We start from the raw sequence: 144,179 nt of genomic DNA on the forward strand, positions 1-144,179 counted from the left end.
TAAAATCTCCTACCAAAATTAACATGGAAAAAGTAAGAGGTTGAAGACACATTTATATTAAATATTGCAGATTCAAACTCCAGATCCCCTGCTGCTTTATGCACAGCTTTCAGTATATTGCTGTTTCAGTGGAAAATTCCCAAACTGTGGAAGAAAATGAAAATAATCCTGTGACTGTTTTGTGTGTTTGAGAATTGCACATTGTAGGGATGGTGAGGCAGAGCTCAGGGATGGAGTATAGCATCCCTTGGGGTGTAAAGGCTTCAGAGCCACTGCAGTCCCCAGGAGTTTGTAGGTGTGTGCCCAGTGGACCCCTGGGGAGGAGCAGACTGGGAGGTGGGGACAGCGCTTCTTGTCTGGCTGCCTGAGAAGCACTGAGGGAATGCCCAGCTCATGCCACTGCCCTCTAGCACCTCTATCCATGAGAATCAACTGCCTAAGAACACTCTGAAGCCTCTAGGTTCTGTTGGTGAGGTCACCTGGGAGCAAGCAGAGCACTGATGCCACCCTGCCACCCCTGTGGCTTCCCTCCCCACACCTCCTCCACGCTGTCACATGTCCCCCTCTTCCACGCTGTGACCTCCAGCTCTCACCCCACCCCTGGGAAGCCTCTGCTGCTGCTCTGGTGGCGGTGGCTCCTCGGTGTCACCCTGCATGGCCCCTGCAGACACCTCCTGCAAGTCCCCCCATGCTGGTGAGCTATGGGGAACAGCCTCCTGCTGACCAGCAGCAGGAGCTGGGGTCAGATTTGGCCAGCCTGCCACTGCCCCTGGAGAGTTTTGGTCTGTTAAGAGTCACAGTGCCTTGGAGGGGGAAAAAGATTTTATTTTTCCCAATTTCTACTTTATACAGAAAAAAGGCTTTTGACATGTATGCATACACATTTATTAGTTTTACACTAACCAGATAACAAGCTGCTATGTGACCAGTAATTCTGAATCAAATAGAAACTTTGGTAACTACAGCCTGGAATAAAAGGCATTATTTATTCTATGGACTGTAGTAGTTCATAAAGGCCTCAGCAGCTATCAGGACACACTGTGCTAGACAGAGCAGCAGAAACCCCACCTTGAAACACCTTCCAATGCAAATACATCAGACAGACAGAATTTATTTGCTTCTCACAATAACTCACCCCTTGACTCACTATGGACCAGGCCCAGCTCAACACAGCTGTGTCTTAACTTTCATGAAAAGTCTGACTCCACTGAGAGAGGCTGTTCCTTCTTCAGTGGCTTTCCAAGGACCCTTCCTCCCTATCAGGAGGAGAACCAGCAAGCAGCAATTCTAAAAGCGTTTTTTTTTAAAAAAAACTTTTTTATTTATACACCTATTGAGATATGTAGTGATTTAAAATCAGCCACTGGACCCCATCAGACACCTCTGCTGCATTTATTTCAGCTGTTAAGTTTGCATATTTTCAGTCCTCTTCTGAACACACTTAGCACCTCAGTACTCCTGGAGGCATGTTGATTAAGTCAGTGAATAACATAACCCAGTGCATAATTAAATTGCCAGACTTGATTCTCTTTCATTGATGTTCTTAACAGTTTCACATGACAAACAGTTCACATCCAAACTACACTGATAGAACAAGTGCTATATGTTCTAATTAGACCACTTTATTAAATCAAATTGTGTTCCTCAGTACATCCGTGCGGGTTGCACAGGCTTCCATGTAAACTACACAAATCATGATAAAATCACAATAAAGCACTTCCCATCATTAGATTCCAAGAAGTGTTATCTGAGGGGTAAGTCCCATTCGTCCCATTTGGCTGACAAGGAAATTGAGACCACAGAAAACCTCAGAGAAATCACTTGTGTTAGTTACCTCATAGTCAAATTAAAATAATTTGGCCTCTCTGGTCCTGCTCTAGAGGACAAAGTTTGATCTAATTTATCAAGTATTGCCCATAAAGCAAACAAAGAAGCATGTGTTCCAGCAGAAGCCCCCATCCTTCACCCCTCCATCACCATCACTGCTGCCCAGCATTGTGATGGGAACAAACAGGAGCACATAATCTTACAGCTGCTCCATTGTCACAGTGACACGTTAGCAGGAGGATTTACAGACCTGTTTGCTTATGAAATAAAGGTTTGCAGGTTCAGAAATGCAAACGTCTCCTCTGCACAGGAGCCACACACTGCAGAGAAAGCTGCTCCCTGAATGCTGTGCTGAACTCAGGAACATTGTTAAGGTACCTGTGACTATCAAGGTTTGCTGCTTTCTTCATCAAAAATATCAAAACCAACAATGAATACAATTAACCATGCACAGACATGGTGAGAGGCTCCTGAGGCAGCTGCACTGAGAGCTTGGACAGCTCTTCAAAACAGTGCTGTGAAAAAGGAGAACTGGACACATAACCTTTGCACAAAAATCCACATTTGTCTCTCCAAGTCAAATCCTGGCCCCAGTGATGCCAGTAAGTATTTTACTAATAATGGAAATTTTGTTTAGATTTTAATTTGGATTTTACTTCCAAATTTATTTAAAGAAAGATTTGTCTTGTGAGAAGTTTAGTTGATTGAGGCAGGCAGATTTTCAGCTTTCTGCATGCACAGCACCAGCAGAAAAGCTTTCCTTAAAATCATGGTGCTTTACTTTTTGGGTAGTTTAGGTGCTATGTTGTTGTGGAACCACATGAAGCTGAAGATGACACCCATTGTCTTCGGGAAAGTCTCATCATAAGCAAACTTCATGGATTCTCCTAAAGGTATTTCCACAACTTCAATCAGCTCTCCTTCTTCAGGCTGGCCACCTCCTCCACTGCTTCTCATCTGGTCGTTTACTTCTGCATAAAACAATGTCTGCCTAGAACCCGTCACACCAACTCCAGACCTGGAAAAAAGCAGAGAGGAAACTCTGTTTTACATAGAAGAAAAGCAGCAAGGAGCTAGGAATGGAAACTTGGGTCCTTAGAGTGTGAGACAGAAATTGACTGAGACAGAATTACTGAGAAATCAATTCCAACTTTCACAGAGAAACACCAACAGTTTTGAATGCAGTGCCATATGAAATAGATCCATCTTCAAATATATTCTGGGGGAAAATGTGAATTTGGGAGAAAATGAAAAAAGAAAAAAGATTTTATATTGGTGAACTGTTGTTCTACACACACTGAAGTCAACAGAAGTCCTTTCAGCTGACCTTAGGGAGAGCTGAACTGCAGGATGACTCACAGAGATGCACAAACAACAGGAAGAAGCTCCCCAATGTATCTGTGTGCTGTCGTGCTACATTTGTTTGCTTGTTTTTACACAAATATTTAGATTTTTTACTCTTAAGAGGATTATGTCCATTCACAGCTGGAGTCCTCCACTCATGGACTGGATAGGTAAAGAAGGGAAAGGCAGTCTGAGACTCGCTCTCTATCCTTCCTGAACTTTAGCCTTGACCCAAATGGACCACTGTAAGCACGCACATGTCCAAAGTAATTCAGTCTCCCTGCTAAATTTGCTTCAGTGGATTTAGTTGAGGATATTTTAGATTATGTAGTCTTTCTTCAGCTAGACCGCTTGCTGTGTATTATACTTCTTATTTGTTAATCCTCTATTTCCTTAGGACTATTTAATTTAGGTATTATTAAATGAGGGATAAGTACATAATCCACTCATTTAGTCCTTCCAAGAAAATATTCACATTGTAATCGCTATTTCTTCATTTCACATGATTACAAGCGACTTTTCACATTAAATCTGGATTCAAAGTTCACTGAAACTATGAATGAGGCATTAGGGCAAGATGAAAAATTAGCTTCCATATTATTACCCATACAGAGGATTCTCAGATTTGTAGCAGTGTTATGATCTTAGAGTGTATATCCAGATTTACCCAACCATTAGTCAACTAAATCTTTCAGTTAATCCAGCACACATCACACCCCATAGCAGGAATTAATCATTTGTCTCTCAGTTTTCTGAGAACACTGGCAATTATTTTGTTTGGGGAATTAATAGTGACTATTGAAGTTGGTTTCTAATTGTGGCTATTGAATTTGGTTTCTTACATCAATATAATATACACTTTTTAAAAATACTGAATAGGGAGTGGACCAGTGAATTCTTTTCTTAAAATTGCTTCTGATGCATTCTGTGACTTTGGACAAGATGTGTCACCCCTTCAGTATCATTCCTGTACATCTATGAAAAGAAACTTAACCATCTTTGGCATTTTTGGAAACTCTGAAAGTTGATATTGGACCTCTTTCATTCTGTGCTCATCACTTTATTCCAGTGTTAGGACTGGGGTTTTTGATCCACATTTTAACCAACTGTAAAATCTGCAAGACAAAGAATGCAGTTTGCTGGTCACCACAGGTTCCACAAAAAACACAGGACTGTGTACAATATATTTAATGTCCTGTCAAGCCTGACACCTTCCTCTAGGGTGCCCCACCTGGAGAATGAAAATGATCCTGACCTGAGCATTTCCATGTCCACTTCATATTATATAAAGGTTATATACAAAACCAGCAAATTTATTTAAGAAGTACTTCTATAAGAACATTCTGGCTTGATTATTTACAGCATAATCTCCTTCTGTAGCACCTGTGACCATTTCCTTATGAAATAGTTACAGCTGTGGAAATAATTCCCTTTCCACACATCTTCTCTATAAAGTAAAGAAAACCAATTTCCAAGGTGCTACACTGTAAGACTCGGGTTCTGCCACCACAGCTCAATAGCAGGGGGTGATTTCCATATGGTGTAATTTCTTTGTACTTATTCATATGATACTGTCTTGTTATGAACTAAATATATCAAAAGTAGCTACTACACTTAATATACTTAGAAAGATGAAAGTCCTGGACATCAAGGTCTTTCCTTTGTTATGATGCCCAAAGTTATGGTATTTCTTCACATCTACTGGCATATAATTTAACCACAGAAACAAACAAAAATTTGTAACAATACATATTCAAAGGAGGACATACTCACATGATCATTCTCTCTTACTTGATTATCTAACTGACTCTGGTGCAACTTTCCCATAAGATATTAGATACAAAGTAATAAAAAACCTCCAAATGAGCTAGAAATAAAATTATAGAATGCTGCTATAAATAATTAATACTCATTACATTCTATTCTACTCTTTCCTCACCAAACCAGCAAAACTGACATTTCTAAGCCTACCTAGAATCCCTTCACTATTTAGATGGTGACTTTGCAGACTGTTGTAGGATGTTATTTATAAACACATTCACTGCTTTAATTTGTTGTCTGATCTCCCTCAAGGGAGTTGTCAGTCCCTCCCAATTTGATGATACTAATTTGGGAGGAGTTGTTGACTCCTTCAAGGGTGGAGAGGCCCTGCAGAGAGACCTCAACGAATTAAGAGATGGGCAATCACCAACCATATGGAGTTTAACAAGGGCAAATGCTGGATTCTGTCTTCAACATCCATCCTCACAAGGTGCAGCAGAGGGACAGTCATCTCTTCACTCCTGTGGCCAGCAACAGGACCCAGGGAAACAGCATGAAGCTGTCAGGAGAAGTTTAGATGGACATTAGAAAAAAAGTTCTTTGCCCAGAGGGTGTTTGAGCACTGGAACAGCTCCCCAGGACAGTGGTCACAGGCCCAAACCTGACAGAACTCAAGAAGCCTTTGGACAATGCTCTCAGGCACAGGGTGTGACCCTTGGGGTGTCCTGTGCAGGGTCAGGAGTTGTACTCGATCCTTCTGGGTCCCTTCCAACTCAGTATATTCCATTAATCTCTGATTCTAAAAGACCAGTTCAATGGTTTCAGAAAGAAGTTGAAAGATATAGAAATATACTTTAGTTCTTAAAGGAGGCAAATATTGTACCTTTTTCCAATTGGTATTTCATTCTCTAAATGCTGTGGCTTGCACAGCTACCAGTTGATCATTTTTGCATAGATCCATATGGACTGCCCTTTACTAAATTAAATATTCTCCAGTATTGCTTACTGCTGTCTTTCACGACATTTCCAGACTGCTAATGTATCCTGCTTGTCCTTAGAAAATTGCACCAAAATCAATTCTATTCACATTTTGCCTCTCTCAGTACCTTTGGCTTTTATAGAAATCAGAAGTTAGGTTTGTTGCTTTGAAGCTTTTCTGATTGAAGTAATAAAGTGCTTTTCCATATAACCTTGCAAAACATTTACATTTCATATTTCATACATACATTACAGTGACTTTGGGCACTGGAGAAGAGGAGGAAGAGAGCAGAGAAGGAGAAGGTAGGTCTGACTGGTGAATAGGCTACAGAAAATTCTATGTTTGCAGTGTGCTATCAGGTTTACCTGTCACTAGGGATTTCCTCTACTTTTGCACAATTACTTGCACTTTCTGAGTATGCTGTTTAAGGAATTTTGATGTGCCTTTAATCATCTTTATACTCCTCTTTCCGCTACTGTCTTCTTCTAACCCGCATCTGTGACATATGCTTTTCCTTATCCCAGTATTTCCCATTACAAACAAAACACTTTTGCCATGTTCTGAAATGAGTCACCTATTAACAGATTACAGCTATGTTCATTAGCTTTGCATCTGTGGAAATCACAGGGGTCAGCACACCCGAACTGCAAGTGATGAGTTTCAGCCTGGGAAAGCCACCTTCCTGCTAAAGGTGCCTTCCTGGGACAAGAGAGGCTTGGCTGGGGGGAGGGTGAGCAGGTCTGAACTCAGCACCAGTCCATGCTGAGACTTCAGGTTTTGGTGTCACTCCAGGGTTTAGCACTGTGCTGCCCAAACCTGGCATATCAAGGCTCACACTGACCCAGACCTACTAAGCCTGGCTTGACCTAGCTGACTGTTCTGGCTGTATTCTGATGTGTCTGCACAGGGCTTGACTTATTTGCAACTGTGGGACAAAGGCAAATGGTCTACACAAAACACAGCTCGGTTTTCCTTGCCTTTTTATCGTGAGGATCGGTTTCCTTCAAGGAGTTTATGGTTGTCCCAATTAACAGCAGCTACATGGCTGACAAATACTCCTTGTCAAGTCATTAGGACTTAGGCTCACAAGCCCTGTAATTTCAACAGAGAGATTTTAAACCCCAAAACTCTATTAGCACTAATCTTTCTGCATTGCTTCAGACAGTTAGAAACCTCCATTACCTTTGACAACAGCAAGTCTAGGAATGTAAGCATGTCAAAGTAAGGATACCAAACTTGTATGGTTTTCATCAAAATAGGAACTTCTATATGTTTAACACATCAAAACAAGATTGTGTGCTGCCTTCCCGTATTTCATTTTGAATAAAACACTCAAGGAGTGAGATTAAATCATGCTATGGCTTTTAAAGCCCTGGGCAACACACTTTTAGGCAACGCCACAGCAGAGAAGGAGCTTCTGCAGAATGACTGTGAAGCTCTTCTCAGCTCCTGCCCAGGGGTGGGACTGGCTGGCAGAGGCTGTAATTACAGTATTTCCATCTACTTCCTCCTCAAACACAGGAGGCAGATTGTCACTCCAACCTGGCTTTGAAACACTGCAATAGCAGCTACCAAAAGCCTTTGTTTTAACTCTTCCCTTTTATCAAATGCATGAGGAAATACAGAAGAGCAAGAAATCCAGCTCACAAAATGGGACCTTTCACTTCTTCTAAACTCATGAGCATAAAGATACAGTACATACATTTTTTATCAGAAATGGAAACAGTATCTTATGGCATAAAAAAAAAGGTTTAGTAGTGTCTGAAGCCACAAGTGAGATTGAGTTTGCCAACAGTCAGTGAGTTTTTTCTTCACAATGAGCAGGTACACACGTGTGCATGTCCACACATTACATTGGTAATCAGGGCAAAATTCAAAGCTTCTGTTTCAGATTAGCTTTGCCTTTTTCTCATGTCTGGGTGCTTGCCTATGCCAACTAATTATCTCATTCATAATTATCAAGTTTGTAAATATTATATTTTTAATTTGAAGAAAAAAGAATGTATAAGAATATAAACAGTATTTTATACTCTACTCCTCTGCTGCAACAGGAGGAGCAAATGAATTGACTTATCCTTGTGGAGACTTATTACTTTAGATCAGATTTCTGATAGACAGCAATTAAAAGCTAAATTTCTTGTAATGTGTTAATATTAAAAAAATATAAAATCTATAAAAAAATCAACATTCTTATGAATACAGAAATATATCTTTTTTTTTAATTTTATTTTAATCTTACATAGTTAATGTGCAAATTCCTGAAAGCAATATATTCTTTTATAAGCCATAAGCCATCTGGATGCAGAATTTGGTTATAGAGTGAATACATAACTCATGTTTACAAACAAATGTGACACAAATCTCTGTTACTTATGCTTAAATCAAAATCCATTTAGGCATGCAACATGTAAACTGATGATCAGTGACATGCAGCTCCTATTGTCACTTCTTAGGACCTTTGTACAATTCTGACATTATAAGCGGCAGGTGCAGGGAAAAAAGCATAGAAGTAATTAACATAAAATTATATTACATTATGCCATCACCCAACAGGTGTACTAGCAGGTGATCTTTCTAATTATAATGTACTCCAACATTTTCAGGGCTATTATTCCTTCTACATAAAAACCTGTGAATACAAACCATTTTTGCCTCATTGCACAGAGGCTAAAAGCCATGGCACAGTAATTGGAACATCCAATATTAATTCTCTGAATGCTCTTCTTGTACACTTTGGGAAAAAAATCAAATGTAGGAAGATTAAAGTAAGCACCTATTTTAATATAGTCAGTCCTTTAAACTAATTCATCTGATTTCTTTGCAGTGGGGCTGAGAACCTACAGCTCCTATTGTATTCAGGTCAGAGCCAAGAGTTTTTCACAGCCTCTGGGACAAAATAAACATGTAATGAAGGGAAAAGGAAGTTGAACCAGAAGCTCTGATTCAACTCTACCCAGATGTTCTGAGGTGTTATTGAAGTCCAATTAATTTTATAAATATTCTTCGAGACAACCAACATTTTCAAGAACCAGAATACTTTGCAATAGCAACAATAACATCAGTGACAACAAAAACTACAACAACTTATTTCCCCTGTCTTGTAAGGAAACAAGTCTCAAGGCAGATAGCTGGAAGTACTTCAACCTAGGAAACTGACTCACAGCTGAATTTCAGCACATGGGGTTCAATCAGAAAACTGCTGGGATACCATGACAGATAGAAAAATTGTTATATGTGGTTTATGAGTAAGTCCATGGTATGACGTTCACTTACAAACTTCTGCATTTGTGAAAAAAAACCCTAAACATTATGGGAAGCTCACAGATTTCTTTTAGAGCTTTTAAAAATTAAATTTAACTGCAACCTTCAACCTTCATTAATCCTCAGTTTATAATTATATGACCACAAGATTAGCTTAATTTTGTTATTTTATTATTGAACCAGGTAATTCCTTTACACCCTTGACATCAACCACCTATGTGATTTTTGACTGGTGTCAAACATACAACTGACAAGAACTCAAGACACCAGCAGCCACCAAAACTCCCTGAAAGTCTCCAAAAGTGAATTAGCTGCTGCCATAATTTAAACCAACCTTTCTGCAATACCAAAATGAAGTTACTGAATACCATGCACAAAAGCAGAAATTTGTGCAGCGATGATACTAAACTCACCACACAGGCTGCAAACAATACAGATTCTTTTCAGAATGATTCCTCCTCTGTCTACACAGCAACATGAACCATCTGCATTTCAGTTCACCTCCTGTCTGGCATTTTTCTATAATAGGAACAGATATTTCTGATTTTTGAAGTGTGATTCCTCTGTCCTCCTCCAGTCAAGTTCCTCTAAATATGTTTGTGTTTCTCATTATCTGCCCCCAACCCAGCCTCCTTCACTCACCCACACCATACTGTCCTCCTGCTGCTGGAACAATTTGTTCAAGACTCTTACTCAAATGGTGCAAATTCCCCAACTCCTGGCTTCTTTCCTGATTCCTCATTGACTCCACAGCTCTTCTGTGGATCATTCAAGGTAATTAATGCCTGAGATCTGCTTAATTCTGACTTCTGTGTGCTGAGTATTAAGTCACTGGAGCTTTGACAGAGCTTAATAAGGGGACCTAGTGGGTTACCTGTATGTGTATGAAGAACCTGTGGCAGTACTGGGATCACACTTTCCAGGTTAGCTGAGAAGCACTAAAAAAAAAAAATAAAAAATCCCCCCAAACCACTGCTACAGGCCCTGATAATAATTCAGGAAAATCCCTGCTATCTTCAGATTACCTCCAACCTATACAGTTCCCAATGCTTGATAACAGAGCAAAGTTGAATACAGTCTAAGTACTTTCCTCATTTCCTTATAGAGAATTCTTCACCACAGTGAATGTACTTTCCCCAGGTCCATTTAGTTCTCAGCATATGATTTTTCTCTGCATTGTTTCTTCATCTCTTCTTCCTCTTTTTCCACTCAAGGTTTTCATTTTCAATTTTTCTCCATAGTCTAATTTCTCCCTATGGATTGTCCATGCTCCATCTTTCTTAATCCATTAGGCATACAACTGTGCTGACCTCCCTAGCCAAAACCATTTCTCCCTTTACATTTGATGTGTCTTTGGCTTTTCACGCCCTTCTGTCAGGTCTAACTCAACTCCTGCTTTTATTCCAGGCATGCAATTTCCTTCTCATGACCATGATTCCAGAAAGGGGTGTCATTAGGAATACAACTCCCTGCTTTCAAAGATCAAAGGCTGTGATGGCACAGAATACAGACAGGAGGTGAATGACAATGCAGAATCATGGAATATTCTGATTTGGAAGGGACCCACAAGTATCATCAGGTTCAGCTCCTAGTTTTGAGATAGGAGAGGCATTGTGGAAGATAAATTATATCAATAATGTAATGCCTCTGCCAAAAAGGCAAACAACGAGCTTCAGTGTATAAAGAATGATCTGTGAGATTAGGGGAGATAATGCTTCCACTCTGTCCAGGAAAGCCCCCACTAAAGTACTGTGCTTCACTTTGGACACTAAATGCTTAAGAAATATGCAGACCAGATGGAGAGAAGGCAGAGGACAGCAGAAGGAATGATCAGATATCTAGAAAACATGATCTGAAGAGAAAGACTAAATCAACTAAAATAGTTTTGCACAGGCAAAAATAAAATAAAGGGAACATGTTTTAACAAATAGATGGAAGGTGCAGAAATACTTCATGTCCACTGGGGACAGAGTAGTAAATGTCAGTCTTGAAGTAAACAAAGGGAAATTTAGGCAAGACATGTGGGAAAAGTTGCTTGTGGTAGAGACAGATAAGATACTTGAGACAGAATACCAAAACCCTCCAGGAGAGGCCATGGAATGATCAGGTTTGAGAGAAAGCACAGACGAGCATTTATCACAACTGCTGCCAGTCCAGCTGAGGCTGATCTTTGAGGAGGAGCCATCTAGAGAGAGCCCTCCAAAACTCTGATCTGAGGCACTGGATCAATAAATGATGCATAACAACTATTACACAGATTGCTGGGATGGGAGCTAAGAGTACAAGTGTAGGATGCATTACAATTGTAATGGCATGCATATGCATTAATGCAATGCTTTATGCCTGTGCTTTGTATTGACAGTCTCAGCATGAACCAGCAGCATAAACCACTTGGAAAAACCTGCTACACTTGGAAAAAGCCCAGGAATTCTTATATGTAGTATAGGCATTACAGAAAAATGCTCTGTCTTACAAGAGACCATAAATGAACTGATTACTTCCTGTCTTTGCATCAAATCGTCAAGGATCAGAAAGATATGCCAACCCTTGGCTGGAGGAAAACAGGGCACTCCTAATAGGAATAGCAAAACATTTAAAATAAAATCCTAACAATAGATCATGGGACATCAAACAAAAAAACCTGTAAAATATCATCTTTCAGGCTTCAACCTTTCATATTAATTTAAAAATATAAAAATTTTACAGGCCCTTCTGACTTCAGCATGGATCTCCATGGGCAGAAAGCTGTGTCCACATGGACAATGGAGGATTATGAGCTCTTTGCAAGGGTCTCAACAAAGAAAACCCCAATTGTATAAACTCTTCACAAGTCAGTGTAATCAAAAAAATTAAAAAGCAACTGAATGAACAACCACCTGTAACATACAAAGACATTTATCAACACCAAAACACAGAGAGTTTTAGGCAGATATAAACCATTAATATTGAGTCAAACTTCTACACTAAATCCACAGCCTTCTACCAGTATTGTATTCTACTTTTCCTCTTTTGCATTTGTATGGACATACATACATACATATACATATGTATATATCTGCATGCAGCAGCCTGTCAGTGTCACCCAACCTATGAAATTCTATAGACAGCTCTTGCTCATAAATCTGGAAGACACTTTTTCTTTCAGTAGAACAAACCCTTAATCTGGTTTCAATGAGTTGTAAAAGACAGCTCCTGTGATTCACCCCCTCCCCTCAACAGAAGCACTGCCTGTTAATCCAGCAGGAAATAACATTTGCCAGGATTGACAGCTGTGGATTTGTATTCAATTCCCAAATTAAAAACCAATGACAGTGCCTAGTTCAATGGAGATGTCAAGTAAAATAAAGAAAGTAAAAAACCTGCTGCTTTCTCTGTAAAATACAAACATACATACATTTTGGATAACAATACTAAAAGCTGGGAATGAGATATAATAGGATTAAAGCTGTATGCAAAGTTTCTCTTGATGGTTTCTTTTCACCAACAACTCACATTTTGTATTTTTCCACTTACATATTAATTTTTCCCTTTACTCCTAATAAATGTTTTCAAACATGTTAAAAACTATCTCAAAAACTATTTGAAACCCTGCAAAAATACAATGTAATAATTTTCACAGTCAAATCAGAAAAATCTTTGTACATAACATTCATTATTGTCCAATTTAAAGAAGCTTTAATTACAGACCAAATATTATGAAGAGATCTAATGCCACAAGTTCTCATGCTTCTGCAAAATCATGTTAAAGGTTAATCACAGAGCATCCTGGGCAGTTTCTATTGTTAATCTGAATAATAAGAATCAGAGATGCAAAACATTCAGTATAGTAAAGATGGGCTGTTTTCTAGTGCTGTTACAAACTGCTCTGAAGAGCCCAATGCAACTTTTCTCTGTTCTAATAGTCTTTGGAATAAGTCACAATACTATGACTCTTCCTGGGAATTCAATCCCATAATTATCATATTGATTACATATTTCTAATTCCTTACATTTCTGTAAATACTCCTCTCACTTGCTAAAAATCACACCTTTCTTGTACCTTCAGATGCCCACGTTCCTCCAACACACTGCTGAAACAAGGCAAGAGGGAACAACCAGGCCACTTCAGCAATCTGTGAAACAACGAAATGCAAAGTGTTGTAACTCACTGCTATTTACCTGTAAGAAGTGATCCTCCTGAGGTCTGCAGTGGAAACACGATAGCCACACTCTTCCAAGACTTCCTCACAAGCAATTTCTTCTAAAGAAAGGCCTGGCTTGTCCACAATGCCAGCACAGAGCTCATAGGTCACTCCAACCACAGCAGGTAAGGGATTCTCCAGGGAAGGGAAGCTCTCCTTGTTCTGATTCTGGAAGACTTCGGGATGATGCCTTTCTACTTCACACATGTAAACAGCTTAAAAAAACCCCAAACGACAAAAGCAAAAGAAACAAGGGGCAGTATGTTAGTCTCTTCATATTAAATATAAAAGAGGGTGAAAGACAAATTTTGCCTGGAAATTAACCATGAGAGTACTTGAGAGTAACAAGGAATTCAGCTGTGTTATCTGTTAAAATAATGACACACAAAACTGGAATTTTAAAGAGCAAAGGTTCTCTTGCCATGTCCGTGAAATTATTCTTTAAACCCTTATTTGTACTTACATCATCTGAAATGAATTCATGTGCACCTTGAAATAAATAAAAATTGGAAAAGAAAGCTAGTTCATCAAGAAATCTAAGTGCCAGAAGTACCATACAGCTTCCATTTGTTGGGCAATGCGGATATTGGGATTTAATTTAAACTATGCAGTTATCTTGCAGGAAAGTTGGGTTGCACATAAAGTACCATGTGCACAATGATGAGTCTTTCAGCCTGTCAACTCAGCTGTTATTTAGAAAGGGTATGAAAAGCATGTATGTTTGTTTGAAAAAAAAAATCCTCTTTTGAACATACAGTTCCTTGCACAGATTCCTGTGTGGAGTCTGAAAAAGACTTCTTGAACTAATCTACAAACAGCTGCCACTGTAATGTGCTCCTAAAGAAAGTGCAAATGTCAGATTTTAGTCCTTATTTAAGCAAAATCTCTCACTGATGTCAACAGAAATTTTGCCTGAGTGAGAAGGACTCAGGCAAATTTTGCAGGACTGGATGTCAACACACAAAGAATCCCTACTGACAGACAACTCCAGATCACTGTAACTTTAATATACAGGCACAATTCCACCTGGTTTTTCCTAGAAATTTCCTTATGTCTATTCCTTTGTCCAAAAGAGTGTTATAAACCACCATGAATAAAAGTATTTTAAACTTTGAATCAATTTTTTATTCCATTAAAATATTTTACATGCATATTTCACATACACATAACACAGTTTTCAAATCAGTTTCTCTTTTATTTCCCATTCTAAATCTTGCAGAATTGATATATAAGAACTCAGGTTTAACAGACAACTTTTTGTCCTTCCAGGTACTGTAGCTTGGTGTTTCTTAAAAAAATGTCTCTAGAGAAATGTTGCTTTACAGTGAAGTACCACAGTGGCTTCTTCAGCACTTGGTCTCTGAGGCAGAGTCTACACCCCAGAAATTTGTGCCTGAGCTCTTTCTGCAGTGCTCATTTTCACACCTCAGAAGTGTAGAATAGCAAGATCTGCACTTGAAAGGGAGATGTCCAGATCAGTCCAATATCCAAAATCTAATCTTTCCCCGGAAGTTAAAACTTTCAAAGCTGCTGGTTTTAGGTATATCCAGGTCTTTGAGATTCAAACAGATATGGATCGGAGTTTCCATTTCTTACTTGAGAGACATGACTTAGAGCTCAGTTTTCTTTTTAAAGCACAGCATGAAGCCAGAAAAAAAAAAAATATTCCCTGCCAGCTCTAAGGGACAGCTCCTTGAAGGGTGTCTATTGTCATTATTCCAAAAACTTCTAAAAGCTAGGGAAATTATCATAAATGACAACCACATCCAAGATTTCTCTGAGACAAGCCAAATCCTCTGAAAGTTTTATTTCGTTTTTAGTACTGACATACCCATATCAGATAATTTAAAAAGGAACAACACATGCATCCCATTAAAGGCTTTGGGCACTAAAACAGGATGCAGGTAAGAGTGTGGGGTACAGAAATATGAAACTGTGACTTAGGAGTGTTAAAAGTCTTCTGTCCCTGAAACCTATCCTGTCATTCCATCAGGCACCTGCCATTCTCCTTCTTCCTCAGCACAACTGGGCTCCATGTAGATCAAAACCTACATTCCCAGAAGGACCTAATCCAGCAGTCCTCTTCAGAGCAGAGTCCTGTGATATGCCCACACTTCAAGCCCAGGAAAAAGTTTTTCTCTGTAGATAAGGAAGGAGTACCAGCCACTTCTGTAAGAACCCAAATATTAAAGCATTCACCAAGGAGTCTGATTATGAATTTAATATCACCTGGCTTGCAAAAGTTCAAACTAAATTTATCTCTCACAGATATGCAAAGCCTAGAAAGCCAAGCTGCCTGCTAATATCAAGGAAAAGAGAATCTTTCATAACTCTCTTGAAGGTGCAAAACTGACTGCACAAATGATGCACTGGGTGATAAAGGACTGGATGGAAAAGCAGTATGTGACCTACTGGCTAAGGCACACTCTTCAGAGGGAAATGTGACCCTCCTCTTCCTCACCACAGGTGGTCATCTTATTGCAAATCCACAAAGAGTTTGGAAAGCAGAAACCAGAAGCCTCAGCACAGTCACCCACAGTCACCCACCCACTTGTCCCATGTCCACTGTTCCCTTGTCTTCTGATGCTTCCTTGGCCAGGAACTGCCACTGCATCATTGCTGGGCAGTCTCCTCCATCACCAGATGGACACGGCCATGAGCGGCAGCACGGCGAGAATCAACCTGTGCCAGGGGAACTTCTGGTTGCACATCAGGAAGAATGACAACAAAAGGGCTGTCAGGCTTTGAAAAACGCTTCCCAAGGAAGTGATGGAATCCACATCTAGACTAATTACCCTGGAGCCACTCAGCTGTAAGAAAGTTTCCACTCAGAGTGGAAACCCCAGTAGAATTGATGTTCTCACCTTCCTTTCTGTAACATGGGACAAAGGATAGATGGTTCAACCAAATGGAGCAAATAAGATCACTGCTGTTATTAAAAGCAGCCTTTGTAGGTGACACACATAGGGACTTGTTTGCTATCACAAAACAAAAGAAAACAACAGTAGGGACTAAGGAGCCAGTGGGGTTTGGCTGTCTGGGAAGGTGCTGGCTCCTCTCTAAACTTCTGACTGCACTTGTGTTTTGTACTTCCTGAAACGGAACATGGCTTATGATTCAAATAGTTGATAATGTTTATTTTAAGTCAGTAGAAAAACAAACATCACAATCCATTGAAAGGTCATTATACTCAGAGTGAATAAACCAGAGTACATGTTCATAGGTCCCAACCCTAGCAACCTATAATTTTATTATATTTGAAAATGTGTGGTCAATTGCCTACCAAAATAAGCGTTGACCAATACCTTTGCAAATTAGTCATGGGTGAGGAACATACGCAGAGATACGTGTTTATCTTTCTGCTCTCTGCTCCTCCCAAATGTGTGATTTCATGACCATTCAAGATGACCTAAGTCCAGAGCACTGTCTTTGCATCACTGGTTGTGTGCTTCTGCCACTCTCAAGTCACCATGAACCCCTTCAGCTCCCTGATCTTCAAAACCTCCTGGCTGCAGCCATTCTGCTGTGGCTGCATAAGGGCTGCTGCTGTCAAACAGAATGGGGTGGGAATGTAGGGCAGGGAGGGATGAGTGCCTTTACAAGCAGCACAGACATCACTGGGAAAGGCTGCTCCTGCCAGCACAGCCCAAGGAAAGGCGAGCACACATGGCACCAGCACAGGGGACGTGCCTGGAGAGCGAGCGGCAGCTGTTCACTCACAGCAACAAGTGATCGCCTTCCTGGTGGGACCCTGGTAGGGTCTGGCAATGAGAAAAGCCTCAGCCTTTGTCTTTGCTTTGAACAGGCACCAGGGCAGACAATAACCATGGAATGGAGATATAATTACAAATATAGGGATGTGAATAATGGCAGGGCATGGTTGTGAGCACTGAACTGCTCTGGGGTGTCTGACTGACTGACTACTGTGCCTAAGGCCAGGTGTCTGAGCAGCTCCAGCCTCTGGAATGGTTTAACTCCAGTCATTTGAGGCTGATTTGACACTTTCATGGAGATAATGCAATGAATGTGTTGCTTCTCAGCATATATATATATATTTGCATGTACACATATGAAAGCTTCTCCCTAAGATTGCCTCAAAGAGAGCAAAAGCTATAGGAGCCATTCATTCACCGGCAAATAAAACACAGTGGATTAGTGATGAACAAATAACCAAACACTTTATACAAGTCAATTAGCACTTGTTGAGAGGGATGCACTGTCAGTGTAACACTGCTGCACAGCACTGGAGAGGCTGTGATCACTCTCAGGAAGAAAGGGCAGTGTGACACTACCCCAGAAAGTTTTCTATAAAGTCTACCATGAGCAGTCTTGAAGCGGTCTCTTAGCAACAGTCAGTGAAATACCTTATCATTTCTTTCAATTAACATGCAGCGAATACACAGTTTGTTTTTAACTTCCAGAAAGTAAATAGTGCTTTGAGTTAAAATAACTGATATAAAAACTCAGAAAAAAAAATGTATATTAACCTAAATTCATAATAACTGGTAAAATTAAGCTGTCCACATACTGATGAAAAAGCATACAGTTCTGAATCTTCCTCATTTTAAATTCCAACTATACAATGCACAATAAGACAGTACAAATAGAAAGAATATTTAAGACAAAATAAAAAGGAAAATACTGTGCTTCTGTACAAGTAGGTCAAGAAGGAACTTCCAATTAAAGCAATTTCTTGCACTATCATTGTATTGCTGTTTGTAATTTCATCCAAAAGAGGACAATAACCAGCCCAAAAGCAGAATCTAAGACTACCGCGATAATTCATTTCATCTGTAATGGAAATTTCCCTGGTTAGAAATTCTGACTGACTGAAAAGGATGGGCTATCATACAAAGAAACAGAATATAGAACAAAGATTTTATCACCACAGATGCACCAACTTTTAACTGCTAAACCCTTAAAAGCTTGCTTCACTAGAGAGCAAAAGTAAATCTAAAAAAGAGGATTACCTGGGCGGAACTGCTTCACCACAACAAAGCACTGCCGAGAAGTATTAAAGATCAGGATTGACACACTGAGGAGGGAGATAAAAAAACCAAAAGATCAATGCTTTATGAAGAATTAATGCAGAACTATTAAACTTACATCTTGTGAATTTAATTTAAACTACATAAATACAAGTAAGATTATTACTAAAGCTGCAACACAACAAGGTCTTTGTCCAAAATCCATCCAGAGGGATAGATAATAGGTCATGTTCACAAAGCCCTTTTTGCTCAAAATTAGGTCCCTTTTGTCTCCTGGCATGCAAAATAAGCACCAACCCATTCCTTCTTCCCAACAGGAACACCACCACCACTCTCTCTTCCAGTCTAAGAACACTGGTACTAGAAAGCAAAAAATCCTTACAAATAAAAACATTTTTTCCCCTTATATCAGTCTCAAATTAGGATAGTCTAAACTGCAGGCACAGTCTAGTCTCATTCAGAGCCACTGACTTCTGTATAAGCACAGAGCATCTCCTATCTGTAGCTACTTGCTGAGCTCAGGTTTCAAAACAGACACCATCCAAGTGCAATTTTGTACTAATTTAAACCAGTAGTTTCAACTGCTACATTCAGTGGTTCTCTGGCTGCTTGCAGTACGTGTCATGGGCACACCTGATGGGCTGAGTATTTGGACATGCTCTGGATGTGCAGAGTACTGATGCTCTCTGCTTGCCTAGTGCACTCTCAGGTTTTACTAGTTTAAGAAAATGCAGACAAAAGTTTTTCTCCTTAGTTGGTAGCTGATTGCCACCTGAAAAAACAAGTGTGTATTTTGCTCATTACCACAGCAGCATTCTCTCATTTGTTCTGCCTCACTGTATGCAATCGAGACGTTAATTCATTATTCTATGAATTCTACAATAGATTAGACTCACAATGGCATATTTGCAGGGTTGAGTCAAACTTTCAACTTTCCCTTTAAAAGAGCTGTATATTTATATTCACTATTTGATTTAATAATGAAGTCTTAAGCTGCCAAAGAAAATGCTATCTGATGATTATTAAAAATAATGTTAATGTTTATTATAATAATATATAAAAACCAAAACAGAAGGGAGAAGTCCAGATGTTAGTATTTATATTCATGCTTGCTATTCTCAAAGACTTGCATATTGATGGCTTCCTGCCCCGGGAGATGCCATTTCCAGGCAATTTTAAAGCACAGGTTTTAGCCTTCAGAGAGGCCAGAGGAGAACATTCACTCTGTTTACTGGCACTAGGGTTCTTTCTGGAATATCTGGGAGTTTGTGTAGATTGCTGGAAGAAATGAAGTTAAACCACAGACCATAATACTTTTAAGGTTACTTAAATATTATTCTTTTATCCTTTGATTTTTCTTTCTTTTCATGACTGTTCCTCTCCCCAAAGCAGTACTGTCTGAGGGCAGACACTGCTCTAAATAAAAGGGGAAAAGGAATTACTGCTACTGAACCTTTGTTGTTTTGTCCACGGGCACTGCCTGAAACTGGAGAGAGCAGCAGCCTAAAGCTGCTGATGAAGAGTGGAAGTTTCCTGAAGCAGATGGCTGCCCTTTACCTTTCTTTACATCCACCACCCCAGGCCCAATCTTCCCTTTGGCTTGCCTTCTTCAGCACGTCTCATTAAATAACTCATACCAACTCATTAAAAATGGCTCAGCTATTAGACATTATTTTTTCCTAGGAGTCAATCACTTGAGATTTTTATGGAACAGATGGGAAAATTAAAAACAATCTGTCAGAATTAAGGAACAAGATCAAATTAGCTGGAAAGGAGTAGCAGCAAGTTATTACAATTGTCTGCTTCTCACACCATCTTGAGATGAGAGGGTACAGAAATGGCACAAATCTGTAGAACTTTCTATTTAATTACTTCTAATTTTCTGAGAGACTGACAAACAATTTTGAACAGAAATTTACATTTTTTAACAAACCACAACACACGAGTTCTAATATTTCCTGTCAGAGTTGGAGAGTCATGGAAGAAAAGTTCTGAATGATACCTTCTTAGGAGGGGGGTAACACTGGGAATGCCATTTGCTGTTTCTTTGCTCACAAGAAAGAACATAACATGAAATATTTCCAAAGGTCACCAGGTCTGTAACTTCTGAAAACCCACTGAAGGCTGCATGCAGGACAGTTATTTGAGTATTATACAAAGTTAGAGCAAGACAGTTCAACTGAGCTAAGTGGAGGAGCATCATTCCCATTTTCAATGGGTTTCCATATAAAGATCCAAAATATGGGTTCAGATGATTGGTCTGGCCTATAAGGAAAATATTTATCTTCTGCAGTTTTAAACTGTCATACAAAGAATTCACTAAAAAATTAATTTGAGATTGCTATTTTTACAGATGATACAGGCTACCAAAAAGAACTACTACAAATCCATTAGTAGGTCCCAAAATCTTTCATACCATGGGGTATTACAGAGGTATTTGATCTATAAAGGCAATTAAATTACCTTCAAAATATTACAGCCAGACCTATTTTAGGGTATTATATACAGTTTTTAAATGAGGAGTAAAAAAAATTTAAATAAATAAATAAAAGAATCAATTCCAAGCCACATTCCCTACAAGAAGGCAGTAATACTATACAATAATTTAATCTACAATGGATATCAAAGGTTCTAATGTAGCAACAGGCTTGATGTCTAAGAGGAGCACAAGACCACTTTTCAATTTTATTTTACAAAAACAAACAATACCCAGATATAAAAGCATCACAACAAATCCCAAGCTTCCACCCATGCCTTAAAACAAGCTGTGACACCTTTGCACTAAGGAAACAATGTCTCAGCTTAGACCTGCTAATCTTTACACTTTGTGTGGCAGATTACTTTTATCATATTCCAGAGGTGTGGATCTCTGCTGGCTATTCCTCCAGCAGCTGACCCTGAGGGAAATCAGCGGTGTAAAAGAAGAGGTCAGGAATGCAAACACCACTGACCAGTGAAGGAGACTTGGCTCCTCCACACCACATCTGTTGGTGGCTGCATTAGGGACAGAAAAAGAACTTACTAAGAGATGGCAGGGTGTATATAGTGTCTTCCAGGGCTGGTGAAGACCACAGACCTATTTAGCCTTCAGCTCAACCTCGTCCTCAACTTCCCACTGCAGTAGCTCCCACTCACTTTAGACATAAAATAAATCACTAATTACAGTAGTTTTCCCCAAAGAAAGCATGCATGTAAACAGATTACTGTGAATGACATTGTTCCTTCTATAAATATGGGAGCAATTATAGTAGCTTTAAAGTATTTTAAGAAGGATATGTACCTAAAATATCACATACAAAGAGCATTTAACCTGTACTTGAGCTGTTACTATACTCAAGTTTGCAGCTGAAGTATGTCTGGTCATGACACCTAACATGATGTTTTCTGAAATGGATTCCAACTATTCAGCCAAGGCTCTCATGTAGCATTTAACCATTAAAACTTAAAAAAAACCCTGAGTAAAACAGGTATTAGGATTCTCTGAAGGATATTTGACTTCCCTAAACTAAGTCAATGTGCAGAAATCAGACAGCTGACCCAAGGACACTGCAACATAAGAGTGCAGAACCTTAATTCCTCCTCCACCTTTAACACTCTTATGAAAAGAGAAAATACCCACCTGAATACAACCTTCACAGCTGAAAACACCTCTGAGAATAGTTTAGAAAATTACTCCATTGTGTGCCATAGAAAACTACTTCCACATCTTTCCTTCCCCCAACATAGTACAGCTCTGTACTTACTGAAATCACAGTAACTGATGCTTTGTGATATTCCAGCTCAGCAGACATTTAGCTAGAAATACTACAGCTTTACACTCTCAAACCTGAGAAAGGAAGGTGGTGTTTCATGGAGCAATGCAAGACACAGCATTTGACCACAGCAGCTCTGAGGTAGGGGACAGATGAAAACTGACATCCTGTTAAAATGTGCACACACACATATGGACCATGCAAAGATAATTCTTTTGAAATACATCCCAGCATCTGAGATCAGCAAATGAACTTTACCACTTAAACGTGTACTTCTAGGGCTATAGTTAATCCTCATGCAACTGCTGACACTTACTAATTGCTTTTCATGAGACAACCTTTCAAAATCCTTTAATAAATAAAGATTGATGCAGTCATTCTTTATTCTTAGATGTGGCCTTAATGCTGACTTTACAAATGTGGATTTGTAAAGTTGTAAAAATTAAAAATAATTTTAGAAAATCTCCACAGTATAGCAATAGCAAAGACAAGGACAAGACTCCTGTACTTCTGTCAGTGAGCTAAGACCTTCAAGTCTGGAGATGAGAACTTTTAATGACAATCTTCTACTAAAAACTAAAATACTAATATATTAGGTAAATGTTGAGGTAACACAGGCAAAGAAATTGACCTTTCTTAAATCCTTTGTAAGAGCAACTCAGGAGCTGCGTGTGTCAAGCATGGGTATGTGTATGAGACACACAAATTGTGATCAGAAATGAATAGTGGAAGGTAAAGCACCTAAAAAACCCCTGACATTAACATTGGAAACCAGGACTTCTCAGCTATTAACCTCAGCCACTTTCACCTACTTTTAAAGGTTAAAAAGTATCTCAAAATTAGTTTAAAGCCTGTAAGTGCTGCCTACAAACAACAATCTCAGCTCCATGGGGGAGACTTTAGGAACTAATGATGTATGATTTCTCAAAAGCCACAACAAACCAACCAAACCAAACTACCAAAACCCTTCCAATACTATTAATACAGCGCCTGCAGTATTTCAGTTACCATTCTCAAAGAAGACAAAGAAAAAGGAATGGCAGATTCCAAAAGGAGACACAAAAACAACATGCAGGAATAAAAGCAAGTAAGTGATTTAATCAGCCCCCTTGACTCTCAACAGATATTTGGTTTTAAAAATCTCTTTGATACAATCAGAAGAAAATAATCAAATGTAGTGTGCAACCACAGAAGTATTTAGAGATGCATTCATCTCTGTTGGAGAGCATGTGAATATAAAACATACATTTCATATTTTTGCCCACATAGCTCATAAAGGAGAAAATGTCAAGATTTACAAATCATACTAGATGAAAAGTTAGTAAGAAATAAATAAATAATTTAGAAGTCCCATAATTGTTTTAGCTTTAAAGTATAAATTTGTTTTTCTTCTTGAACTTCTATGAATTTGGCTTTCTTTGGTCATAGAGGGATGACAAATTGATTATTCATAGTTTTCCATGTTAAGCCTATCATTCCATCTAGTCTTTTTAATATACTGTGTTTGAGAAACATCCCAGATCACAAATAAAGTAGGTTCATAAAATGCTGAGGGGGTTGAATGGACCTTAAAGATCCTCTACTCCCAACCCCCTTTGCCATGGGCATGGACCCCTCCCACCAGACCAGATTGTTCAAGGCGTCCAACCTGGCTTTAAACACTTCCAGGGCTGGGGAAACCTGTTCCAGTGGCTCATTACCCTCACAGTAAAAAATTTCTTCCTAATATGTAACCTAAATTTCCCCTCTTTGAATCTGTACCTACTACTCCTTGTCCTGTCACTACAGCTCCTGATGGAGAATCTCCCTCTGGCTTCTTTGTGGGCCCCCTTCAAATCCTGCAAGCGGCTGTGAGGTCTCCACACAACCACATTCACATTTCTGGGCGTGTCCTCTCCTTGTTTGAATCTAAAATGATTGTGCCTTCAATTTGAAAGTGATAATCAAAAACCACCTAAACTCGTTGGAGACCCAACACTCAAAAGCAATTCTTTGGGAGAAGTCAACTTTCAGCACAGCCTACTTCATCTTATTTCAACATCATTTTTGATGTCCATAAGAAAAAATTGTATGTAGCCCCTGTGCCACTTCTGTATTCAAATGAACCATCCATTTCACAACTGGACACATCCTGAAAACCTCTAATACGGTGTCTAAAGCACTGTCTTCTTCCTTTTATCAGCACAGCACCCAGTACCCTCAGTCAGAGGAAACAGCCCCTTCATTTTCAGAACAGAGATGTAATAAAGCTGTACCCTTTGATTACTCTCCAGTGCAATTCCTTTAGTTTCCCAGAGCTTTCACTATAATGCAGATAGTCCTGAGATTAAATGTGTGTGCTTGCACAATCTTCACTGGTTCATTTAAGTCTTCTTTCAAAGCATTTTGCATCTTTCAAAGGCCAACACGAATCCAATTGGCTGCTTAAAATGTGGCCTATTTTGTCAAGCTATAAGCTCTTGACAAAAACATTCACCCTTTCATACTAATCACAGATAAAGTGGATTTGGCAATAGATAATTAGAGACATCTAAAAGACTTCTGTATTCTGATGAAATTTGAATGCTTTCCCTGACACAATGTAAATATTTAATACTAAATAAGCTCAGAATAAAGTGGTGAGCCACGTATGCTTAAGAAAATAAATGTTACTTTAGAGAAAATCAAAAGCAAGATTGGTTTCAGTAAACTGAACTGCAGCAGGAAGTTGTTCATGACACCATAAAGCAGGAAGCATATGTTTGGTTAATCATCAGACCAGCACAAAAATGAACTAAGAAGCGGTAACAAACCCATATAAATGCACTTTTAAAACACAATTTTTATCTACTTGTAAAGTGGCAATTTGTATTGCCAGCCAGAGAATATGATTAGGACAACTTCATTGGAATAAACAATTCTCTCAGCAACTTATTTTCATACAACAAACAAACAAATGAAAAAAATTAAAAAGAAAATTCAACTGCAAAATAAATGAGACATCAAAGCATGCTGCTCTCAATAACATTCTTTAAGTGTCATATCTTGGCCAGTATCCCAGGATACCCTTAGAAATGACACATTACATCTCAATGGGATTCTTTCAACAAAATATTTTCATAAATAAATTCAGGTTTTATGCTAACTTATTTGATTAAATACAGCTTTATGGGAATTATGTGCAACAGATGTCAGAGCCTGATGGGCTTTTCTTCCAATTCCTAATTATTTGTGAAACTTCCATTTATAAATGCTATCACATGTAAGACCAATAAATAATCCACCTAAAAAGCCTAAATATGGCTCAAACCCATTCAGAAATGGCAAAAGTGAAAGATTTAAAACACCATCAGGTTTCAAATACAGCTCACAAAATAAAAAAGTTCAAGTGTTCTGCACTGAGGTAAGGGAAACCAGAGACTTTGTTTATTACCTACCAAAATCCAAGTATGGTGTGCATAACACAACCTTTTAGTTATACCTTTTGCCAGGTATAACTGCACAGTCTCAGTACCATCAGTGAGAAACTGGTAGTTGTTCACATTTTCCTCAATTTTCCCATTTCTAGAATAAGATTTAAATAATTTCCTCTTTTCCAAGAGATATTTTCAGCTATAATTCTAAAATACAGGCACTCCAATTACAGAACATTTCCTAGCTTTCTTAAGATTATTTTTACCAATCCCAAATGCAGGCCATGATCATGCTACTGTCTCTAGACCATGTACAAACTCTTGGCACCCTTCACACAGAACAGGTTTATTTCAAAATCACCTGAAAGCAGAGGGAAGACTCTTTCTGATTTCAGTAAGAGAATAAACATATTGATTTATTTTGCATATATTGGAAAGACTAAAGAATTCCCTAGACACTAGTAAACACTAGAAAAAAATCCCTAAATTTGTAAAAAAACCAAGATGCTTCTAATCTGGATACCAGAAGCCTGTATTCAGAAATTTATGACCAACCAGCCAAAAAAATTCTTGTGTACCTGCTTAGTTATAAGAATTTTCATGGATTTGATTCTTAAAATTAAGCAAATATTAAACTTCCCATTGAAGCAATGCCTTCAATAAAAATTTTCTTGCCATTTTACTCTGTTTCAGTTATAGAGCTCTAGGGTGCTTTCACATCACATGCCTAAAAAGATGAAATGAGAATCTGAAAATTTATGATTTCATGTTTCTCTCTGGTAACTTCACAGCATCTCATTTCATGTTTCTCTCATTCCTATGCTTTTATTTAGATTGGATCCCAAGGTAACAACATAGTAACTCATTTTAAAGGACAGTAAATATGCCTGCAGAATTCCTGGCACAAAAGCAGAGAATCTATCAAGTCTTCACTGTAGAAAACCCCAAAAATGAACAACAAAAAACACAGCATTAAGTGCATTTTATTTGCAAATATCACATGCAAACAAATCATGTAATTACTTGGGTTGAAGGAAACTAATAGGCTACTGCATTTTTTCCTTCTAATACCAGGAAAATTATCATTATCCTAATAACATCCTTGATAGACAGATATCAAGCCTAGACCTGAGTGTTTTCAATGTCAGTGATTACAAAACATGCCTTCCCAGATTATCTTATTGCTTATTGGTAAAAACAGTTTCTTAGTGTTTAATTTTAAAAATATTTTCCCCACCATACTTCATTTCTCATTCTGTCATTGATCACTATTTTTTTAATAATTAAATGATTCTGGCCTGTTCTGTAATGTTCCTTTACATTTTGTGATAAGTGGTGATTTTTCTCCTCAGTTCTGCTATCCTTTGCATGAACATGCCCAGCCCTCATTCCCTTCTCTCAGCTATTATTTCCCTAAACTTTTCATCACTTTTGTTTGTTGAACTACCTCCAGTTGATTTTAAAGAGTGCATTATCTTCCACACTATCTTTGAAGATAATCAAGAAAATTCCACATCTTTGACACCCTGGAGGAGACATTACAAAGACAAACAAGGTTTACAGAACAACAGCACATAATTTAAAGTAAAAAGCATATACCACCCAAGACAAACTTTTTTTTTTTTACCTGTAAGGATGTTAAAAAGCTGTATTTTAAATCTACTGTGATAATTCTTACACGAAGAAAGCATCTGAATTAAATTTCATGGTGTCTTATAATACACTAAGACATAAACCAGAAAAATACATACAGGATTAAGTTTCCATAAAGCCCAAACGATCTGGCATATGAAATAGGAGAAGGAATTTAATCCACTCCTATAATGTGGTCAGGGCACATGACTTCCACCCTGTCTCCATAGCTGCCTGCTCCAGCCATGGAGCCAGAATAGCAACCGTGGCTCCTGCAGGCCACTGGCCGGCTCTGGTGACCCATCCCTGGCCAGCTCCCGTGGCCAGAGCTGGGATGCAGCCGCCTCATTCCTCACTGCCCTGGGCAGCCAGCCCCTGGCCTCTGCCCTCGGCCAGTGAACTGCACAGCACAGCCTGGGCATCTTCCTCCTTCTGAGTTTGCTCATTTTTAACCTGCCTCGAGAACCCTGCTTGCCCCCAGGACTGCGACCTGCAGCAAAGAACAAGCTGAAGTGGGGATTGCTTTGGTTTCCTTCACCCTGGAAACTCACTCCTGATGGAAAACTACACTTTTCAGGTGTCTCTGTAAGAGATAAAAGTGTAAAGTTGTTTCTTCTGAGGAAACAAATTAGATTGGGAATTAATTTGTTTTAAATGTGAGACAAATTAATCTCTTTACCCGAAAAAAACCAAAATGCAAATCTTATAAAGCAGGAATATAAGAATACACTTGCAGTTTCATTCATTAAGAATTTTTTAAGTCAGAAACTGCTGCTGAGTCACTGTGACATGTTTTTGAAGGAGTACAGTGCACATGTAGAATTTCAAGTCTTTTAGTCCAAATGCCTTTTATTCTTCACAAGGTATTTTCGGAGTTGAGAGGAACTCAAATAACTATTTTGCACACAATTCAGTCTCCTCAAATTTGTTCTCTTTTAAATGCAATGAACTTTACAGTGAATTTTCCATACTTTCAAATAGAGAGGTAGACATAATTTTGTTTTGTCAACTAGGAAAAGGTACAGTTGTGTCCCTGTTCTCAAGCGTTATTACTCAAAGCAAAGAAGGGAGCACATGACTGTACACTGACCTTCATCTGTTCCCAAATTATGCCTTTTAAAAGCCTTGAATCTGTTTAAGGGGAGCTGCTGAAACCTGAAACGAACGTGGTCTATTGCTTTATAAAGTAGATGAATGTAGAACTTAAGTATTACATTTCAGGCTCTGTACTAAATATAGCAAAATTAGGATGAGGGAGAATATAACTGTAACCTGAGTCTGGTTTTAGAGAATAATTTTTTGTTACAGGTATTGATGATTACTCTGTTACATTTAGAATGTTTCCATTTCTAACAGAAAATCACCACAAATTTGCAGAAGGAAAATGTTCTCCTGATAAAGATTTTTATTTTTAAAAGCCAAGTCCTTAAAAAAATTAACAGCTCTTCAGCCCTCAAATCACACCCCCACAAATTGCTAACCAGTTCAGACAGACCCAAGTCTAAAAAAAATCTTGAAATACACCTTGCATCTCAATTTTCATTGCTTGTACTCTGCTTGATTTTCATCAGGATATGTTTAATAATGACCAAACACATCATCTTGAGTATTAAAGGGAAAATTACACTTAATTAGAAAAGTAAGCAGTGCATAACTGCAGAAAGCATCTTTTGCTGTGTGCCTAACACAACAGGCCAAAATTATGCAACTTTTACAAGCAACACTTCAATAAACTTGTTCAATAATTACAGTGGAGAAGAGGTAATCAAGGATTTTTACTTCATTCATTTTTAGTAAACTTCACTGCTGTTTCTAATGACATAATTAAACCTTCCAAGGAGCTCTGATAATGTTCATCTGCATGTTTCAAAGCAAGATTAACTTAAATCTAACTCCACAGGACAAGAACAATAGTCAGCTCATTATTTTCCAATAGAAAAATGGCTTAGAAATTGACAGATTTCTTCACAAGTTTGCAAATTTTTGACAGTTTTCAGATGGGAACTGTAATGCTCATTACACATTTAACATGCTTGCAAAGTCATAGAAACCTTCAGGATGTAAGTGGCTTTTAGAAATCATCTGATCCAATCTCCTGTTAAAAGTCACTCTAAGTTAGGCCTGATTTTGCAGAGCCTTGTCCAGTCAAGGTTTGGATTTCTCTGAGGATGGAGATTCCTCAGTTTCTCTGGGCAAAGCATTCCAGGACCAAACTATTGTCCATGGGTATGTCTGTGTGTCATGGATCTTCCTTCTGATAGAATTTAAACCTAAATATGATAAGAAATGCTACTTCTTTTGTCTGTGCTGACACACAGGTGATTTTTGACAGCAGAGGTTCTGAAGGTTTGCCTTAACATAGTTAATTGTGTAATGGGCAATAAATTGTACAGAACTATTTCTGTCTTTAAGTGGCAGGGAGGGATTGGGAATAAACAATTATTTGTTCAACATAAATTACAGCAGTGCCTTCAGGACTGATGTTTAGTTCTGAATGATCTTGATCTTAGGAAAGCTCATGAACCACATACTGTAGACTCATTCCCAGATCTGCAATAACTAAAGAAAGAAAAGAAATAAAAGGGAAAAAAGGAAAACTCATACCAATTCTGCTATTTTAACTTGTGCTAGAGTCACACCACCAGACTGCACATGGTTAAATGATCTGGCCCTACTGCAACATATAGTGAGATTTTAAAAGATGACTCACATCTAAGGCAAATGAAGTGACTACTGCAGTCCTTGAGTTTTTGTCTTTCTATAATTTAATCAGCTGTTCATCTGAACAGTTGGAAAGGATACATTTATACCACAATAACTTAACCTCTCCTGGTAAATATTTTCCTGTATCTTTTGATACAAATCTATTAAATATTGGCTTATATTGACCTAATTTGAAATGAGACAGAACAATCTCTTGGTTCACTACCATGCAGCAAGGAAGTCAGTCTTAAGCATGTTTACTTGTGCTGCTGAAAGAGGATGACTAATAAAGACATGGGTTAGGCATAAGGTCTGGTTTTATATGATTACACAGTTGTTTTTTTAATTCATCATCACTAAATTCATAATATGTATCAATTCTTTGTAAATATATAATATATACATGTGTTCTTTACACATCTGGCATTCCAACATGCTCAGTTCAGGTAAACAGCCCTATTACAGGCACTTGGAGTATTTAACAATACTACAGCTCTTCTGTAAGTAGTAAGCTATGAATACTTACGAAAAAGTATTAGGAAAAGGGATCTTAATTCTGGAAAACATCTACAATCTTTTTCAAGCAGACATACTAGGAAATCCTGACCAACAGAACATGTGTCCCAGAAACCTCCCTTCTTCAATATTTATCCTTCATTAACAGTAATGAACCTGTAAGAGCTCTCTCAGTATGAAGTTCTCTATAATCTTCAGGAACTAGTTAACATAACTTTTCCATATAAAAAGCATTACAGCTATTAAAATACAGCAAAATGTGGGGCTTTAAAGTATTATAAGGGATTTTGAATCTGACTAATGTATTGGATAATAACTGCCTTCCTATTCACAAAAAAAAAATAATTATGTAAACCCATGGATTTCCTATGCAGAAAGTTCACATTACTACCTTTGGTGTCAGAAGCTGCAATGAATTTCCTTGTAAAAGAGTGTTAGACACTCTGCAGTTCAACAGTAGTCACTAATAAGTTCGGGTGGCAGCTGTTGTACATCTGAAGCTAACAAATGTTATGTGACCAGAGATGACTGGCATGACATGTGGCTGTAGCCTTTTTATAAAGTTATGTTCTCAACTATTTTAAAAATGTCCACAAAAGTCCTTCAGAAATACTGTTCCCAAGAAGTTCATGGAAAACTGATCCTTTAATACTTACCCCACTCAGTTAGTTGCATATATTCACACATTATCACACAGTGATAAACTAAAGTTTAAACAAAAATAGTCATACAAATTCATCTGGAAGTCATGTTCTCAGCACTGTGACTTGAGGCTGGATTCACTTGCTTGAATGGGCATATATTAAATTTCCGCAATCAATTATCATTTCAGCCTTTGTATCTGCCATCATAAATTCAGGCACATGCCCATATGGACAGACAAAGTGCAAAGACAGAACTGTCTTCCAGGCAAATTCCAAAAGCAAGTGTGAAGTTCAGTATTGAAATATCACTCCCTTTTCTGTCTTCATTCTCAAGCAGTACAGGCATTTTTAATCTAGTAATACTTTCCCAGTCTTCCTGAAAATTTTACCTTCATAATCTTTATATAGATAAAAAGTGTTGCTAGAATTTTATATCCCTCCCAGGCACCCACACACATGTAAAAGCTCATGTCATAAAAAGACTCATGTAAGGACTGACTTAGATGCTTCCAACAGAGAAGAATTTCCAAAATTCAACTGATTTTAGTTATTTAATGCACATGAAAAACACATCTCTTGATGTGGTTCTGGTTATGTCACAATTATGACACTAAAATTAGTGTCTTGCAACATTTTTTACATTTAACAGATTTAGAAAAGCTTTTTCTTGGAAAAAGTTGTTACCTTGCTTTTTATTTTTGTCTTCTAGTAACTGAATTTTCAGTGAGCAGATTAAATATTAATACCTTTTTTAAGACATATAAGTTTATTAGTTTTTAATAACACTGAGAATTTAATAACACTGACAAAGTCAGGAGTTTATTGCTTTTCTTCCTCGATCAGAGAAATAAGTTTGGAAAGACAGAAGAAACTCCTTCCTTCAGGTAATAAATTCCCACTCAAAAAAGAGGATTTCATACAATCCAAACTTTAAGTTCCATCTTCTATGTAGTCATTAAAATGTACAATAAATTATGTAGTAAAACTCTAATATTGGAATAGTCAAGCACAGACAAAACTTACTGAAAACATAATAAACCACAAGGAGATTTTTAACTTTCTATTAATTCTACCTTAAACAGTAGAGAACCACCTGCAAGTATTACACAAGAAGTGAGAATTGAATAGGAAATTGGAGGAAAGAGAACATCAGCAACACTTGACCAATAAAAGAGAATACATATGAAATATAACATGAAGACAATGGGAAATAACATGATGTTATTGTTACCTGTCATGTGTCCTCATAAAATCCCAGAACTTCTTAGTGCCATTCTGGGGGGAAAAAAAAAATTAAAATCAGTCAAATTAACTCCAACTGAAAAATTACTGCAATGAAATTTAACAAAACTTAAGAGGCATTTCTTTGAAAACTTAGTTGGTTTTATTTATGAGGCCAGTATTCTGAATTTTGACAGTTGGTATTACAGACACTGAAAACTGTCTTAGGACAGCTCAAAATCTTAGCTAAATCAAAAGCTATAAACAACTATGTTTTAACCAGTAAAATAACCCACAGGTATGTTCTTCCATGTCCAGAAATGTTCTTACCTTGAGTACAGCTCAGCACTTACCTCCTAACTAAACCCATGTGGGATCCAGGAACAAGACATCTTCTACCTAACCCCTTATGAGTACCAAAACAGGAGTTTTATCCACACCTAACATGCAGGGGTCACACTCCACTCTACACAGCAGCTCTTCCTCTGTGCTACTGGTGGTGCTGAGGGCACTGTCTCACAGCAGGCTTGAAAACACAGCAATCACTCAAAAACTGGGAGATGGAAAATGGCTGATTTTCTCAAGATGGGCCAATTCCTGTCCTCTGCCAGCTTAAAAAGAACAATATCCACTACAGCACAGCTGACAGTAACCTATGAAAACAAGTGTTCTTTCACAGTTATAATGAGTGCATACACCTTGCCTATATTTATATTATACCATCTATAGTTACCTATAGCAATTCATACACATCAGTTAATGGAGATGCATGTAACTCTTTAGTCTGTTTACTGGAAGTGTGATGGTGTTTTTCAGCTCAAACACAACTCCAGAGATTCTGCTCCCAGGTCAGTTTTTTAAGTCTGTGTTAGGAATCAGTATGATACCAGAGGAAATTCCCATGGTTGATACCTTTTTCTTATTACCAGTGCAAAAAACGAGACCTGCTGAAGACCCACCTACCTAAAATATACTTAATGTGAAAAGCAGCACTTGACTTCTATTATAAAGTATGGTTAAATGGATGATCAAACCCTGAGTGACTGGTTAATGATTTAAAGCAGGTAAATGTGAGCAACAAGAGAAGAATCAAATTCAGTTGGTGGGTAAAGGTGCCAACCAATATAGACAGGCCCTTCAGCTCTATTACAGATGTCATGGCTACCAAGTACACAACAGCTGGTGGGGATTAGATAACAAGCACTCTGGTTCAGAGATTAAGCCCCTGAGCTTTATGAGTTTACCAAGCTTTTTGGAAGAGGGACTGTTTGCTTGCTAGCTGGGTTTTTCTTCATTCCCACAACTCTAATTATAAACAGTTGTTCACCTCAAGAGAAACTCTAATCCGCGCTTCCATTGGTGTCTGCACATACCTTCTGTTAGCACTGACAGGAATCGGACGTGTGCATTACAGGAGGAGCCCTGTCATTGTTCAAATGCAATATAATGTTGAAAGGGAAATAAAGACAGCAAATTCTCAGTGGGAACTGAAATATTAAAGCCATTGCTTCCAAATCTCAACGTATATCCAATTCATTCCACCTGCTGAGAGATAGAGGAACAACTTTGATAGGACTGTGATATAACACACAGCTGCAACATGGGCTGTGTTGTATGGTAAGATAATTTAAGGTAATAAATGTGCAAGATCAGCTCAATCTTTCTGTAGGTTTATTTCTACCTGCAAACAAGGTATTTGTGGGATTTGTTAGCAGACTGCTGAGCAATTTTCCATGTAACACGAAAGAACTGGAAAACTTTGTACCAAGGGTAATGTCTTCTGCATGTAACTTCACACTGTTTCTCTAGTCTCAACCTTCCCCTGCCCTCAAATCGTAAGTTGGTGCTACCATCATCCATTCTCCCTTTGCAGTGTTCACTTTGGAGAAGTGCTGGTGTCCAGCTACTGGAGATGTCAAAAAAAGCCTGAATCAAGTTTCTTCGTGCATTAATTTAGGCTGTTAGTCCTGTGATACTGCATTCTAACATACGATCCCACCAAAAATCTTCCTGGCTCTTTCCTCTTGCCATCATTTAGCAAATTATAGAACCTGATTGCTTTGGAGCACTTATGAGAGGGTTTCAAATAGCTGAGGAAAATTACACCCTAGAGAATCATCCTCACACAGATGGGATCCATCAGAACTGAATGACCTCCTTGCAAGGATGAGCTCTATTACCATTAACAGAGCCTACCTCACAGACATGCACATAATTTTTAGCAGAAAGTAAAAGAAGGTACTTAGTACCTAAGAAGAAATTACTCAGAAAATAAAATCTGTATTTTCTATTTTCTAAGCCCAGATGAAGCACTTCTTCTAGACGTGATTTGATTAGTCTAAGACTCAAACTCAAAATCAGCCACGAGCTAAATTAATTTCAGTCAAGACATTGGTTAGTATCATATACTCTGACTGGACAATGCTCACTAAGATATTTTCTGCCTATATTTGAATTAAAAAGTTATTTCATGTGATCAAGTTGCACCTGTCCAAATAAATAAATCAATAAACAAATGAAACATTCCAACATCTTTTTGTTTACAGTGGCAGAAACTCAAATGAGCCTCATTCATACTCTATTGTTGAAGTCAAATGTAATTTGAACCCAACCGAATGGATCTGAGTTTCTATTGTAGCCAGTGCATGGTTCTTTCCTAACAGACTGGTAGGAAGGTTGCTAATTATTAATAGCATGTAAACAGTTACCAATGGTTCTTATGCTGTTTTACATACTTTACAGAACATTAATTCCAGACAGCTTCTAACCAACTATATCAAGCTGCATGTAGTATCTCTATCTTATCTTTGAGACAAAAGTATTACTTGCTGAACTGATCAAGATTCATGCTTTTAAAAGCCAAGTGGCTATGTTTACTTGTTAAACTGTTCCATTCTATATCCTGGTCTTTGACAAGGCTCTGCTATCACCACAGTTACAGACAGCTGCAATATTAAAGGTATCAGTGGTCAACATCATTCCTGAAAAAGAGAAGTATCTTTGTGAAACACAAAGGCTCTCCAAACCCCTAAGATTTTTCATTTTAATAAGCATGTGTAATAATTGCATTATTAGCAGTAGTCCATTCTCCAATGTCTAGTAAAGAACAATCACAGTATCTCTCAATGCAGTGAGAACTGAGTATAACATTGCTAGGAGATCTAAACATTGACGACAGGAAGGAGAAGGGATTATTTTATGACATTTGAGAAAAATTTAAAAAATTATTCATCAAACAGGAAATGTGTCCTGTGATGTTTACAAAGACAAATATGTCAGAACTATTTTACACTAGTTTTAATCAGTTCAGAATAGCAGTTCCGATACTGCAGGAATCTTGTGTAACACATAATCGATTTGGTAAATCTTTAATCACAAAGTAATCACACTCTAGTTCTGTGCTCAGTGATCAAGTTCTGTGATGTTGCAACACTCAACTAGTGCATATAGTATGTGTAAATTAATGAAGCTGTATTCCAGGAGAGGCAGCCTGTGAGACAATTTCGTTTCACATTACACAGAAGATGGATCACTTACATAAGTACTAGTTGCATAAGAAAGCCATTCCAGGTTAGACAAGATGTCCATCTTGCCTGGCAACCTGTCTCTAAAATTTAAGAACAGAGAAAGCACATAGCAATGCTTCCTCAGAACACTCTTCCAAGTCTGGCAAAAGGCACTGAAGGGTGGCAAAAGACAAAAAAGCACCCAAATCAAGCACAGTCCTCCTTCAACTCTAAAAAGCAAGCACAATTAGCCATTTCTGTACTACCTGAATGTGCAAAGTGTGCCACAAGACCATACTGTCTGTAAGAGTGACTTGGTAATGGCATTGATAACTTAATCAGAATTAACAGCAGCTCACTCCCAGCTTGACAGTCTGCACAAGGAGACTCAATGCCTTTTGGTTCAAGTGATTCCAGGACAACCAGGCACTTCCAAGTGCTCTCTGCTAGACAGGTGTTGACAGTGGCTTTAAGTTCAGTAGATGTGACTCCTACATGAACAGATCTGTTTATATCCATACTTGATCTTCACATTCTCTATCCTGCTACCATCCTTGAAATAATTTTCCAAAGACTCTTCCTGCACCAGCTCAGTGCCATAATTACAGGCAGGAGTCTCTTCACATTGTCTGTAAAGGAGAAGTTGGACCTGTCTGCAGCCTATCAAAATATCATTTTTTTGACACATGCCCTCTGGCTAAAATGCCTTAAGAATCACTATGCCAGGGATATTGCTGTCCTTTGCTTTCCTCTACCACCTGAGGCAATAAAATATCTGAACAACAAGGTCAAATCACTGCCAGAATGCCTAAAGGACAACTCTTCCTTGCTAGAGGAACTTACCTAAGACTTATCCCAGGCAGGCTGATAAAGAGAAAAAGGACTTTCTGTGCTAATGATGTAGAAAGAAACATTCACTGGCACTGACTGTAGGGCCATACTGGGTATGCTCCATATCTGACCGACCCTGGACATGCTCTGACACAGGTCACTGGGAGTTTTCACTCTTCACTTGGGGCAGCTTCAATGCTTTCCTCCTCCTTTTCCCTGAGGGCAGTGCCCATGCCAGTCTTCTCAGTCTGCCATCTGAGAAGCTCTTGAACAAGCTCTTACATGAGGAAATGTGTCTGCACAGGTACCAATCACCACTGTTAGATTGATACCATCCTTTCAAAAAAAAAACCCAACCCAAACAAACCAAGCCCCTCATTCTGGCTGTGGTGTACAGCACTCCTGAAACTCACAACTTCTCTGCAGATGCAGCTTTTAAAAGCTGGAAGAAATAATTCTTAAACAATTTTAGAGAGAGGCCTTTCCTCAAGGATTATTCCAAGAATCTCCTCAAAGAATGACATCCTTTTTATAAATAATTTAATTGAATTAGAGCTGTGGGACTCCAGTTATAAGATGCTACTGAGTTTCAAGGTGAGGAGGAGAAAGGACAGGGATGCTGTAGTCCATGCCACGCAGCTTATGGTAACCTTGGTACACTGCCACTCTAAGGGCAGACACAGCAGAAGTCTGTAAAACCATGAATCACACAGAGATGGTGAATGTGAAAAAAAATATTCACTATTTCTTATAATCTAGAAGCACTATGTCATAGCTGGATACCTGGGAAAAAGGCTGAGGTTTTTCTGGGCACTGATCTGCCTCATCTCAATGAACCAGCTCTCAAGTCCTGCAGCTGCACAGAGAGGTTTGCCTTGCTTATGTATAAAAGAATTAACTGACAGCTTCTTAAACAGCTACAAACTACATTACATGTATGTTTTAAACACGTGTAATGAAAGGCTTATTCTTTTTAGATTTTATTAATAGTTTTATTCTGAAGAGTAAACTGAAAACATGCTGGTGTAACAAGTGAAAGAACACTCACAAAGCCACTCTAAATGCTTCCTTTAACTTCGTGTCATAATTTTTTCACAACACCACACGAGGGTGTATAAAATAAATCCTCCACACACAGGTTTACAGTAACAGATTTCCTGTAGTTACTCTCTTGGGAGTTTTATTCAACAAAACAAAATTAACATTGGATTGTCACTTATTTAATGCCTCCTTGAAATGAGCTCTGGACAGACAACACACAAGTGAAAGAGAAATGACCTTTATCTAAAATCTACTTAAATCTCCTATATTATTTGCCTTATACAGGTATTTAATAATTTAAAAAGTGACCAAATTAAAGGCACTAGCTTATGTCATCTCCCATGTCTATCCACAGAAATCTTCTGCTTGGGCAGAGAAAGTCTAAGTGGCTAAGAACTGTAAAGTTACACCAAAACGACCTCAGTAAAAAGGTTTTGGACCTTGTATTACATAGTTTTGAAGAGAAAGGTAACAGGCCATGCAGGCAGATCACTTAGAATGCAGGAGACATATGTCCAAAATATGTCCAAAATAAGCAAATTAACATCACACATAGCACTAAAAGAGAAAGAAAATAAATCTGTCCATGACAATGATTAACTTCTTTCTGTTTACATTACAGGAGAGAAAACATGAGGTTTGGCGACCCATTGTGAAAGGCACTGAACACATAGAGTGGGAACAGTTCCTGTTCAATGATCTTACCATTCAGTTAGAGCCCAGACTAAAGTTGATGTAAACAAACAGAGGCAGTTAAGAAAAATGACAAATACATTATGATTTAGATAAGCTACATGCACTAGTGATGAGGGTTAAAATGACAAACAACAGTCATGATCCCCCAGTCTCTACCATCTGGATTGGGTTTAAAGCAGTCACCCAAGAAGTAAATGTTCCATATTTGTGAAAAAATCCAATTAGAAAAGTTGAAGCAATTATAACATAAAAATAACTCTGTGTCATTGCTCCATTTACTCTGTTTCCACACTCCTAAGACACAAAAGCAGTTAATGTCATTAATGAAAAGGGATAATGAGCATTCTTCATGTAATAAAATAATGATACTATAAGTACAGAAAAACAGATAAGAGAATTAATTGGCAAATATCAGTCTTAAACCAGAGTCAGCTAAGCCAAGCAAGAGTGAGTTCCCTGTTTAATGATTTACATGGACCAAAGCAGTAAAACTCTCTAGAGGAATAATCAATTTTTTGCTTTAATTTCTGCTCTCAAAAATTTTGTTTAAAGGTTTGAGGGTCATGCTTTTCTTTCAAAAGGTTTAAAACTTGTTTTTCTGTTGCACATCCAATGTTATACAAATGTATTCACACAGTTTAGTATCAATGTGCAGAGCAATGCCTCTATCTGGAAATTCACTGTGCATTCTCCTGTGGAGGTGTCTACTTGTTGCCCAGACCTTCATAGCAAGAGAACACTGAACCTGTCATTTTATTAGATGGGCTTTTGTCAGGTCAACCCACATGAGCTGTGTGCCTGGGGAGTCAAGTAACTGACTCAGGAAGACAAAAATCTGCACCAAGGCAGCCTGCTTCTGCTTTATTTCCTTAAGTGGTCTTAGTTTAATGCTTTTCAGCCATATTCTCCTTTTTATGACCAGTAAAAGCTGCCAAGAGATAAATTTGCAATAAAAGCAACTCAGTCATTCAGAACTTTTTGGTTTATAAAACATATGGTCCTACAACAGGAAAGATGTGTGTTAGCTGCTTCTTCTTGAGTCCCAGATCCTGGGTTAAACAGAGTGGACTTCCCCTACAGTAAAGCCATAAAAGTTATGTCCTCATCCCTCTGTAAATGAACCTTTCCCTTCCTTTCTCCACTCACTGCTGAAGAAGTGCTGCTATCAGTTGAGGCTTCCTTGTTACATTTCTTTTTTGGCCTAATGGAACCTGATGTCACATCTGTAGTGGTTTTCAGTGGCAACATATGAGCATTGATAACCTAATGTAAACCATTTCTTGTCAGCTAAATTATTAATGCTTGAACTCTCTGTTCTATAGAATCAATACAAAATATTTTCAGTGCTCACAGTGATGTGCCCACAGAAATTGCACTTCCAGGACAAACCCAGCACTTTATTCTTTTCATTTCACTATCAGAGACAATTAGTCACCAAATTACCTTGCATGGTCTGAACATTTTTCATAGTATTTTCAGCACATGCCACATGCAAAAATTAATGTGAATAAAAAAAAAAAACAAACCACCCTCTAAATACAAAGTTTGAAATTTTTTTAAATAAATAAAGCATTGGTAGTCATCACAATGCAGTGAAACCTGTATGAAGAACGTAAATCAAACTGAGACAGCTAAAGCAAGCTTGGACTCCTCAAGTTTTCCAAATGACAATAAAATACCCATTCAATACCTATTCAATACACTTTAAAAGAATCCTTATGAATATTTTTATTGGATTAATGAGTCAGTGGGGTGGATTTTTGTTTACAGAAGCTAAAGAACTGCCATGCTGTATCTAAAAATCTTCATCCAAAAAAAAAAAAAAAAACCAGTGCAAATGAACAGTCAAAAATTCAAGGACATTTAATATTCAACTTTTTCATCTAAAAGAAAAACCCTGTCTTGAATAGACTACTTTGCATCTGAAATCTGTTTGAAATAATGACTTATCATAATTTTTTTGTCTACTTGAAAGGTTTGATTTGTAGCAAGCAGGGAGAATGCTGTCTTCTTTTTATGTAATTACAGACTTCACAGAAAGTTCTACATTATCTTTCAAAATGAAAGGAAGTACTTTCAGCTAGCATAAAACCATACAACTCAGTTTAAAAATATTAAAATCAATGAAATAATTTCAATTTGCATAAGTTGAGTGACCTTTTTTTTTCCTTGTGAATGTACACATCAGTATTAGGGAACTGTGTTATGCTGGGCTATCTTACTACATAACTACTAATTCAAATGCAAAGTTGAAGTCCCTCTGTCCTGGGTGCAGTCCCAAAACAGTGTTAAGTCAAACAAAAACCAGGCTGCTCCTTTCCCTATTCCACCTGCACCTTATCCCACCACTGATATTTGTGTGGGCTGGTTCTGGGAACTCACCTAATTAAAAAAAAATCTTTTTTCTCTAGGAAAAAAAAAAAATATGAAAAAAATATTTAGTAGAATGAAAATGAAAAATTAATAATGAAAAATTATTAATCAACATGAATGCAATACAGATTGCAAGTCTTCAGCAATGACTATTAAACAGAACAGCCTTGGTCCACTCACAACTACTCCATGAGGACAGAGATGTGTCTGACAGGGAGTGTTCTACAGAGAGACACATGCACACAGAAAAGCCTAAATTACCATTTCAGTCCACACCCACTAATCCACTCCATCAGACTGCACACGCTGGAGTAAATGAAGCCTCATCTTCAAAAGCAATTTGCAGAATTACTTGCTGATGTTGAAAAACTACTTCAAAAGAGTTGAAGTGTTATGGAATTTTACTGAGTTTTTTAAACAAGCCACTGTTTAAGCTCAAGAGGAAGGGGGGGAGTGTTTGCTTTTTAAACAAAGCTTGTAGTATTTCATTACTAAACTATCCAGAATGTTTATTTTAAAAGCATTATGATTACAAATAATGGCATTTTTCAGTTTTTAACTTCCCTATTCAAGTATTTAAGTTGGAAACGTCTGAGTTTAGTGCCTTTGTAGAGTATGCATGCAAAAATGCACAAACTGATGACATTTTAACAGAATTAAAAGTGAACATTCTACTTGAAGCAAAATACTAGTGCTGCTAATTGGCTTTAATTGACAATATTAAAAGTTTCAGAAGTAAGACTGGGCTAGTGAAGTCCATGAAGACAAAACATCCTTTACACTAAAGGACACCATGCCAGCCCCAGCTGACACAGCAGTTCTGGACAGGGCAGGATGAAGTTGCTGGGGTCTCATTCATCTCATTTTAAGGCTTGAACAAGAGACTGGAGTGCTCAGCTCTTTGTGACAGCCAAACCTTTGATGCACGGGCTTCCTATCTGAAATTAGCTGGAAGACAGAAAGACTTCTTGAAGAAACTTTAACATCCACCAGTGGAGACCACACCAAGGATACCTCAAGGGACATAAAACCTAAGGTCAGAGACCGTAATTTTTACAACCCATATCAATTTTCTCTTCAAAGAGAAGGTTATTCTGGTAGGAGTGTGTAATGAAACTGCAAACAGATGGTTATAGCAATAGAGTTTACTGTTCAAAGGTGCAATTTTTTCACACTTTGGGAGGTAAAATAAACAATGGAGAATGCATTAATTTATTCAACTGTTAATGCAATACTGGGCCAAGCCACTTTGTTCATTTTATGTACATCAACTGCCAGAACAATTACAACTAAGATACTGATATGTAAGTAAACTTTCTCCTATAATCCTCTGGAAGTTTACTTTTCAAGTCACAGTTTGTTTTTTTGTGTGTACTTTTCAACAATGGAGTTGTTTCAGTTTACCTTGGCATTCAGCTATCATTAAGATCGCTTACCTTTGAATGAAATTTATAAAACACAAGAATTAAGCATCTATAAGTACATTAAATTAAATCAAATCTCCTTTCTCACCTCGTTTTTCTGTTTTTTAATATACATAATTATCAGGAACAATTGCATGTACAGATCAAACAGCTTGATTCCAAGGCAAATTCACAGCAGTGCACTGAAATCTATACTACAAAGAATAAGGACATTAAGAAACACAATATGCACAAAGGTCAAATTTATGACTTTTGTCATATCATTCTACTGCCATGTCAGCATACAATTTAAGGTTCTAAGATGAGATACAGATGGGGATTTCCTACTATTAAATTAAATCCAATTCTGTACAAAGGAACCAATTGCTAACAGGTAGAGTCTTCAGACTTCTCAGTCATTGTATAGAAATGATAAAATTTAAAGTGAATATTCAACTGTTCTTTTACATAAATTCCTGTTAAATTATTGAATTTTGCTTCATGTATTCCACCGTTTTCACTAAACTGCGTTTTCCCTTTGAAGTTTGTAATATTTTCTTATTTTTCAGGGATAAAAGGACCTTCCATGTTTACAAAATTGCTTACACTATTTTTTCCAGAACACTATAGGAAAACATAAAACTTGAAACTTTCACTGGACGCAGGTAAAAAATATATTCCTAATAACAAAAGAAGTTTTAACAGAGATAATATAATTTGGAAACTGCATTCAGCTGATACGACATCAAAATACTGTAAATAAGTGCTGTACATTCAAACAGATGTATTGCACATGTCACACTTGTACCCATACTTACTGAAAACCTCCCCAGCAAAGGCCTTTTCTCTAATATTTTACCAATATTTTTCTGTTATTGTTGAAGAAAAAAATCCCACACAATTTGCAAAAACTCTAATAGGAGGCTGAGAAAACATAGGTCCAGGAGGCAAATCTGCTGGCTCCAGCTCAGCATAAAAGCCAGGGAAATACCTCAACCAAAGGCTGCTGAGAGCTCCTGGGTGTTCTGTGCTTAGGTACTTTCTCTGGAGTTTTCCTTATTTGTATAAATTGTTGCATGTTGTTGCAGTTGGAAACAAACAAACAAGCATGGCCTTTGTAGTTCAGTAATAAATTAATCTGGGGAACACAGAAATGGGTTCACAGCCCCACTCCCAATTTATAATAATTCACGAATAACTCCGAAAGATGAGATTTACAAAAGCACTTTTTAGCATTCAATAACCTTCACCTTTAAGACCTTCACTAGAAAGATGGAAGAATTGAATTTAGACTTTATACTCTGGACCACTGCAATTTCAGCCGAACGCCAGAACCCTCCAGTTGCATCTAAACATCTTTATTGAATAATGTAATTTCTGTGGTGGGACTTAAACTGCAATATTTGTCTAGGATTACAGAATTATTTCTGCTCTACTAACTCATGGTGCGTTAGTGAAATTAAATGAGACTCAGTACTGAAAATTCCTTTGGAAAACGGCACTTAAATTCTAAATTACTAAAGACAACATTTTCCAAACTTCTAAATTTTACTGAGACACACATAACTATGAGAAAAGTAAATTTTGTTTAATTTTTTTTGGAGAGACCAAAAGAATTTAAAACATCTCCAGAAAACTTGTTTTCTTCTTTTCTCCACTGGCAGCTGCTTCTTTTGACGAGTTACCAAGATAAAGGGCCTGACTGAAATTTCAGACTAGTGATACTTAATGACAGGCAGGGGCAATAATTCTGCACTCATCAAAACATACCTAAATCAGTTATGTCTGTCTGTAGTAGCTGTTTCAAGACAGAGTGAAATTCAATATAAAGTATCCATCGCAAGTTCGAGACCCCGTGGTTGATGAGAATTCTCACTGAATATTCTTGAGCTCCTTCTTGTACTCATCCTGTGCACTCATCAGTCAAAATAACCTTTCAACCCCTTAGGAAGAGGATTCTCCAAATGCTACACACAGGACAAACACTGCTGTGGTCCACATCACATTCCCACAACTCATGATTCCCTGGCCAGTTAGTGGTACAGCACAGCCTCCTGTAGGATCTCTGACTCAGAGAGAGATTCATCCCCTGACTTTGCTGGGATTTAGGGCTCTCACCTCATCTCTGCAGGCACAGCAGGGAGAGAAACAAACACTAGTAGGTAGAAGGAGTAAATGAATCTTAAAATCATCAGTCCCAAGGCAACCACTACGCCTACAAGCGTAATTTCTTCTTCTTTGCTACCCTAGGTCATGACCCTCATCCAAGAGAGGAAGGAAAGAAACTGTCCTTTCATCATTAATTTTGCTATGTCATTCAAGAAAACAACACTGACAACACCATAAAACCACAGTTTAAGCTGCCACTGGTACTTCAGCCAAAAGCTAATCACCACCATCAATTGTCTAATATTTCTCATAACCTCTTTAGTCATTCTAACAATCCACTGCAACTTACATGGGATCTGATTAAAATCTTTTCTGGCTGACAAAGAGCCAGCGGGAAAATAAAACTATCCCTCTTCTACCACAATACTGGGCCACTCCACATTTAAACAGATAATAAATCAGCATTCAGAAAACTATGCAGTTGATGAACGTTGCTCTAATTTAAAAAAAAAAAACAACTACTGACTGTGTCACCTGAAGCAAAATGCTGATAAAAGAACCTCTGTCCATAGACTGCTGTATCATTAAAATTGAATTAAAAAAAACCCAATCACCACAGAAAACAATCCATCATGAATAACTGCCAACTTACTTTTTTTTACTGGTTTTCCTAATGCACCTGATAATCAATATCACAGATCACGAGTAGGATTTTAAAATAGTTAAGAAAGCTATTCATTTATATATATAACTTACAAAGGACAAAATACTTCTGATGCAGCATTCAAATCAAAGGCAGAAAACACATCTCAATGAACTGTACACCTTGCCTCACACACCAGGCTGGTACTTGGCAACAAAGATTCAGCATTAACAAGCTTGACCAAGGTTAGCAGCACTTGGGACATCCTGAGTCACAACACAGTTGGGAACAAAGCCAGGTGCAGCACTGCCACATCTCCATGGTGAAGTAAGAGCAGGGGAGGACACATCCTATACAGCAAATCTCACAGGAACTCAAGGCTACCACTTCCTCCAAGTGTGTTCATAGACAGGGTCCCAGGATTTTGAGCACATCTCCTCAGCACTTCTGAATACTGTGAACATGTTAAAACTATTTCTTGGCTGCTTCTGTTGGCTCCTTCAGTAGAACACCAAGACACTTTAAGCTCTAAGACTTCATTCTGAGCATGCAATGGCATGAACCCAGCATCTTAGACAAAGAATGAAGGTCACAGGTTCACTCCACAGGGTCAGCAGGGCTGGTCTGAGAATGAAAATTCAACATTCACAATTACTACAGGCAATTACACACCTTCCCTTGCAAGAGTAAGACACACTTTCCCACTAAATGGTATACATAACATAGCACTGCAGAAAGTTGTTTCTTCTCCCTTTCATCCTCTCCCCAAGGCACAACTGTTGGGTGTGGTTTATCATCCCACTTCGTGGAGGACTGGAAGGCCTGACACTGCTCTATGCTATGGGCTGCAGAAGAGTGTACAGACAGAGAGGGAAAATACAGTGCCAACTGGCATTCATCTTGTTTCTTTCAGAAATACTTCAAAACCAAATATCCTGACAATTCTTCTGTGTAGTGAAATAGTTTCCCTGACTTTCTTTAGTCCCTGGGTGTGATTAAATCTCTCACCCCTCCAATGTAATTCTTACACTTACATCTTGACATTTATCTTATTACTTAAACAAATTAATCTTTCTCTATGGAGTGTCCCATAATGCTCTAGGGAGGCTCCTATGTTCCCGTGAGTCCTGTCAGATTTCTGCCAAGAGGTTTGAACTCCTAGACAGATCAAAGAGAAAGTGATGAGACAAAAAGAAACAGCATTCTCCAGACTGACAGGTCAACCACCTCTACTTGACAAGAAATAAGGAAGGTTTACAGAAACAATCAGGGAAACATTTGTGTTTCAAATTTGGTGGAACCACCCTGTAAAATACTATAGCAGTAATTTCTGTACTAATGGTTAGTGATTGGTTTCACTGAATAGGAGGCCAATACTCACAGAATGATTTGGGCTGGAATACACCTTCAAGATCATCAATTTCCAGACCCTCTGGCACAGGTCGGGACACCTTCCACCAGACCAGGTTGCTAAAAGCACCATCCAAACTGGCCTTGAACATTTCCAGGGATGGGACATCCACCCACAACTTCCCTGGGCAATCTGTGCTCAGATTGCCTCACCACTCTAACAGCCAAGAGTTAACAGCTAATGTAAATCTATCTTCTTTCAGTTTAATGCTGTTCTCCCTTGTCCTATCACTACATGAAATAATCTCATATTGTTTTTTAATTTATCTGAACAGTACAAATCAGATGAGTTATATACAGATGAAATTTTAGGCTGTGCAAACTGCAGTGCTATGGAAATGTCAGTCTGAGGACCAATACGGTTTTGAAAGAAAGCCAGAAATTGCCTGTGTCCAGTATTTTCAGGTGCCAGAAATGTTACACTGCTGAAAGCAGAGTGCTAAGTGCAGACACACATATGAAATTCTAAGGCAGATTTGCCAAAAAGTTTGATTTTTAAAAGCAAATTTTCTTCTAATCCTGCTGCTTCAAAAGCTCAACAAGTTTAAGTGGCATAATGATAAAAAAGGCAGGTCTTGAAGCCAAAATGAAACCAAACAAAATCAACAGTGATAGTTTACTTCAGTAGTTCTGCATAAGAATATATACAATACCTATACAGCATCATAGCCTAAATTTGTTTAAAAAATTATTTATAATGTTATCATTAATATACAAATTTACTGTTTTCCCCTGTTTTTTCCCCATCTTGACTTCCAGCTCAGTTTGTCAGAATACATAATTTCTGGTTAAAAAGGGCTGAACTGCTGCTACTCCAATCAGATTACCTACTAAGTGAAAAAAAAAAAAAGTTACTCAAACTGCTTTTGAATTTGCTCAGACTAAGACTGAATAGAAACAATGTAATGGATGACTTGGCCTCATCAATGACAGGAGCTAAAATATAATTTTATTCAGCAAGGTTGGAATTTCACAAAGTTATAAAAATTCATGCCAGGGATCTTAGTATCTGGCCAGACCCACTAACTGTCTAGAATCTTTTTATGCAGCAAACCAAAATGCTATATCCATTCTAAGTTCACAAATAATCATTACAGCTAATTAAAACATCATCTAAAATGACAAATATCATTGAAAAGAATCCTTAAAACAATAACATCAAGTGACCAATTTCTATGTAGTTGATTGCATAGTTAGTATTCTTACTCCCTATTTAAATGATCTCATATATCATGAAAAACTTAAGAGATTTCACTCAAATAATGTCATGCTTTTTGATGAAACTTACATTTCAAAACCTCATCATTCGCAGAAAATCCAGTAATTGCAGTCATCACATATTAGGCTTTTGGGAGCCTACATTTCATAGAATCAGATCTACAGTCAGAATCATGCATAGATGTAGCTGTTTTACTCCAGAAAGAACTTGTGAATTAAAATTGGAACTAAAACACTGAATATTTTTGAAATCTGAAGATGGATATTGTGCTTTCTCAGCCTGCTGAGGAATTCTTCTAATCTTTAAAAAGAATTGCTTGTATTTGCTTACTAAATGTGCACCTTGATCATATGCAGCATGAGATCAGAAAAAGTATTTGGTTGTAAAAAATGAGGCTCATAGTTTCAGTGGAAATGCTTTTTTCAATGCACACTTTTTCATTCACTTTTTTGCATGAGATATACAACACATCAGTAAAAAACACACTACCTACTGATTGGGAGGACTGTGGAGGGAATTGACAGTGGGGAGAGGAGAGGAAAATGAGAGGGCATGTTCTTTTTTCAAAGAAGAAACATGCAATTACTAGATGATACACGAATGCACTTTGCACACACTGAACACACAGAACAAATATTATGCATTGCAACACAAAGAAAAACAGCTATTTCAGAAACAGATAAGAATTTGAAGCACTAGTTAATTAAAAATACCAGAAAAAGGCATCCCTCAAGACAGACAGAAAATTAAGAAGCACACTAACGACCACCTACATATTTTTATGCTTTGGTACTTTTCCATCTATACATTATGAAAAAAACCGCAACACTTATGGAAAAAAAACATTTTGCAGATATACACAGGGTCACAAAAGCTCTGAAAGAGAGCAGATGACAAGCCATTAAACTTTCACCTTTAGGTAGTTATGATGATCTGATGTCTCTTTTATGATATCGTCCATTTTTTAATTAAATCTACAATGTGTTTAACAAGCAATTCTTCCATCCATCTTTGATGTGTTTTACTTATAAAGCAATGACAGTTTTCAGTTCAGGCTCCTTAAAGTTCCAGAGAAACCATTTTCCACTCACTTGCTTTGAAAGCCATTAAAACAACTTGATGAAGAACAGCAGCAGGGGGCTAACAGAAGCCAAGGCTTAGGAACAGTCTTTAGATTTTTCTCCTAAGACTTTCTCACAAACCCTTCTCACAAAGATCCTCAGGGCTTTTCATCCTCTCCTTTCTCCCCACCCCCTCCCAAAAATCAGTTCAAAGTGACAGATGCAACTAGCTCCAGATTCTGCTCTTTTCTTAATTTCTTTTCTTATATTCTTATATTCTTTTCTTAATTACTTTTACTTCTCAATTTTGATAGACTCAACTGAAATCTGATTCCCACAGAGGCAGTCATCATCTTCCCAATGGGAAAAAGTAGTACACAGAAAGATTCAAGGAACTTGTGAACGCCTTCTAATCTGTCATCCATTCTAATAGAGAGCACTCCTAGTGAGAAATGTACCTTTTCCTTAAATACCATATGCTATTGGCATTCAGTAAATTGAATTAATTGGCGATTAATTGATTAGTGATTTATATACAGTTCTATGTGTTACTGCGGTATTTCTGAAACTTGCATGACAGTGACCTTGTAACAGTTTCAATACTGGGATATAAAGAACTACGTAAGCCAACTGTAAATTATCTTTAAAATGGGAATTGCCTGTAAGAAATGGTAAATCCTTGGTTATAGTTTCATGCAAATGCAGAAATCATAGTTTTCTGGAAAACACACCTATTTGGACAGTATTTATGCTAATTAGAATCAGTAGAGTGGATATTTTGTCTCTGTTTTGCTGTGCTCACCACAGTATTATTTCTTTGATTATGGCTGACTGAAGGACAAATTTCATTGATTGCTAACTTTGTGGAACATCTGTAACTCCCAAGCTGTACCGACTCTTCAGTTGCTGTATTCAAGTGATGTCCCTGTGGTCAAGATACCGAACATGGAATGTCTCAAACATGAAGAGCTAATTCCATGAAGCAGGGCTAAGGGACATATTAATCCCAGATTCTATTTACAATCCCTTGTTCTTTTGCAAATGAAAGCTACAGTTACAGTACACATGGCTAGGAGCAAACAGGGACTAAAGAAGGCCAGCCTCATGTCTCCTCAATTTGAGTACAGGAGCAGCACATATGAGGGATTTGAGGTCAGGAAGGACAGATGGTGGGCATTCCCATTACAGCTAAGTCACCTCTTGTCCCTAAAACATTGAGCTTTATATTTTCCAGTTGGTGACTCTCACAAGTTTGTGTTCCTACATTATTTTTCCATGCTTGTATTTGTAACTCCAACTGTGAGAACACATTGTGGAATAAATTTCTACATGTCATGTGAACAAATCTTATTGGTACTTTCTCAAGACATTAACAATTATACTTTCTATTTGTCTCCCTTCAGCTAAAGTAATACATTATTAAAATGTTAGTGTGAGATGTTTTTTAACCAGTTTTTCTTTAAGGAAATTTCCAAAAAATAATCTCATAAGAAATTCTAAGTCAGGAAACTGACATACAGCCCTATAAGCAAACATGCAAAAAGTTTCTGTTGGCTTTCTGACATAACTATACCATAAATATTGGAAAAGGATCCATCACGAATATAAACTAAGGAAGTCCAAGAAGTAAAAAAACAATACCCTAAGGAACAGGAGCAGTTATGTGTGATTTTCTACAAGCATTCAATCACTTTACAGAATTGAAAAAATGTTAGGGCTGGAAGGACCTCACAAGATCACTCAGTACAAGTCTCTTAACAGTGGCAGGATCAAACATATGTTCTGTGAGTGCTATGTAATACATGCCAGATACAGAATATGCTTCTAAGCATTATCCAGTCAGAGCCTCCATTCCAGGCTGTTCCATCATTCAAACTATTCCACCATTTGTGCAGTCTTATGACTAAAATAAACACTTTCAATCCCATATTTGCAACAGCACTATAAGATTGTTAAACTGGAAATACACGACTTAAGAGTTTATCATGAATGTTCCTTTGGAATAATAATTTAATTAAAATTATCATTAGCATTACTTCTTTCTATATTAATTTTCAAGAATGTTTACTTCTCCAGAGGGGTAAACTTTTATTTTCCCATATTTTCTATTTTCAGAGAAAGAACATCTCTCACCCTCAGGAGTTTAGCCTCATTTCCCTATAATGTATTCATCACCACTCAGCACATCTGTCCCAGCAAATCCCATTTCCTGTTCTATTCATGAGGCTCAGCAACCTGGAGCTTTAGTGATTGCCGCCACACTTTTCCCATGGCCTTCTCACCTCTCACCCCCCCCACGCACCCCGCTCCCATTGTTTATCATCTGTTCTCCCCTGCTGCAAACTGCTGTCAGATGTTCACTTATCCCTAATCTTACTCACTGCCTTTGATATTCTTTCTAATCCAACAACCTGTCAACTGGGGCATCAGCCCATGTCCACACCAGCTGCTCTGTCACAGGCCAAAAGATTCCCTCTCTGCTCCAAGAGGTATTTAAAGGATTTTGACACAGCAACCTCAACGTGAAACAAATAATTAATGCTGTTTTGATCAGTGATCAGGGCTTTAGTGTGACATGAGTTGACCACTAAGAAAAACTGAGCTTTACTTTGTTTAAACTTCAGTAAACTTTAGTGTTACTGTATTAACAAGATTTTGATCAATGTCTGAAGGACAGTACCAAAAAGCTAAGTTCTTTAACTTTAGTTAAAAATTATGAAGAATAATTAATCTGAGCGCAAGTCAGCGGGGCAGATAACATTCTATGCCTGCTGTGTAAAACATGCTCATTTATGCAGTTTCAACTTGTATAGAGTTTTCAAAGCATGGGAGCTGACCTTTTATGAGTTACAGCTGAAAATACAAATGTATTTTAAATATGTCAGCAGTTGAGATAAAATTATTTAAAATACACTTATTTTCAGGAATAGAGTAGGATAGTTTCATCCCCTATAAAACATCAGACTGTGACATTTTAAAGAATAGTGCCATTTACAGAAAATGTCTAATTTCCATGATATTCAGATTTGCTATAAACACTTAAAATTTTACAGTGTACATCTGCTTTAAAACATATCAAATACACATAATGTCATAGCTGAGACTGTGATTCAGATGACAGATTTTTTTGTATGAGGAAAAGTTTCTGCTATTTAAACAAACACGTGAATTTTGATCCAAACTGAAAAACAAATACAGCATTTAGTTGTTGGAAGAACATGAGCACTATTTTGTTTCTCAGATCTAACAGCAATTCCTGCAAAAGAGATAGTACCAAACAAGAAAAAAAAGCCTACTTTATACCCTACAGTAGTTGTATTTCACACACAAAAGTATAATAAAACTTCAGTGATGATTTTTACAATATGGTTCATTCAGTTGAAACTTAACCACTTTTATTCTTAGGGCTTGTCTATACCAGGACATCAAGAAAATGAATCTGAAATAAGTACCTTGATAAACTTGAATTCTGCTACTTAAACTCCATTAAACCCCTGTGTGGACACAGTCATCCAGTTTAGTTTACTGCTCCCTTAGGGCACACACTGGAAAGTTAACATGGATTAAGGTAGGGTATGAATTCAAAGTGCAATTGTACTTTGAAAATGGTTTAACGTAAACAGAACCAGACTCTTTGTTGTAGAATGAGACATGGAGTTACTCAGGAAAGTCCTGTGCAGACAAGTCCTTGCAGATGAGGCTACTGGAGTGGTATTGCCAGAGCTGATGGTTTTCAACTCCTTCATCTGCAGACCTGGAAACATCTTCCAGGGAAGCTGCAGGCCTAGGTAGCACATTAAGCCTGCTGATAATTGATCTGCTTTTCTTAGTTGCCTCATATGGATGACCTACAAGTATTCCAAGGGCCCTCAGCGAGCTGCGTATCAGAACTTGAGAAGCACGGTTTAAGCTCACTACGACTTTTGTACCTCCTCCTACACTCGGTCTCAACTTCACAGTTACTGCGCACTAACCCAAGTAGTCTGATGGCATTAAATGAGATTTTACTGATCGTTTATGTAAGTGCAGACACATTTCAGCTACAAAAGGTGCTCAGCAAGGCCTTATTCTTTCCATTATGTGACACTTGCTGTCACAAGTGTGTTAAATCGTAGTATGACTGACCTAAAAATATGAAGTTTTGTCACTGTCAACTACTTTTCATGCATTTACTTCAAAGCTTACATTCACTTGTCAAAGCATGCTGGATAAAAAAAATTAAGACTAACGAGATAATTTCACTGAAACAAAAACAAGTACTAGTGTTTAACTACTGCTCTTATTAACTAATGCTTCTCATTTCCCCCTTCAGTAATTCATAAATATCTTAAACAAAAATAACTTGTACAAATATTCAGTTGAATTCAAAGCATATGGCAGAGCCAGAAGAGAGATGCCTAGATTCCTTAGTTCCTTTTCTTAAATCTGGGTTCTAATTGCTGAGAACACCATTTCTCTCAAAGGAAATTATGTTCCCTCAGTACTTAACTCCCTAATGCTGTCTTTGCAAAAACTTTTCTACATTTTCTTTAACCCATATGAAAGAATTATACTGCACCTCAACTGCATTCACTGTTAACACAGCAGCAGTCAGATCAAAAATCCATCTCATCCAGATCTACCTCTGACAGCAGCCAAGATGCCCAAGGAAGACTCTATTGTTAAAACACTCTCAGATTCCTGCAATTTGCAGCTCAGGGACTCCCCGAGCTGGAAGCAGTATGTTTCCATTTAAGATTAATACTCAACACTGACATAACAGACTTGACAAGCTGAAGAAAATGAGACAAACTTCACAGGGAAAAAATGGCATCTCCTTTCACTGCACTACTGCTTTAAAAAAATGAACTGCAAATACATGTGTTACTTGGTAACATATTTCCTACTACTGGAACCTTTTGAAGATTCAACAGAAGACTTACTTGTTTGAACAGGTAACTTAAAAATCTGTTTACTCCCTCAACAGCATAATTTTTAACTGTCAAAACAGAAAAGAATGTTTCATGTTTATAAAAAAGCAGACGGAAGTTCCAGAGAATATTTCAGGCAGCTGGGCACATTCATGTTGCTATTACCATATACAAAAATTCCTAAATGCAAAATAAGATTGTTAATGTTATTGTTACACTGCCCTATTTGCTTTTTCATCTTCAAAGTTTTCATGGCATTAATGATACAGGCCTCACTTCTTTCTCCATGTATACACATATTTTAATCTTGATGACATCTCCAAGATGTCAAATTGTAAACTGATGTTAAAATTGTAAGACACAATGGTTGCTCATGGTCACAAAAGAAAGCAGTAGCAAACTCAGATCAGAAGAAATTCTTCCTTCACTGATGAACTGCACCCTGCTCATGAAGCACGTTTTATACCCACTACAAAGTTCATGAGGTGTTAAAACCTTGAAAATTGCTTTAGAATGACGGCAAAACTCAAAGATATAATAATTTTATTCCCTTAACAGTTAATGAGAAACATCATACATTAAAATGAACTTGAAGGGAGCATTTTTCATGTTTAACTTTAAAATGAATTATTCTAAGTATTAAATCAATAGAGGAAATGTGATGCTAAGGCATTGACCTATTCTGAAGTGTGGAAGGAATGTGAAGCTCAGAAAAGAGCAAATAGTTCCAATTTACCACTACTGACTGCATGGTTCAGTCGATATGCATGCAGTTTTTGAGGTTTATCCCACCCGCATCATTGAAACAGATGCCCATTCACCATTCCACAGATTCAAAACACAAACTCTCTCACATACAAACACTCTGGGAAAATTACTGACAGTTGGTTCTAGTCTGGTGGCAAACTTCTAAAAGTTCCTGGGCAGAACGCACATATATGTTTATACAATGCAAGGAAACAGTGGCAAGAGCTCCCCTGCCAGAACAACTTTCAAAAACAAAGGTACAGGAGTCTGGGCGAGATCCACAAAGGCTTTGATGTGTGAGCTCTGGACAAAAGTTTCTGTAACAGCTCAAGGTATTATTCCCCCAGCTAGATGCTTCCCCCCAGCTGATAGATGCTCTGCCTCCCCTTTGAAGGGTGCTGTCCCTAGCAAGAGGTCACCAAAAAGAATATGCAAAGGCAATTCACTTATTTCTGTGTACATCTCACTGATTTGGCTTAAAGGGCTGATGACAGTGGGTTTGAATGGGAACAACAGAGCAAGAGTTGGAGCAAAGCCACCTTCTGCTGATTCCCAGGGGTTAAGAACCATTAGCACATGGAAAAGCATGCAGTAACTTCTTAAATTGCTACTGCAAGATCCACCATAGCTCTCTTAAAAGCCTGTGTAAGGGTCCAAATCCAGCATGCAGAACCACTGAAATCCCTCCATGCTCAGGTGCTGATTAAGAAGACTTCATTATATCAAAATCCTATTTGGATACTTAATGCTGCTCAAAATCCTAACGACTCTCCTTAACTGCTGCTACTCAAGAGTCGACTTCATGACTTGGAGTCTCAGCAGAGTTCTTAAACTTGGCTTTTTTTTTTTTTTTTGTCCAATATATAGGCTAGTGCCTGCCTAGCATACACAAAAGAGAGCTGAAGATTTACACACAAATGTGTTTCCCAGCAGTGAGCACACTCTCCTGTGATGTGGGAAGCAATATTAATTGAAGTGAGATCTTGCAGCCTGACTCTACCACATCCCAGGGAAATGCCCTAGCCCTTGGGCATTGAGTTAATCTCTCATTAGCCATCCCTCTGGTCTCTTGAATAAATTATTTATGAAAAGCAGAAGAACTTCAATAGGAAAAAGTGAAAAGAGATTTACCATGGAGTTCCTGGTAAAGAAGCCAATTCTTCAGGAGGTGATGCATGTTTAAAAAAAAGCCAATTTAGGTAACAAGTCAATTTGCACTTTTTGGGGGCAAGTACACATTAAAGCTAGACAGATGCTATCCTCTATGTGAGAAAAATTAATTTTCTTCACTCAGTACCAAGCAGAACCAAAATATATAGGAACACAAGGTTCCTACTGACAAAATGAAGAGAATGTTCCTCAGGCTGAGTGAGATACCTTGTCCATCTCTCAACCCCAGGCTAACTCACTTCAAACATGGTTGATTTGACTAAGGGCCCCACGTGGAGCAGGGCTGACAGCTGAAAATCCCAAATAGAAGCTGAGGTCCCTTTTGAAGTTCTGTCAAACACCTATTTTGAAAAATATAATCTTAATCTGTACTTTACCCCTCTATACTGGCCCTCACCAAAATCTGACTTCAGTTTGCTGAATTCCACAACTCCTTGGCTGCACTTCCATTTCTACCTTTACACTACACAAAGACAGAACTAATCATTTAAATGAGTGACTGGTACAGTGATCTGTCCAGCAAGCCAGGCTATTTTCCACAACTTGGATGCCCAACACAAAGCTGCAAGGTGCCTGAATCTGCAAGGTTTGAAACCTGGAAGTCTTTCCGAAGGGTAAACACCTACTTTTATGCTCTACAGGAAAAATTCAGAGCTCATTGCTTTCATTTAAAATACAGATGGGCAGAAGGAGAGGATGATGAAACACTTCATATGAAAAGCTCTCAGGACCCTCTATGGGAAGAACAGAATCCACCACGGGCATAAATTGCTATAACTTCAGGAACTGCCATGATTTCTTACAATCTTCACTTCAGTGAAAGAGCCAGAAACAGCCATTTTTCTCACGGTCTTTCAGAAGAGTATTTCTACATGTAACCAAATACAGTCTAAAAGAAGACACAAGCTCTAAAACACAGGGGAACTTGGGACTCAAGCACAAACCTACAAAGACACTGCTGAGGTTCTCTCTAACGTGACAGTAATTGCCTGACTGGATTCTACGAACACACAACTCTGTCCTTGAGTTTGTCCACAGCTCCCAATCTGAGCATCTGTACGTCCAAGGAAAATACTCAGCTGGCCAAAACATTAATGCAATCCTTGGGCCTGCAATTGTAAATGTGTAAAATGCCTCTGAGAGCAGGTAGCCAATGATCTGAGCCTGTGGCTCCACTCTTCATCAGGTGTGACCGCAGCCTCCTTCAGATGTGTAACCTGTGTGGGTTTACAAAAGTATTTCCAGAATCACAGAATATTCTGAGTGGGAAGGGACACACAAGGATCACTGATCCAGCTGGAGTGAATGGCCCATGCAGGGACTGAGCCTGTGACCTTGGTGTTATTAGCACCGTGCTTTGACCAACTGAGCTAATTTACTCCGCATTTTGTTTGGATTTCAGCCCCCAAATGGATCCTCTTCTGATGTCTTACAGATTTTGAGCGGTCTGTCAGCTGCTAGAACAACAGTAGTTTACACCTCAGTGGAATGTAGGTTGAATGGATAAAATCAGACTAGCAGGGTACACTAAAATGTAAATCATCTATCTAAATTTATCTTTAAAATAATGAAGTTTATGTTTAAGACCTTGCTGTATTAGATATAGTAGTAGGATTCAAATTATCTCCACACAAGTAGCATAATTTTGATATGAAATGTCTAGAAATCAATGCTGTTGCTTAAGTGTTCATGAATGCTTAGAAATAATCTCAAAATCCTACACTGTATGCAAAAATTCTTTCAATTTCCTATTTGTAAAGAAAAGCAGTAGTTGTGAAAGAAAACAAATGAAGAAAAAAACCTCTCACTCTGAATGCCCTTTGACAGAAGATATATGTTAAACATCAATGCCTATTTTAGGAATATACCTCTTCGAAAATAGGTTTCAAATTCTCAGTCTTCAAGGCCCCAATTATCCTTCATTAGTATTATATAAACACCAAAAAATACATCAATAAATCTTCTTCAGACTACAATGAATTATAGGGGATGTGTCACAGATTCACAAAATGTGCCTGTTAGACCACCCCAAGCTTCCCAATTACAGCATAATGCCACATATTGCATAATTTAAGTATCCATACTAATTTCAGTTTCCACCGTGCAACAAATGCCGTTATTCAAGTTTTCCCCATTAGATTATTCTGTTATCCAGAAAGACTTTTTTGGTAGATTTGGGTCAGGTTCAGCAAGCAAGTGCAGGGAATTCATGGAAGGGGGAAATGAATATTACTGTAAGACACAGCAATTAGGAACTGGGAAAAAGAAAAGTTTCTTTTCTTTTTCCAGCTAGTGAATCAAAATAGTTGGACAAGGGAAGACCTACTCAGCATAAAAGCGTTAAGATCAAGGGCTGGATTTTGGAAACAACTGTCAGTTTTAGAGGAGTGGTGGAATTTTCAAAAATTCTTAAGCAGAACAGGCATCTAACTCTCTTGGATTCTAGACACTTGACTGTTTAATGGGGTTTTCAGCAGACCTAAATGCTTTTGAAACAATTAGTCAAATGACTGAAAATATTTAGTATTTCCTCTGGTTAGTAAGTCATTTTTAAATGCAAAATATGTTTCAATAAACATAGGGCCTGTTTCTCAGATCAGGTACACAGTTGTGCTCACACTCAGCTCATGCTCTCAGTAGGTTGGACCCAAGCCAGCCTCTGTACAGATGTCATAGAAACTACATTTTCAAGTTCATTTTAAGACAGTGCTGCAGCCAAGAGAAACAATCTCTGCCCTCAGCAGGCCTCAAACACTCATCCCTAACTACCACATTACCACCTCCCCTCTGCCAGCATAATGAACTGAATCACTGATCTTGTTTAGCTTAAAATTGACTTCTTTTTTTGGCTAGATTAGGTTTGACCCTGGTCCAGCTCACTCAGTTGCTGCACAGACACTTGTGCAAGGGGTGGAAGTAGCAAGAAGGGCAAGTCTACTTCATTTAGTGGCAATGCTGGTCTCTGTCAATTCACAGCACATGACCAAACATATCCTTATTTCTTCTTTACAATACTCATCACATCTAAGGCACGTCTATTCAATTAAATGTAATTTTGCAATACTGTTTCAAACATTTTAATTAAATCCCGTTTTTCATGTAAATAGAGCATGACTCAGAAATGAAAATGAAATTAAGTAGTAAGACCTATCACTTGTAAGTGAAGCCAGCAAATATTCAGAACATGAAAGAATGTTTTTCAGGTTTACCTCTGATACCTAAAAGACATAATTCAGTGTAAAGCTGTCAGCTGTTCATGAATCAAAATGGTTTATTTATCCCAACCAATGAGAAGAGACCTTTCTTTAGGAAAATCATGTATAAAATGTATTTGTTAAAATGTTAAAAAATCAGCTCATCTGCTTTGATGAAACCCATTTGAACCCTTGCTTTTCATTTTCTGTACTTTATCTCACTGCTGGACTCAATACATTCCTCTTCTGCCTTTCCAACTGATGTGTTTAGAAGCAAAGCAAAGAAGGAATGAGAGATGTGCTTTCAACCATGCATTTCTGGGGCTGTCCAAACTCTCCATTTCCCCTTCCACCACTCTGCCTGGGTAAAAGCTCACCCTGGACCAGCCAACAACCAGGAAAGCTTCCGAGGAACATGCGAGGCTTTGTGCTGTGAGAAGTTACTTTCCTTTCACAGCTTGCATTCCTTCCAATGTTGGAGGTACCAGTTCTCAGCGATCTTGTGAAAGGTGACTCATGTTGATATAAACATGATAAGGGACAGGATTTCCTTCCCTGCTTTCCACCTGCAGGCATTGATGCTATTCACAGAATCACAGAATAGTCAGGGTGGTCCAAGCTCCCTCTCAATGCAGGGTGACCTGGAGCAGGTAACACAGCAATCAGTCCAGATGGATCTGGAATGTCTCCAGAGAGGGAGACTCCATGGCCTCCCTGGGCAGCCTGCTCCTCAATGTAAAGTTCTTCCTTATGTTAAAGTGAAATTTGTGTTTACGGCCACTGCTCCTCATCCTGTCACTGGGCATCACTGAAAAGGATCTGGGACCATCCTCTTGGCACCCACCTTTGAGATGTTTATATGCATTACTGAGAGCTCCTCTCAGTCTCCTCTTCCCTAGACTGAGCAGTACAGCTCCCAGTGTCTGTTCTGAGAGAGATGTCCCAGACCCCTAAACACTCGTGAATGAAAGTGACGGCCTGCCGAGGTCTGGCCAACAAAGGGCTCGAAATGTGAACAATCCACACCAAAGCAAGGCCCGCATCGAGAGGTGAACCCAAACACCAGCACGGAGTGAAAGTGACAGCCCCAGTCTCGCAGCGGGGGCAGCCACAGGGGACACCCACGGCGACAGGCAGCGGGCCCAGGCAGCGACCCCACGGTCTGTCGGGCCACCTGTGCTGCCGTCCCCGAGCCCCTCCTCAGGGCGGGCCGAGGGAGCGCGGGGGGCAGCGCGGCCGCCCCGGGGGTGCTGCGGGCGGAGCGGGGCGGGCGGCGCCATGAGGTGGCAGCGGCGCTGCTCCAAAATGGCGCAGGCGGGCGCTGAGGGGCCCCGCGGGGACGGGCACGGCGGGCGGGCCGGCGGCGCCACTCACCTGCCGGTAAGAGAGGCGGAAAGGCCGCAGGTAGAGGGAGGAGGTGCAGGGCTGGACCGCCAGCTCCTCGATGGCCTCCATCCCTGCCGGGGGGGCAGCGGCCGCGGCAGGAGGAGGAGGAGGAGGAAGGGGAGAGGCGCGCGCAGCCGCTGGCGGACGGGCCGGGAGCGGCACCGGAGCTGACGGGACGCGGCTGCGGCGCTCTCCGGCCTCTGCCCTCCTCCCTCTCACCGAAAGCTGAGTTTCACCCCCGAAACCGGGACACAGCAGCCTCGCCGCCTTTATCCACAGAATCACCGACGTTGGAAGAGACCTGTAAGATCATCCGGTTCAGGCGTCCACCTAGCACTGTCCCTGTAACCCTTAAACCGATAAACCACATCGCCCAGTGCCAGATCCGGGCAGCTCTTGAACTGCTGACTCCACCATCTCCATGGCAGCCCGTTGCAATGTCTGACCATTATAATAGTGAAAAAATGCCTCTACTATCTATTCTGAATCTCCTCTCTCATCTTAAGGCCATTTGTTCTTTTCCTCTCGCTGCAGGAAGGGAAGAGGAGACTGGTCCTCACCCACGTCCGTCATGGAGTAGGCTAATTCTCCAGAAACACCTATTTGCAATCCTGTTTTCTCAGGAGCTTGGCGGATTTTGTCAGAGGGTCAGTTATTCCCACACTTTACACCAAAATTTGTGGGGTATGCTGGCACTGAACTGAAGCCCACCCCCCTCCTCCAAAGCCTTGATGAGATGTACGAGCTCCCAGGTTGTCCCATTCCTGGGCATCATCAGGCCTTGCAGAATGAGCACCTTGCTGTGGAAAGCACAGTCCCTTCTGCCTGCATGTATGGTGCTTTCATGGCAAGTGGAGATTGGATGAGTGGTATGGAAAAGGCAGGTACAAATGCCGATTCATGGATAACCTGCAATCCCTCCTTTGATGCATCTCCAACTTTCTCTTTTCAGGGTCAGCTTCCAGTAGTGGCCATGCACCCAGTCCACGTAAGAAAAATAAGTGCAGATCGCTTAGAATCCCCTGGCTGTTTTCAAGTTATAAAATAGTTATCCCTTCTCCTTTTGTGTCATTATTTTTTAAGCAAAACACTATTAGATTTAGCAATTTCCTGGTTTTTGTAGAAGTTTGATCACAGTTATGCAACATTAGGTTACATTACTCTGAGTGCTTTAATATTCCTAAAAATTAATTATTAATAATTAGGTTTGTGAGCAACAGAGCTCACAATTTACAGTGGTTGTTATCTCTCTGATTGGTGATCATTTTCCATGCAGATGTGCCTGTGTACAGCAATTTAGGTGCCATATCAATCAAAATACTTTGTCAGTGTATTTGGCCGCACTGAGAAAAATCTGAAGTTTCTTGTATCTTTTCATTTTTTTGTCTTCCACTGCATCACTAAGAAAGCTTATTGTGTTGTCATGTGGTAGTAAGAATTTCAGCAGTCTATCTAAAAGGAATAGATCCAGCAATTACAAAACTCACTAAGGAGTAAATGAGGCAGCACTTCCATTGCAGAATGCTTACGATCGGTTCTGATAACGCAAGTGGCAAAAAAAATGCTTGGTGGGGCTGAAAAGTGTGGTTTTAAAAGTATGTTTGCAAAGCTATCATAAAAAATAGGCAAGGATATGTATTTTATTAGCTGACTTCGAAAATATTTGTGTAACTCCATTTGCATCACTGTATATGTCTACATATTTCTGTTTTTTTCAGAATGATCTCAAGGTCAGTCAGAGCTCCTGGGAACTTAAGCTATATTTTTCTAGAAAGTTATTTCAGTCTTCCAAGTCCAATTTAAGTATAAACACAGTTTCCATGCACAGCAGGTTTACAGTATCTCTGTTTGCTTATGTTAAAAGTTACCGGCTACCCAGGTCGGTTCAGCCAGTCAGATTGCCCTCTTCAATAAACATTCTGACACCACTTTCAGGTTTTGAGTGTGTGTGTGTTTTGGGGAACGTGTCACACTGTGTGATGGATTGCTTATTCCATTCCTAGGCTTAGGTGGGAAACTTTTGGGGTTGTGATGTGTCACAGACCTCATCTCGTTAATGTACCTGGAACTGCTGAGGACAACGTCACAGGAAAATGCATTTTGGGATTCTCTGGTGTTGCAATTGCAATGGAAAGCTGTCGATTCCTTTGTTGGAAAATCTTCTTTGTGAGTATGGCAGCTGAATTGAGGATTTAACAGGCTGAGATTGAGGAGCTGCCTTAGTGTTCCTTTTTTACAGGTGAAATCTGAGCAAGAAAATAAATAGGAAAAATATGTTCTGTATAGTGGAACTATCATTGAGCACCTGGACCTGAATTTCATTACAGTTCTTTATTAAGGCTTAAATACCGTCTGCAGCAGGTGGCTTTGCATTTGCTAGTCCAGGAACAATCCCAAGAAGGAAATTTCTCTCAGCTACCTTTTATTCAGAGGGACAGTAACAAAGGGGAGCAACTTACTTTTGTATGGGTGAGACACACTCCTGCTTTCCTGTTCCCTTTCACTGCTTTTGTGGCTGACTGGCACAGTCACACCAGCCAGCCTCTAAGTGCACTGAATACACAGCAAGGATTAGGAGATGATACCATGCAGAGATGCTGCTCAGCCCATCAGCTCAGCGGTCAGAAGATCTCTGTTCCCATCTCGGTTCCAAAGGACATGGCGTGTTTGCTCAGTAAACTTCCCCAACTACTCCATTGTGTGTTCCTTGATATCCCTGTGTGTTTGCTCCTTTTTAAAGCAGAAGTACTAGTGGTGGTATGTGTCCAGAAACTTGGGAAAACAGACATCCATAATTCCAAGGTGTTAAAGGACTGTGTTCATGCCTGTTACCTTCAATGAGATATTTCCAATACTTAAGTTTAAGCCCATGCTTAACTGCTCACAGAATCTTTTGGGTTTGATTAGCATTATTCCAGGATCATTTACATTTCTATGATCCTCTCCCTTGTTCATCAGTCCCCAAACTTCTTACATCCTGGATTACTCTTGGCTGTCACAGTTTCTTTACAGGGCGCTATCCAAGTTTATCATTGCACTTCTAATCAAAATAGCTACCTCTGATATCCTTCCACAAACCAAGTGCCTTATGCCATCAAATCTTCCTTGCCAAGTATGACTGTTAACTTGACTTCCAGAAAACCAAGAATGTGTCAGAATGACAGGTTGCCTTTCACTACATTGAATACATTCCTTTTTCTCCCTTAGCAGTGGCTTCTGGATTGTTTTCTTGTTATTTAAAATGAAAACAAAACAAAACCAGATACAAGGTTGTGAATGCTGTCATAGGTGTTTGCTCATGGGTTCTTCAGTCTCCTGGAGCTGCTGATCTCCTGCTGTAAAATAGTAAAATCTAGATGTTTGTCCCTAGGCTGTAATAGCTCTGAGAATGGTTTGTGTAACAGTGTGATAAGCAGCCTAATGAAGAAAAGCAGAAAGTGTGAATAAAAATGCGTTTCTTTCCTGGAAAGGAGAGTACATCGGCAGGCAGAGAAGGAAAAAAAAGAGAAGCATCCTGTCTGGAGTGGAGAGTCTTAAGGGAAGATTCACTGGGATTTCTTACAAAAAATGAAATGTTAACATTAGTGTTAAAAAGGAGATCTTTCTGCAGAGTTAAGTTCTTTGTTTAACAGACTTCTTCCTTCAAAGCACTATTTGCTCTTTGTTACTTCGTGAGTAACTTTTATTACCGGCAAAGTACCCAAACATTTTTTTTGGTTGCTCTTTTAAAAAAATCCCCTTGAGCTTGGAGTTTCCCCGGACACAGTCCTTCCCTTCCCCTAGAGCCCCGCAGTCCTTGGGCAGGCACTCTGCAGAGGGTCAGGTTGCATCCTCATTAGCAGTTTGTTTTATTGCAGTTTGCTTTGGGACACAACCGGGAATGTTTCCGGCCAAGCCCGGTGCTGCTGCCCTTCTTCTCGCCGTGGCTCCGGGAGCCAAGCACAGCCTCTTACCTCGGCCCAGGCTTACAGTGAGTGGACACCCAGGAATGTCCCTTGCAGTACTTCCCTCTTCCCAATGGAGCTTTGCAAGGTGCCTGAGCTGTTGGGTTCACTCATGCAGAGTTAGGCAGCACATTTTCCATAGTGATTTTTGTGTGTACATGTCTGCGTGTACTTTTAATCTCTGTAAATCCCTACCAGGCTCACTTTGTTCTTTGACATGCCATGGCTCAAGAACAAAAATCATCAGGCCCTGAGCCTTTCATCTCCAGAGGACTCCTTAATATATTGCAGAGTATCATTACTTTTGATACTTGGTGAGTACAGTAGCTACTAAGATAATACAAGTATGAAAGCCTCAACAGCTAGAGGCATATTGATTTGCAGTTCTCAAATTTCATTTTTAAAAAATATTTCTAGCCCTCATGGTTGCAGAGGAAAAAGGAAATGTAAATGATGGAAATGTAAATGATGGAAATGTAAATGATGGCAAACATAATGGTTTGTGAGCTGTTAAGCTGAGGTGATGCCACATGTTTGATAGAAAGGCTTTGCTGTTGGGGTGACAGATAACCCGAATCCCCAGCTCTGGGCAGAAGAATGTCAGCAGAGGATGCTGAAGCCAAGAGACACTGGATCCAGCTGTGTGCCCACATCAGCCCCATCCAGCTGGGATACCATCAAAGTTGTTGTCTTCTGCCTAGAAACTGCTCCCAGAACTTCCTCCTCTGCTTCAGCTCCCTGGGCCGACTGCAGTTTTTGTTTAGGTCACATAGGGGTATTCAGAGAGCTGAACACCTTTGCTGTACAGGCACAGTGAGAAAGATGGATGAAAGTGTCCCAAATGAAATCTATTTTGTAAACTCATGTTGGGAATGCCAACTTATGGTTGGCAGCATGAAACCGTATCCTCTCTTCATGTGGGCCATGCTTGCATCGCCACAGAGATGTTAGTTTTGAGTGCCTTTCTGGGGATCAGATGCAGGTTCTTTCTGTAATGAAGTGGCTGTTGTGAAGTTTGCCTTCTAAAGCTTACCCCTTGGGCTCCTGGGGAAAAACAAGCCTGAAGCTGCCAATATCTAACTTTTAATTATTATTCAGTTCTGGGGCATAACCACCCTGGTTACATTCATGAAAGTCAGGAATCGTGCTTATGCAATTCTTTTGGCATTGTAAATAGAGCCCCAGAGAAATTTGTTTTGATTTTAGCAGTAACTTTTCTGAGAGGCGACTTTTATTTTTAATAAATTATTTACATTTCAATTACAAAATATAAAATTAGAGGTATAAAATATAAAATTAAATAACTCACCTGTGTCTAGTTAGAATAGTATCATTTCCCAGTAGAACTAAAATTTATCCATCTGCCTTGTGAAATGAAGGTCTGATAAATAGCTCTTTTTTTTTTCTGCCTATCATCAGTAAAAGCCTTGAACTAAATATGGTAAGAAAAAAAAATTAAACATATTCAGTATAAATATAGATACGAATATCATGACATGTAAAATTGGTCTCTAAAAATAGTGAAGGAAAAAGGCTCAGCAACATAAATGTGTAACTAATATGTCAAATAGTTCTTAAGTTATTCACAATATAATATGACAAGTTGCAATATGGTATAAAGTAGAGGAGGGGAGGTGAGAACATGGGAAGTAAATTCTCATTTTTAGCTTTTCAGCTGGGGGAAGAACACAGTCTGTGAAAAAATAAGAAACAATATGCATGCAAAATTTAGATACTTTTATATTATATTAATTACTATCCAACAAATGTTGCCTACAGCTAACAGAGTGAAAATGATTAGATGGAAGGCTTTGATTTTTCAATAAACTTCTCTCTAAGGAGGGAAAAAAGAAAATGATAACACCGTGTTGTTTGTATTACAGAACCATATACAACTAATATCTGGATCTCATTATGCTGGGAACTGTTCAAATGCAGGTAGAAAAATGGTGTCTTTCACAAAAAAACAGCAAAATAATTTGCACAAAAGAACAAAGTTGAATGTACAGTAATAAGGAACAGCTGAAGGAGAGCAAAAGATCACAAAGAATCTTCTTTTGTTTGCCACATATGTATGCAATAGAGCTGGAAGGAGAAAAGTATTTTGATTTCTCAGGGAACCTTGATGTTCCAAGAGTTTGAAATTGCCTGTAAAAAAGGACTGGAGCTGAAGTTGTTGGATACTGGAGCTCTGGCCATGGCTGTAGCCATGACCCTGGTATCTCTGAGCTCCCCAGTCACCATGACTGTGCTGTGCCTGGTACTCTGCTCTGGACTGGGGACATCATAAGCCCAAGGCTCCTTAATCTTCAGGCAATTTATCTATCAAGATTTGTTGAAACTGTGGGAGCTGGAAGCCCTGGTCCTCAGGAGATTACCAGCTGGGCTGCTCAGAAGCTGGGGCTGGCATAGCTCCAGTGGAAGCTTGCCTGTTTTTCAAAGGAATTTAATTGAATACTTGTCTGGATGAAATGTTTCTGTTTGGTAAATTGAGACATTCCAAAATAAAAATATAGTCAGAGAGGGTTTTTTCGCCAGATGTAGGGAGCAGGTACATATATCTATTTCAACATATTTAAATATAAATATATGTATATGTGTTTTATGTGATAGAAAGGCAGAGAGACACAGCTGGCCATTTTCCTGCCTCCTCTTCATTAGGCATATTATATTATTTTCCTGTTTATTTCTATTTTGCCAGTGCTTAGGAGCCCAGAGCTTTATTGTGCTCATCGGTGTCGGATCGCAGAACAAAACAGCCTAAATGCTCTAGTGAGATTCTTGTGGTTGGAAGCAAGCTGGAGAAGAGCTCAGAGGAAGGACAGGGTAAGTGCCCCACAACTTAGTTCAAGGAGTTGTGAAAAACACGTGGTTGAAGGACAGCACAGACAGTGATTCTGGGAGTGCTGTGGCAGCGTGGGATGTGTGCTGGAGACATGGAGCAGCAGGATTTCATTTTCAGAGACTTGAAGTCAGGAAGCAATATAAGGGTTGGACTGAGTGAGTTGAAATGATTTAGCAAGTAACCTGCAGGTAGTTGAGTTGATTTGTTGTTGAGGGGTAGCTGGAAAGTCAGAATTTGGGTTTTTAGAAGATTGAGTCTGGAAGGGATTGGATCTCCATAAAAATCAGGTTCTGAAAAACAAAATCCTAGGCATTTTATATGGAATTCTCAAAACTGTTGGCACTGACATTTCCTAACTTATGAAAGTGCCTGACTTTGAAACCTTGACAATTTTTTTTTAAAATTTTCTGCGTATTTTTCCATTCTTTACTTATAGTTCAGAAAAATAATAATAACCACAAAAATCAACCCTTCCTCCTCTTTCCTATTTGTGACCTATCTTGATGGAATTATTATTTTGCATTGTGTTCTTGGAGGCTGCAGAGGAGGTTTCCAGAGTATTTCAATTGGAGATGTGGGCATTAGTATGCTCACAGTAAAACTGAGCCCAGGGATATCCAGTCCTAATCTCTGTTGATCTCCCAGAGCAGCCTATTTTCATTTTACTTTTGCAGTGCTCCCTCTCTTAATGCCTCTTCCTTGCCTGCAGCCGCTTCATTAGAAAGCCTGCGGAGCAGGAGAGACGGATGTGTTTAATGTTGTTGACAGGTGTCAAGACCAAAGGAAAGGCACTGTTTGTTTGGCTCCCTGCTCGTGTGTGAGGAGTTTGCACCTCAGCTGAACACGATGGACAAGGCATGGGGTGTTAGGGTATGAAGTTGGCTTGTGCTGTGCAGGGGATATCATCATCTGGTGGGAATCTACTCACTGCATTGCCTTTCTGCTGAGACTAGATTTGAGATTCTCATAACAAAGCAACCTGTAGGAAGAAACTGCCCTCCTCCATCAAGATCAGGAATTATGTATTGTTTAAATCAAAGTACTCTCCAACAAATACTGCAGGTTTCTGCTCATATTCTAAAGAAATGCAGTCCATGTATGCTAATATATCTGCATGAGAAATGGTCAGGACAGACTGCCAGTCTTTGGCAGAGACCATAGAACAGGCTCACAAACAGGTGGTTTTCATCACTGGATGCATAATGCTGTGAGTATGTTTTAGCCCCTTGCCTGATGCCCTGATGCTGTGGAGGAGGCAGTTCTCTCTGGACATAACTCGAGATGCATTTGCTGGAGAGGGTAACAAAGTGCTTCCTTCACCGAGGCATCCTCCCTGGTACCTGTGTAAATAACTCTAGGCAAGCAGGTAAAGCAGCAGCACTTAATCTGTCATTGCTAAGGACAGCATTGCTGCTCTGTGTACACAAGAAAGGAAAATATGTTTAGAATGAATGTGGATGTTCTGTTCTTCATTCATGTGTGACTGAATTCTAATCTCTTTTAGTGTGCTGTAAATCCAAAATAACACACTGAAGTCAGTGCAGTTCCTGGGGATTTGTGCTACTGTAAATGAGAAGAGAATAAAGAATTTTTTTCCTCTTCTGTCTTGTAATGGTGAGAAGAAAAGCTGGATTGTCAGCCTTGCTATGCTTCTTTGCTTTGCTGACTTTGTCATAAAATGGACATCATTTAAGCATTATTTTTTTTTTTTATATTTAGAATATAGCAGAAGGGGAGCCTTGATGGTTTTTTATTTTACAGAAATATAAACATTAAAGTCATTTTTCTTTTACACGTGACTTAGAAAGCATAATTTACTTTAAAGGACCCTGTTATATACTCTGTCCTATATTTGTTTATCTAATTGAATAGAAGAGCATTTACTGCAGTTTCAAAGTTAAGCCAATAAACATTTGTCTTTGTATTGCAGCAGTGATGTTTGACAGTTGGGTTGGGCAACACCCATTTTAACTTGAGTTTATTTTATAGTATTGACAAAGCAAAACTCCAAGTACATTTTCACCCCCTTGCTTGCAGTGTTGCCACAAGTTGGATATTTGGCAAAAGATTCTCAAAGCCTTTCTTACAAACTGCCTGTGTTATTTACATCATCCTTGTTCCCTTCACCATATAAGTCATCTCACAACTTTACATTTTATTTCACATATCCCTGGATATCCTTGATCCTTGGTGTGTGAAAGAAGATGCAGAGATATGAGCAAAGGGATTTTAAATGGACCTACCTTTATATTTCCAGTTAAAATCAAGAGGAAAGCAGCAAACCCCAAACTGAATCTTTTTCTCTTATGTGCCATGCTCACACCGAAACATCTGCCCATCCACTCTACCTGCTTCAAATCCAGGAGCACCGTGGTTACAGAGGTGTTTAATGCTTATTTTCACTGTCAGTTAGAAGATGCCATTGGCATACGTAGACATAAAAATACTTAAAGATTGCTGTATTATTTTATTTTTGCTCTTTAAATGACATTCTGGGTTGTGCTGCCTGTATCAAATAGCTCCTAGAACATCCCTCCTAATCAGTTCCTTTTGGGAGCAGGATCGGCGGGCTCATTCTGAAGCTGTGCCAGTGCCAGCAGTGCATGGGGACTACAGATGAGAGCTTTGTTACAGAAGCATGAGATCAATTCACCATTCCAGGCCGTGGAGTAAATGCATTCCTGACTGGATGTTACATCGTTTTTATGTTCCTGGGACAGCACTGTACTGTGTCTCCTCTCTGAAAGAGCCATGTTCATTAGATACAGGAAGTCCTGCTAATCATCCATAACGCAACATTAACAGCTGCTGGTAGATCTTTGTATGCCCACTGATCAGGGGAGACCTTGCAGGAGATTTGGTGCTTCTTTGCTGTGATTGTTCTCCTCAGCATGCTTCAGAATCTGAAGTTCTGTAAAAAAAAAAAAAAAAAAAAAAAAAAAAAAGGGCAGATAATCCTTAAGGTTGTGAGGAAAACTTTTAAAACATGCAGCAGATGGAAATCAATGTGGTGGTGTCTGCAGGCAGACATGGGCTGAGAAGCAATCTGAAGGCTGACACTATTTGGATTAAAGGCAAAAGAGCTGCAAAGCAGTCGCACAATTTAGATATCATCAATACAGTACAGGGGCTCTGCAGTTCTGCAGTGAGCCCTGTCTTGTTTCACATGGTTGATAGCTTTGTTTTTGCCAGTGGCTCAAGATAAACCCAATTTTCTCTCCTGTTGATTTGTGGTCCCTTTCTTTTGTATAGACAACTTCCATTACTTCCGTTAGCACTGTACACAGATAGCTGACTCAGGAATGGAGCTGACCGGAAAAAAAAATAAATTCCAATCTATGAACAATAAATTTATATTTCTCCACTTGTTTTCTGCCCATTTTCTCACAACACAAAAAAAAAAAAAAAAAAGAAAATAGCATAACTGATGAATGGTGAGATGTTAGGTTTGAACTGTTTTGATCTATATGAAACCTTTATGCTGGAGTTGATTAGCCTAGTGGCTGCTTTTTGTGTAATAAAGTCTTTAGGAATCTGTCCTGGGTGCCAGCAGTTATTCCTTAGCCCTAGCTTGGGATCTCTGACACCTCTCTGTGGGTGAGATATAGCAGGATTTCTACAGATTATTCTCCAGAACAATCCATTGTTCATGAAGGAGTCCTGCATATCTGGCTCCCATCCAGTTAATGGGACAAACTCTCTGTTGACAGTGTTGCTGGTTTTGGTAGAGAAAATACTAATCCAACATCCTCCTGGTAAGACTAAAATAAATGATAAATCCCAAGGTGGTTGACAGTGTCTGGGAGGAAAAGTGCATAGCAAATCACATCTTGTGCCCTGGAATCCAAGTGGTTCCCCAATATCAGCCGTGAACAGGGGATGTGGTTTCAGGGAGCTGGATATTCCGTGTGACACAGAGGTGATATGGGCCAAAAGCACATGAAAGCACCTTCATTCCTGGTCCTTCCAACACAGGAAAATGCCTATAAACCATAACAACCTACTCAGGAGTGAGAGCTCTGCCAAATGAATAGCACAGAGCTGGTAGCAGCTGCTGGCTAAAACAGGAAGGCAGCTGGTGTCTATGGATAGTGCCCATGGGGGAAACTGCCCTAGGAGATGGCAAAGGTAAAGCAGAGCAATAATCAAAGAAATGCCCATCCTCTGGGTGGAGGTGTTTGTATGCAGCACCTTGCTGCACACCTAAGTGCTGGGCAACTTGAGGTTGTTCATACTCTGCAAGACCATACATGGTACCATTTGCTTTAATAGTAGCAATTAGTGGACCAGTGGAATAAACAATGATTTTATGAAAATGAGGACTGATCCATTCATGGATAGATCTGGGACAAAGATTGAATCCTGTGCGTGTCCTCAGTCAATGTGCCCCTTGAGGTGCTAATTGTTCAGCCAGATATGACTGCAAGATCCATACAACAGATCATTTATTTTTGTACATCTACTGCATTGCACAGTACCCTGGGGCTCCAAAGCAGCTCTTTGCTGTCAGTAATGCCTGCTGTATGCTCTAGTTCAGACAGGCAGAAGAGCAGGTCCCAGAATCTGTTCACAAAATTAAAAAAAACCAAAGAAACCAGTATAATGGTGTACCTCAGTTTTGCCCAATTCACCCTTTCAGAGAAATGCTCTATGCCATTGTAATAGTGAGGATTTACAGTAAGAAGCTCCAGTAAGGCAAGTTTAAATGAAAATTAAGAAGTGTGTTTCCAACAGTGGGAATCACTCACTAGGTGAGCACAAATGCCAAGAGAAACCACCCCATGACTGATAATTAGTATGGTGTTTTTTGGTAATTTATAGACAAGTTGACAGATAACACCAAGTTTCATCTGCTGCAGACTGTGAGCAAGGCACATAGGGATTTGTTTGGTGAGAATTGGATGGCAGAAAATGCATTGGTTCCAGTCCTCCACCACCTCCTGTCTCTTCTTACCTGGTGTCCCTCCTGTCTTCTCAGCAGCAAGACTCAAGGGGACAAGCTGCAGGGCTGGCACCTTTTGTGCCTGCAGCTCAGTGACAATGGGGCTGCTCCCTTGGTATTCAAGGTGATGTAAGTGGAAGTGGACTTAGATTTCATGTTTCTGCATCTTCACCCTGCCTTTTGTACTTCCCTCCCTTGAATTTGGGAGTTCAGTGCTGCTGGGAGAAAAGGGTGAGAGATCTGGCTTTGAAGGAGATGAATCCTAGAACAGAACAGTTTTCAGGTTCAGAAGAGTTTTCAGGCTCCAGTTATTTCTACCTGGTCACAGAGAATAAGTTTCTGCTGTTACTGGATGGTATGTCCAGACAGGACAAGATGCTTGAAGCCCTCAATTGTTATCCGCTGTCAGCCAACAGCATAAAAAATGTAGCACTCGAGTTCTAAATCCTGAGAATTGGCCATGAGGATGCACAATAAATGAGCATTTAAATTTCCTTGCACTAGGAATCTTCAATGATTTTGTGTTTTTCTTCACAAATGTGGATGCTTGAAATGAATTATTTAGGTGAAAGATGGCTCTTCCTTATGATTATGATTTCTTGTCTTTGTCTATTTAGACAGCCGGTACTGTAGGTTAAAGAAACACATCAGATTTGCTTTGATATCCTTAAACCTGGAAACAATGGATTCATACCAGAGAATGAGACTGTTGTGAAACTGAAGATGAAGTCTTGGCTTTAGGTGCAGAAATAATTTTAACAGGCATCCACATGTGTCTAATAAAATCAGATTTCTACCTTTCCAACTGGAGCTTTAGTCACAGCAGCATATTTTGCAGTTCCCACTCAAGCCCAGCAGTATGTGATAGTAAGAGCACTGTTGCTGGAGCAGGGAAAGTGGAATCGAACAGCTCACACTTCTGAGCCAGCAAACTGAGCAGGAAAGTGTTAAATCTTCTCCGGCAATGCTGTATGGGAGCCTGCCAGTCATCTTTGCCTTTATTTGCAGCTCAAGCAAAGAAGTAGATCCTCCAAATTAGGTCATCTGTTTGCTTCATTCTGAAAGATTTTTATTAAAATTAAAAGTGTTGTCTGTTTCTTCTCCCAGAGGGAAAACAAACATTGGCATCTAAAGTGGTGGAAGACAAACACTTGGTGCTGGGCAACTTGATTAAAGTATATTCCTTGTAATGAGTGGTGCCTCCCTTATCCTGCCATTGTGTTCAGACAAGAAAAAAAAAAAGCAGGGCCTGCCCTTTCCCATTGTACAGTCACATTTTCCAAGTGCAGTGAAAATGGGTTTTATAAAAAGCTCTAAAAAATAAAAAAAAAATAAAAAAAGAAAGAAAGAAAGATGAACTCGTTCTTTTAGTAAACCACTGAAGCAACTCTTCAACGAACGCAACTTTGTGCACTTTGTATGTAGGAAAACTGTTGAAATTGGTGCTCTATCTAACCTACCAGAGAAGGAGAGTAACAGTGATAAAAATGGTCTGGGATAAATGTTATCTGAGCTTTGCTTAAAAGTTTGCTACTAGAATCAAAGCTGATTTTTACTTGGGAAAGGTAATAAAGGAAAAAGTGGTTTGCAGCAGAAGACTGTGTCTGTACTGTTTTATTTTTATCACTGCCATCACCAATACCAACATCTGCATTTATCTACCAGTGTACATTAACCAGCAGTCCACTAATACATTAACAGACATTATTAGCTGTAATAGCCCAGTTCAGTCAGATGTAGTGAGAGAATCACAGAGTCTCTCCATCATGTTTGCCCTTATCCAGAGTTGCTCATGGGCGTTCACCTGTGTGCAAACTGGGCAGAAAAAATGAAAACTGTGCATTGTATGCTTACATTTTGGAAACATTATAAAGAAGCTGTAGTCAGTAGAAATATATACCTATCCTCAGAAATAAAAACCCCAACAAAGAAAATTTGAGACTTCAGCTAAGCCATGTCCTCAGCTATGTTTTGTGGCACTTCTATTTGTTTTAAAGATTCAGCATGGATTTTCCTTGGTGTTTTTGTGTGCTGAGTTTTACTGTACTGGTTCCACCACCAGCAGACTCTGTAAACAAGGATGTGCCCAGGGAAAAACAGACATGGTTAAAAAGATCTGTGTTGCCAGCCAAAATCTGGTGAGGTTAGTTTGGGCTTCTAGCAGCCAAAATAAAACTGTTGTGCAGGGCCAAGAATTTTGAGATAGAGAGGGCTGGAGGAATTCTAAATATGCTACAGAAGTGGAAGCAACAGGACTTGGCAAAATCCTTGGTCAAGATAGAGAAACAACGTGTCTCGCTAGCCAAACAACAGGGTGGTGTTGAGAGAGTGAGATGGCAAAACCCTTGGGCAGAGAGAGGATATCCAGGAAGGAGTGTTTGAAACTTGGGCCTGGATGGAGATTAAAAGTTAGCTCTAATGAAACACCCATTTGCTCAGATACTTGGTTCACTGTAAATATAAATTCTTGACCTAAAATTCTTCTTTAGTATGATCAAGGGATCTGAGCTGACCAGATAGTTCTGAGATCCAACAAAAACACAGTACTCTTGAAGTATACTTAGATAAATATAATATATATACCTCCATCCATATTTAAAAATATGTGTGTTAAATGGACATGGTTTTATAATAATAATTATATGGACATGGTTTTATAATAATAGTTGAAATAATAGAGAGAAATACTTCATACTAGAATAGTATTAAACAATTACAGTAAAAATTCTAATTTCCTTGTGCTTAACTTTACTTCTGTATCGACACATTTGCCTTTAGGTTTTCTTCTTTTCCTTCCTAATTTTAGGGGTAATTACATTCCCTGTAGCTGCTTCACTAATAGAAATTTACCTATGGAGCCTGCATCAGAGAAGCTTAACACATAAATGCTTGTACCTGTTTGGCAAGAGAATTAGCAAAGGATGCTAATTGATGCTGAACACCTTGAGGGGGGATATTTTTATAGTTACCAATTACACACTAATGTGTATTGATTGAGAGGCAGGCAGTGAGCACATCAGCTCCTCAGCACAAAGGAAAAATGCACTCAGCCAGCATGGCATGGTTTTCTTTGTTTTTAGCACCAAGTCCAATATAAAAGGCAGGTACTTTCAGTTAATTAAAATTACACATTTTATCCAGGAACACATCAATAGATAGGCGTGTAAAAGGTAGAGATGTTATCTCACTCAAAGGGAACATGGGTTTGGTTCACTCTTACTCTTTGAATTTGTGTTTGTGGCTTATTACCATTGTAATCAACAAAATATAAATCTCCTTGCAAGCGCCTGCTTTAGCCTGACAGCTCCAAGGGAGCATTTTACAGCAGGACCCTTCCCTCCAGACCCCTGCACTGCTCAGGGTCTTTTTTAATTCTTGTGTTGGAGCTGTCAGAGCTCACAGATGTAGTGTTGGGGTTAGTCAGCAAAAACCATCCCCGTGTTGCTCTGCTGGTGTCTGGCATCCAGAGCCTGGGCTGCAGGAGCAGAAGGGATGCACGTGCCCTGCAGGGACTGGAGCCCGCCGAGGGCGGAGACACAGCTCGTGCCAAAATATGCAAAGAATTGAAATGAAGATTCTCCTAACCCCATACAACATGCATTTTCAAAAAAAAAAAAAGTTTGCCTAGATCTCTCATCAAAGTAAAATATAATTAGGGATATTATTGCATGCCTTCTTAATTGGAACAGTTTGTGACAGAGAAGTATTTGTGAGGATAACAAAGCGCAGACGTTGTGTGTACGCGGCTCTGATGGAAACGCTGCCCAGCACATCCGTGTCCATGCAGAGGGGATGAATGGTGAGGGTCAGTGGGACTGCCCACGTGCCCAGAGTGCTTCATGTGCAGAAAGGTTGGCTCAGAGCTTATGCTGTAAGCACAGTAAGACACTGTTAAGATTTCTCTGGGCTAAGCAGGAGTGTGTCACTCCCTGTGAGCAGTAGGGAGTACTTTAACAAGTCATGTGTGACTGTGACACCTTTTTTCCAGAAGTATGAAGGGATTACCAACCTTCTGCCCTGTGTTGAAGTTACTGTCCCAAATACAAAATCAATGGTGTCAACAAAAGAGCAAACAATTGTGCAGTCAGTTCAGAAAACTGTTCCTGTGAAACCCAGCCATGACAGCAGCAAATGGATGGGAATAATTCCCATAGACAGGGTAGTGGGGAGAGACCATAGATGGGATTTGGGCAGAGTTAGGGAGGGGTTGACACCAGGGTGTGAAAGATGCCTTCATTCTTCTCGTGTGGTTGTCTCTGCACTGCCATGGCCAGAGGAATAATACCCCAAGAGACTGCTCTCCCAGACACTCTGGCCACGGGCCAGGTATTAATTTCTCTGGGTTCCTGTGTGGAAGCAGGGAAAGTGAAGAAAAGTATTAGAAATGAAAATGAGAATATTAACAATGTTTGCAATGGGGTGTCTTCTTAGGCAGTGTACTGCTTGCACACCCCCAGAGTAAATGTGGAAACAATTTGTTTAATACATTTATTGGTAGAAGGGAAGTGTAGCTGGAAAGATTTATTTTAATGTGGTGCATTGAGAAGAGCTGTTGCCTGATATTCAATAGTTAAGTTGAAGTATCGGACACTGGAGTAATAAAAACCTACTTGCTTTGATCTTGTAGTTAAAAAATGATTAAAGTATAGAATTGCATGTGCTGACATTAGACCTCCACCCACAGAGAGATTTAAAACTGTCGGGGGAAAAAGGAAAGTTGAAAGACAGCTTAAATATAATAATTCAGAAATTGAGCTGCTTTGTTATTTCAAAGATGGTCAGAGTAAAGGGGATTTTTCATACCCTGTTTGTTATACTAGATCTAAGAACCTTATCCCAGGACATTTCCTCTTGAGTACAACCAAAAAGATTAAAATTGCTAAGAAGATGTAGCATAGTAGAGACATATATTTCTATATTTTCTGTTGAATTGAACTCAATGAATTTACAGCCTTGGGGATTCCCTTTTCCTCTCCTGGTACCTCCACCCTGTGCAGAGTGACCTCTGCCCTCCCTTCTCCTGCATGCTGCAAATAGAAAAGATTGCAGAATTCAGATGTACAGTTTGCAGGGATGAAAAGCCTTCTTCTTTTAATTGTATGCATACTGTCATCTCCCAGGCACATGAAATTACCTTGTGGAATTGCAATTATGAACTTATTACTGGTTTAGCTAATTGTTAAAGAATACAGAATTTGGTTTCTGGCCTCTGACATCTAAACTGCTCCAGCAAAGGCACACCCTTACACCCACACACAATCCTGATTTAAGTCAGTAGGAAGCCTCTGGTTTTGCATAAGCATTTTGTAGCCAGTATAGAGACTTACAAAAATGTATTGGCTGATGCTTTCATGATTACATCTCCCCAGCCAGGTTTCTTAATTCTTTTGTAGCAATAGCTTTGCTTATGCAAAGCCAATATTTGATCTTGCAGTGGCCTTGATTATACAGATACTTTTGATTCTCTGGCAAATTACAGACCCTTAGCATTTGGTCAAACATTCTTCAGCAAAAGGACTTCTGTGATAAAAAAACACTGTAGAACTCATTGCAAATGACCCTGGAGATCAGACAGAACATTAGATCAGTGAGTTGAGTTTCACTAAAACTGCTTCATTCCTATTAACACGATGATCCTGATCAGAAATTGGAGTGTGGCTGAGGTTAATGTTGCTGTTCTCTGAGAAGAACGACCCAGAAAATCACACCATGTCATTTCTGAGATATGAGATATGCTAGGACAAGAAGATTCCAAGACAGCTTTCTGGAATCAGCTTCATTCACACAGGATGCAATATTTTTGTTTTTGAATTGTGTGCCGTGTTGGCAATGCCCTGCTGTTTTTCTCCTGTATTCTTTACCAGATGTTCATTGCTGAAGGACACACTTCAGAAAACATGTTGGTTTTTGGGATCAGTAAGATTCTTGCATCTCACTGGTTTGATATGCATTGCCCTTCTCAATATCAAAATTTAAATACTGTGTGTCTGGCTGCTGGGGTGGACAAGAAGCTAATTTTGTTCTTCCAAGCAACAAGAATCCAATTGCCACTTGAAGAGGTCCAGGACTCCTGCAGGACAAAATCCTAAGGCACAAGAATTGTCTTTTCAGAAAGCCATTCCCATCATGCCTGTGTGGACAAGGCAACCTTCCAACCAGGTAGAGATTCCTGTGTTGTTTGCTTGAAAGGATCGTTCCTTTCCTGATCATCCACAAAGCACAGTGAAATCCACAACAAGATATCTCTTCAGGTGAGAAAAATAGTGTTAAACACTCAGATTCTTCTGTCTGAAGCTTTGTTTCCTGGTTAATTTTGAATTTTCATTGCTCTGTGAGATGGAAGGACAACAACCTGGCATGATGAGGCAGGGTTTGCCTCTTGGAAGTGCAGGTGTGTTCTCCAAAATCTCAGTCCCTTGGGGGCATTGAGGAACTGGTTTAGTATTTTGCTTATCCTTAGGTTAGTCTTAACAACAATTGGAAGCAGAATTTTAAGATCATGATGTAATAAGGGATGTAGTAGCAGTACATAGCACATAGATTAGGTATAAATGGGAAAAATAAGAAAGTTCCACAGAAAATCATAGCAAAGTGGATCTCCATGTTGGGCCAACTTCATCTGCACTGACTCTGGCTATAAGGAAATGTCCACTGGGAAATGGGCTCTCTTAGGCAGAGCTGTCAAAAAGAAGCACACAGTGAGACTTGCAGAGAACAGGACATCATGTACCTTTGGGCTCCTCTGAAAATTGAAAGAATGAGGTGTTTACAGATAATTCCAGACAACAAAGGTTTGTCTTGGGGTTTTACTACAGCATGGTGGAAATGGACATATTTTAAACGGCCACATCCTCTATGCAAAATGCAAATAAATAACGCTTTCAAGTTAAAATAGCAAAGAACATCTTGAAGCTTATATCTGTGGAAATAAACCTTCCAAACTAATAGTAAACGACTATTTATAATTGCTGCTGGGATGCCTGACATCAGATGGTTGTACTACTAACATGAGAACGGTATCTGACAGGTTGGGAAAAACACATGGCAGAAGATGGGAATATTGATTTGTAGGCAAAATTTGGAGGGAGGGGGAGGGAAACAACAGCCAAGAATGTGCTTTACTTTTTAAGAAAGTGACATTCCTACCACCAAAACAAAAACCTGAGAAAGAAAGCACATTCCAAAATGATATCATCACATTCCTTCTATACAGACAAACATGCAGCACTGTAGCTGCTGTTTCCTGCATTTGTGATTTCCCTCGAAGAGTGTTTCAGTAAGAGAAATTTTCAAATAGGAAAAGAAATTCAGTTTCAATGTCCTTAAGAGCCTCTTAGCAAAGTTAGACTGTCTCTCTGAGGCCAAGACTGGCTTAAACAACAAATCTGGGTTGGCTAATACATCAAATTGTAAGTTTGTGATGGAGGTAGAAAGTAGGTTTTCCTGTCTTCAGTAACACTTTTTAGAGAATATCCACATATTCTGGTGGATGCTTTAGGCTGAATAGTAGACCCAACATGAGATTTTAATTTGTCCTGTACTGAAACAGAATCTGCAAATTGTCTTGATTTCCATGTTTGCAAGTGGGTTGGAATCCTGTGAGGCTTGAGAGGATTTGTGTTAAATTGACTCACTGAGTGTAGCAAACCACAGTAATACCTGACCAGGGATGTGGTGATTCTCCATCATCAGGAGACTGGAGCAAGCCATATTTTTCTTAAACCACCACCAACCACAAATTGAGACCACAGGGTTGAGCAGGAGCTTCTGCAAGAATTCCTTCACCTTGGGTTACTCCAAAGGTCAGCCTGAATGATCATGAGATCATGAGTTGTGAGTGCATGGGCTGCCACAGCCCGAGATCAGCGTGGGGTTTTGCCTGTGCTGTCCCATTCAAGGTGGAGAGAAAGGGACAAGGAGATTCAGGCTCCCATAGTTTACAGGCTGGCAAATGTCTTAGAGCAGCAAAGCAGGCAGTCTCACTGCAGCTGCATGGCAGGAGACTTGCTGTTGATCTGCTCTCTTCTGAGTTCCATTCTGGTTTAACTCAGTGGCTTCCCACAGAGTAAACCCAAATGTAACTGAAGGGAGAACAAATTCATGATCAATTAAAAAAAATAAAAGTCTGAGATTCCTGTGCTTTTTGGAGCACAGACTGCAAAACCATGACTCTATGTATTTTATTGTTCAGTGTGTAATTCTGAATTCTGCTATTATGAATAACACAGAGTATTATTCAGAAACCCTGAATTTCATCATCAACTATGAATTCCTGGGGGATTTCTGTAACTGTTTACCCATACTCCTACCTTCTATCATTAGCATCCTAAAATCAGCATTCACACACAGACACTGTCCTCTTGTATGATTTATGACAACCTAATCCTTCCCTTTCCATTTCTGCTATCTTTGCCATACAACATCTCTCTCACTGATTTCAAATGCAAGTGTTGAGGGGCAGAGTCTGCCTCTGTAAGTATGAAGAGGTCTCGTTCTCACATGGGGTTGCAGTACAAACCTGCAATATTATTATAAATATTATTATAAGAAATAATTTTGATTTTTGAAAGGACAAACATTTGCCCAATCCTTGACCCAGGTCAGTAGCTCAATCATTATCCCAAATAGGCGCATTTTGCACAAGTGATGCCAAATTACAGTGTCTTCACAAACACCAGGATCATTGTAAAATCTCTCTTGGTTTCAAGATTACCTTTTTGGGTGATGAAGCACCTATCACAGCAGAAGCCTGATGGTCCAGCAAAGAGAACTGACATGACAAAATTGTGCCACTCACTGCCTTTTCCAATCCATTCCCCTGGCAATTGCAGTTTCTCTCCAAATGCTATTCTGCTTTTCTAGAGTGTGTGCTGCCCCCAGAATGGCAGCTGCTCCTTCTATCCTTGAAGCACTGAGGGAAAGCTGTGACTGGCATGTAGCTCTTCCTCCCCTCCAAGTAAATGACGAGGTTATATGGCAGATCCATTTCCTTTGTTATCTTTTTGTTTGAAGAAACAGGGGTTGAGCCTGAGTAGGTCTGCAGAGGCATTCAATTAAACAAAGACATTTTATTTTAGCCTCTGTTTAATGAAGAGGAAACCAATAGGCAGTCTTCTCTTCTTCTGGGTGAGGAAGCCATTGACAAGTGCTATATTTAGTTGTGAACTAATGCAGCCTGCAAAAGGATTTTATCCAACTTACCAGGAAATGAATCCTCCTCATTTCTAACATCTTGAACTTCAGAGAATGTGAGCAGCTCACACTACACTGGAAACTCATGTTCCTAAATGCATTTGAGTTTTAAAACAAAGCAAAGAAAAATCCAAATCAAAAGTAGGTGACAAAAGCAGCATTTTTAGGCAAGCAATTCCTCTGTCTTGGTCATAATTTGGGATACACTTGCTGGCACTGGAAGGCAAGGTAACTTTTTTTCTTGTTCCTCTCAGTGCTGATAGCCTAGGGGAAGGGATGTCTGAACTGGATTGGGTGAGGAACTGTGGGCATGGCAGGGCACTGGAGCTCCAGGGATAAGCATTGGCCTTGGTTATGCCAGACAGCAGTCCTGAGTTACAGGACTTTGATGTATTTATTGCTGATGATGATGATTCATAAGACACTTGAGAAGACAACTAGTTCCTCATATCCCAAAACAAGTTTCCAAGTCTGGGTAGCTGTAAGCTGAGCTAATTAAAGATAATTTTTTGTATATGACAGGAAAATGCTGATAACATCAAACCCTAATGGAGGGAGACGGGAGAATTTCCCTGAGCTACGTGCTTTGCTGCTGAGAAAGTAGAGCTTGGCAGATGGAGGGAGATGGAACTGATTTCCAATTTAGCCTTCTATTAATGTTTTATGAATTTAAATTTAGCATAGTAATTCACTCTTCTGTAATCTTTGCAGGATTTCTATTTCCTTTCTATGGACTGTTAAAATGAATTCTGTAAAAATATCTGTGTATACACATATCAGAAGTCTCTCCTGTCCAAAGGAGGAACAGGAGAGTCCCAGTACAAATTCCACAGCAACTGCCCTTCCTACCATATGAGGCTCAGCATCCTCATTCTGTCAAAACTTCCTCTGCACACTGTGGCTTTGATCCAGGTTTGTCTGGGTCCAGCTTCTCAGGTGTAGATGGGTAAGAGTGAGCAGAGGACACACATTGTTTCTATTCTCTTAATCTCTCTGAGCAATTAGGCTTTGGCAGAGAAGAGGTGAGAGATGCAGTGAGAGTCCTTTCCTCCCCACCCTGCGTGGGCTTGAGCTGCAGGCTGTACAATTTTATCTAGTGCATTCCTATGGCACTTGGGGAGTGCTCTGGCAGCAGGCCATCAAGGCATACTGATGGCATCCCAGTAAATCTCTTTAGAGAAATGGAGGAAAGTAAAATGCATATCCACCCACCCTGGGCACTAGGGACTATCTGAGAGACGGATGCTGATTCATTCTGCCAAAAAAAACCCAAAAAAAAGGTAGATGGAATGCCCAGCATGAATTGCTTTCTGCCTTTCTTTTCATTGATTATAATTCAATCATGCAGTGAGCTGTCTTGGACTCAGCAACCTGAGATTTAGGCAGATGAAACTGAACAAAAAGCATTCAGCTCCATGGACCAAGATGGAAACAAGAAGTTATTTCTCTCAGGGCATGTTTCACCCCATGATTGATAAACGTGTCAGTGTCTCAGGCTTAATCCCTGGGAGCATCCCCATGGCTTTCTTACTGCCAGGCCCTATGCAGGCTGAGGGGCCAGAGGGTGAAGGACCAGCACAAGCTGGCAGGTTAATTGGGGTTTTGGTTATACTGGCATGAATCTCTGGCATGAATCTAGAGCAGTTCTCCCAAAGCCAACAGCAGCTGCTCTCTGTGCCACTGCCACTCGGAAACCAGAGAGCAAAACGCTGTGAATTTGGGAGCTTCAGTCAGCAGCTCCAGAAACGATGGAATCCTATGAGGTAGTGCATCAGCTGAAGGCAAGCAGAAGGATTCCCAAAATATAGCATGATTATGTAGAAAATCAGTAAGAAAAACAGAATGGGGAGGGAATTTTGCCCAGCGGGGTCTCCCCAGCAGGAAGGGAACCTTTATGTGGAGAAACATGACTTTATTGTGTCGATTGTAGCACTTTTTCTTATCATGTGCTGTTGCACAAAGAGAAAAGAGACGTCTGCAAGAAGGCCTAATATGCTGATGCTGATTTAAGTGTGACTGGATGTAAAAACACAGTCATTTCAGAGCTGGGGTAGCTACTGCTGGCCATTTAGCACTGCATATCTCAGGGTCTGTCTGCTCTGACCGGCTTCCTGCCACTATCCACCATTATGTATCAGCAGGAAATTACACTTTTATGAGTGATTTACCTTTAAACAAACACTACTACACAAACAATATGGTATTGAATTTGGTGGTTTGCCTTTTAAGTATTACAGTGAAAGACTGTAACAGCTGTCTAAGCTGATAACTACTACCTAGGGTAAGAATAATGTTGACTGAGTTATTAGTCAATTGTTTAACTAAATCTAGCTGCATCTCTCTCTTTTAACTGTGTGGCATTTACAGTTTCTTTAAACAATATAGTCCCTTGAAACATGTAACTGGTTCCTTGGGTGGGAACTTTATGGATAAAGAATTGTTTTGGAAATCAGATCACATTTTTAATTTAAATTTTTGTATTTCTGTGTTTATTCCTTTATTTTTCATACCCAATGCCTGGAGGGAATAGTCTCCTAGAAGTGAAATTCCATGTGGCTTGCTAAATTTAGCAGATGAGTTGCAACCACAACTTGTGGCTAAAGGTGACTAGGCTGCCCAGCTGGATAAATTTTGGCAGAGATGGATTAAGACAATGTAATGAAACCACTGCATATCCACTGCAGTGGCTCCTGTGTGGTTTGTCCTAAGATGGGGAATCATTTTGTAAGGTGCTGAATGCCTGCAGCCTTCAAGAGGACTCTCAAGCCATTGCAAAATAGGGCACAGCATGTGTGGAGGAGGTTGACCCAAGCAAAATTCTTATTCCCTTTTTGAACAATCAGGGTTAACATCAAGCCCAGCTGAGACTTCCAGACATTGAGGCTCCACACTTTGGACCAGATCCAAGGTCCAGTTAAGTCACCTGGAGATTTTCCACTGACTTCACTATGCTTTGGACTAGGCACTTTGAAAGGCTATTCCCATGAATTCAAATGCCTAAAGTCAAACATGGCTTTACACAATTGAAAATCACCTGCTTTGTATGTTTTCAAAGGCAGTTCCACCACTCCAACAATGTAGAATTGGGTTGAAAGGGTGAAAGTAGAGGTGGATGTGAAGTGACTCTTCAAAAAGTCCATGGCAATGGTCCAGCTCTGCCACACTGAAAATGAGAAGTTTTAATGCAGACTTTTTATGGTCATTCCTGAACCAGATTTAAAGGGAAAAAAATCTTGTCGCTATTGCAGAACAAGCACTCTCCTCCTGTTTTATAGATTTGAACAATCCTCACTGCATTCTTTGAAAAGAGAAATACTTCAATGCTTCAAGGCATTCCTTTTGTTGTATCACTTCTACTACCATTTTAAAGCCAATCTTTTGATACAAGCTCTGGTGATACTCTGGAGTTGGTCTCTACCAACAGCCCATTTTCATCAAGTCACACCTGGAGTCGTTTGCCCATTGCAGGAAGAATCAGTGACAAACTGTGCTCTGCAGCTTTGCACCTGGCAACAGCCTAGATCCAAAGAGCCAGCCTCACCCCTGAATTCATGTACAATCTGCAAATAAAGGCAATCACGTGTCTTTTGTCCTGCCATTAGTTTTTTAATAGTACAGTTCCCCTTTGCCTATAAGTGCTTTTTGTAACAAAAATCCTGGCTTTTTAAGTCAAGCTTATGTCACTGTCTTTATGTTTTTTGTCTTTCAAACAAGGTTAGTTTTGAAAATTCTTGTACATATGTGCATCAATTATGTGGGTTCTGATGTAAGTGCCCAAAAGTTTAGAGGACTAGGCCTTTCTTTGTGTTATTACATAGATGAAAAGGAAGAAAAGAAAGGTCACAGCAGATTTATAAAGCCTCATGATCTACTTCTATTGCTTATTTTCTGCCCATATCTAAGTTTCTAAAGGATCCTTTCTTCGTTAGAGGTCTAATTATTTTGTCTAGTGAGCCAAAGCCTAGATTAATATTGGATTAACAATGCCCACTAACTCTTCCTCAGCAGGTGGAAGTGATCTGCTTGGTGGTGGTGTAAAGGAAGAGTCATGACCTGGAACCAAATGGATATGGAAGGGTACAAAGGAGGATGAGATCAGAAGGAATTTCTATTACTGTCTGGGCAGCTCCCTACTGATGTAGCCATCCTTGAAAGAATAATAAACTCTTACACTTGACTTTTCAGGTCCTTGTGTATTTTGGGGCACAAGAGCTATTGGTCCCAGAGAAAATAAATTATCTATTTTCAAGCTATTTTCCCTTTTTGTTGTTGGTTTGTTTTTTGTTGTTGCTTTGTTTTGTTTTGTTTTCTGTCCATACCAAACTGGCAAGAACTGCAGGTGATGATGAGTGTGAGGTTCTTAAATGCACGAAAATGGCAGAACAGCCTTGAACACAAATAAAAAAGGGAACTTCTCTGTAAAACAAGTTGTCAAAAGCACTGCCTCTTAATGCAGAACAATAAAATAATCTTTTCAAACAGTTTAATGGCCAGGATGAATGAAAGAATCTGTGTATGCTTTACAAATGACCTGATTACTGCCAGCTCACATGCTTGCTCTGCAGTTGTAGTACATTAGAATTTGAAGTAGGATGTTGTTAGCAACTCTTTGCGTGGGGTGGAATTTGAATCAAAAGCTATAAATGACCTGTGACAGCAAAAATGAAAGTGCAATTGCTTTCTCACATGACCTGTTTCTTTTAGTGTCATTAAACTCAATCAATGATTAACCTTTGGTTTAACAGTGCTTGTCATTTCATAGCAAATCAAGTAGAAAAAATGTTGTCGACCTGAATAATTCCCTAGAAAATGTCTCTGAGGTACATTAATAGTTTGAGAGGTGAGAGGCTGGCCTAAATTTGAAGTGCAAAATCACTGAGTGCAATTGAGGGAATGAGAAACATCTGACTATCCATTTGGCTTGCAGAAATCCTGAACGCAAACCCAGACCATAGGAAGACCTGGTGTCTTCTTGCATGAACAGGACAATGTTTGACTCACAAATAACACATAAGAAATAGCATTGAATGATTTCACAGAGCCTTCATCTCACTAAGATTGTTTTTTGCATAATAACTTTATGTAGTAAATATATACAAACAATGTGTTGTAATCCAAGATTGTCTGGATATGGTTGTGTTTTTTTGATCTTCACTGAGATCGAATGAATTACGTTACTTTACACTGAATTAAGTTCTGGTTGGAATGAATTTCCTTTTGGCAACCAATTAGGATGTTTAAAGAATTTACTTTTATTTCTTGATCTAAAAAGTATTTGTGGACGGTTCACATGGACCATGTATTACTGTGCCTAACTGCTATCAGCTAGTATAATTATGTCATTTGCATATGCTAACAAGGTACATTATAGGTATGGTGTTTTCACATGCCTTTTATCCAATTAGCTCATTGTACCCAGCAGTCTTGTGTTCTGCCCCTCTGTCACCAAATTATTAAGAGTTGTGAATTGAAAATGGTTCCATTCATATGGTGTGTCTGTGCAGACAGACCTTACTCAGAAGAAACGTGGCTTCTGCTGTTCACAATCCTGATTTATTCATTACACGTGAGGGGAGGATCTGCAGGGCCCCCAGATAAGCTGGGGAGCTTGATGTGGGAGATGAGAATTGATTGAGAATTTCACAAGAAGTTATGCTCTAAAAAATACAGAATTCCCAGGATGACTTCTTGTGCTCATCAAGCACCTTTCATCTGAAGGCACACGGAATAATTAACCTTTGCTTGCTTTCATTCATTTTCTTCTCAATAAGAAAAGTTGCACACAGTGAGATCTCTTTCCTCTTTTTTCCTATATTCAAGCGTTCCAATGCACTTTGTGTAGCATTTTTAGTTCAATCCCATTGAAGTGGGATTCATTCAGCCGTGCTCATGTGCCTTCATGTGCAGAATCATACCCAGCTACGTTTCTTTTAAAAGAGGATTTGCATGTAGATTTGCACCAGGGAGATAAAAATTTTCTACAAATTTCCTTCCTAAAATTTTGGCACAGAATGTGTCTGATGCACAAAGATCCTGGTGAAATCATCACCCTGTTAATAGTGTTGCAGCACCATAGTAGTGTCATCATGGTCACTGAAGTCAGAGCAGTGTTGGGAAAGTATAAGGGACAAGAAGGTTTAGTTTGTTATCCCCAGTGCTCTTTTCTATCTTATCCATTTTTAAATTTGTAATATTCCAAAAAAACCTTCAGTGTCAGTTTAGGAACATCTTCTCTTTTATTGTCATATGATTAAAACCTCGTTGACTCAATGACAGCCTAATTAATGGAAAAATGAAAAGGAGAGAAAAATTGGGGCAACAATTTTCAAGCAGTATGCAGGCAAGAGGGAAATGGGTTAAAAGAATTGTGGAGAATTCTCCTTTTCCCTTCTTTCTCTCCCATCCATGCCACTCCAAGAAAAGCAGCTGGCATCTGTAGCCTGTTGTGCAGATGGGTTGAGAGGAGCACATATTCCACGATGTGTCTGGCACACTTCAAAAGTGGCTGGTGACTGATTGTGTATTTGCCAGCAGCCAGTGATTAGGGAGATTTGCTGTAGCCATGGATGTCTGGCAGCACGGGGAGTCCAAGAGACTGAGGGCATAAGGAAACATCACATTAATGTCTCTCAAAGCGCTGGCCACATATGCAGCCACTTGGTAGACACAGCCTGCAGGGTGAGCATGTCCCTTATCCAACTTGTCAGTTTCACAGGAATCCTAAGTTTTCCTTTTTATTCCTAGATGTATGGAATATGCACTGGGATATGTTGTTGTGTGTACACCTTGTGAGAAATGAGCCTTGGCCTGAACAACTTGCAGTTTAAATAGGCAGGAGCAGCAAAGGGCTGGAGGCAGATTTCCCCATTCCATGGGGAAGGAACTGAAACACGGAGAAATAACATTGTTGGGTGACATGTGGGAGTTGTGACAGGAGTGAGAACTAAATCCCGTTATTACAAGCCTTTGCTAAGGGTTTGAGCTTCAAAATTATTTTTTTATTTATGTACAAGGCACGCCTTTGACGTGAAGCCTCCTGACTCTTTCCTCCAGCAAGGCAGGGCTCTGCTAACCTTGAGCACGGTAAGATGCCAGTCTTACCAGGGTTCTGTGGCTCTCCTCAATTTCCACTGTGGCCTCCCTGTCATCACCACTCTGCAGCACATCTGGGACACAGTTCTTGCTTTTTGGAGGAGGCACAGCAGCCACTAATCCCTTTCACTGTCTCCTCCCTGCCCACCCAGCCTGGTGTTGGACCAGGAAAGGGAACAAGGCACAGGCAGGCAGATGGCAAATGACACTGAGAGGATGCTGACATGGCTGGAGCAACATTCCTGCAAAGAGCCAGCCGCTGGCAGGCAGCTTTGTCACAGACTTTGCCATGCAGGCAGGACATGGCATGGCTCAGGAACTCTCTGGAGCCTCTCACTCATTTTTCTGGAATGGTACCAGCACAAAGCTGCAGCAACACGCTGGTGATTCAGGCCCAGCATGAATGGCAGGGCTGGACTGGTAACTTTGCTGCATGCCAAGAGGGACTGTGCCAGAAAATTCACCGCCAGCAGCATACTTACACCACATTCAGCTTTACAGACACCTTTCCAAAACAAATATATCTGCTTAGAATGAGATTCAGTTCTTTGTGAAGCTGTCAGGCTTGGCTGATTGGGGTTGTTTATGGAAAGTCACCAGCTCTCCAGTGGTGAGTTCTCCAGCATCAAATCCAATCTCTGCATTTCTCATTGCAAAAATAAGAGCCCTCTTCCAACCTACACTCAGGATTCAAACTTGTGGTGATCTTCAGGAGAGGCTAAGGCAGAGTATCTTCCTCCTTTCACCCCATAATTGGGTGATCATTCTTGTAATAAGACTTATGCACTTCCAGTGTTGTGCTCCTGGTGAACTGGTCTGTTCTTTGGTCACTGAACCCAACTCCAGCCTCAGTTTCCCATCTGATCATCCCAATGGCCTTCTGCCCAACCATTTGGCTGTGATAGAAGACCCATGGGCTCTGGCAGGACCTCAGCCATCATCCAGTCACTGAAAACCAAAAAAAAACCCTTTATTTTGACCCCCTCTCACACCTCTTCTGCACTGATACTCTCCCGGATGACCCAGACACTGAAGGAGGGTTGGGACACCACTGACAAATGGGTGTCCATGCTCCTCATCCAGAAGTGTCCAGGTGGCAAGGAATGGCTCTCTGCCCCTGCCTGGGGCACAGACAAGGACACTGCTGTGGCAGCACACCCTCCTGAGCAAGAGCCAGAGCCACCCTCGTTCTGCAGAGGAGCAAACTCAAATACATGTATGAACAGAAATCAAACAGGTGACAGAGAACTGGGAGGATCAGGACTGCTGATCGGTGCAGATCACCTTTCTCTGCAGTGGGAACACCTCTGCATCGGACAAGGGGCCTCAATCTTTGTTCAGTCTTTATACATTATTCATTGTTATAAATTGCTATTGTATACCCTGATATTGCAACCTGTGTTGGCTGACACTGGCATGCCCAGTGGTTTCATCAGGTATAAGGGCTACCACCAGCCTGAGGCCTGGAAAACTTGGATATTCACGAGGGCCTTTTAGGAGAGAAAGCTTCCCACAGACAAAGCTTGAGCTAGTGTATGAGGAAAGAAGAGGAAATGCAAAGCTGGCATAGCCTCAGCTTGGAAAAACTGACAGTCAGACAGCAGACAGTGAAAATATCCTAATTTGGGAGAGCAGGAGGAATAGCTGTGAGTTGTTTGGAGCGGGGTTGGGAATGTAGCAAGGCCAGTTCCATGGCCATGGTGGGAGCAGGCCCCTGGCTGGGGAAGGACAGGCAGTGCAGGGCCAGGGCCTTCACATGGCCATTGGATGTGGCCTGTGGGGCTTGGTGTCCTGGGAGAGCCACTCTGGGTTGATCCAAGCAGTAACACAGTGTGGAGGATTTGCCTCAGATTTGCTTTTTCCCTCTCAGAGTAAACTATTCAACCCTCTGCACTCCAGCCCCTCGGGGGACTTGCCACCCAGTTCGAGAGCAGGCGTATTAATAAACCAACAATATCTGTGTCTGCATCTAGATCTAATCTGTGGCTGCTAAGTGAGATTTGCTGCTTCCCACCCCCAGAAGCATCTTGTCAGTAGTTCTGGAGCTCAGTTCTCCACCTGCAGTTTGAACATCCCATAGAGTGGTTTTAATTTAGAGCCCATTCCTCCACTGTTCTGTTCACCAGCATTAGGGAAGTCCAGATGATGTCCATCTCTTCAGGGAAGTGATGCCTTTCCTGCTTGCAGTGGTTGGTTCAGCACATGATTCTGGATAGACAAGTCCTTGCTGGATTTTGTCAGCTGAGCTGCAGCCCTTACCTGCTCCACTGGAAGCTCTCCAATGGCCATTAATTTGGCATCAGTGTTTCCACCTGAGGTTGCTGTCAGGTTTGTCATGGTCTCACAGTCTGATCTCTGCAGAATCTTCCAGAAAGATCTTGATGGCATGCAGGGCCGAGCAAAGTCTCTGCTTCACCAAGTTGCCTTCCCGCCACCTCTCTTCTTCTGTTTCGTCTGAGCTCCAGCTTCACACAACAGTGTTTAGTACCTTCAAATTCATTATTTAGCTACATTTTGGGCAAAACACTCTAAATATTAATGCAAACAAGGCCTGTTTCTTTTAACTGTTTCCCTCTGCTTGCTGATAGAAACAAGAGGAGAGCTATTCCCTGGGGACAGCCTGCCCATCTGGAGTATTCAGGCTTTTAGGGTCTGCTTTTCATCCTCTTCCCTGGCACTTGCTTCCTGCAGGGCTGGGCTGCACATTCCCAGGTATATGACATTACTGCTAATACTGCACCAAGCTGGCATTCATCAAGCATCTGGGATGAAAGCAGTCTTTAAAAAGGCAGGTAGGGGCCTGTGCCATGGGAAAAATGACCAGGTTTTCTAATCACTCATATGGAGTTATCTGGACACATGGCTACCTTTCATCACTTATGCTGACGCCAAAAAAAAGGGATTATAAAGCCAACATGCCTGTTGAAATGTCTGTGTGTACTAAGCTGTCATGGACTTGTTTTGGGTCAAAATAACACGTGTACTTGATTTCTTTGTTTTTAATTTGTCTTTTTTTTTTTTTTTAACTGTCCTGATTTTCTTGTGAGAATGTGAATAAAGAAGAAAAAACTTACCCACAGAAAATATAAGTAATAGTGCCATTAACCAACATTAATTCTTGAAAGCCATGCATAACCCAAAGCATACTGTAATGGTAGAAGTAAATACGAATATCCAAGTAATTTTTCTCTTAAAAACTAAACACCTCAGTAAATGTGTTTGAGCAACCTGGTCTAGTGGGAGGTGTCCCTGCACATAGCAGGGTGGTTGGAACAAGATGATCCTTAAGGTCCTGTCCAGTCCAAGACCATTTTCTGATTCCATAAGCTACAGCTTCCTCACATCACCAGTGTCTGTACCACAAACATAAAACCAGGAGAGCAGCTGGACCAGGTCACATCAAGGTCCATCTTGACTGGCATCCAGCTTTGGACTGATATCATAAATAGATGTCTTGGGAAGAGGAAGAAAGTGGAAAACCTGTAAGATACATTCCCTTTCCAGCATCAACTGTTCTCAGGTCAGGGACTCCCTGAGCAGAGTATAGTTTGTCTGTTTAGTAACCTCAGTGCATTTCTCTGCTGTGAACTTGTCCAGTCAGTCACTGGTTGGACCCTCACAAACTTTTATCATCCACAACATCCTTCAGCAAGCAATTGTGTTTATCTACTCTCTACTGAATGCAAAACTACAACTTCTTGTTTGGAGCCCACTTCTTTTTTGGAAGCCAGTTCATGCACAGCAAAAAACAATTGACAGTCCATCTCTATCCAACTTTTCTGTGATGATGTTAAGCAGCCATGCAAATTAACAGCAATGGCATTATTAAGATTTGGCTTTACATCATACATGAAGCTGTGCTGACGTATTGCAGACTAGCAAATGCTCATCTTCTGCAGAGCTTGCTTGGAAAAGGCACAAACCCCCTAATAGCTAATACAAGAATGCTTTCAAAAGATTTTGTGGCCTATACAAACAACAGAACAATTTGTACAATCTGTAGGGCTTGGTTTTCCATCCCATGGCAGTAATGGTATAATACTTGGAGAAACTGTGCATAAAGCTCTATGTGTTGGAAAGGAAGTAATTTCCATTAAAATCCCATGAAGAAATAAAAGGATTATGGTGCAGCACTGGACAATGTAGTTCTCAAAAATATGCTGCAAGAGACAGAAAAAAAAGAATATATTCATTTTAAAAATGTCATTGTTCAAAGGTATAAAGTTAGTCCTTCCAGGTTTTCCTGATGGGAGTGAGTGATAGGGCTCTGCTTTGCTCCCCAGTGAGTCAGTGGTGTGCACCACCCCACAGCAGTTATGGCTTTTCATTTATCATTGTTCAGCATTTTGTCCCCATTCTTGTGTGTTTTCTTTCCTCTGCCACTGCCATTTGTGTCATTCCAATGGAGGCAATTTTAAAATGGGATGTCAATAAGCAGCAGCAAAGCACTGAGGCCCTCTGAGGAGGGAGCCAGCACCTCGGGTGTCTCCTAGGAGAGATCTGCAAGGAATGGCAAGGAGGATGCCAAGCCAGATAGTCACTCCAAGCCAGAGCTGGGAGAGTCACTGTGGCAAGGGAGGAACAAGAAAAGGAGGAGAAGGGGAGGGAGCTTGCCACCTTTCCCTGAAGGACTCATGCAAAGTACTGATAATGTGTGTTTTATTCATTCTTTGCCTTTGTTCTCTAACCATCTCTTGAGAGACATTTCAAAGAAAGGGAGATGAGGAATAGACTAAAAGTCTCCTTTTAGACTGAGGAATGCAGGCTCCACCCTTGCTCCCAGCTCCATCCTTTTTGTGCTGCTGCAGCTGGGGAGTCTCCCTTGAGGCTCTAACTTAAACCTGGGCTTGGTCCTAAGCCAAATGGTCCAAGGATCAGGGGAGCCATTTTCTTCCCTGAGCTCAGTGCTGGCCTTTCATTGCAGTGCTGGGAGGTCAAAGATCCTTTGGGAAGAGACTCCATCCCTTGCACCACAGGGCAGCTGGAAAGATGTAGGGGTGACAGTGAGCAACCAGGTGAATGTCATCTCCTCGTGTGATGCTGCTGTGCAGAATGTCCTGAAAAGGCACAGGAGGAGCCACGACCTGGATTTATTTCTGTGCTCAACAGCATGGGGCAACCATGGGAACGCTCTGTCCCATTTTCAAGTCCACACTTCAAAAGAGATGTTGAGAGGTTGGAAAGGTATCAGGGAAAGGTACATGAGCAGCCTGAGGTCTGGAAAACTTTATGGTAGGAGACTGAGAACTCAGTGGAATTCTTCTGTTTAAAGGAAGGCTGACGGGTGACTTGCTTGTTGTCTACAAGTATGAGCACGGGGAAAATACAACAGATGTTCCAAGTAGAAAATAAACCCATAATAAAGTCTAGTGGTTGGTTGTTGATGCTAGATACATCCAGAACAGAAGGCAAGTAAAAAATTGAAGGTAATTAGCCACTACTTACTAGAGTAAAGTTGGACTCTCAGTTTCTCTTTTAAATCTAGACTGGATGACTTCCTGAAATCTCTTCTGCAACATCTGAAGATGGAGAAGAGCTCATGGGAGATGATTTTGTCAGGGTTATACAGCAGTTCAGATGACCACCATGAAAGCTCCCATGGCAAAACTGATTGTACAGCAGAGTTGACTTTCCATGCCAAGTGTGTTTAGTCCTTACTCCCACAACTCTTGTGTGACCTTGGGTGCACTGGGAAATCCATAGGGTTCATAGTCACAGTGTGTTTATATACCCCAGAGAGATGAATGGGAGAAATGTTTCCATTCTGGGTAATCAGGATTAAATCTCACTGAGATTACAGCATTCAATGTCAGCGTCTCCAAAACTGAGATAAAGAACAAGTGAAAAAAAACCAGCCCCCTTTTCTTTCACACAATAGATCTGCTATCAACAGTAGCCAATCTGCTAGCAATGATATTGAAATGTATTGCTGTGTTCAGAAAATGTACCATTTTTGAGTACAGTGGGTGTCCTCACCTAAAACCAGTGATCTGGCCAGCTAGGAGAGGAGCTAGGAGAAGTGAGTGTTGGAAAAATGTTGTGTCTGGTCACTTGAGCTTGGGGAGATCCACTGAGCTACCTGGAGGCTTTGGCAGTGTTTGGATTCGGATCTCCAAAAGACTAAATTTTATTTTTTTAAAAATACCTAATGCTTGTGGGTTATCACGTGCATGCCTGGGGATAGAGAAACTCATTTTTAGGCATTTGTCTTGAAATGGGTCCCGGGTGAGTGTTCACACTCCCATTCTGCAGTGACCTCTGCTGGCAAGGGCAGGACCCGGGCTCTCCCTCCCACTCTGCAAACGGGTTTTTTTATTAGCACCTTCATCTGGAGGTGTTCAATTACCCTCCGTGTCAGTGCGGGCCAACACGGCTAAGGTGATGGAGCTGTCATACAAAGGCAAAAAAATGCCATGGGGCATATGAAGGTGGTAGTTAAACAGAGATAGTCAAATCTGATTAACAGCAATGATAGAGGAGTGTCAACATACACCAGGCTCGATGATTAAAAGAGAAAGTAGCTGGAAATTAGCAATTGTTATAGGTAGCTTAAGGATATTGTTATTTTTTTCACCTTTTGAAACTTCCCTTCGGGCATGTGTCTGCCAGTGAAATCATTGAGATACTTTTCCAGTGTGTAAGGAGTTGCTGTCATGCAGCGACTCATCAAGGATGCCCCTTGCTCTTCTGGAGGGATCTGTGCTTTTAGTGGCAGAGTCTCTGTTGCTGTAAATCACATTAGTGCAATTTACTTCCTTGCTTTCTTACCCTGACAGAGAATCTGGCTCCAAGTCTTTACATTACAGCTATCCAAGAGCACCTATGAACACTGGGTTAGTTCTTGGCCCCTGAACAAGTCCCCAGTGTTCACTGTTGCAACTTGCCTTCTAATGGCTGACATTTTTCTTTTCCTTTTTTTTTTTTTTTTTTATGTAACTTATTTTTCTTTCTGTGATCACCATTTGTTTGCCAGTTCAGGCACACTGTATTTGGACCCCTGTGATGAATAAAGTCATATTTCCATGCAGATTGCAGAAAGGGGCAGTGTTTCTAGGTAATATTCTCTACTCAGTGCAGGTGGAAATGCTCAAGTCCTGGCTGCCTGTCCTGAGCTCTGCCCTCCTGACCGTCACTGTCTAAATATGCACGGCTACTTCTGACTGTGAGCAGCAGCTCGGAGCCAGAGCACGAACACAGCCAAGAGAGCAAAATTAGCTTACAAATTAACATGCAATGTGTAACCTGAGTTTTGGCTGTGCGCTGGTGCTCTCAGAGAACAGCCAGGGGCGGGTGGCTGAGGAAGAGGATAACAGCAGGGCAGCACAGAGCAGATAGTCCCCAGCCTGCTCCGCCAGCCACCAGTGACTAATCTGACCCAGGTGCTGCAACTGGTAATGTATAAGGTGTTGATGAAAAATTACCCATTTCCCATCATCTGTCTCTATAATGCAAGTAGCTCCAGCTCTTGGAGACATCCTGACCTAGAGGCAGGAGGCTACAAGAGTTTGTTTTCAGAGGGCTTCCCCTCCCTGGGCCAGTTTGTCCCCATCTCCTTGGGGATGCAGTGGCAATGGAAGGACATATTCCCTCCCGTGCAGAGGAAGAGGCTCATGAATATATAATTGTGTTCCCTGAGGAAACTGCCCAGGGACAAGTGCTGGAAGGCAAAGTAAAAGGAGAGGGAAGCTTTATGACTCCAGCATGGCCAGAATGGTTGTAAGCACCAGCAGACAACTAAGTTCATGTCCTCTGAAATTCTTCTCATGGTGAAGCCCTTCAGGAAAACTTATTTTACCCCTCCATGGCAGAACACCCTGCCACCTCCAAACTGCTCCTTGAGGGCTGCCAGGAAGAAGTGGTGCCTGAGCACCACAATTTGTTCATGTGCCCCCTGTTAGACAATTCCCTGAACATTCTGGTCAGGGCCAAACCACCACATCCCCTGTACTGGGAACACACCACCAGCCCAGCAGCACTGCTGCCTTCTACCCCTCCTAGCTGACTCCCAGTATTTTATCTGGACCACTGACAGTCCTGGTTAGTTAATGTGGCTCTTCAGGAGCTTGCAGAAGAGCCACAGCTCTTCAGGTCTCTTGCTGTGAACTTCTAGGATTTGATGAACTTTGTTTCAGCCAAGGTGCAGGGGAATCTCATAAATCTCCTCCTGCCCTATTGTATGTTGTTTCGTGCATCTTATCACATTCGACATCTCTAGTTATAGTAATCACTTTAAAAAATGTACTTCTGCAATGTCAGTAATTAATCAAATGCCTTTGTTTCATTAGCCATAATATTACCTTTGGTTTCGTGTTCTTAGGTGTTCCTCTTTATAAACCCCTCCTGATGAGTGTCTCCTCATTAGCTCCCTGTCAGCCCAGATGCTTTAACATTGCTGATAAGGTGTTTAATGGAAAGACTATGAAAATTTCTTTTTTCATATCAGACTGGGATCTAAAAGGGTTGGGATCAGCATCAGGTCTGCTTTGCAGCTGCAAATACTGGCTCTGCTCTTTGATCCCTGTATCTTCTGACTGACTCCATAGAGTTCCCTGCAGCTCCCAGCCCAGCCCCTGGCCCTGGCCCACCCCTCCTGCAAGGTCTCATGCTGGCTTGAAAAGAATAGGATTAGTCCCTAGAGGTAAGGTAAACTCCTGACAGTCCACAGAGGAAAAGGTTATGAGTGAAAAGTGTGGATTTTGGTAGAAGTGGAATAAAATGAAAAAGATGTCCAAACCCAGCATTGTATCAGTATTGATTAGAGAGTTATAAAGATGAAGTCACTGCATATGTCCCCTGCTGCGAGCTGGTGTGTGGGGACCTCACCTGTCACAGCAATGTGCACTGAAGCAGTGCACACCAAGCTGACTGGTGAAGCCTGGTTATTCAGAATCTCTAACTTTGAAATTTGTACCACTGCAGTACACTTCAAGGTGGTGCTGTATAACAAGGACTTTATTCTCTTCTCATTTTCTTTTTTTCCTCTGGGATCATTCGTTCTTTTTTCCCTCTCTTTCTTTTACTTTGTAAATCAAGGGAAAAAAAATAATTCTGGCATACTTCTGGGAGTAAAATAATTGTATAAAGTCACTGGCAAACAATCTTTGCCCAAACACGCATGCAGAAAGTGAGTTCTCACAATTATGGTTAATGCAAAATGAAGTCAGATTATAGAGGCCTCCAGCATGATTTCTAGCATGATAATGATGAGAAGAGAAGATTAGGCTTATCACAGACAAAGCTTGTGTGCTGAGATTTTTAGTAATTCAAAAACAGGCGCCCTGCTACAATGCACATAAACTACTTATCTGCAGCACGGTGTTCACAAACGCTGTAGCTTTGCAAAGTGAGGCAAAGGAGGGATTTTCTGCACTATTTTACACCCCAATACTGCAAAATGCTGAAGTGCAGCATCACCTCCATCTCCAGCACGTGGAGCAGCTCTGTGAGCTCGGCTGGGAAGCGCCGTGTGCCTTGAGGTGCACAGGTGCTGCTCATTACCTGGGTGCTCAAGTGGTTTGGTTTTTTTGGTGGGTTTTTGTGTTTTGGTTTTTTGGCTTTTTTTTTTTTTTTTTTTTTTTTTTTTAAATTTTGGAGTGAGGCCTTATCTGAACCTCCTGCAGCTCTGTGCATCTGCTATGGGAAGGCTGGGAAGTATCGGAGAGCCTGGTGTGAGCCTGGAGCAAAGCTCGCCCCCTCTTTTGTTTAGTGAGGAACTCCAGCGCAAAACCCAGAGCTGTTATACCCTGGTGGATCACAAAGTCGGCAGAAACTGTTTAAGTGCTGGGCATGGCATGGATCCAAAATTCCTTACACGTCCATATTCCCACTCCATATGGCACTGGTTTGTGATGGGGACTGTTTCAGAAGAAATGAGTCTGAGTGCGGTCTCCTACACCCCGATGGGTCCTGCCAGAGTGCTGGTCAGGCAATGGCAGGCCTGTTTTAGCTCTTTGTCACCGCTTTTCTTTTGCAGCTCCATCAGGACCCTTGACCTCATAGCACCAAATTTCTCAGCTCTGATTGTTGTGTCTGAAAATCTGTGTCACTTTGCCTTGATCCCAGTGAGGGTGGAAGAGAAAATCCTATGTTCTGGATAACCCGCATCACACAAGACAGAAGGACACCAAGAAATGCAGCCTCTGAGCAGCCATCATGTGAATTAGCCCAGCTGGAAAGGAGCCAGGCTGCAGGAAGGGCAGTGCTGAGTCAGGCTGAGGGGTCACCTAGACTGCATCCTGTCTCTGACCAGCCTGTAGTGAATGCTTAGCAAAAGAGCACAGGAGCAGGACACGTACAGAGATACTTCCTCCACTTCATCCTTCCAGCTTCTGGCAGTCTGGAGTTTAGGGACTTCCTGATCCAGAGCTGTGTCTTCATCTCTGCAGTCTAGGGGCCTTTGATGGATTTTTCTTTCAAGAACTTTCTAATTGTGTTTGGAACCCATTTATACCTTTGACCTCCACGACTCCTTTATACTCTTTGGCCTCCATCCTGTGGCACTGGGTGTCACAAGGTGCTTATGTGTTGGGTGTGTTTGCTTTAAAGCTGGCACCTAATCATGTAAAGTCTCCCCAGTCCTCACACTATGGGAAACACATTTTTATCACATTCTCCAGGCCATTCCTGATTTCACACACCTCTCTCATCTGCTGCCCCAGTGGTCTCTTCTCCAGCTGAGCAGTCCCAACCCAGATGATGCTTCTTTATTTTGAAGACTTTCCATGGCTTTGATCATCCCTGTTGATCTCCTGTGAACATTTCTGGCCCTGCTGTTTTTCCTGGGCACAGAGAGCAGCCCTGCCTGCAGGGGTACACACCATCAATGTACACAGCAACACAGGGATGAGAACAGGTGTCTTTTTTTTTTTTTTCCTGTTTCTTTCCTAATAGTTTCTGATGCTCAGTTTTGCTTTCTGACTGCTGTTAGACTCTGAATTATGTACTTACAAGCACTATCCACACTGATTTCAGTGTCTTTCCTGAGAGGAAGTAACTAATATAATGTCCATTACTGTACTGACATTATTAGGGTGTGTTTTTTTGCCCTGTAAGAGTCAGTTTGCATTTCTTATCATGAAACTTTTATTTGCTATTTCATCTTTTGCTAATGTCAGATCACAGTCACTGGTAGAGGGGGATTTTCTGTGACTCTTCACAACCAGCATTAGCTGTTTTAACTGTTCAAAGTCAGTCTGCACTTTTTAGCAACTGGGAAAGATTAATGCAGGGGTAATAATTAGGGTCTCATCCTTAAGAGAAGTACTGGATAAAACCCCCAAGCTTTGGGGTTTGTGCCTATAGGATGCTCTTCACAGGACCAAAGATGTGTTGGACATCTCAGAAGTAGAGATGACACCAACACCTTATTTCTTGAATTACAGACACCGGTTCTTGCCTCATCCTGCTCCAGGGAGTACAGAGTTGAAATGCCTGATTAGTGAGCTGGGTGTAATGCAGATGCTTTGGGGCTATTCCAGGCACTGGAGTTAATCCAGGCTGTGGGGTACAGCGATGTGCCCAGAGCTATGCAGGCTGCAGATTAGATTCCACTTTGAAATTAAGTTATTGATTGTCTTTATGAAGCTTTAAATATCCCAGGACACTTGTTTCAAAGGCATGACTCTTCTGAATCTGGTCTTTGACACTGGCAAAAAATGTGTGGCTTGAATCGCTCAGGTCACTTGTTGGCTCTGTCCATTCCATGAGCTGGGGTTTTCTTTCCTCTATAGAATTTGGCTCTGTAAATCCTAGGGGAGCTGAAGAGGAGCCATTGATTGACTGCTGCCTTGGGAAAGAGTGAGGCTGGGGATGATTTTTGAGGCTTACATTTGATCCTAATTGGCTGTTGCAGGGTGGGAAGAAGCTGGCTGTCCTTGTGACAGATGCTGGGGAGGCACAGCCAGGATAGGTCGTTTCCGATGGGAGCTCACGGTATGAAATAAATAAGGGGAAAGTGAGAGTGAAAGACACATTGTGTAAGATGTGCAACTGGCAAGGTGCCAGCATAAATATTCATTGAGTATGTTAATTAGCAACTATTGCTGTTACTCATTAACTAATTTATTCAACAAATAGCATTCAGGCCACTCTAGAACACTGCATACTGTTACTGCTAAAAGGGGTATCAGTTTCCCTGGCTGTCACCTGGAGACATTGATACTCCCCCATCTTTGCAAGTACTTTGATGTGTGGAGAGGAAAACTGCTGCAGGGGGCAGATGCAGCACAGTGTGTCACTTATGGAGTAGGAGAAGTCCAGTCCCACTCCCAGCAACCTGCAAAGAGATTTAATTCATTAATTCAACCTCAACTGGAGAAGTAAGGCAAGTCCACGTCAAGACTTCTGTTTGGACAGCGGCAATAGCATGTAGGTAGGAGAGAGTCTGCAAAGAAATGGATGGGCTCCTCTGTGAACTGATTTTTTTTAAAAATAAGAACAATTAAAGGTGTCTTAAAGAGTCAGCTTTGGTTGCTTCCACCAAATATGGTAGGTCCTGTCTGTCAAAACTACTGCTGACAGCAAAGAATTGCAGAAGAGTTTGGCTTTACTGAGTAGCTGGATGATAAAACAGAAATGGAATTCAGTGTTGGAAAGTGCAAAGTAATGCACTGCAGAGAAAAACCATCTGAATATTACATAGGTAATGAGGGCTTCTAATATACTAATTGCCAATCAGGAAAGGGAAACTGAGGTCACTGGGGACAGTCCTATGAGATTATCACACCACTGAGTGCTCAGTAGTGATCAGAAAGGCAAATGGGATGTTGGTATTTGCAGGAAAGAGCATACAGGAAGAAAAATAAAATGTATTATTAAGCCATTACTACAATCCAGGTACATTCAAATAGTCTGGTCCCCCCATTTCAAAAGCACAGAGCAGAACTATATTACATCTGTAACTGTGACAGAATATGGTGTGATATTTATGGAGAAATAACTTCGATGCAAAGACTGAACAAGTAAAAAGGAATCTACCTTATGGGAAGTGATGATGAAAGGCAACATCTGAGAAAAAAATGTTTTCCATCCCAAGTGGCACAGAAAAAGTAAATAAAGACAGCTGTTCTTACAATAGAAGAACTGAGACACATGCAAAGAAATGATCAAGCAGCAAACTCAAATAAGAAGAAATACTGCTTCATACCACATCTAATGGGTTGGTGGAACTCCTTGCCCAGGGTGTTACGGAGGCCAAGACTATAACTGGTTTCAGAAAAGGAACAGAAACATTCATGATGAAAAATTCCTTTAGAGTGTACTAATGCAGAGGTTGAGGGAGCTGTTGATTGCCAGAAGTTGTGAGGAGGCCATGCCCACAGGAGGATTACTGCATCATGCCTTGCTTTGGTCTCCACAGACCTGCTGCAGGTCATTGTCAGAGAGAAGGTCCTGCGGCACCTGGACTCAGGGGTGGCCTTGGGTAAGTGTTTTCTGTCAGTGCTCTGCAGTGAGGACTGAGATCCCTTTGAGGTCCCTTCCACATCATCTTCTCTAACTGGACTTAGGAGAAGAGCCAGAGGATGAGGAATCCTAATCTATCAATCTATCTAGCTGTCTACATACCCACCTACCTATGCACCCAGATCATGTGTCACTTAGCAGTGGCTTAAGCTTCATGGTGTATCTTACAGCACCTGAGACAAATACACCTTCACATGAAGTTGAGACACCAGTGGTGTGCTGTAAGACCCAGTAGAAGTGCTTTGCACCACAATACTCAGATAAAGTGAGCTGGTCCTCATGGGCTGCTCCCATGGCATGGGCTTGGTAGCAAGAGACTCAGGCAGCAGCACTTGTAAATTTAGGTATGGCAGTAGCATCCCCAGGTGCTGTGCTAGCAGACTTCTAGTGTATCCTGGCATGAATTTCATGGAATCCTAGAACCTTAGAGTGGGTTGGGTTGGAAGAGACCTTAAAGATCATCTCATTCCAATCCCCTTGCCATGAGCAGGAGCACTTTCCACCAGACCAGGTTGCTCAAAACTCCATCCAGCCTGGCCTTGAACACTCTCAGGGATGGGGCAACCCCAACTTCTCAGGGCATTTGCCCATTCTAACTCTGTTCTCAGGCACAGCACTCAGACCAGTCCAGGGTCCATTTGCAGTAAGTGGTTGCCATGTGAACAGCTTTAACCTGGCAGCTCACTAGCACAGGCACTGCCTTTTCCAACTGGCTGCAGTGCCTGGGAGCGCTGCTGCCCATGTTTAATTTACCAGTGTACATGTAGGTTCTGTGTCTGGATCCAATTACAGGATTAGATCCACAAGGACAGGAGAGATGAATTTGTGAATCAAAGCAGTGCAAATTTATTTCCTGTGAAGGGCAACATTTTCATGTGAGGCCAAAGGTAGACCAGCTCCTCAAAGAAAACCCCAGCGATCCTTATCTCAGCTGTGAGGAATGTTCGCATTTTGGAACTACACCATGAATGATAGTAGGATCCTGAGCTGGAAAGTAAAGAAGCTGGAACAGAGGTTTGAGGACTCTGAACCTCAAGAAGGCATGGCCTGGAGGAAAATCCTAACTTAAGAAAAAAAAAGAAGAAAATAAAGGAGCATATGAATGAAAACATAGCTGACATTTATGCAGTACCTGAGACAATCACCTCCTATTAGAACTTCTTAGAACTGGTGTATTTTAAATGAAATATAAAGTGAAGTAGCAATTAACTAAAAAGGCAATCCAAGTCCAGCCCCTACAACAAGTTGCAATACGTAGAGAAATATGTATGAAATTCTTTGATGGGGGTTTAAAGTGTGAGATAAAAGCGGTGTTGAGAAAACAGTATTCTCTCTATCCTATCTGGTCCATCATCACCAGTGACTGTAGGTTGGTCGTGGTAACTGCCTAGCATTTGGTATTGCTGCTTTTTAGGGTGGTTGAGACTGCAGGAAAAAAATGTAGATGCACGCTGTTCCCAAAGTGTTGGATGCATTTTATTAAAGCATGAAAAATATCAGTGACATTACTTATGTTCAAGCTGATAAAAAGCACTGCAAAAAAGTTAATAAATAGCTGTCCCTCTCCCTTGAGTAGCAGCTTGTGATGACACAGTCTTTCAGAGGAGTATGGAGCTGTTCTTCCTGATCCGTGCTATGCTCTAACTTTGGAGTAGGGTAAATCCACAACAAGATTTATGCACAGAACCACCACATTTCCTGGTGTGAGGGCAATGGGATGAATCTGGCACACCAGTTCATGTGGCAAAGGAGTCCCTGCATGATGGGGAAGAGCCAGGAGATGTGGGAGGACTCTACAGCATGGGAGTAGGAGTGGAGGGGCAGGAGCTGGGCCAGCAATGCTCAGGCTTTGCCCTAAGAGATTCTTGTGGATGCACTTCAGGAAAGCTCTCTCTTGCTTTCCTATTTTAACATGTTCACAGTGTTTTCTCACACTATACAGGCTCATTATTATTATTATTATTATTATTATTATTATTATTATTACTATTACTATTACTATTACTATTACTATTACTATTACTATTACTATTACTATTATTGTAAATATTTTCCAGGTTTATTTTTAATTTGGTGCAATGGCTCTTACCCAGAAGGGCTCTTTTTAATCAAATGAGGAATCTTTTATCTTTAGATAAAGTCTTCATGGGAGAAGAAAGTTTTAAAGCAGCCCAGAGAGGGAGGGGGAAAAAAAAAAAGGCAATTGTTTTCTTTTAAGGAAGAGCAACATGTATCTACGAATCAAAAAGATTTATGCAGCCTACGCTTAAAAACCCTGGAGAGTCCCTTGAAGGAAGGATATCACCTCAGGGAAAGTCCATCCTCCCTCCTTCCAACCCCCCCACATGCTGGCTCTGGGTGCAAATGAAGTTTACCCTTGTGTTGGAATAGCTGCAAGCCCTGGCTCCAAACCCAGCCAGCCTCTCTCCCCTCCTGTGGGAAGCTGGACAGAACAGTCCACACAGGCTGGACACCACATGCCTCCTTCTGCTCCCCAGCAGGCATGGAGATGTGCTGGGGCTCCAGGCTTCCCTAGATAAGCTTTGGGAGGCTGTCTGGGGTCAGACCCACTCGGCCCATCCAGCCTGACATCCCTCAGGAGCACCAGCTGCAGGCAGTGTCTTCACCAAGGTCCAGAAGGAAAGAGCTGAGCAGTGTGGGATCACATTTACTGCTTCTCCCTTGGGAAGGTCCCTTCAAGGGATCCTTTGTTTTGGATCAACCCAGGCCAAATAATTCCATAACTGTGCTTGCAGCAGAGGTGAAGGAAGTGAATAGTCCTGAGGGAAATGTATTTCAAATACTAGCAAATACTGTAATTTCTAAGTGGTGTCTAACTCTACTGCACATTCTTCCTTTGTGTAGTTAGCAAAATAAAGAGTACTCTTTAGTAGCTGGTTATAAAAAGCAGACCAAAAAAAAAGCTGATTTTTCACTCAGAGCAAAGACAGTGCTGTGGGTGTTTTGTCTAGTGTCATGCATAAAGACTTTTTAACGTCCCCCAAGGAACATCTCTTAAAAGCAGCCTGTCAGCTTTACACTTTAATCCATTAGGCTACAAAATACAGATAAATGAACAGAAAAATACCTATCTTTAAGCTACTGTTGCTTAATCTGCTTCAGTATTTACATATTTAGCAGCAGACAAATAATGGGCTTGCTCATTAGCAAGAGTTTGTTTTGTGCCACTTTTATTTTCTTAGCAGCTTTGTTGGAACCTGATTACCCAACCAACAATACACTGGGGGAGATAATGTCATTTCATATGATTTAGTTGCAAGGCACATCTTGGATTTCCAAATGCTTGCATGCATTGTTCCATTCACAGTATATGTTGTCCCACTCCCTTTTGAATAAGGACAAATATTTTTACATATGCAGGTCATCAGCCAGCTCAGGCCCATTCTGTTTTGACTGGGTGCTGAAGGACTGCACTCAGAAACCAGTCACATGGATTCCCGCTCCTGCCTCATTGTCCACACTTCCCGACAATCAGTCAGTTGTCCTTCTTGGCTTTTTTTGCCTGGAGCAGCTGAGTAAAGCCACATGCTCTCTGGATAATCAAACAGCTGATCCTCGGGGCGTGCGTTGCCAATCGTGACTCAGTAGATATGGAGACAGTCGCTAGCTGGCCTTATGATTTGCCCCTCGTGGCTCCTGAATAGGCAATAGCACAAAGGGATGAGGGCAGACATTCAGGTCACATGCACAACCAAAACCATGGCATGGCAAAGCTCATCTTTGTTTGTAAAGTCTTCATGCAGGCCTTCATTTGCTGCACCTGGATGTCACATCCTTGAATAAAGTAGCTCTGCACCTACCCATCACACCCACAGATCCAGCTCTTCCCCATCCTCTCTTTCAAATGCTTATCATCTGCAGAGGAAACTTGCTGGGGATCCATTGCCCAGTCTAAGGACAGAACACATGCACAGAGACCCCATTCTTCCCTTTAATGAGATGCCATCTCCATTTAACTACTTTCTGGCAGAATTTTCAAGCGTTGCAGATCTCACATTCCAATTACATCAGTCGGTATTTTGCTCCTTGGCAAAGGCCACCGGCTTCAGCAGCTTGCTGCATTCACCACCAGTAGCAGTGATTACCTACAAAACAGGGCGACAGGCCTAAATAAGCAAGTTACACGCAGGGAGCCAGATACTTGGCCCAGCTGGGGCCGCTTTGCCCAGCTCCGGCAGCACAAAGCTGTCACCAAGCCAGCCCAAACAGCTGTTGGAGGATTCCCTTGGCGCAAAAGAATTCCTGAATGGCAAAGAGCCACTAAAGCAACTCCTACACAATCTCACTCACTGGTCCCCAGAAATCCCTGACAGCTGGGACGGCACAATGGGGCCAGAAGCACCTGTTACCATTCAGAGCGGCCCAAAGGCTGCTCTATAGGGCAATGAATGGCAAAAGGAGCACCCAGTATCTTTGGGAGCGCTTTTGGGAGCGCACAGAGACATGCCTTCATCACCTCGCATCCACAGCCGGAGGTGCAGCGTGGGAATGTTTGTTGGAGGCGCTGCCACGGCAGAGTCAGGAACTCAAGGCGCTCCGTGTGTGGCTGTGCTTTCTGACCTTTGTGTGTGTGGAGATGTGGAGAGAGGGAAGGAGGCCTGGAGGCCTGCAGGGGGAAGGATCCTGGAAGCAGAGAGAGGTTTCTTAGCCCTCTCAGTATGGGCCCACCTCTCCTGTGACCCTCCTTCTGGAAATTTGTAGCCATCTATTATGAAAGCAAATATTGTAGCTCGGCACCTTATTTAATTTGGTGTTTTGGGAAAAACCCAGAGTTTTCTCTCAGCCAGGAATACCAGAACCTTCTCTTTCATCTTGCTTGCTCTCACAGTCAGTTCACCCTTGCCAATTCCTTGTTGTCACTGGCCCCCAAGTGTCATCTTGCTCCCAGCTCATCTCTTAGACCAACACAACCCTCTCTTATTCAGTGCCTGTCTCCCACAATGTTCCTCCTGTCAGAGTCATGGAATGGTTTGAGTTGGAAAATCATCTAGTCCCAACCTGACTGCCATGGGAGGTTGCTATTCACTAGATCACTGATGCCCTCAGATATTCTGTTCTACTGAGGTTTGGGGTCTGATGTCTGAGCTTCACTAATCCTTTGGCACATGAGAACTGAGGAGTCCCTTAGAAACACAGAGCTGTCCCAGGAGAGGATGCTTGTTTCTCCAAATGACCATAAAATTCTTTGTTGTGTGTTCTGTGTTTCTAGAGAAGTTGTAACTCAGAATAAGGCCCCAGATTATGCTCAGGTTCAGGGGCTAAAGTTTAGGCCAATTTTTATTCTTTTTTACCCAGGATCAATTTGTGTCTGAATTTCTAAAATCTATATGAATTATGCATATTGAAAAACAAAGAAAGCAGTTGTTACTTTTACTCTATTATACACACACACATCAAATTCCAAATAAATAAATAAAATATGTCCAGTTCTGTTAATAATCTTTTCCTAGTGCTTATGATGGGATTCTTCCCAGCCCTAGACAGATTTCAGTCAAGTGAGTATCAGCATCAAGATTTCATGCAGCATCTGAATGGAGCATTGTCTCTGTGCTGTGCTCTTAACACGCTCTTGCTCTTATTAATTGGGTACTTAATAAGAATTTGTGAGGAATCCACCTTTCATACACTGCCAATGTGAAAGGGATTAATATAGAAGAGGTCTAACAAAGGAAACAAAGACAAGCCCTGACCCAGAGACCTCCTAATCAAGGATTTAGACAGTACACAACAGGTGAATACCCTGGTAGGATAAATGGAAACAGGAAGGAGGAATGGAAGAAAAGTGCATTTGCCTAAGCTAATAATCACAGTGATCTCAAGAGTCACAGGTGGTCACTAGCTGAACCCATGACTCAACAGCTAAAAAGTTTAGCCCAAAAGCTCACAAGATGAATGTGTTCTATGTGAGCACATCTCAAAACATTTAAAAGCCACTGGAAAGACTCCCATTAATGAGGGCTGAAATATTTACCTCTTGGCTTTAATCATTATTGGATGCAAAATTTGTGGATGCAATAAAGACAGTGGTTTTATGGTATGTTCTAATCCCTCAGTAACTATTCTCAGCAAATACCTCTGTGTTCCTGAGGTGATGAATTACCTGTCTCTTTCCCTCTGAACCACACAGGCTAATGCCCTTCGGGACTGCACTTTTAGTAGCAGTCCCTTCTGACACCACCAAGCCACAGGCACCAGCTACCTTTCATCTCAAGTGATATCTCTTCCTGCTGTATTAAGAGATTTCAAAGCAACACTTTGCAACCTCTACCCATTTTTGAAGATTGGAACTTTCTGAAATTCAGTGGTGTCCTTAAAAACTTGTCTAACCCTTCCAAGCACAATAGGTGGTCTAAGAAAAGATGTTCCTTCTCCTGACAAATTTTGACATTCTGAGCTATTCACTGGGAAAAGCGTAGATTTTTGCCTTTTCTGGAAAAATTGTTGCAAATGTAAAGCAAGCTTAGCATTTTAATTCATCAAGTCAATGATGTTCCATTGTAGCTCAGAATAATGCAGGTGAGATCAGGTAAACATGCAATGAGGGAGAGATTAAAATTGCTGTAAGGCTATGTCACTAAGCATCTTTGGTCCGTACAGGTTATATACACTCCCTCAATATATGCCAGAGGAGCATTTCTGCCACAGAGTAAAACTCTGAGAACAAAGTCCTCAGCAGTTCTGTGTAATACTCTGCTAGATATGGCAAAAGTAACCCACAGAAGCAGCCAAATTCAAAGCCAGTGGAAACAGGCTCTCAACTCGTCTGTGCTGCAGTGTCACTGGTGTAGCCACATCAGGCAGTGCACAGAGACACCCCTTCCTCACACAGGTCTTTACAGACAAAACCCCTGGCTTTACTGTTCTGGGATAACACATTTGCCCCTGGGCTGCGGGTGGAGGTGAAACAAATCACACTGCCAAAAGCGCAGCTCCCCTGATATGAGCTACGTTCACAATAAAGCATTTGCTGGTGGAGAATACTGTTAAAGCTGTATTGGCAGAGTAGAGGGATGTGGACCTGATCCGAGAGGAGCTGGCACGTTTGCATACTGTGTATTATTCCTTTCCAACCTTCTCTTCTGAATAAAAAATGGTGTGGAGTCTAATTTCCTCTCTGAATAAAACATGAATATAGATAAGACAAAGTAAGGACCCAAAGACCACAGCAGCATACTTTCTTGTTCTCCTTACTATTCAACATCATGGCAGCTCACATATAGAGCAGCTCTAGAAACCATCTGTCATTGAGCAGTTCTTTATTCAAATGAAATCAACTGTGAAGTAATCATGGTTCTCATTTTTATTATCTCTCCTTACAGTGAACTTGATTAAAATCCAGCGCACGGTATGCAAACAGGCTGTTGTAAATTTGTACTCTGACAAAAGGGGAAAGTAAGTGATCTGCCCACATGCCTAGAACTTTGTCATTATACATGGGGACAAAAAAAGGAAGGGGCATACTGGGTTGCATAAACAAGTTTGTCCGGACACAAACTGTCCTAGCCCTATACAAAGGCCACGTCTGCTGCATGACACCATCAGAGGGGCCGAGGAGAAGCTAATTTTACTAGCACATATAAAAGGCTGGGGCATGTTCTGAATAAACCAGATAGCCTGGCTTCAGCAGCACGTGCTTTAAAGTGTTTTGCCCAGGAGGATGATCTGAGCTTCTGAGGAATGAACTCAAAACAGACATGATTCTCCTTTCACTTCTGGCGGTGTAAATGGGGAGTGATTCCATTGTATGGCTGGTATGAATGAGACTGGGAAACAGTCCCAATCAGTCAATCATTCCCTGCTTTGTCTATTCATTAAACCCCTCTTCTCCTCTGCACAGATGGCCAATGTACTATTGTACTCTAAGAACTGGCCAAGTTAAAAAAACAACAAAAAGGAATATGCCTGACAAGTCAGCAATAAATGTTTGTTTCTCAAAAAAAAAAAAAAAAAAAAGGGGGGGGGGGGGACACATTAGCCTGCTCTACAGATAAAGCTTAACCTGAGCATGTACACATATGTGTAAGTTGATACAGATCCATCTATATGTAGATATGCAGAACCTCTATAACATGCATGCACACACTATGAGTGTATGTGTATATATACCTCGCCCCAACGCCCACAGATTTCCCAGCACAAGGCAAACGGTGCGATGTTTTAAAATCAGAGTAGCTGGTGCTGTGTTAACAAACCTTTCTTTGTGCTTTGGAAGCAGCATGGCCAGAGAGTGAGGCTGCAAGAGACATTAGTTTGGTGCAGCAGCGTTTTGCAGCCCCCTAAAAGCAGGAGCGTGTCCAGGAGTGCAGCCATGAGGAATGGAAGCTGTGCCCCAGCTCCTGGAACTGCCAGCTGCAGGCAGCAAGCACTGGGCTGGGAAGGTGGAGGATGGAGGAGAAGGATGAGGGGAAGGGCAGGCAGGGGATGCCATGTCATTCCTGCCAGACTCCTGGGTTATAACCAGAGAAGAGGCGATGCCATTCAGCAGACCCCAGCACATCTTTAGAACCAGTGAGTCAGGATCTGTGGAAGACTGGACATTTTGGTCAGCTCTCCTTAGCCCCAGAGTGCTCAATTATGAAATCTCTGTACCTTCTTTTAGCAAAATCCTATAGAATAACTACCTGGGATTAACACACAAGTCTCAGTTCCCTCCAAGGTTTTAGGAATTATAGGAAGGATGCCTTTCCCACATGCCCCTAGGAGATACTACAAAATTAATACCTACTAAAATCTTGGAGCTCTGGTTAGTCACAGAGATTCACAACAAATTTGGTGGCTGTAACATTCACACAGTGCACACTTGTATTTGCAAAGTGTTTTATGGGGTTTCCATCATAGCACACTGCTGAAAGGGTGAGCCAAGTCATCCTGAGTGCCCTGGTCTGGGAAAATGCACCCACCACCTGCACCCAGCCAGAGGCTCCTCATTAGCTGGCATGCAGAGATTAATCAGCAAACTTCTTGGACAGATTGAGTCATGCCAATGGTGGGCACCAGCCCATGAGGGGATGGACTACACCGTGGCTGTGCAGGAGTCATTGGCCACACAGATGGATCTGAATTTTTTAAAGCACTCTCTGGGACACAACTTGCTTGTGATAATAGCAGGGTTTGTTGCTCAAGTAAATCTCTGCAGTTAATGGTGTTTTGTGTTGAGCCTTATTCAAGCCGGCTTTGGCACCCAGGAACAGATTGTCTCTCTGTAATGCCCTCAAGTCATTTAATTTGCCATTGCCAGGACTGAGCAGGTCTGTGCCTAGGACATGAACAGTCTTTCTAGACTGAGTGTTCCTTGCCTTGGCACCCAAGGACTGATAGTCACAAGTTAGGCACGAATCATGTGTCAGTTAAGATGCTGCTTCTCATCCCATACTGAAGAGACCATGTTCTTAAAGATTTGGAGTCTGTGGAGGGGTCAAAAAGGTGTTCTCCATCAGCTGATTCTTTGCAGAAAACGTGCTGAAGCTGGTGCATCACTGGGACATGTAATAGATGTACACAGGGAATGGTTTGTGCTGCTGACTGCTCTCCTCAGGCAGGGCACCTGGAACTGGTGTCACTGCCTAAATCATGAGCTGAGAGTTACAGGAAACTTTCATCTCTCCCTACAGGGACTTTGATACCCTGCAGACATAATTCACTGAGAATGGATTTCATAGGCTTATACTCAGACAAATATCAGGCCTGATAAGACTGGACAGCTTCATGTAAACTAATGAGTTTTCAAGACATTTTGGTCTGAAAATTTGGAAGTATTCTTAGTGAAAAATAATCTTAGGAAGCATTGCTTAAAGATAATAGGATGTTCATGGTAGCCATAGTATATGTCATTGTTTCCTGTGCAAAAAATATGTTGCTGTAGTTCTCCAGTGAAGGAAATTATGCCAAAAAAGAGAAAGTAAGGAAAAATCTGAGAGAGCACAGGGCACTTCTGAGTATACAAAGTGCAGCTGCAAGAACAAAATGCCTGTTTTGTCTGTGATAGGTAGGAACTCAAATATGCAGCACCCAAGAAATAAAGGGTTTTACCCAGGCAATAAACAGAAGATGATTACTTTGGAGCTGCACATAAACGCTGAAATTCCTTGGCAATGATTTCATACCTTTTCCTGAGGCACACTCTGCTGGTACGTAAAACCTGTATCTTCCCATGTCCCACAGGGATTCATGTTTTTGTTACTCACTCGAGGTGGGACTGTGGGCAGGGTCAAGCAATCCACCTAGAGGTGAAAATGTGGGAGCAGCTCACCCTCCAGCTTCTTCTCTGGGGGGTTCATTTGCTGCGTTTTTAATAATGAAAACCAAACCAAAACAAGAACGCAGCATCTGAAGTGTTTAGAAAACACAGGGCCCCGCTTAGATGAAAGCAAACTGCGCTCCCTCATCAGGTGTATGGAAGTCTGCACCCTCCTGCATTTATCTGCTCCCTGCTAACCTCAATTCACCTTCGTGGCATCCAGGGAATCTTTGCTACAGGGCTCAGCTATCAAAGTCTTCAGCTTCTGAGCGTCTCGTTGCGCCGCGCTTCATCAGATTAGGGCGTTGCACATCCTTCCATTGATCCGCTGGCCTTTGGATGTGGGTCCTTTGTGCCTTTTCCAAGCAGCACATCTCAACTTTTCTCAGAATGCCTGCCTTATTTTGGACATATGGAGCCCACCCCTCATATAACCTTGGATCCTTTAAAAATACCAACACGTGGAAACAAGGCCCAAGAGGCCCCCCAGGAACCTGTAGAGATAAACTTCACCCCCAGTTGATCCCCACAGAATGAGAGGCAGCAAAAGAGGGGTGCTGAGCTGCATGGAATGAGGGGAAGAGAAGCTTTGGGGGTCTCATCAAAGTCTAAGTGAATAATTTATTCTGCTGCTGAATGGCAGGGACTTTTTCACAAATAATCTAGAGGGTAATCTAAGGGCAAACTATGGGAGGTTTGGATCTGTCTGAACTACAAACCTGCCCTGACTGGGTCAGACAGCCCTCTGAATTCAGGATACACACAGCTGCCACACAGCGCTGGGGAGATGTCTTCATGTTGAACAGTTGAGGAAATAAGACATCTTTAAAAAAAAAAAAAAGTTATAAAGTCTGGCATCTTGCATTAAGTGTATATAATCTGGATACATTTATTACTTGTGTAAAGGAGTGACTCACGGGGCTGACATGAGGCAAGTGCATCTCTCAGGAGCTCTTTGAAGGCCATCACTGCTAGCAAAGGAGTTCTTAGCTCTGATCTGAAATGTCCTCTGCTGTCCAAGACAAGATTCTCTTCACCAGACACCTCCACTTCCAGTGAACTGAACTGTAGTTTTGCAGTCTGTGCAAACTGGAGTCTCCCAAGGAAATGAAAATTAAAATTACTTTTGAAAATAAATTAAAAATCCAACTTTCAGAATTTCCCTTTATATTGTATTTTATTTCAAAACATATTTCCTTTTTCATCATTCTGTATATTTCCTTAATGCACATTTTAAAGCCTTATCTCACATTCTTCATTTTCTCAAGTAATTATATGCATAGACTCACCATCTCTCCAGAGTTTAGCAGTGCAATAATTATGATTATTTAGAAGATCAACTGAAGATGACCTGACATGAAAAAAAGCAGACCTGAAAAGTCTTACATTCCCCAAACCTTATCTTTGTTTTTCCACCGTTATCAGCTGTCTTAATAAAGAGATGCTATCTCACCTTCCAAACAACTGCCTTGTTTATGTCCTTAGATCATCATTACTTTAGCAACTCTCACATCTTGTCTTCACCCTTGGAAAGAGAGACATTACTCGTGTTGCTGGCTACAGGTTCTGTGCTAAAGCCTTGTCACTGTCTTGCTTTGTGCCACCCTGGCTGCACAGGGAGCTAATTTGAGCAGATTTAGAGAGAATCTCAGAACATCTTAGAGTGGCAGGGACCTCTTGGTGTCACCTGCTCACACACCCACTCACAGCACAGCCAACTTCAAAGCCAAATGCAACTTCAAAGTCAGATCAGGTTGCTCAGGGTCATACCTGGCTGAGACTGGAGTGCCTCCCAGGATGGAGACTCCACAGCAGTCGCTCTCTGGAGCACTCATTGCTCTCTTGATGCTGTGGGGTACCTGAATACATCCCACCATGCAGCTATTCAGCAGTGTGCTACCAGGAGTTTGTACTGGGCAGCACAGTGCTAGTCCTTGGTCCTTCAGAGAATTTGCATTCCTTCTTGTTCCTCATGAAAAAACAGCTACCTCAGAGCCAGAGTGATTAGAAAGGACAGCGTGAATTGCTGGTGCTTTCATCTTCTTCTTTGCTCCTCTTGGTTTCAGAAAATATTTCCTGCCATTTTTGTCTGAGCATTTATCCTATTTTGATATTCTTTTTACCCAGGAAAAAGAAAAAAGAACCCCCCAAATTCCAATAAACCCTCAAACACTGGAGCTATAATTAAAAAAAATAAAAACTTATAAACTTCAAAATGAACCCGAGGCAAGAAATCATAGAGCAAAAAACCCATGTGCTTAATCCAAAAACTGTTTGCCTGCCTTTGCTTGCCTCCAATTTTACCTGATCTTCATTGACCTAAAAAAAGTTTTCAGTTATTTTGCTGTCTTGCTGCACAGTTCTATTTAGAGCATTATCTGTGGTCTTGTGGACTCAGAGCTTTTTTGACTCATCCACAGTGGCTTGGTTTTGGTTTTGGTTTGAGACACCACTAGGACATTCATAACCTATGGACACTGTGGAATGAGTGGATAAGAAGCAGAAATAGTGGAAGTGATCAGAAGTTATGTAGTCAGTTTTGGCCAGGGGAAGGACTTTAGGCATGATTTATAGGGGGAAAAGTGTGAAGCAGATTTGCAGGGTGTGTCCTGTTCTAGGAGAACACTATTAAAGCAAATCCATATTTGTAAATGGAAGTAATCAGATACATATAAAAGAGCACAGTTTGCTCTTTCGAACATTAATGCCACTAATAGTAGAATGAAAGCATATGTATTGTTGGTGATGCTTGCCAGTATTTCAATGTGTTGATTTAGGGCTACACAATATATTTCAGTGATAAGAAATCCAAAAAGTCTGCATCAAGTCAGGTTAAGAAATCTTCTGACATTTCTGATAGATTGTTGATTTCAGCTAAATTAATTTGTATTTTGCCGCAACAATTTCTATGCTAAAACCTTCCAGGTTTTAAGGACAGCAGCCCATATTTTCACATGAAGCACTGACATTTTCCACTGAACATTGTGTTAAAAGCAATTTCTTTTCCACTTTTGTCAAGCACTTCCAGCAATATATTGCCAGCTTTCTGCTGACTTTGCGAGAACCAAAGGCCATTATAAGGCATTTGGGTAAGAGTCCAATACACTTGCAATTTCTTCACTCCCTCTCAGCTGTCCTAATTCCTCTAGTCCAGATTTCTGGCCCTTCCTGATGAGTTCCTTCTTGACCTACCCAGATGTTCTTACATCATTTCCCTCCACTAGGTCAGAGACAATCAAATCGTTTATTAAAATGAAGGGGAAATGGCGTTTTTACAGGACAACATATGATGGATGACTAAGGATTCAATTATGTTGTCTCATACACATATTTGTTGTCCTGGATCCTGAGTAGGACTCAGTTATTTGATGTTGATTGGTAATATTTGTAGCTATTTGGATACCAGAATATCAGAATAAACATGACATATCTTGCTGATTTGTAAGGTCAAGGAAAAATTCCTCTCTGTAATAATGCACCAGAGCTTGGTGTGATACAGGGACTTTTCATTTTCCTTTGAAAGACTGATTAAGCAGCCACATCTAAAAACAAGTAACTGGCCCTAGTGAGCCAAAGGTCTAGGTTTTTACTGCAGTCTCTGTATATATCACTACAGAAATATCAATATAGCTTAAGGCCAGCCATTCAGGTTTCTATCTGCCTGCAGATTCTTGTCATGTTCTCTTTTTGCCAGGTCTCTCAGAGGAATTTGTTATGGTAGGCATCAGCCTTGTCTTGGGTGAAACATCACAAAGTAAAGATAACAGGATGGGAGAGGTAAGCTGGGCAGGAAAGAAGGATTAATGAGGGGAATGGAAACAAACTGGAAAGAGGAGATGATTTCTTTCAATAGGTTGGCCAAGGCAGGCAACATTTTTTTTTTTCTGTTTTTCTGTGGCTCGATGTCAAAAACTCCATTATCTCTGAGCAGACAGGAGAAGAAACAATTTGCAAAACGTGAACACTTCAGCTTTATGTTTCTGGCATAGACCTTCCTGATTTTTTTTTCCATCTATGTTATTTTCCTCTACAATAATATAAGAACAACCTAATGAAAGAGAAGCCAAGACAGCAAGATCAGTGTGTTGTATCCACCAATCCTTCCTCTGAAAGTAGAAACTTCTGCTTTCCTGGCACTCAAGAAATACCTAGAAAAAATAAAAGACAGGCCTTGCTCATATGTGAAGTCGAGTAGGAGGCCAGCTCTTGCTTGCCTTACTCTCATGAAAAAGCCAGCTGAAATTGCATGTTTGGGGTGAACTTAAAGTGAGTGAAGCTCTGGAATGTACTCCTGATTTGCAAAGGGAAGTCAATCCCCAAAAGGAATTTCACTTGGATCCAGGTGTCCCTCGTGTGAAAATACAGATGCAAAGTGGTGGTGGTAAGCAAGTCTCTTCTATTGTGTAAATTAGCAAGTTCTGAGGTGGGGATTTAAGGGGAACTTTGTCCTGCAATGGATAAAAGTGAGGGAACTCTTCGGTACAGAAAAGGAGCCAAGGGAAGAATGTGCAGCTAATCCAGATGAAAGAGCTACAGGCAGTCTTTAAAAACATGTCAGTACAACTGCCTGGGAGGTTTCCAAATGGGTGCCACATCTTGAACATCTTTCACAGCTTTATATCTGCCTTCAGTATGGAAATGAGAGAAGGGAAATGCTGATAGGAGGGCTGAGAGGAATCAGTGAGGTTATTTGAAATGCAGTTGTTGTTCTCTGGTGTTCATTCCCTCCTCCCCTTAAGCCCCCCACAACAGTTTCTCATTTTTACAGAGACGAATCTGCCCTGCCAATTGTCTGGCTCCGAAGGGCAGGACTAGTGACAGGTTTGCAGCCCTAGATCTCTTTTGAGATGGGAGTTCTCAGCATCAAGGTCAAAAGCAGGGGTCATGATCCCTCGCCTGCCTGTCTTTCACAGTGCTCCTGGCTACATGTACTTCTTTTTAGACATGGCAGATGGTGAAATACTAAAAGTACAAAGGATTACCCAAACCTATTCAATAGCTGAACTATTTGTGTATTATTGTTATTTTGGAGCGGGGGCGGCCTCGGGACACCCTCACTGTGTCTTTCACTTTAAGCTGCCCTTAGACATGTGAGTTTGGAAGGCTAATGGGAAAAATAGTGTTCTTTGCCCTGTTTCAAAAGACTGCAAAGCACCCCCCCCAAATGCCTTTTCTTCAAATTTTCTGCAAATTTTCACATAAAATCTATAATTGTTCATCACAACAGCAATAATACTGCTAATTTGAAATGAGCTGTGGCTGTCCAGGTCATTATTAATAATTTAGCAACCTGTGTTTTCTTTAGGCCAAAACTCTGAAATCTGAATGAGTCCCTAAAACTACTTGAGACTAAAATTTTAGTGGAGTTCTTCACAAACTTGAATTGCTCAAAATATGCAGCTTTCCTGTTGTGCATCACATGTTAGCAGAGGAGATTAGAAAGTGGAAGGAGAAGGCTGCCTGCCTCATTCTGTTAGAATGCTGATAATTTTTTTCTCTATTTTAGCATTTCTCAGTGATACCCAAACATCGAGTTTGTTGCTGAATTCTGACTTTGAGTATGCAAAAGTTTTTTGAATCAAACCAGAAAGTGCCTTTACTAATTTCATGCATTTTCTAGAAGCCTTTAACAATTACAGCAGGACACAGACTGAGCTGCTGCTGTGTTGATACAATTTTTGATGAAGAATGGTTCTGAGACTTCTAAATCTTTCCAAACCACTCACAAGAATCAACATATTCTCCATTTCCTTCAGAACTGCCAAAGCTGAGGGAGGTGTGTGCATGAGGACATGGCAAGACAAGGCCACATTCATCCTGTCATTAAAAGAAAAGGAAAAGATGGGGGAAAAGGATTTGGGCTAAAATTTTATGGTGTGTCAGCCATTATGCTCACAGACTGTCATGCCTTCCAAAGGAAAAGGACATAAAGGACACCAGAAAAATGAGGGAGTGTCTCAGCAGCCACGTGAGGAGGAAGCCACTGCTCACAGGTGTGCTGGAGCTCAGCACACAATTCAGTTTTCTGGCTGACAAAGAGTTGTCAGCTGATGTAAAGCTGATGTAAAGCTGATGTAAAGGGAGGGAACCCTTGGAAAACCCACAGCCAAACCTGGTTCTCACAGACCTCAGGGCAGATCTGACATGGTTCCACTGCTGAGTGAAAGTTTGACAGGGTGGATAATTCTTTGTTAGCAACCACCCAGTGCAAGGATGTACCTTGAGCAATCTAAACACAGGCAAATCTGAGAGGGTTTTGCTTCTTTTTTTTTCTGCCACATGAACAGAAAGCTTCTGACTAGCATCACTGCTGTTCCACGAAATGACAATAACACCAGCAAGGTGAAAGGAGGAAATTTTGGGGGCAATGGAAGTGTCACCAGGAGTATATTGTTTTGTGGATAATTATTCCAAGGTACAGACCACACAAAAGGCTCTGGGGCTACCTTCAGTTGTCAAATTATGTTTGCTGTTAGCAGAAAGCTGCAGCAAATCTAAGACCGTAATTTTGTGCTCGTGTGACGCTGTGAAGGCCCTCACCTGAGCAATCAAAAATTTCCTCCTGAATACCCTCAGTATTATGCAATGCAGGCAACTTTTGGCATTCAAAGCCAGGCATATTCAGCTGAATTCTGTGGTGTTCCACCTTAGGGGCATAAACAGGGCTTGTTCTGTCAAACTCAACAGAAGACACTGAAGATACTCGTCCCATCCTGCAGCTTCTTGGGATCTTGCCTCCATCATAGAGAATATGAGAGAACTGAATCCCCTCAGACCAGTGTTTTTCTAACCACACTCTTATCCACGTACACAGTCGAAGCTGCATTGCCTGAATGCAAACCATGTATCCATGCACAAATTCTAGAACCACAATCAGGCCCAAATGTATTTAAATAACCTTGGCTTTAACTTAAAGGTCAAATGAAAAATGAGTAATGAACTAATTCTTAAACAATGCAAAATTGAGAAATGTTTCTGATGTGCAATGTATGTGGCTGTTACCCTCCTTGTGCCACTAGAGTTCATAAATACAATGTAAAGGAAATGTCCTTTCATCTAATATTAACAATCAGAATCTGAAAAAAAGACCATTGACCTTAACATGAACAGAATTCAAGTGAGTAATAATTTCCTCCTATTTTAAAAAAGCTTTCAATAAATTTATTGTTTTTAGTTTTCATAGGGCTTGGCTGGTGTGCTGGGAACACTGCTATTTGCTTATCAAGCTTCTGCCCATATATATTCTGAATTAATAAAAAGCTCTCTAGCCTGGTGCTAGCTGTGATAGGGCTATGCTCATACATGCTCTGCTGAAGGGTAGGTGGAATATTCTGTATTTTCTCATGGACTATATTTCATTGTGGATTTTTTCTGTGTGGGTGAGGGGGGAAGTGGATTACAAAATTAGGACTTTATTTTAGTTGCAGTGTAATTGCTTCAGCCTCCTTTAGATGTTTTGAATAACTTGAGGGGTAACAATGCACAAAAGCACAGGAAGCAATATGAGAAGCAAGCCCTTACTCAGCCCAGTTAAAACGCTCTGGCCACAGTTTACAGAGCTGGGTGCACATTAAGCACCAATACTCGCACTTGGTTCCCGAGAGAGGCTCCCTCCCCACCCGCAGGCAGATTCTCAGGGGTGCCCCCAGAGGGCTGAACTCAGAGAAAGAGGTGTTCCATGGGGTTCCTTTCTGTCACACCTGTCTGGCACATGCTCATGGACTGATGTGTCCGGGTCTGGCCACTGCTGCTGCCCAGGTGTCCCCTGGCAGCCCTGGACTGCTCCTCCAGGTGAGCAGAAACCATTCCAGCCTAGCTCATGACGTGCCTCAGGCAAAACAGCACCAGAGATTTCCCCATCGTGAGAGGGAAGCAGGGCCTCTAATTTATCCCTTTCCTTCGAGGAAATGATTTCAAGGGCAGAAATTGTATATCCGTGGGCACAAAACAAATCTTGCTCTTGTTCTTTCCGGGGCTGTGGGCAAGTCACTGCCTATCCCAGGGACAGGGTTTTGTTCTGGTTTAACCTCACTAATTGACTCACTGGTGTGCTGTGGAGAGGCTTTGCATAACTTATGAATTTTGGGTTATTTTAATGAAATTGCTGCATTACTGAATGTTGTGTTTGAGCCTGTTGCAGCCTGGAAGTATCCTTGAGTTATTTCCACTCTTCCCATCCATATCACTGCAAAATGCAATGCAGAGAGGAAAATAGGCTCTCATTCCAGGCTCTGCTTGAGTGCCAGAGATTCAGAGGATGAATCTGGCCTGGGATCTGAAACTCTGCAGTCTGAAGAGAAAGGGAGAATACTCCAATAGGGAAAAAAAGAAACCAGGATGTTCTTGCTTTAAGCAAATGTAAAGGGGGAGAAGAAACTGGGGCAGAGGAGAGAAACAGAAGGGTAAGCTTTTATAGCAAAGGAGCTGTTCTCACAGCAGAGGATCAGAGAAACTGGCTGCATGGGCTGGAGAAACTGAGATCCCCTGATCCAAGGGAAAAGCCAGCAGCTGCAGTGAGGGCCTCCTTGGGACACTGACCAAAACCTACAGAAGTCTCAAGAACTTCAGCAAAGAGCTCCATGCTGCTCTTCTACCACTTCACCTCAATCTTCATAGTTCTTCCACAGGTCAGGATGGAGGATCACTGCTTTTAGCACACTTTGTAAAGTCTGGACTAACTTTGTCACTTCCCTGAAGGAATAAGTTGAAACCCACAGTAGCTGCAAGGCTGGAGGTAGGGAAGTGTTGGATCAGGCAGCTGCACATCTGTGGGGCTGCACACAGCAGGGACAGGACAGCTGAACTGCAATGCCCCGTTTATAGGAAGCTGTTAAGTACCAAAAAACACGTGGTAGAGGAATAGCTTGGGAATGATCAGGTCACTTCAATTTAACAGTTTTTTGAATTAAAGAAAAAAAAACACCCAAAAATAAAAAAAAACCCAACAAACCAGCAGCCTCTTTCATGGGGAGCCACGAGAGTTTTATGACCCTTGCTTGGTGTAATTGTGATGGACTCGGCGCTTTTTTGCCCGTGACTCTGACATGCAGGGCAGACTGCACAAGGGCTGGGTTCCACACAAGAGAACACCCAGCTGAGCCCTGCTGTATTTATTTGTGCTGTAGCGGCACCTAAAGGCAGCCGAGAGCTGAACCACGCTGTGATAGGCACCAGCACCTACCTGAAGATAAAATCCCTTGCCCATAGATGAAGGATAAAATGCTATTGTGGGGAAAAGTGGTGGTTGAGCTGAGCGAGCTGACCCCTGGGAAGTGGAAATGTATGTTTATTTACTTACTTCAGTAATTAGGGATTTTCCTGTCTTGCACTTTTTGCACTTGTACTCCTTCCAAAGCTGGCCATGGGTACCCAGCTCCTTTGGTTTGTTTTGCAGACTATGAATCAGGTGCTACTTGGGAACTAACACAGAAAAGAATAATTTTCCTGTCATGAAATGATTAATTAGGTGATCCAATCTTCCAGAGGATGCACCAGGCCAGCATCATCTCTGGGTGATTAAAAGATGCCAACAGAACAGAAGACATTTACTGCACAGATTCCAATGAGGTTGGAAAGTGAGCTTGTCTCTGACCTATGGGAAACATCCAGCTGGAAAATAAAATGTTTTCCCACCACCTTCTGTTGCTGTCACCCATTCTTTCCACAAGAGATATGTGAGCTGGGACTAGTTCTGATGTACTCAGTGCAGCTCCCCAAAGCCCAGTTGAATGGCTCTGATTAGCACCAGCCAAATATCTGGGCCACAGACTTTCAGGGGAGCCTTCTTGTCTCAGAGCTATTGTTAATGCTTCCTGTTTATTGCAGTTCAGCACAAAGCCTTACAGCCTGTCCACAGAGCAGAACAGCCAGAGGAGCTGAAACACTCTTTAGTAAAGGTCTCTTGCCAGCTTTTGCATGTTTCTCATATCAAAGACAAGAAGTGAAACCTCTGCAATGTGCTTAGTGCCAGTGTCCCCTCCTTCCAGGTATTTAAGTACTAGTTTTGTCACTTCACAGAGGGATTTTGGAGTAACCATAACTCTCTGGATAGGTTTTTTTACCATGCAGATTAGATGTGGGGACTTGAATATTTTACTTGCTAAAGGCAGGTCTAAGATAGTGAGTTGTTAATTTTTCAAAGCACTATACAAGGAAATCCAGAGGGCCTGAGGTAGGAAAGATGCTTGTTCCCCAAAGGACAGAGCCACAGCCAGGAGCAGAGTCAGGCACAAACCTGGAGAAGAGAAGGAACAAGTAAAGCCAGAGGAGTGAGAAGAACAAAGTGCAGGGAATAGGGCTCTGATGGACAGGCAGACTTAATCATACTTGAATTAGTGATGTGTCAGGCTCCACAGGGAGCACTCTCCCTTCCTCCCCCAAGTTGCTATTAGTGAGACATTTCCAGAGGTACAAAGTGCCTGGTGTCCATGATTACTCAGCAGGAACTACCATTAAAACTACCTTTAATGGCACTGAATGTCATTTTGGCCTGACAAGAAACACAGTCTAAGACCTGGTTCCAGTTTGTGGTGAGAATTGCTTTTGCTCATGGGCCAAAATCAAATTGAACTGGTGCTCAAGGCAGAAAATTGAGTGAAAAACCATTATTAGGGCTAGAGTGCAGTGGTGCTGGCAGCAATGGGTGAATAAGGCATGTCATGAATTGTACCATAGTTCCCCTCAGTCTCTTGGCACAGCTGTAGAATATACTGAATTTTGAGCTGTGGGAATTGAGCAAGGCACACAGAGATGTGAATTACCTGGCCAGGATGTATCTCCAGCCCTAATACTGGACCTGTGGACATGGGCAGAAGTACACAGACTGAACAAAATGCAACACAAATCTCTTAGATGGGGAACTACACAAAGAAGGGGAGCAGAGCCTGCCTGTTCACTCAGCCTTCTAATCCAGGAGCTTGGGATGGCATATGAGGATGGCAGGGAAAGGCTCTGAACAAATGAGAAGAGACACACTACAGATGGTGTAGATGAACTTCTTGGTGTGGGATGTTACTGATGGAAAAGCTCTAAATGCCCCAAGAGAAAGCTGCACAAGGTCATGCAAGAATAATCTTGAAGGTCACTAAATAGGTAAAGACTTCTCCAATTTAGAATATTCCTGGAGCAGGAATGGCTGAGGGCTACAATTAGTCAGGGAATCTCATAGTTCCTTGACATGTTCCTATAGTCTTCCTTAGGCATTCACTGTTGGTTGCTGTTGGTAACAGTATGTTGGACAATATGGGTAATTAATCTAATCCAGTATGGCCATTCTTACAGTTAAATGCAATTAAAAATTGTATTATGTAACAAAGATCAGTGTCTCTAGTGTGATACTAAAGAGCTGTGACCTCTCTGAGCACCTTCAGATTCTAGGCAGCATCAGCAAGGACAAGTGAGGGAAGATGGAGGTAATTAATTTTGTCATTCTGACAACTTAATGCTCAGGGGTGTCACAGCACTTTCTCTTAGCATTTGACTGAGGAGTACCTGGGGTATATGGGGATTGTCATGTTTTGACATATTTGATGTGCTTTGGGTTTGATGAGCTCTATTCTTTGGACAGTTTACCTACAGTGGACACATGCAGAGGAGAGACAGATTTGGGTATGAACCCACTTGGCGAAAAGAAAGATGCAGGACTGAGAGATCATCCCACACAGACATACACAGACCCAAAAGCTGTAGCAATGGCTTGCAGCAGAGCCATCTACTGACTCACACTGATACTGCCTGTCCCTGCTCCGGGGAAGGGTCCTCAGGACCAGGCTGCATCCTGCCTATGCTCACCATGGGGATAATGATTCACTGCAGAAAGCAGGCTTTTAATAGCAAAGTGCCTGAGAGTAACAGTCATGGGAATGGAAGCAGAGATGATTCCTTGGCCTGGAACAGCAGGTTGGCTATCGTGGAGACCAGATAGTGTGATAGCTCTGAACACTAGATGAAGAGCACGGCCACGAGAATGGTGTTATTTGATGAGAGCTTGGAGCAGATGGGCAGTGTGGTTAATTAAAGGGCTAGGGATAATGTTTCCTAAATTAAAAAAAATAAAAAGAAAATAAAAAAAAAAAGTAGTTGGAAAGCATTTTAAGAAACCATAATCTGCATGTACAGGATGTCTCAGAAAGGAAAAATTGAGATAGGGGAAATTTATAAAATAAAATTTAAAAAAAACTTAGTTTGTTTGAAGTATTGGAACATTCTCACAAATGAGATAAGTGCTCTTAAAACAGATTGTGTTGGTGATTGGATGGCAAGGCTAGCACTAATGGCAAGGGAATGGAATAAGTAACCTAGGAGGTTTGATTATTCCTACGTGCCTAATCTCCATTAATGTGAAGAAAGCTGATCCACACAACACCACTACAGATCTGGTCTGGGGAATTTGCTATCTGAGAGATCTGAAGAGACTATTGAAGATCTATGCAGACTCTGAAAAGGGCAACAGAGCACATCTGATCTGGAATTTTTGCTGCTGAGCATCCACACTGCGGTGGTCCCCGGGGGTTTCGGTGGCTCAGAGGTGCTCAGTGTTGTGCTAACAGCTCTCCTGCTTGTTCCTGCTGCTGCAGCTTAATTTGCTCCTCAGTCAGATAAAGGGTGCAAGCAGAGGTGGAGAGAATGTTTGCTAAGGGAGCTTCTTTGATGCCATATTTTTATATGTGCAACCTATGATTCAGATAACTCATATCTATCCTTTTTAAAGTGTCATATCTTAAAGATTAATTTTCCCTCAGATACTTCTAGGCTGACTCACTCTCTCCTTCACGGGGTGGTTGCATAGCCCACAAATTGCCCAGGTAGTGGTGGAAACTACCTGCTGGGGGAGTCTGGGGTGGAGAACAGGTCATAGATGGGTAATGTTGGGATAACAGGAGACAAGTTCATGTGAAAAGCGGAGGCTGGTGGGATGTCAAGGAAGAAATCTCTAGGTTAAATTTCCTCTTGTAGTATTCACTACTTAACCCTCACTGTTCCTGAAATGATTATGGTTTTGGCAGCTAAAACCCAGATTTTACGTGTGAAAACATGGCAGATTAAAGTAAAACAAAGCAGGCAAAAAGAAATACCAGAGACTTAGTTTTCCAATGTGTAAGATGAAGATAATATCTATCCGACTATGAAAAGAGCTAAAAATTAATATTGTCCACAAACTTTTTGGTAATAGTTAGGGTAAAATGAATTATACTGATGTAGGGCTGCCTTTGAACAAAAGCATTGCAAAGAGTGTTTAAGAGATCTGAAGACTAACAACAGATTAATGGAGTTGTTAGAAGAAATGGAAAAGAAATTAAGGTATGAGTAATGCAAACAAATTTCTATGAAATGTCCATTCTTTGCCCACTTTGGCAGTTAATATGACAATTATGCTTTCTAGGTAGACAGTCAACTTGTTTTTGGTTTTTTTTTTAATTAGCACAGAAGTTATTTTATAAGCAAAATTTCATTTGATCAGAAGTTTCAGGTTGGTAAAAATAGCTTTCATGTACTGTAGGACTGGCCTGTGGTGCTTAATGTACCTCATTCTTTAATCAGGAACTTGGCACGATTAGGGCAATCAGTTGTGTCTGAGTTAGAGAGTGGCCCAGGTTATACAAGACACTTAGATTGGACCATAAATAAATGAAAAAAAGTGTGGTTAAAATGAGAGTTTTGTTATAAGGATCAAAGTGTCAGATTTTTTTAAGTGGAATTTTGGCTCCATTGACAGTGATTGGGGTTTTGCATTTCACTTATGGCCCATGTGCCTAATTAGACTCCATCCAAGGCCTTCTATTGGCCCAAAATTTGGGAGTTAAAACTGTTCACATGGCATTATTTATGTGATCTTTTAAATCTTCATTTTAACAAGTCTTGGAAGAATAATCTGTGATAATTTCTGAACTATAATGATGGTTAATTTAAAATTTGATAAGTCTGACTTGGCCCATTGGGAAGTGCTTTATACCTTTCTAATTCATGGGAATGATATGACATTTCTTTGTCTCATTAAACCACAAATTTAATTGTACATCACTGAGCTCTTGGAGAAAAATTAACTTACATACCCCAGCAGAAATTACTTCTTATTATGCCAGCTGCAGCTGCAGTAGATAGCAAAGCTATTATCAGGATATAGCTGTCTTGCATTCTTCCTTAGTCTTTAGGACAAACACCAAGAAATGGTGTAGCTATGGAGAAAAACTAAATTGCAAATTGCAAAGAGTGTAAAGAATCTTTCCAGAAAGTCTGGAGATCCCAACAAGCTTCTGCAATGAACTCTGTCCCACAAAGTGAATACAAACCATTTTAAAATCCGGGTTCATGTATTTTTTTGTTTTCCCTGAAATGAGAAAATGGAAAATGAAAAGAGATAAATTTCAGTTTTAAGCACAAAGACCAATTGAGAAAGGAGATTTTTAATAGCTTTATTCTCATGTGTTGTGAGTTTACTGACTTCTACAAGTTTACACAACTTTGGAGCAGCTGGCTTCTCATCCTGTAACCCAGAGCAAGAAACTTGAAGTGATAGGAGATCTATCACTGCTTGATTCCTGATATAAACATGAAACAAATATCAGATTCCCCAGCAGTCCTTATTTTGGCTGCCACCCAGAAGCTGTTGTTCTTTTTGGAATTTATGAAAAACGATAGGCTGACCCATGGAGGCAAATCATACACTCTGTAGTAAAATAATGAAGTGTATTTTGTGTGCACATCGTAAGTGGAGATGGGTCAAGTGGTCTCCCTGTAATGTGAGCATTGGCAATCTCAGCCTGGGGCAAGAATGAGAATAATGTGTCTTAGAGCACTTCACGTCATTCATTTCAGCAGGGAGATCAAGTGTGCAGCCAGCAGAGGCTTCTCCCTGCTCGAAATCCTTATCTGCATAAACACACACACACACACCAGCTACAGCTGTGTGAGCACTGGCACCTATGCTAATGCATAAAAAATCCTCATTTCACAAGGACCAGTTCAGCATGTTTCTACAGAGCTCAAGAAGGGGGCTTGCTTAATTATAGGAGTGACAGAACATTACAAAAAGCACCCATGAAGACTTCTCCCAGACTTGAGATCTGTTTAACTAAAAGAAACATAATATTGCAAACATAACCAAAAAAAACCCACCAGTCTCTAAAGACTCCTGTCACTATCAGCCAAAGCAGACTCAGTAACTACCAATACCAGCTGAGGATTTACTGGGGTTCTAATTCATACAGCATCTCTTGCAAGGATAAGAAGGGAAAAACATCTCAAAATATTCTTCCCCATGGAACTGCATAATCACCCGTCTCTCTTTCTTTCCTTCTGGCTCAGTGAGAGCCATATCTGACAAGTCACACAAATATTTGTTTATCTTGAGGTGTGTAAGTGGTACAAATGAAGTGAATGGGATTACTCACATGCTGAGAGATAAATATGTGCTTTGCTGGATCAGAGCCACAGATCTCAGCTGTAAACATGGGCTGCAGAAAGATCTCAATTCTTTGACCAGATATTGCACTACTGGATTCTATCTATAGTGAAATTGTCTGGCTGGTAATTTCTGTGTATTATTTCACCTTGTGATTGAGAGTTTTGCTCTGTTACCTGTGGCAGGTAAGACCCAGTTATCTTCTAACATGCATAACATGATACACCTTCAGAAGAAAAGATAATAAAAATAATTTTAAAGAGTACTTCACTGTATTTTTAACCTCTTTGCCTGCTCTTTCACAACCTTAGCAAATAAGTGAAGGTCCCTGACGGTTGAGTCCTATCACAAAGAAGCCACTTCTGGCTCAGGAACTTCCTGAGCCATCACAAGCAAGAGGGTGGATAAGAGAATCTCTAGGGAAGGATCTCTATGTTTGAGATATCATTCAGATCAGCCTGGAGTATATGAATGGTTGTTCTAGCTCAGGCAGAGAAACTCAGCTTGAGAAAATTACCTGTGGAACATCTCTAGCTTCCTGTTTCCTGACCCATTCTGAGGCTAGAGCATAATTCAAGGTTCACACATTTTGTTCATGGCTGTCATGACCTGAACTGTCATGAGGTGAGGGAACAGAAAGCAGATTAACAGTCAAAGAAGTGAAAGCTGGAAGACAGCATGGGGCTGCTGTGAAGGGAAGGGATCAACAGGAATGCCTGATAGGTGGAGGGGATGGTTAGGTGTAAAAGGTGAGTAACAGATGGAGAAAAGGATTTAAGGAGTGTGGATAACCTGAATTTGTCTCATTTCTGGTTTTGCTGGGGTGTATAAACCCTCTTATGTGGGACCCATGTGGGTTGCTGTGCGGTCTCTTACACCTTCAACACTGTGAACAAATGTGTGGAGTACTTTCCCCATGGACATGGCACACATCCTTGGAAGGGATGTCCTCCAGCCCTCTCCCCCCTCACCAGGGGTGGTTCTGTCTGAATGCTTTAGAGAAAGCTCTCTGTGACTGAAAACATCCCGTTCCAACACTGGTGGCTCCAGCCAGAGGCCTGCTGGTGAATCCTCGCCTTCTTTCCAGGGCTGATGTCCCAGCAGGAGCTCAGGGTCCCCATGGGGGAGGATCTGACAGCAGCAGTCCCCACATGCCCTGACAGCCCTGGGGGAAAGGAGGGTGTGCAGAGCAGGGGCTGTCAGGGGGTACTGCCATGGTGCACCACAGCCACCCACCCAGGGCTGCATCCCCTGCCAATAACGAGGCCTCAGCAGGTAACAAAGGCACTGGAGTCATTCCTTCTCCTTTGCATAAGCATGTGAAATTAAGGGCAATTATCTGTGGCATACGGCACAGGAGGCAATGTTTAATTAATGTCTAAGGGAAGCACATGCTGCTTCTGGAGACAAGCAGCCCTCCCTCCTGTCACGTCATCAGGGCTGTTCTCCTGGAGACACCCGGGCCTTCCTCCCCTCAGGTCACCAGAGCTGTTCTCCCTCACCTCCCAGTGCACAGGTGGGCATGGTGCCATGGGATGGTCCTGCAGAGAAGGGGGTTTGGCATCAAGGATGACATGCTGTGATGACACACTGAAAAACCTGGGTGTCCTCTCACTCTCAGGGAGTTTAGTGCTGTCAGCATGAGGCGGCCACTTCCTGAGGTCTTTGGTTTTGTGGTTTGTTTTTCCTTCCAAATGGCACTTCTTGACATGATCACCAAAACTCTGTCCAGGAGCTTGTGCAGTGTTTGTCCCAGAGGGCAGGGCAGGAGGGGCTGCAGAGGTCAGGAGAAGCAGTATCAGGGATGGAGGACAGGCAGGAGTAGAGACACTGGCTGTGCTCAGACAGAGGCAGAAGCTTCCAACAGCAGTCCTGGCCATGAGTGCTGAGCAAAACTGAGAAATGCTGTCCCTTCTCTCCTGCAGACTTTCTGGAGAGCACTTCTGCTCTGAAAGACAGCACTGACTCTCCAGCTGCAGTGAGGGCTGGGCACTCGAGGTACCAATAGCATCCTGATGTGTCCCAGCACTTCCATTGCTCCTGGCAGCTGACTGCTCACTGCAGGACAGCCTCACACACCAGCCTGTTCTGGTCTGGTCCTGCATGCTGCTGTGAGCTTTTTTGCATGCCAGGCTTCCAATGAATTTTGCAAGGAGTGACATATTCCCCCACTGCTCTGCTTGATCCTTCCCAGGCCTGTCAGGGCTGTGTGCAGCATGACAGGACCTGGGCTCTCAGGGCTTTGATCTCCTCACCTGGCAAACCCCACAAAGCTCTTCCTGGGATGGGCACTCTTGTCACACCAACTCGGATACTGTGCTAAGTAAGGATCCATCACACATGGGTTTGCTCTCAGAAATGTGGTACTGAGTGACAGTTCCCTTTATTCTTAATGCTTTTCTTCACCAAATGGTTGATGGAGTATATAACAGAGAAATAGCAGGGCACTTTATAAGAAGAAAATATCATAAATATATGCAAAAGATGTTGAAAATGGATGCTCTGATTGCAGAGATTTTTAGGCTCTGGTGTAATATGACAATGTTGAGCAATTGGCAATTGGCCTGTTAATAAGCTGCTGGCAGCATTGCTGCAGATGCTGGTAGGCCCTAACATCAACCTACACTGAAAAACGTTTCCAAATGTGAAACAGAGACAGCTGGTTTTGAGTTGTGTTACAGCCACACTTAGTAGCTAAAAAATGGACCTTCCATCCTCTCCTGAGGTGTGTGGTTGGGGGTGTATGTATCAGCACTGCAGCCTTGGCAACTCCTCTCCATTTGGAACAATTAACTGAAAAAAAACATGACAGAAAATCAATACTGCTGAGGATTAATGAGCCAGAGCATGCACTTGAAGTGAAAATGTTTGCTGTTTTTCTTTAACACAAAGCCTCATGTAAGATAATGAACAAAGGGATGAGTGGCAGAAAGAAATTCATTCTGTGCTATCCCCACTGTCAGAGCCAAAGGTGACACAGGCTGGTGTGTGAGGGCCTGCTGCAAACCAGCCAGCTCAGAAACTGCCTGCTGAAGTTGATGTTAGAGATATGAGCTGAGTTGGGCTTCTTCCCTTCCCTTCCCTTCCCTTCCCTTCCCTTCCCTTCCCTTCCCTTCCCTTCCCTTCCCTTCCCTTCCCTTCCCTTCCCTTCCCTTCCCTTCCCTTCCCTTCCCTTCCCTTCCCTTCCCTTCCCTTCCCTTCCCTTCCCTTCCCTTCCCTTCCCTTCCCTTCCCTTCCCTTCCCTTCCCTTCCCTTCCCTTCCCTTCCCTTCCCTTCCCTTCCCTTCCCTTCCCTTCCCTTCCCTTCCCTTCCCTTCCCTTCCCTTCCCTTCCCTTCCCTTCCCTTCCCTTCCCTTCCCTTCCCTTTTTTCCTTCCTTTGTTTTTCCCCCCCTTGCAGAGGTTGTGGGTATTTTGCTGTTATTTCTCTGCTGATTTCATTCAGGACACGATACAGATTCTTCCAGCTGTTAGCCGAGGCCAGCTGGAAGAGTCCCCGTGTCCCCTCTGGATTCCTCCTGGACAGCTGCACATCCAGCTGCGCTTCCAGGTGAGAGTGGGGACCTGCTGTCCTGCTTTGGTCCAAAACCCAGCGGGTTCTTTGTGGCGTACGGAGTCCTGCCTGAGCCCGGCAGCGCCGATCCTGCTCCCGAGCTGCCGGCAATGCTGTGAAGGGACAGACGATGGCACTCCAGCATCGCCTTTCCTCTGCTGCTGCCACGGCCGCATCTGCAGGCGCGGCTCGCTCCCAGAGCTCTGACCCCCTGACTTCCAGCTTCACTTTACCACGGGTTTGGCACCCGTTCTCCCTTGCATTGGTGTGAACCTAAACAGGTCCCGTCCCTCGCTGCCGTGGGTCATGTACAGACAGAGCCGGCTCCCGTCACTGCAGCAGGCTGTGCGAGGGAAAATGCTCAGAGCCTCCCTTTAGAGCGCCTTCCTCCCCCTCCATCGCTGCATCTTCCCCGGCGCGGTTCATCTGTCTTCACCAGGGTCTGTTCCATACCACGGGGGTGACGTTTTACTGTCAGCTTGTACAACAGTCAGGGTCTCTCCTGACACCTCTTAAGACCACATTTTCTTTTTACGCAGCTACATCACATTGGCAGCATGTAATCATCCCATAATAACCTCATATGCACAGGTCTTTATCTGCTTCACTCAATTCTAGCAGATGAGTTCACAGCTTATAGAGAAAAGGTTTTGTCATCAGTTCCTCTTTGCGAGACCCTGAACATTGTACTGTGAATTATGTACTGTGAACTTCATAGTATTTGTATTAATACTTCAGTTCCTTAAACTCAGTTTTTCTCGTACTACATCCTTAATTCCTTTCTCCAGGGATGATGTCTCCTACCTTTGTGTCATCAAAAGATACCATTAATAATGTCCTTAATATTTATTTCAGCTCACTAATGCAAATATTACTCATTATCACCTCTGATGATCTCCATTAACAGCTGTTCTCTGACGTTTTCTCACCTTAACATCAGCCATTGCTACATCCCCTTAGCCAGCTCCTTCTCCATCATACACTTTCCATAACAGTAGAGTTTCTTGTGGCTTGCTCCCAAGGGAAATGAAACCCAAACAGAGGTGAGTTTCCACCAGGCTTTTGGCATTGTCAGGTGAATTGGGCACAACGCAGCAAATCCAGCCTCCACTTTAGTGTCTGATCATTATCCATTTTGTTGCACAGAGCAGAACTCTGAAGGCTGTGCCAGAGAAGTGGTGGTGGATTGCTCAGCCCTTCCCTTGCAGCTCCCTCCTGCTCTCCAGAGAGCCAGGGAATGCTCACCAGTAACTCGTGTGCTGGGTCCTGCACTGCCCTTGCTGGCAGAGAAACCTCTTTGCTCTTAGAGCAGCCAGCTCACACTCAGAGCTCCAGGAATGATCATGGAATTGTGCTCAGCTAACACCGTTCAATCCCGCTTTGGCCACAGGGAGGGGCGACGCGAGGTGTGGTGACTTGCTGGGGGTCACCACACAAAGCTCAAGCCAACTTTCCCCACGGGAAGGGTGGGAATGGCATCGCTTCCCTCTTCTTCACCTTCCCACTGCACCGTGAGGCCACCCAAGGGCTGCTGCTGGCTGCTGGCTGGGCTGGCTGCAGCTGAGAGCTGGCCTCTGATGCACACACACATCCTCATGGCTTGCAGGAATGCACAGAAAGGGCTTGGCTTACATTTTAAACTGTTGCTGGTATTTTAGACCAGCGTGCTTGAATCAAACTGGCAGGCTCCACTGAGAGCTTTTCCAGACAGTAGGGAGCACACTTCCTTTATTTTTCATCAGCTCAGCTGGAGCCACCCAAAAAAATCCTCTGCATTTCAAAAGAGACTATAAATGAAATGCTTGTGATGTGGCTCCACCAGCTAGACAGGGAGCTCACTATGTGGAAAAAACTTTATAGCTGGACTGCTGATGGGGACTGGCTTGTGTGGGTTAGTGGCAAACCCTGCTCCATGGCCCAGGGACATAATTCTGCTCCCCACACTCTGGGGCCACTACGTAATTAAATATTGCACAGCTTAAAATCTTTATAGGATTTCATTTTTAGAATATGTAGAAATTTCTAGCCTAATGTACTTATGATTCAAATATATGCAGTTAATTGATGTTTCCTGTGGCTTCCAGATGGTCTAAAAGGAACATTTTATATTGCCCTGATTAGTAGCACAAGAAAAGGATTTTAGGAAGGAAATGGAGCACTTCAACCTGAGACAAGTATTTGCAGTACAGCAAACAGGGAGGTCACAGAGAAAAAGAAAGGACTATCTGGGTGTTCTCCTCTGCCATCAGGATGTCATTTTTACTTTGGTCACATTCTTGAATGATTTTCAATGTAGGGATATATAACTAAATGTATGTGTTCTTACCTGACAGAAGAGAAAAACAACTGCTGTGATGACTGAACTGCCTACATGGAAATTATGGACAACTTGGGCATCCATTTGTCCCTAAAGGAAAGGAATGTGGTGGGTGTGGCATTGTTCCTGCTGGTGCCTCTCACAGAGACAGCCAGAGCCTGGTGCATGCATCTTGAATACGGTGCGATCAGCAGGAAGTGAAGAACCTACTCAGGAGCATCTCTGGAACCCCAAAATTTTGTCCCTTGGGCTGATACAGGTTGGGCCACTTTATGAGAAGGGTTCCTCCCCAGACTGAATGTCTCCAGGGTGCTGTGCTGCATTTTCAGGACAGTGCAGTTGGCACAGATAGGATTGTTGCATGTGAGTTTAGGGGTATGTTTCTCAGTCATTGTGGCCCTGGGCTTGCCCCTAGTGTGTTTTAGGAGGGGTACTCCACAATCCTTGCTGTGTCCTTTCCTATTATAGGTGGCAGGAAGCAGAGGTGTCACTTATGCAGAAGCCATAGCAAAGAGGGCAGTCACGCACTAAGCAAACCTTTTCTTTATTTTCTTTACATCAAAGCCTGAAATTATCAGTGACACAAAAAGCCCTCAGTGGACAGATACCAGCCCCCATCACCAGCATCTTGTCCCACTTACATCCAGCCTACTTTCCTCCTCTTGTCTTCTGAGATAGTATGATGGCAGTGAAACATCTTTCTTCTCAAGTATGTTCCCCCACCCCCTCTCCACACATTCTTCTTTTTTCTAAGGTCTACTATGGGCCATGTTGTTTGTCCTAAGGTAAGAGTACCAGGTGGGTATTGCAGGAAGAGGTGCTTGGATGCTCACATGATTAATGAATTCCAGAGGAGGGGAAGCAGAGCTGCTTGTGATTGACTTGGGTGCACATTGGCCTGCAAAAGGGGATAAAATGCTGCTGGAGACTGGGTCAACAGGGCAAACTGGTCTGGCAAAGTTGCAGGCAGATTTGGTGTGGATCCCCTCCCTCTCACCTCTTCCCCCACCCCATATACAGCTGAGTAAAAGCATAAAGATCTGGTCAAACACAGAGATAAAATCCTAAAGTAGCTCCATAGGTGCTTTGTAATTGCGAATTTTGCAAGGCCAAAGACTGCAAATGTGTTTTTTCTTGCCAAACCTGCTTATATTATAACCCTTTAGACATGGACTGTTGGCCAAATGTGATACCAAGGGCACCAAGCTGCACTGACACTCCTCTGGGAAAGTTCAGAGAGCAAGGAGGTCTCACTGAAGAGCCTGATTCAACAGGAAACACCACGAGCTGATTATATGACAATCCATTGCAACAGATGATAGAGTTGTTATTTAGACACTGTATTGACAATAAATCTAATCATAATCATCCACATAATCACTGTGTTCTGGTTCTCACAACTGGATGAGGTCCTTCCCTCAACTACTCTGCTACAGGTATTGTTTTTCACTCCTTCCAGCCAGCCTGTGAGCCCCTGGGCAGACTCTATAGCCTCACCCAAAGGGGTAAAGCACCAGTGACTCCTAGACCTCTGTTAACTCTTTATGGACAACACACAATGTAGGGACAGACCCTCTCAGACTGATGCATGCATCACTCACAGGCATTGCCTTACATGGCTGGCTGTATTAACATGTTTTTCTCCAGCCTCTGATAACCTTTTCCAGAACAGCTTTGTGAAAAGCAGGACCTCAGAAATACCTTCCTTTCCATGGTAATTTTTTTGCCTTGTTCTATTTTTCTTCAAATTTGCTCCTTTCTGTTTTCTTTCCACCCCCCTCACTGGTAATTCCTACCCATGCTCAGTTCTTCAGACAAGTTTTAAAATCAGCTCTAAAGTGCACACAGTTCCCTTGGAAAGGGTCTTGTTGCCATGTTCAGAAGAGGATTGAGAAGCTAACTCAGGAACTTGTGCCAGTAAGATCAAAATTGTGTCCTGAAAATCCTTCCTTCTTGCTGCTGTTCTCTGGAAATATCTGTTGTATTAAAATCAAACACTGTTGGGTTTGACACTAAGATTTCAGAGGTGCTTAAAGCTCATTCTAATGGCATACTCAGAGGCACCTCAGCCTTGACAAGACTGGTATTGCTATCTACCCCTTACCTGCACCTTCTGTTTTTAAACTGAAGTGATAACAATTAGAGTTCGCTGATACATTGACTTAGTGATCAAATAATCACTGACTTTTTAAGTAATGAAATGACTGACTTTAGCTCTGAGTGAATGCAGCAGATTTGGTGCAAGCTCTGTCAGAGAAGAAGTGCAGTCAACCCAGTTTGAAATCACTTCTAAAGACACACAAAGGGAAACATTTTAATAGTCTCAAAAAATTATTTGAAAATTCATTCACATGAATGAATGCTCTAGTTGTTGCCCAGAGAAGCGTGGCTGCCCCATCCCTAGGAGTGTTCAAAGCCAGGTTGGATGGGGCTGTGAGCAATGTGGTCTGGTGGGAAGTGTCCCTGCCCGTGGCAAAGGGGTGTAATGAAATGACCTTAAAGGCCCCTTCCAAGCCAAACCATTTTATGGTTCCATTATTCTATGTACTCCATGTCCTAGAAGTACTTGATTGCGTAGCTGAGGAACAGAAATATCTCTACCTGACCTATCTTCCCTTTTAAGCACTTCAGTTTAAAGGTTGGGGTGTTAGGCAGTGTCACGGTACACACACTTCTAAAAGGTAAAAATGTGTTTGGGAAACAGGGTCATGAAGCATAATTCAACCCTGGGAAATGCCATCTAGATCAGAGGCTTTCTGTCACAGCTGCCCTGAGACAGAAAGAAGCCCAGCTCCTTCCCAGCCAAGCAGTTTGCTGTGAACATTTCACACTGAGCTGCGCACAATGAATCACACAGCTCCTACACTCATCTGCACCCCGGGTCACCCAGTGGGGATTCCTCTGCTGCTGCCATTCAAGCCAAGATGCTATAATAAACCTTACTAATAATACTGCAACTTTCTCTGCAAGCACTGTGCAGAGTAAAAGGAAGCCATTTGTCTGGAAAAGGGTGAAAAAAAGTTTAGACAATACAGCTTCTTCAGCTCTTGCTCGCCTTTGTTTGCTATCAAACCACCTTAAGCTGTTTAGTATTTGTTTTGTTCTTTTGGGCTTTTTTGGGGGGTTTTTTTTTGTGTTTGGTTGGTTGGTTGGTTTTTGGTTTTAGTACTAGGGCCTAATAAGATCTTTTGGAAAACACACATGAATATATTCAAAAGGCAAAAATAACCCATTTCTCCAAGGCATCCTCATCTTGACTGGAGTATTTCTATAAAGCTTTAAACAGGGAAAAATATACACTCTCCAAAGCTTGCAACCATGTGTGTATTTCTCTTCTGATGAATGCAGGGGCAGGAGAAGTTAGCAGCTTAAAGCAGGGGCGTTTTTGCTGCTTTATCTGTCAGAACTCATCATCTCCTAGTATTTCAATTAGTACTGTTATTATGGACAGAGTAGAATTGGGGTTAGAAGGTCTGCCAGGTCAGAGCAAAGGTTTGCCATCTCTCCAGATGAGTTATTAAACCTGCCCTTTTTTTTCTATTTATTTCTTGCTTTTGCCTGGACAACTGCAGGGGACCAGGGTGAAGACCCCTGACTTGTAATGTGGCAGCAAGTCCTGTATGTCCTTTAGTCCTGCCTGGCTGAGTGGGAGCTATGAAACAAGTCTCCATTAAGGTGTTCCTAATTGAATTGGTCTTTAAGAGGAAGGCAACTCCTTCACTGAAGCCTTTGGCCTCAGTCCCATTTGCTCCTTGCCCTCCATTCCCCAGCTCCCTGATCGTGAAAAGAGAGGCAGAGCACAGGGTCAAGAGCTTTCCACGAAGTCCCTGCCCTGCTGCCCTGCACTCCCCCATCCCTGCAGCTCCTGACAGGAACAGCTCACAGCTCCAGAGAGGAGGGATGCTGGCAGAGCAGCTGAAGGGGACAAGACAAGGAGTGTTTTCTCCACTGATGTTCATACACTGCTCAAGATGCTGCATCTGCCCAGCTGAGCAGAGCTGTGGGGAGCCAAGTGCTTGGCCCCAACATTGCTGGATCTTGCCTGGCATGGGATTTTTTTTCACTGAGGTCTCAGATTAAATTGTCTAAAATGCCCAGATTAAATTGTGGAGCACCTTGCAGTGCTTTCTCTTTGTTTTTACCCAGAAGCATGTTGTGCCAGTGTGAATCTGGAGCCAGTTCTTTGGCCTCAAAGGAACAGGTTTGCCTGAAAGCAGAACCAGGCCTCACCACAGACCATTAAAAATTTGGGATGTGTGCACATTTAAAAGTTGCATCACACAGGCTGGTCCAGATTATCTGTCCTTTCTTTCCAGCTCCAGGGGAAATAGGGAACAGCTTGATCCTCTAGGGCTGATAAATCCCCTCAGCACGAGGCTGACCACAGAGACTGAGAAGTGGGCAAAGCCAACTATTGTGGCAGGCCCCAAAATAGCATCTGAGAGCAGAACATGTGGCCAAGCACTGCTGAGCACTGTCTGGGCTGGGCTGAGAGGGCAGCAGCCTCTATTTGCTGGCCTCTATTTGCTGGCTTTGGCCCAGAATAGGGCAAACAAAATGGGGCTGTTTGGGAAGGAGAAATGCTTTTCTTCCTGGCCTTACCTGGAAAAGGGGGACACTGTGGGTACAGCTTTGTGTTTACAGAAAGGATGACAAAGTTCAGAGTCAAACAGAGTTTAACCAGCCAAAAGTTATGAAACTGTACAAAACAGGGGCCTCTCCTATTGGAAAGGAAGCTTTATTGTTCTCATGGTTATAATGAAGCATTAATTTCACTAGGTACCAGCCTGTCATCTCTCCCAGCACCAAACTGGGTGCTTTACTGAGCAGCTGGAAGCCACATAGTCCTGTGTGCTTGTTTTAGCAAAACACTTTCATATTTTACCTCTGGATCCTTCCTAGGCAGGTGGTATCACTGATGGGGGTCAGTCAGCTGCACCATGCCTCATTTGCCTCCTTCAATAAATAGCACTTTCCTTCCTCTTCAGTGCTTTTTTTCTTTTTTTTTTATTTTTTTTTTTTTTTTTTTTTTTGTAAATAAAAGCACAAAGAGACTCAAACATCCCCTGAACTGCCTGGTCTAGGACACAGCCACAGCATATCTTTGTGTTTTCTTATAGAAGCCTATCACCCCTTCCCCTGGTTCTGTCTTGTCTTTATCCTTAGCCCTTTTTCAAGTAAGATCACTTTGTCTGTGAGGCTGCATTTGTGCTTAGACTAATGCAATATTATTGTTATCACACTCATTTTTCTTCTTTTCTAACAGTGTGGTGTGGTGTGGCACTGATCTCTGATCCTCTCTGCACACGCCATTTTAAAAATCAAATCAGAATGGACTTCCCCAGCAGCCACATGACTGAGGTGAACTGCTTCAAAAAACAATCCTAGAGTTGGGCAACTTTTCCAAAGAAGCTCTTTCTGGCTTGAAACAGATGTGCAGTTGAACTTGGTCCAGTCAAGGCAGTCACAACCCTATGGGTTCAGCTTGGCTTGTACCAGCAGATCCCAGCTGGAATTTGGGTCCTTGCATAACACAGCAGCAGCTGCTGCTGGTTTCCAGCTCCTCATCCCACTGCTTGCCATGGAGAATGTGTTCCACTGGCAAACCTTGCTGCACAAGGTCAAGCATGGTCTCTCTGGTGGAACAGGGAAGAGGAGGGGTTGCTATTGCCTTGTCTCTGGATTCTGGAAGTGGGAGCTGCTGGTATATGATGAGACAAAGGTCTGGAGAGGGAACACAAGAATGGTTTGGGATGAAATCCATCTCTTTCTGTGAGCTGGATGGGATTCTCACTCCTGTTACTGAGTATCAGCAAATGGCATGCATTTCCTCAGCAATATATGCTAATTGAAGCTTTTAAGTCATTAGCAGCTCAGTTTTATTGCAGCTAGACATGGTGGGCACCGAACTGACTGTCTGACTCTGCAAGTGGGTCCCAGCCATGACGACTCTGCATATCAAGCACTAAAACATGGCTGCAGCTGAAAGCTCTTTGGTGTTTTTGTGTTTTTTTGGTTTGTTTGTTTTAGGGTTTTTTTGTTTCGTTTTATTTTTTTATTCCTATTTAAATGAATTAGGGCTGTGACAACAGCATTGTTATTTAGTCCTGGTTATTAGTCTCTAAAGTTTTACTTAATTAAAGCCAGATCCTGATGCTGTTACTTTTGTTGAATCGAACCCAAACTCAGAGGAGGGACAGAGGGAGTAAAGAGTGATACAGCTTGAATCTGCCTGTGTAGATTATGAATTCCTTTGGTGTTGAGATGCTCATATCATTTGCCTATGAAGTGCTGTGGTGCTGTGTAAGCAATAAATAAATAAATATAATTTTTTATCATCCCTTTTAATGTTCATTGTCTTACAGACTTGGATAAAGCAGCACTTCCCTGTGTTGTAAGAGGAGAAATGTCCTGGACTCTCAAGGAGTTACACAGGCAATATTATGCACCTGACTTAGTTAATTAACAAAGGAGAAGCCATGTTGTGAATGCTGCGTTTGCTTCCCACTGGCTTCTTCCATGCTGTGCCTATCAAAAGAGAACAGCAAACATGTGTAGAGAAATGAAAGGAGCCTCTTTGATTGTGTGGACTTCCTAATAAGTGGCACTTTGCATTTTGTAGATCAAGGTCTGGAAATAACACTGGCAGTAATTATGCACATGTGGCATGTCACCTTGATGCACTGGTGTGGAATTGAAGGGGAGAACAAATTTACATAACTAATCACTGACAAACAAGATAAAGTGATTGCTATTAGCAAGTTAACTTTTCTCTACAATTACCACCCCGTGCTATGTGAGATACCCCACCTAGTTATCTCTGTGAAGAACAAGGAGGGCCTGCTGTGCTTCAGATATCAGCACACTGCCTTTTTTTGTGGCAAATCATAGAATATCCTGTTAATTTACTTTTCATCCTTGGCTGTGAAACTTAGAATCATCCCCTGGGAAAAAGCAGAGAGAACAAGGCTCTTTCCCTCTGGCATATAAATAGAGATTGTGCACAAATATAAGTTGCAAAACTTGTCGATGGTCTTTCAAACTGGGCTCATTCAGAACACATGGGGGGGCCCCAAACAACAGGTTTTACATGGGGTTTGAAACTGGATTATTTAATTCTTTTCAGGTTTCGAGAGGACACATTTCCATGCTTCTCTTTTCTGCTACTAAGCCTGGAAATACTGTCTTTAGCTCTGAGGTTTTTCAGCCAGTGACTGGGATCCCAGATGTTGAGGTGTTGGCATTAAGTACTGTGGGTCTCACCATTAAAACAGGGATTCCTTGCAGGATGTGCTTCGCTTTCTCAACTGGATGATTCCTGTCTCTGGCAAACATATTTTTCTTTGAAAAGGTGACAGATGTTGCTTTGTCTGGATGTGGATGTGTGCAGCCCCTTAGATCATGGATGGGATTGCTGAGATGTTGTTCTTCTGTCAACACTGACCTTCCTTTCTGCTTCCAGATGCTTCTTTGTGTCCCTGACTTTTCACATTTACACTGTGAAGGTAAATGCTTCTGCATGCCAACCAGCTTCTCCACTTAATGCATCCTGCTTCTCTCTCCCTGTGGTTCCCCTCCTTGGTTTTGCATGTAGGACCCAGATGTGGCTATTCAGCAGACCAAGAGCTCAGAAAAGTTTATTTTCAGGTCTGTGGCACCCTCATCTCTGGGTCACCAAATGATCAATGAAGTTGTTCAGTAGAGTGAGTGGAGCTGGAATGAGTGCAAGGTGCTGCCCAGGTGGCTCCATGGCAAGTTCTGGAGAGGTGTTGTCACCCTGAAAACTCAGCTTTGAGCTTGCTAACATAGTTTTCTAAGGACTTTCCCAGGATAGTAACTGTAAACATAGATATGTGTACATTCTTTCTGTTCCACGTCTTCTGATGGGCATCTCTCATGGCCAGTGCAGTGAGAAAGTGTTATCCTGACCATCCAATCCCTGGCTGTGGTCAGGAGCCTATAAATCCTGGGAGGAAAAATAAACTCTGCTCTTCCTTTCACCACACCTCGACCTGTGTGTGTGTGATCTATTCATCTTCAGTGGCAAAAAGTTGTCTCTAGTTCAAGGGCTTTCCTGATCTGCAGAGCTGGGGCTGGGACATTTTGGTCTGTCTCATAAGTGTTAGAGGAGAAGTGGGTGCAAAGATCTTCATGGAGTCTTGGAACATCATGAAGTCTTTCTGAGTCTTTTTTTTATTATTATTGTTTTTCTGGTTTTATTTTTAGCTCTGCTTAGAGAAACAGAACTTTCAGTCCCATTCTTTGAGAATAAAGAGAGTCGGGCCAAAAATATTTCATTAACTACACCATCATTTTTCTTCCTTCTATCTGGAATTGCCCTCAAAGAAAGGGAAACCAACTGTGGACAATTAGCACAGACTATGCCAGATAATTGAAAAAAAAAAAAAAAGAGTGAAAGAATAAATAGCAGAGACAAAGAAAAGGAACTTCTTGCTCCATAAAGACACAGAGAGAAACCAGAGGATGAGGCTAAGATAGCAAAGACCTGCTGTGGCTTCAGCTGGCAACCTTAAACCTTAAAGCTCCTTTTTTTCTGCTGATTTCAGGGATGGGAGAGCTCTGGAGAGTTAACAAAAGATCATTAACTTTTGATGAGTTTTGATGATCATTTCTGTGGGAAAAGCTTTATTTGTCTGTGGTAAGAAAAGAATGGCTTGGGTTTATATCAAGTTTATGTCAGGAGGCATTTTGTCTTTATTGCACATGGAGGAGAAGAAATGGGGTCTATATGGAGGACATACACTGACAGTGATTTAAGTGATTCTTTCTGGAAATCACCCCACCCCCAGACTCTTGAATGAGCCACTTCCCAAAGCAGAAAAGAAGGCAGCAAAGAGATAAGAGAATAGAAAGTCAGTGTGACATCTGTCTTGCATGTATGCTTATGTTTCGCTTGCTGATCTGTGAGTTTTTCAGGCACAAAATGACTAAATTTCAACAAGTTCAAATCATGCCTCGGATCATCCTATACAACGAGTTGTTTACCCACTATATTACAGGCAAGTAATTTCAATATTGACAGATTGGCTAAAGCCCAAATTTGATATGCTGCTATTAGCATATTTTTACTGTTTCTGTGCTTACAAAGGCACCAGAATGTTCCCTGGCAGTCAAGGCTAATAAGTATGCAAATCATGATCTGTGCTTATAGGCACGCTCTTTTTTTGGTACATGAATCAGTATGCCAATTTGGCACTCCCCTTTCTGATCAGAGATAAACAGAGCTGCAGGGATTAGGGTGACAGATAATTTCTCCTGAAAACCGTCTGGGTTTTAAGAGATGCAGAACTGTGTTTAATCCTCCTTGCTCTGCACAGTGGATTTGCTAGAGGAGAAGCTATGGACTGAAGGGCCAGCACATGGGTCTCTGTGCCAAAATATGTGAACCCATGAGGCATTCTACTTTCTTCAGGTCACTTTTAAGTTTGTATCTTCAACAGCTAAGAAGCAGCTTTATGTCCAATGATTTTAGGGTCTGAAAGGAGGTTTACAGTATTAAGGGACCTTTATGAACCAAGAGCACGTGAAACAAGATCTTAGCACAGCCAGGGGTCGTGCATATATTTCTCAAGCTCGTATATTCCGTATCTGTGCTCTCTGTCGATTCATCATCATCTCACTATGAAGAAATGAAGAGAAACTTTTTTGGTAAATCCTACCTCTTGAGTATCCCCTACAAACCACTCTTCCTTTTATTGCCAGGCTATGTCACACAAACCTGTGTGACTTGAGCATCTCCGTGTCTTCTAAGGGAAATGAAATCACCTTTCCTGTTCCTTTCCAGTGCTGCTTTTTAACCGTGGGGCTACTTCTCCCCTCCTTCAAAACAGTGCTTTGAGAGTGGACCTCAGAAAACCAGCCAGACTTGTAGACATTTCAGCAATGGAAGTCGCTGGAGCAAATGAACAGACAAAATTATACTGAAGGTTACTAAAGAAGATCAAAAGGAAAACTTAGGTCTCCTTTCATGTTGCAGGTATTTCTTTCTCTCAGCCTCAGCCAGCCCATGGTCTCTTCAGCCCCTTATTATCTGCCCAGTGCTGCTCTCTACTTACAGTAATAGCTGCTGTTTAAGTCCCACGGTATAACTCTTTCATCTCAACTAACACTCCTTTGAGAGCATCAGCAAAAGGGCTGCTAAGTGTCATCCCTGTCGAATGTAAATGGGAGTCTCTCCTGTGTTTGAATATCAATGTGTTTGATCTTGAGTCAGACCACGTAGCTGATGGTTTGGGAGCTTCTCGGTGTGTGCTGTTGCTGATAATTCCTTTTATAATTCTAGTCATTGTCTTCTCACTTGGAGAGCTTGAATGTGCACTTTGCTTTTCTGTTGCCCATTTTTGCATAGAGAAATAAAATTTCATTATTTTCGTTCTCTTTTTTATTTTTTTCTGGTATAAAATGGCTTTATTTTATTTTTTTTTTTATTTTTTCCCAGTCTTTTTGGGCCAGATGCAATCCTTTTTTGCCAGCTTTGGAAGCCCTGTGAACTCATGGTGTAAAGCAACCTGGACTGCAATACATGAAGAAAGGCAAAAATAACCAGGAAGCCCTGAAATGCCTGCACCCTTGGGGAATGCCAGCTCAGAAAATGCATCTTTAAAAGCCCAAGATGTGTTTCCAGCTGCGAGATTCTTGCTGAACATCTGGCAAGGCCATGTGCCATACCAGGACTACATGGGAACTCACAGGATCTTAATTGTCTGATGTGATTTGTTCAAATGATGAGAGTCTAATCTTGGACTTAGAAGCCCTGATCTCAGTTTTCTGCTGTGTGACAGATGTAGTGGGGCTAATAATTTAATCTCTGTGGGCTCCATTTCTCTTCTTCAGAAGGGGTGAATTTTGTACTTGCTGTGAGAATAGGTAAAGAAATTAAAGCACATGGAGATGACCTAAGGCAAAAAAAAAGGTACTTTATGCTGGAAAATGTTTTAAGGAAAAAAATTGAAACCTGAGAGAAATGGGAAATTAGAGTTGTTAGAGAAGGAACAGAAGAGCTCATTGAGATATATAAGGAAAAAAAGAAGACTTTTTGGAAAAGCTAAATATGTAAAGAGTCCCCACTGCTGCAGGGGAGGGGGAAAAAAAAAAAAGAAGAATGGTTTCCATGCTTCCTGAAGATTCCTAACTTATTAAACAGACAGCACTCATGAGGCCATTGGTTTTCCAAGTGATAATTCAAATCCTGAGGTAAGTGCCAAGGTTTCTGATGAGAAATTGTATTTGATACTTAGGGTGTTAAGCACATGGTGAC

At 41.1% G+C, this 144,179-nt stretch overlaps 1 protein-coding gene across 2 annotated transcripts; it reads right to left on the reverse strand.

Annotated features, from left to right (window-relative positions):
• Positions 1-779: 779 nt before the first annotated feature.
• NUDT14 (nudix hydrolase 14) lies at positions 780-60,182 on the reverse strand. 2 transcript variants are annotated; one of them, XM_058862343.1, is made up of 5 exons: positions 32,532-32,550; positions 32,212-32,255; positions 18,324-18,388; positions 13,331-13,568; positions 780-2,845 (listed from the first exon to the last, which is right to left on the reverse strand). In XM_058862343.1, the coding sequence occupies exons 2-5, from the start codon at positions 32,226-32,228 to the stop codon at positions 2,605-2,607; spliced, it is 561 nt and encodes a 186-aa protein (XP_058718326.1). In that variant the 5' UTR covers positions 32,229-32,255; positions 32,532-32,550; the 3' UTR covers positions 780-2,604. The 2 variants fall into 2 exon arrangements, with proteins under 2 accessions (XP_058718326.1, XP_058718319.1); XM_058862336.1 differs by lacking the exon at positions 32,532-32,550 and adding an exon at positions 59,889-60,182 and having other exon boundaries at positions 781-2,845.
• Between the last annotated feature and the right edge of the window lie 83,997 nt (positions 60,183-144,179).

Source organism: Poecile atricapillus, chromosome 1 (genome assembly GCF_030490865.1).
Source record: "Poecile atricapillus isolate bPoeAtr1 chromosome 1, bPoeAtr1.hap1, whole genome shotgun sequence".
NCBI lineage: Eukaryota > Metazoa > Chordata > Aves > Passeriformes > Paridae > Poecile > Poecile atricapillus.

Excerpts from the sequence above, each read along its gene's own strand:
- NUDT14 (XM_058862336.1), bottom strand. The coding sequence starts at position 59,969 with ATGGAGGCCATCGAGGAGCTGGCGGTCCAGCCCTGCACCTCCTCCCTC. Across the intron at positions 32,256-59,888 it reads TCCGCCTCTCTTACCGGCAG|AATGGCACTAAGAAGTTCTG; the intron begins GTGAGTGGCGCC and ends TTTTCCCCCCAG. Across the intron at positions 2,846-13,330 it reads AGGAGGATCACTTCTTACAG|GTCTGGAGTTGGTGTGACGG; the intron begins GTAAATAGCAGT and ends GCTTTTTTCCAG.